Source organism: Staurois parvus, unplaced genomic scaffold (assembly GCF_062004578.1).
Source record: "Staurois parvus isolate SC_StPar_1 unplaced genomic scaffold, SC_StPar_1.0 ptg001642l, whole genome shotgun sequence".
NCBI classification, from domain to species: domain Eukaryota; kingdom Metazoa; phylum Chordata; class Amphibia; order Anura; family Ranidae; genus Staurois; species Staurois parvus.
The window spans coordinates 2,302,526-2,446,704 of NW_028319438.1; the positions used below are offsets into that span (position 1 = coordinate 2,302,526).

The following is a 144,179-nucleotide window of genomic DNA, read 5'->3' on the forward strand; positions in this document are numbered from 1 at the left end:
GGTCTAGAGACAGGTCTGTCTCCTGACCCACACGCAGCCGAGGGGGCTAGTAGTGAGGCGGAGACCCTAATTGATGATGATGAGGCTGATCGCACTTGGCAGCCTCGTCGTCATCAGGCTATTGCTTCCGCATCATCAGGAGAAGAGGGTGCCAGCTTGCCAGCGAGCAAAACAGTCGGTGGTTTGCCCAGGAGGCAGCAGGGTCGCAGCAGTGTCAGTGGAGCCAAACGGCCACGGAGTAGAGCACCAGCTCCACTGCAGCCTACCACCACGGCCAGTAGTGGTGCCAGTGTGCACGGAGGAAGTAGCAGTCAGCCAGTGAGGAGTAGCGGGGGCAAAGTTTCCTACTCGGCGGTGTGGCAATTTTTCGTCAAGCCGCCCGAGGAAGTAAACGTAGCCGTATGTCGACTATGTGGCCAGAAAGTCAAGCGTGGCCAGGGGGCCAATGTTGGGACTACAGCGTTGCGTCAGCATATGCAGCGTCGCCATTCGGTGGCCTGGGAAAACCGTGATAAAGATACGGCGGTTCTGCCTGCCCCAGCCCCCGCTCCATCACCCGCTCCGTTACTTGCTCCGTCACCCGACGTCAATCGCCCTCTATCAGCCAGTCAAGGCTCCAACACCTCTGCTGAGGGGAGTTGTCGCTCGTTGCCATCTTCCGCTCGTTCAGATGCTCCTTCTCCTGCTACTCCTCTTCACGGATTCCGTCAGCAGTCTTTCTTGGAATCCGTTTCCAAGAGACAACAGTTTGCGAGCACGCACCCGACGGTGCAGAAGCTGAACGTCCTCCTGTCCAAGTTGCTGGTGCTGCAGTCCCTCTATTTCCAAGTGGTGGACTCAGCACCTTTCCGAGAAATGATGGCTTGTGCCGAGCCGCGGTGGAGAGTGCCAAGCCGGCATTTCTTCGCCAAAAAGGCAGTGCCAGCCCTGCATTCACATGTAGAAGAGATGGTGGGCCAGTCTTTAAGCATGTCGGTCTCTGCCAAAGTGCATGGCAGCACCGACGTGTGGAGCTGTAACTACGGTCAGGGACAGTACATGTCATTTACGGCCCACTGGGTGAACGTGGAGCCGGCACAGCCGCACCAGCAACTTGGACAGGTCACGCCGCTTTTGCCTCCACGTTTGCACGTCCTTGGTCCAGCAAAGATGTCCGCCTCTACCACCTCTTCTTCCGCCGTGTCCTCAGCCGCCACCCCCGTGCCAAGTCCCATTACCCGACCGGCATATCAGTAAGTACGACGGTATATGATCTTCTTCGCACCCACGGCATCACCTCATAGAATCTCTGCATTGCATCTGCAATCACAACGCTGACTTCCCGGATCGCCACTCAGCCATTGGACTCTTGACACACTGCTGCTGGGGGGACTTTTTAACCTAGGCCTGTGTATGGCCTTCAATTGAAGCTGCTTCCGCTCCGCCACTCTGCCATTGGACTCTTGATAATCGTCTCCCCACGCTGCTGCTGGGGGGACTTTTTAACATAGGCCTCTGTATGGCCTTTAATTGAAGCTGCTTCTGCTCCGCCACTCTGCCATTGGACTCTTGATAGTCGTCTCCCCACGCTGCTGCTGGGGGGACTTTTTAACCTAGGCCTGTGTATGGCCTTCAATTGAAGCTGCTTCCGCTCCGCCACTCTGCCATTGGACTCTTGATAGTCGTCTCCCCACGCTGCTGCTGGGGGGACTTTTTAACATAGGCCTCTGTATGGCCTTTAATTGAAGCTGCTTACGCTCCGCCACTCTGCCATGGGCCTCTTGGGTATCCCAGAAGCTGCTCAGCGGGTCAGGGCAATAAAGCTCCCGGTTCGCAGGTTGTTCCGTCTTATGGATGGAAGTACGACGGTATATGATCTTCTTCGCACCCACGGCATCACCTCATAGAATCTCTGCATTGCATCTGCAATCACAACGCTGACTTCCCGGATCGCCACTCAGCCATTGGACTCTTGATAGTCGTCTCCCCACACTGCTGCTGGGGGGACTTTTTAACCTAGGCCTGTGTATGGCCTTCAATTAAAGCTGCTTCCGCTCCGCCACTCTGCCATTGGACTCTTGATAGTCGTCTCCCCACGCTGCTGCTGGGGGGACTTTTTAACCTAGGCCTGTGTATGGCCTTCAATTGAAGCTGCTTCTGCTCCGCCACTCTGCCATTGGACTCTTGATAGTCGTCTCCCCACACTGCTGCTGGGGGGACTTTTTAACATAGGCCTCTGTATGGCCTTCAATTTAAGCTGCTTATGCTTCGCCACTCTGCCATGGGCCCCTGTACCGCCTCCTCTTGCTGCTGCCAGGTCCAGAGTGTGTCATGGGTCCCTGTACGGCCTCCCATTGCTGCTGACTTCATCGCCAGACTCTGCCATGTGCCACTTTCAGGTCTCCTTACACTGTTGGTGGGTTCCATTTTGTGATAGGGTGCTGTATGGCCTTCCATTGCTGCTGCCTCCACCGCCACCCTGCGCCATGTGCCTCTGTCGTCTGCTCACGCTGCTGACGGCTTCCGCTTTTTAACCGAGGCCTGTGTTTGGCTTCCGAATACTGCTGCATCCACCGCCACCCTGCGCCATGTGTCTCTGTCGTCTGCTCACGCTGCTGACGGCTTCCGCTTTTTAACCTAGGCCTGTGTATGGCTTCAGAATAATGCTGCCTACACCGCCACCCTGCACCATGTGCCTCTGTCGTCTGCTCACGCTGCTGCCAGGTCCATACTGATTCATGGCCCCCTGTACCGGCTCCTCATGAACGTGGTTCAGCGGGTTTGCATCACTTAACGGCAAATCGTTGACAAACGCTGGGACGTTCAGTGTTGTGCGCATTAAGCCAGACACCAAAGGGCAGCACAGACCTGTTATTACTCGCTCAAGCATGGCTGAACAAAACCAGTCTCTACCACAAATTGGACCCAGACCTGCCCAGGGTCTCGTAAGTAGATTGCACGGAGGAGTAGAGTTTGTTATTGGAATTAACTGTGAGGGACTTTTAAACCTAGGCCTGTGTATGGCCTTCAATTGAAGCTGCTTCTGCTCCGCCACTCTGCCATTGGACTCTTGATAGTCGTCTCCCCACGCTGCTGCTGGGGGGACTTTTTAACATAGGCCTCTGTATGGCCTTCAATTTTAGCTGCTTACGCTCCGCCACTCTGCCATGGGCCCCTGTACCGCCTCCTCATGCTGCTGCCAGGCCCGTAATCTGCCATGGGCCCCCGTACCGACTCCTCATGCTGCTGCCAGGCCCGTAATCTGTCATGGGCCCCTGTACCGCCTCCTCATGCTGCTGCCAGGTCCAGAGTGTGTCATGGGTCCCTGTACGGCCTCCCATTGCTGCTGTCTCCATCGCCACACTCTGCCATGTGCCACTTTCAGGTCTCCTCACACTGCTGCTGGTTTCCATTTTGTCATAGGGTGCTGTATGGCCTCCCATTGCTGCTGCCTCCACCGCCACACTGTGGCTCCACACTCTGGTTTTGGCCCCGTGACTGCCCAAATGAGTGAAGTGTGCGGTGATTCTAAGATCGACGGCACTCATCTGCATGTCATACTGACTGACAGTATTATTTCTCTTCCCCAGCAGACTCCAAGGGCATTTAAATTAAAGGTACAGTGTTCTGCACTAATATAAAGGCTCTCTGAAGCCTAGAAACACCCTTTTTATAAGTTAAATTCGCAGCGAATATATTCGGCTCGAAGCAAATTTATTCCGCGAATTCGGCGAATCAGCCGAACCGAATTTTTGAATAATTCGCTCATCTCTAATCCCTGGTATGCGATAAATAGGCCCAACACCGTAGTATGAGAAACATCCCCATATCATGATGCTTGCACCACCATGCTTCACTGTCTTCACAGTGTACTGTGGCTTGAATTCAGTGTTTGGGGGTCGTCTGACAAACTGTCTCCGGCCACTAGACCCAAAAAGAACAATCTTACTTTCATCAGTCCACAAAATGTTGCGCCATTTCTCTTTAGGCCAATCAATGTGCTCTTTGGCAAATTGTAACCTCTTCAGCACGTCTTTTTTCCAACAGTGGGACTTTGCGGGGGCTTCTTGCAGATAGCTTGGCTTCACATAGGTGTCTTCTACTTGTAACAGTCTTCTACTTGTAACAGTACTCACAGGGAACTTTACACCTTCTTTCATCTTCCTGGAGCTGATTGTTGGCTGAGTCCACGCCATTTTGGCTATTCTTCTATCCATTCCAATGGTAGTTTTTCGCTTTCTTCCACGTCTTTCAGGTTTTGGTTGCCATTTTAAAGTATTTGCGATCAGAGCCCGATATCGGTTGTCCAGCTCTATCTCCTGCTGGACCAGCCTGTCCAACTCAGTCACCTATTGCTCCTGGGGTCACTCTCCCAGGAATGGCATCCGTAACTTTTGATGGTCCCTGGCCCGTTCCCCTGGGGTTGGATAGCACTTGCCCTTGTACATACCAGCAATCTGAAGGGCTCCACTCCAAAGTACCACCCGAATCCGCTGCCTGAGCTCCAGGTACTCATCCACAGACACAGTCCTGGGGTATGTTGCAAGAACAATCCGCAGCAGCCCTGGGAACTCTGATGCTAGGTCCATATCTCCACTGGGGTGACCGATGTCTACTTTCCTGATCTTGAATCCTGGTTGTGGTTTGGACGTGTTCACAGCCAGGAAGCACAATCCCACTGCTTTCCACCAATTTAACGGAACCAACCCCAGACTGCGCTTGGGTACTTCCGTTAGACTACCGCTTCCCCATCCGAACACCGACAACAGACACCACAGCAGACCATACAAGACTAGACAACACCAGTATTGAAGTAAACCAGGAGTAGACACTTTATTTGAACACAGATACAAGATATATACACTCAGGGAACAAATCCTCCCTCCCTGCATAATGTCACAGGGCGGGGACAATCTACATTTAGTAACAAGAGACACACAAGTATTCAAACTGCACAACAGCAGACAGTCCCAACAGGAGGGAGGGCTGCTGGAGACACCCCTCCACTAAGCTAATACACATAAACACATACATCCCATAATAGTTTGTTCCCAAGCAAGACACACAATAGAACAATGGGATGCAACCACATAACACCAAACAATCCACAACCCCCACCCCACCTATCTCCTAGACATGTCTACACAATATTAGGACAGATCACCCTGTACCCCTAACAGGCACAGGGAGACTTACACATAAGAGGGATATGGGGAGCTAAGACAAGGCTCTCCCCACCTCTCCAAAGTAAGCTGGGTTCCATGGGCCCCCCCACCCAAAGTGACTCCCGTCACAGAGCTGTACATACACAACTTGCTTGCATTCTAATCCTGCTTTGGTGCAGCACAGTTGGGGCTTACATCATCCCATACTGGCCAATCAAGATGGCCCAAGATGTTGAACCAGGAAGAAGACCGGGAGAGGTTGTTGGTATTGACAAGAGAGCTTGACTGGAGCAGAGCTGAGTTTAGTTCAGATTTAAGGTAACTATTCATTTTAAATGGCCTGGTTGCACAAATTAACGCACAAAAAATTGGTTGCGTGATCATGTGATCAAACATCTCCTTGTACCCTACAATTAACAGTGGGGCTTCTGAAGTTGCATAAGCTTTTTTTCTTTTAAACCATGAGAATTAATGGAAACATTGTAAGCACCCAAGCAGTGTTATAATTTGTCTCAGACCTGGTCACTATCACTTTTGCTGGACAGATTCATCTAAATGTAAATGTGAAAAAAACATAAATAAAAAGTTAAATAAATGTAAATACCCCAAATATTTGGCACATTCTTCCTGTTCAAATCTCCTAATTGAAATATCAGGAAGTCCTTACGTTATTGGCGGTATTACTACCACATCATTGATTGCTAAGACATTAGCTGCTGAAAGGTTTGGGATGGAATTTTGGGGGGACCCCAAACCTTTTTTTGCATGGAGTTCGCGCTTAAAATCAATACCAGACCCAAAGTTATCGAAGCCTATAGCCTGGCTCCCCCGTCAAATGGATTTCTTTTCCCCATTTGGTACATGCCCCCCCTGGCAGTGCTCAGCTCTCCATGTCCTTTGAAAACTCCTTGCCTTTTAGCCTTGGAAATGGACAGAATTTATTACAGTATATATCTCATTGACTCATTACTACTAAATCCTATCATTACAGGTATTAACCCCATGCACTTATCAGATCTCAATTTTTTTTTTCTATCTAGAGCTCCTAATTCTATTTAACTGGATCAGTGTTTCTCAAGCTTTTTCAGTCAAGGCACCCCATCCTAAAATGTAAAAAACTAAACTTACATAATGCAGCAACATCCACCCATGAAGGACACCCAAAATTAGAAGTGATTTATTCTTCCAAAGCAAATACACTTCTGCAGACTGGTACTGACCAGTATTCCAATGTTTCTCTTCTCCCTCAGTTTCTCTCACTCATCTAATGTGACCCCCATGCTGACAGTGAGAGACAGGGGAGGGGCAAACAAGGATGCTGTGCAGACACCCAACATCCTCCTTGATCAACCGGTGACAGCATTGGTTGTTAGGATGCCAGCAGATAGAAGGTTGTAATGATGCACAATGAAAATCTGTGGCTTTGTGTAACTAAAAGGCAGGCTTGATCCTTGATTTTGACTTGTATACAATTTTTGGGGAAATTGTAGGCATTTCTGTAAAGGCACCCTTGAAAACACCTGAAGGCACCCCAAAATGCCTTGGCACCTTGTTTTAAAAAGGCTGAATTGGATAACATATAGCACTGTTTGCTTCAGAAGACAAAAACAATATGGTTAACTAAAGAGATAAGTAGGATAATCAAGAAAAAAAAAAATGAGCATATAGGAGGTGTAGCTGACAGATAAAAGTATAAGAATAGACAAAAGGGGGCCAAACACACTATCAGTGCTGTCAATGCACAGAAAGAGGAGGAAATTGCTAAATCTATTAAGAAAGGAGATAAAACTTTTTTAGGTACATTAGTGATAGAAAGAAAAAATCCTATGTGATCACTAAAATGAGAACTGGGTACAACACTGATGTTAAGGGAGACCTAGATGTAGCAAATCACTTAAACAATTACTACAATAATAAGTTGGGACATCATATTGGTTCTAGTAATGATGGTTCATTTTTAGGATGTCCGGAGACTGGAGGTAGCAGAGGAACTGGCTTGATTAACGATTAAAGTGTTACTAAACCCAAGACCCTGCATTCACTATATCTGGTCTCCCCAGACCCTGCATTCACTATATCTGGTCTCCCAGGACCCTGCATTCACTATATCTGGTCTCCCCGGACCCTGCATTCACTATATCTGGTCTCCCCGGACCCTGCATTCACTATATCTGGTCTCCCAGGACCCTGCATTCACTATATCTGGTCTCCCCGGACCCTGCATTCACTATATCTGGTCTCCCCGGACCCTGCATTCACTATATCCGGTCTCCCCGGACCCTGCATTCACTATATCTGGTACTCCGGACCCTGCATTCACTATATCTGCTCTCCCTGGACCCTGCATTCACTATATCCAGTCTCCCCGGACCCTGCATTCACTATATCCAGTCTCCCCGGACCCTGCATTCACTATATCCAGTCTCCCCGGACCCTGCATTCACTATATCCGGTCTCCCCGGACCCTGCATTCACTATATCTGCTCTCCCCAGACCTTGCATTCACTATATCTGGTCTCCCCGGACCCTGCATTCACTATATCTGGTCTCCCCGGACCCTGCATTCACTATATCCGGTCTCCCCGGACCCTGCATTCACTATATCTGCTCTCCCCGGACCCTGCATTCACTATATCTGCTCTCCCCAGGACCCTGCATTCACTATATCTGCTCTCCCACAGTACACACAACATGGAAATGCAATTATTTTAGTAAATATAAACTGCTAAATACCATTTCTCAGCAGTTAGAGCAGTCTTGTGACTTCAGCAGAGCACTGGTTAAAGCTTGTAGTTGGAGTTTTCTTTCTGCTCAAGAAGAATACAAAACCCCTGACCTCTGTCTGGACAGTGCCAATTGGCCTTGTGCTGATCACATGCACTCTCCCAAGAAAAAAAAACCTCTCTAGCAATATACACTAAGCTGAGCATGTGCATGTGACTATGAGTTCAGTCTGTCTTATCAGGTGGACATTTGAACAAGAGGAGGGGCAGGGAAGACAGGATCAAACAGCCTTTTTACACAATGCAGAGCATTAACCCCTTAGGTTCCACAGTGAGTATAACAAGCATACTTTACTGCATCTACAGACTGATTGTACTGTTGTGGGTTTAGTAACACTTTAATAAAGCAATGGGCCCTGATGGTATTTATCCCAGATTTCTAAGAGAACTTCAAGGTATAGTTGTTGGATCATTAACTGATCTTTTAAATCAATCTCTTCTAACAGGAACAGTTCCCCATGACTGGAGGACAGTTAATATTGTACCTTTCCAAAAGAAAGGCAGCAAGGTAGAAGCTGGCAATTACAGGCCAGTGAGTTTACAATCGGTTGTAGTCAAGTTAATGGAATCACTCCTGAAAAGAAGGACCATTGATCATTTAAAAACACACAACATGCTGGATCCAGAGCAGCATGGCTTTACCGAGGGCAGATCATGTCAGACTAATCTGATTGGATTTTTTTACTATATTACCAATGATTTTGACCAGGGTGGTGCTGTGGACTTAACATATCTTGATTTCAGTAAAGCATTTGATACAGTTCCATGTAATGATCTAATACAAAAGTTGTACAAGCTAGGACTTAGCCGTTGGGTGGTTCAGTGGATATGCAGGTGGCTATAGGATAGATACCAGAGTGTGGTTGTAAATGGGGTTCACTTGGAACAGAGACCAGTCAGTAGTGGTGTACCCCAAGGCTCTGTACTAGGTCCTGTTCTATTTAATCTATATGTAAGTGATATAACTAAAGGTTTGTTGGGTAAGGTATGTACTTTTGCTGATGACACAAACGTGTGTAATAGGGTTGATATCCCTGGAGGTATATGTAACATGGAACATGATTTGGCATTGCTGGGAGATTGGTCAAAAAGTGGAAATTGCAGTTCAATGTTTCTAAATGTAAAATAATGCACCTAGAGAAAAAGAATCCCTTGAGAGAGTACAAAATTGGGGGTACATTGTTGGCCAACACTACAGAGGAAAAGGACTTGGGGGTACTTATTTCAGATTGCAAAATGAGCAGTGTCGCCAGGTAGTAGGAAAAGCGAATAGAATTCTAGGATGCATCACTAGAGGGGTCCCCAGCAGGAGGAAGGAGGTCCTGATTCCCCTATATAGATCTTTATATCACTAGAGGGGTCACCAGCAGGAGGAAGGAGGTCCTGATTCCCCTATATAGATCTTTATATCACTAGAGGGGTCACCAGCAGGATCAGTGTCACTACTGGTAGCATGAGGCAATACCTGGACCCTACAGAGGTTGCACAGACAGTCCAACTTCTGCAGGATGGCACATTAATACGTGCAATTGCCAGAAGGTTTGCTGTGTCTCCCAGCACAGTCTCAAGAACATGGAGGAGATTCCAGGAGACAGAAAGTTGCTCTAGTAGAGCTGGACAGGGCCGTAGAAGGTCCTTAACCCATCAGCAGGATCGGCATCTTCTCCTTTGTGCAAGGAGGAACAGGATGAGCCCTGCCAGAGCCCTACAAAATGACCTCCAGCAGACCACTGGTGTGAATGTCTCTGAACAAACAATCAGAAACAGACTTCATGAGGGTGGCCTGAGGGCCCAACATCCTCTACTGTGCCCTGTGATCACTGCTCGGCACCATAGAGCTTTAATGGCATTTGCGATTGAACAGCAGAATTGGCAGGTCCGCCACTGGCACCCTGTGCTTTTCACAGACACAGATGAGAGCAGGTTCACCCTGAGCACATGTGACAGATGTGAAAGGGTCTGGAGAAGCCGTGGAGAACGTTATGCTACCTGTAACATCGTTCAGCATGACCGTTTTGGTGGTGGGTCATTGATAGTCTGGGGTAGCATATCCAAGGAGGAATGCACAGACCTCTACAGGCTAGACAATGGCACCCTGACTGCCATTAGGTATCGGGATGAAATCCTTGGACCCATTGTCAGACCCTACGCTGGTGCAATGGGTCTTGGGTTCCTCTTGGTGAATGACAATGCCTGGCCTCATGTGGCGAGAGTATGCAGTTCCTGGGGGATAAAGGCATTGATACCATTAAATGGCCCCCATGCTCGTCTGACCTAAATCCAATAGAAAACCTCTGGGATATCATGTTACAGTCCATCTGATGCCTCCAGGTTGCACCTCAGACTGTCCAGGAGATCAGTGATGCCCGGGTCCTGATCTGGGAGGAAATCCCCCAGGACACCATCCGTTGTCTCATTAGGAGCCTCCCCTGATGTTGTCAGGCATGCATACAAGCATGTGGGGGCCATACAAACTACTGAGGAACATTCTGAGTTGCTGCAATGACATTTCAGCAAAATGGACTAGTCTGTTGCATCATTTTTTCACTTTGTTTTTTGGGGTGTCTTTGAATTCAGTCCTCTGTAGGTTGATAATTTTCATTTCCATCAAACAATGGGGCATCCTTACGTCCCTAACACATTACTCAGTCCATATCAGTATAGATATCCAGCAGGATATTTTTCCCCATTGAGATCTGATGTGTTTTCAAAGTGTTCCCTTAATTTTTTTCAGCAGTGTATCTTTTTCCGCTGCAATTGAACTGCTTTTATTTCTCTATACAGGTCTATGGAAATGCAATGCAAAGACTTGGTAAAAGCATCATACAGTAAATGAATATCAAAAGGAATCAATTTTTCTCCGAAGGCGGCTGAAAGCATGTCTTTTCTTGCCTGTTTTTGATTCGATTTGGAGGCTGACATCCAATTTCATTTCACATGCCTTCATTTAAGTTTTATCCACATTTACATGCAGACAGAACTGTCCAGCTAAAGTTAAACCAATATGACCAATACCCAACAAACCTAAAAAAAGCTCCCCTGTTGCTCGGTGAACACTGACAAGTGAATCTCACATCACACTCTATTCAATTTTCAAATTAAACTAGTGCAGCACAACTCCTTTCACTCCCCCTTCTCTACATATATATTTACAACAGATATATAACTAAGTGATGAATGAATTAAAAAAACAATGAATTCAAAGTAACATAAAAGTCCAATCCTCATGAAAGAGTTCAATGAAAGCGCCATGGAATGTAGAGGGGGCAATTGAAATGTGAAATATAACTTCCTTCTCTTCCTCTAGTGGTCAGTGCACCTCGACCACACCAGGTGAAAAACCTGCTCAATATATATATATATATATATATTGCTCAGGAGAAATGAGTACGCACCAACAGATTTGTGAGAACACATTTACTTTCAGAATCAACATTTTCTATGGGACACTATACTACAAAATACTCCCACAAATGCGGGCCATTGATTGCAAACCATGCGGCAAAAATGAATACACCCCAATGAAAGTCTTAGGAGCAAAGCTAAATTTTAGACAACAAAATCCTGATTAGCAATAATTCAACTCCAGGTGAGTCTAATTATTCATTAAACAGGTGTCCAGCAGACAGTTGATTATAAAAGGGCGTTACTTAACAAAGAAAACCCCTCCCATTTCATGCTGTCAGCAATGGCACCACATGGAAGAAAAATGTCATAAGGCCTAAGAAAGAAAATGATTTCTTTACACAAGAAAGGTGAAGGTTACAAGAAGATCAGCAAAGCTTTACTTATCAATCAGAATACTATAGCAAATGTGATACAAAAATTTAACAAAGATGGAACTGCAACCATCTCACAGAGACGTCCAGGCTGTCCATGGAAATTAACACTTCGACAGGAGAGTCTTCTGATGAGGAAGGTTGAAGAAAACTGCCATGTAATTTAACTGCAGTTAGCTAAAGAAGTAGAAAACCAAACTGGGGTAATTGTTTCCCATGACACAATATGGTGTACACTGCAGAGGAATGGCATGCATGGGTGTCATTCACGAAGGAAGCCTCTCCCAAAGCCCATGCACAAAAAGGCCTGCCTAGAGTTTGCCAGGGCCTATGCTGAAAAAGAAGACTACTGTGATTCTGTACGCTGAAGTGATGAGACCTATATATTTGTTTTTGGAACTGATGGCTTCAAAACTGTACGGCATAAAAAAGGTGAGGAGTAGAAAGAAAAATGCATGGTGCCTACAGTGAAACATGGTGGTGGCAGTGTCCTTCTGTGGGGCTGCATGAGTGCTGCTGGTGTCGGGGAGCTTCATTTAATTGATGGTATCATGAATTCACAGATGTACTGCTCTATTTTGAAAGAGAAAATGCTCCCATCACTCCGTGCCTTCGGTCCTTGTGCACTTATCCAACATTACAATAGTTCAAAACACACATCTAAGGCCACTGTTGCATTTCTGAAGAAGAACAGGGGGAAAGTGATTCAGTGGCCAAGTATGTCTCCTGATCTGAACCCAATCGAACATCTATGGGGAATTCTGAAGAAACAAGTTGAGCATCGCTCTCCATCCAGCATCCAGGCTCTAAAAGAGGTCGTTCTTGAAGAATGGAAAAAGATCGTTGTTGCAATATGTCGCCAACTTGTTCATTCCATGCCTAGAAGACTTAGTGCTGTCCTTAGAAATAATCGAGGTGATACAAAATACTAGATGGAGTAGTTTTTGTTGTGTTGTGTATTCATTTTTGCATCAACAAATTTGAGTAAAACAGAAGATTTTGTAATCTAAGTTATATTATTAACTTTACTTTCATGTAACAAGCGACACAAATGTTCTCTAAAATTCAGTTTTGTCACAATTTTGGAAATTGTTCTTGTGTTCATTGAGCTCTTGATTAAAACTTTACTTTTCAGAAAGGATGTACTCATTTATGCTGAGCACTGTATATGCACTCATCTGGATATTGACAACCTCCTCTGAATGGGAACCACAGTCTTCCTCCAGGTTGATTACGCCCTCCTTATACTCAGACAACCATCGATATGGACCCCATGCAACAGAAAGACCACAACATAGTGCTTTCCATTTAAAACTTTATTGCATCGCTCGCAATAAAATAACACTTCCAAATAATAAAACATGTATCGCTTTAAAATCAGTTCACACATTGCTCACCACTCGGCTAGCAAGATAGTGGTGGTGTGATGTCACGAGCTCAGCTCCTCCTCCCTAGATGCGTTGCACCCTCCCTCAGTAGCTACTCAGTAACTACTGAGGAAGCTCTGAGGGCTGAGGCATTACATGGCCGCTATCTATTTACTTGGCACAGACTAATTTTTCATATTTTACCAAAAATTGGGTGACATATTCAGTGGTGTATTTAGGTTTCATGCTGCCCTAGGCAACACAAAAATTGCCCCCCCCACCATGGAGAGACCCTGACACCGACCAACATCCCCTCTCCCCCATGAAGAGAGCCTGACATTGACCAACAACACCTCAGGCCCCCCACCCAAGAGAGCCTTTTACTACCACCGTCCCCCATACACTGGCAAATGGCCCCCTACTCCAGCAAGAGATAAGACACTCACCTTCACAGCTCCGGACATCCCCAGGAACAAGAGTTAGGCTCTGCATACACCATTAACAGCCCGCAGCCTCTCTCAGATCCCCGTGCTGTGTGTGTCCCTTCTTCCTTTCCTTCTTTCAGGGGATGGTACTGCCCCACTGAAAAAAGCTGCTGCCCCCTTGAAAAATGCCGCCCTATGCAAATGCCTTTTTTGCCTTGTGGTCATATTGCCTTCTGGACATATTGAGGGTTATTTACTAAAACTGGAGAGTGCAAGATCTGGTGCAACTCTGCATAGAAACCAATCAGCTTCCTGATTTTTTTTTGTCAAAGCTTAATTGAAGAAGCTGATTGGCTACTATGCATACTGTAGCTGCATCAGATTCTGAGTGCACCAGTTTTAGTAACTCATCCTCATTGTGATTGTATGCACTCAAATTACCATTAGTGTATTTTTTACTGAAAATGTGTGCTTGATAAACTGTTGTGCTGATAAAAATTTCATTGTCCAGGATCTCTGCTTTCAGAAAATATATATTTGGTGGTTTTACCCAGGGGCAGACTGACAACTCATGGGGCCCCCGGGCAATAGGGGATCATGGGGCCCCTGTGTCCTTGCCCAAACTCAAAAAAGCCTATGAAAAAGGTACCAGGGGCATCTCATGGGGCCCCCTACAGACCCCGGGCCCTCGGGCAGTGCCCGAGTTTCCAAATGGTCAATCTGCCCCTGATTTTACCAAATCTTCAGGCCTAAAAAATGCAAGAAATGGCACTGGCAGTGTAAGGGTTCAAAGTACCCCCCACCCACGACAATGTTTTGTGCCAGCACCAGGACTTCGCTGTTCTCTCAGAGGCTTCTGGTGCTGAAACCACTGGCAGTCAGTGACAGACAATATCCAGCATTAAGTCCAGAAACTGAAACGATCAATTTCAGGGTTTTCAACCCTGCAGATCTCTCCATAGGACATTGAGGCATTTCTTATCAACACACAGGCTCAGGCAGAGCTGTTGAAGCGTTTCCAGCCTTTCCCTACAGCAATAGGACACTCCTATAGTGACCTATTGCTGGCTGATTGAATTATTGGAAATGAAGGAAATCTCAGTAGTGGATGAGTGGGGAAAGGTTAGAATTTCTGGTTTTTATTTCTTACTTTTTTAAGGGCAATTCTCCTTAACAGGTAAACAGACTGCAATCAAAACCCAACAGAGGATCTACCCATATACCATTTTATGCAGAATTAGAAGAAAACTATTTTGGATAGAGTCCTAGTCCAAGGCCTATTTCTATTCTTGTTGGCAGTGTGAGTCAAGATGAAAAACAAACACAGAAAACTTTGAGACTACAGTACAGGATTGTTTGCAGATGCTTCTAACAGCATCCTATCAGCACAGACATATATTCTATAATTTATGACTCCATTATGGTTGGAGATGCTATAAAAAGATCTAGAGGTCTTTGCTAGGAAAACAGCTAGAATTATAAATAGACGCTCAAAGGATACCTGTCACTACACATGCTGGCCAGAAGACAAGCATTAAAACCCGTAAAGAAGAGATAAAGTACTTACCTCCTCTGCCACCCATGCTGCTAAACGCAGCTCCATTGCTGAGAAACAAATATTAAAATTAAATCAAACCAACATGGAATTATCAGCTTACAAAAAGATTGACAGAAAATCTTTAACTTGAAATTTTTAATATTGCAGTGCTAGGAGTGAGAAGGTCCGTTAATCAAAATCCAAGTGTAAATATTCCTTCACCTCCAAAGAACAACTCACCAGACCTTGAAAAATATTCAGAGGTCAATTTGTGTTTCAAGTGACACGATTCCAAATAGTGAGACTTCAATGCCAGGAGTGGAAATTAACCACCACAGACATACGGAACATGGAGGACAAGTTTCCAAATTAATTATAGGTCAATATAAGCTTATATAGCATATATCCAGCCCACAGATTGCATCATACCTCAGTAGCTGTCATCCATTGGCCTCTGCATTTTGCAAATACCTCACGTACCTTAGATTACAGTAGGTCTTTGCTCAGCTTCGAAAAATCATAGTTTGATGGGTAAACCTTGAGAGTACTTTTCACAATAACAGATAAGAAGCACATGGAAGGTCTATCAGACTATGAGTTCTTGAGTCTCAGCCAGGTCAGCAGGAGGAACCAGACATCATCCAGGGACAGCATGAGGAGACAAGCATCATCCAGGGTGAGCAGGAGGAATCAGGGATCATCCAGGGTGAGCAGGAGGAACCAGACATCATCCAGGGACAGCATGAGGAGACAAACATCATCCAGGGTGTGCAGGAGGAATCAGGGATCATCCAGGGTGAGCAGTGAAAGGATCTAGATAACCTCCATTTTGTTAATATACACCATTTTAAGTATTAAGTTAGCTTTTTGCAGATATATTAGAAGTTTAATGAAACTGTTTTAGTTATTCAAGGATGTATCAACAGAAGCTAACATGACCCTGACAATGTCTTTGGTTGTTTCTCAGAAAGTTAGCCAAAACAATTTGTACCAAGAAATGTATATGTCATGTTTCATGTAGTTAGCTCATGATGGAAATTTACAAGTTACAGTTTTTGAAACTCGCTCCCCCCTCCCTGATTGTTTCTGTATTCTATATAATCTTAGTAATGTCTAATAAACTTTGAACATCTCTGAACATAAGCTGCCGTTATTTCCGTGTTCAAGGGGTGTTCCCAGAATTCTGCTGATAAACTAGGAATCTCTCCACAGACCGGGGGTCTCTGAGGGGATAAAGAAAATCATCCTTTCAAGCAGGAGGAACCAGGGATCATCCAAAGTCAGCAGGAGGAATTAGTTCTCATCAAGGGGTCAAAAGGAGGAACCAGGCATCATCCAGGGTTGGCAAAAGGAACCAAGCAGTATCCACAATCAACATCTACTTTATGGACAAAAGTACTGGCACAGAGTTCATATGAATCCTGGTGCCTTGTGCAGTTCTTGGCATTGCTCACAGATCAAGATCAGCAAGAGGAACAAGGCATCATCTAGGGTCAGCAGGCATTCTCCAGGGTCAGCAGGAGGAACCAAACATCATAGAGGATCAGGAGGAGGACCGAGGCATCATATAGAGTAAGCAGGAGGAGCCAGACATCATCCCGGGTCAGCAGGAGAATCCAAGTATCATATAGGATCAGCAAGAGGAGCCAGACATCATCCAGGATCTGCAGCAGGAAACAGGCTTCATCTAAAGTCAGCAGGAGGAACCAGACATCATCCAGGGTCGGCAAGAGGAACCAAGCAGTATCCACAATCAACATCTACTTTATGGACAAAAGTACTGGCACAGAGTTCATATGAATCCTGGTGCCTTGTGCAGTTCTTGGCATTGTTCGCAGATCAAGATCAGCAAGAGGAACAAGGCATCATCTAGGGTCAGCAGGAGGAAGCAGGCATTCTCCAGGGTCAGGAGGAGGAATCAAACATCATAGAGGATCAGGAGGAGGACCGAGGCATCATATAGAGTAAGCAGGAGGAGCCAGACATCATCCAGGGTCAGCAGGCGAAACCAAGTATCATATAGGATAAGCAGGAGGAACCAGACATCATCCATGGTCAGCAGCAGGAACCAGGCTTCATCTAGAGTCAGCAAGAGGAACCAGACATCATCCAGGGTCGGTAAGAGGAACCAAACAATATCCACAATTAACATCTACTTTGTGAACAAAAGTACTGGCAGAGTTCTAATGAATCCTTATGCCTTGAGCAGTTCTTGGCATTGTTCACAGTTTAGGGTGAGCAGGAGGAATCATGCATCATTCAGAATCAGCAGAAGGAACCAGTCCTCATCAAGGGTCAACAGGAAGAACTAGGCATCATCCAGGGTCAGCAGGAGGATCCAGGCATCATCGAAGGTCAGCAGGAGGAAACAGGTATCATCCAGGGTCAGCAGGAGGATCCATGCATCATCTATGGTCAACAGGAGGATCCAGGCATCATCCCGGGTCAGCAGAAGGAACTAGGCATCATCCTGGGTCAGCTGGAGGAGCCAAGCATCATTGAGGGTCTATAGGAATAACCAGGAATTATCTGGGGTCAGCAGGACAAACCATCCATCGTCAAATATCAGCATCTACTTTGTGGCCAAATTGCTGGCTCAGAGTTTATGGGATTTCTAGTGCCTGTGCAGTTCTTGGCAGTGTTCACAGACCTGCTGTCTTCTGCAGCTTGTGATTTGCTGCAAAGTTACAATGTACAGTCTGATCACTGAGGGAAAGGAGACTGGGGAAATGCTTCCTCTTGCCTGCAGGAGTGATAAAAGGTGGAGCTTTTCTGTAACAATGACGCTATTTCTGTATATTGGGTCATTAGGAATGTAGGTAGGTGTAAAAGACTTCTAGATTATCCAGTTAGGTGTTCAGTAATACATAAATGCTTTTTAAGTAGTACTTCAATGTGTCTATCAGCCTACTAACAGTATTGGTGCCTGTAGAGCGGGTAGGGGGAGTGTTCAGTTAGCGCTTTGTCTTAGGCGATTGTTTTCCCGGTGCAGGCTCAGCTAAGGGTTATCATGGAGGACTTAAAGCAGACCTTCATTTTTAAAATACATTTTTTGCTACTGGTTCCTCCCCTTCCTCTTCTACAATTGGAAAAAAAATGACTCAGTTTTTGAATAGTTTATTACCAATTTGTGCTGCAGTCCACCACCTCCTCCTTTCTCACCAAGGCAAGAATAATGTAGGGAACCCCTTCTCCCCACTGCCTTCTGGGGTGTCCACATCACACATGCCAGTAGACAGTTTTACGAAGGGGCGTAGGTGCATTGTGAGATTCTGCAGCTGCTCTCTGCCAGGTAATTGCCAACTGGCAGAGAATCTCAGTATGTCTTTACAATGTCTCAAATGCCAGAAACCAGCAGCTTGTGTTTGCATGTGCAAGAATCCCCCACTCATGTGCTGCAGTTCTCTGTCAGGTCCTAGGCACTTCACAATGGTGGCGAGGAAGAGGAGTGGAGGGCCAGGAATATCACAGGAGTTACAAAAGTCCATCCAGTTCAACCGTTAAAAAAAAAAAGTTATAATCCTGTACCCACAGTTGATCCAGAGGAAGGAAAAAAAACAGCAAAGCATGATCCAATTTGCTCCTGCAGGGAAACAAATTCCTTCCTGATCCCCCGAGAGGCAATCGGATATTTCCTGGATCAACGTTACCAATAAATGTTATATCCAGTTATATTCTGTGTATCCAAGAAACAATCCAGGACTTTTTTAAAGCAATCCACTGAGCTGGCCAGAACCAACTCTTGAGGGAGTTTATTCCACATTTCCGTGTTTGGAGATTAAATTTATTTTCCTCCAGATGTAAAGCGTGCCCCCTTGTCCTCTGTGATGACCTCAGGAGGAATAACTACACCGAGTTCACTATATGGACCACTGATGTATTTATACATGGAGATCATATCCCCCCTTATGTATTATACATGGAGATCATATCCCCCCTTATGTATTATACATGGAGATCATATCCCCCTTATGTATTATACATGGTGATCATATCCCCCCTTATGTGTTATACATGGTGATCATATCCCCCTTATGTATTTATACATGTTCATCATATCCCCCTTATATATTATACATGGAGATCATATCCCCCCTTATGTATTATACATGGAGATCATATCCCCCTTATGTATTTATACATGGAGATCATATCCCCCCTTATGTATTTATACATGGAGATCATAACCCCCCCTTATGTATTATACATGGAGATCATATCCCCCCTTATGTATTATACATGGTGATCATATCCCCCCCCTTATGTATTATACATGGAGATCATATCCCCCTTATGTATTATACACGGAGATCATATCCCCCCCTTATGTATTATACACGGAGATCATATCCCCCTTATGTATTATACACGGAGATCATATCCCCCCTTATGAATTATACACGGAGATCATATCCCCCCCTTATGTATTATACACGGAGATCATATCCCCCCTTATGTATTATACACGGAGATCATATCCCCCTTATGTATTATACACGGAGATCATATCCCCCTTATGTATTATACACGGAGATCATATCCCCCTTATGTATTATACACGGAGACCATATCCCCCCTTATGTATTATACACGGAGATCATATCCCCCTTATGTATTATACACGGAGATCATATCCCCCCTTATGTATTATACACGGAGATCATATCCCCCTTATGTATTATACACGGAGATCATATCCCCCCTTATGTATTATACACGGAGATCATATCCCCCCTTATGTATTATACACGGAGATCATATCCCCCCTTATGTATTATACACGGAGATCATATCCCCCCTTATGTATTATACATGGTGATCATATCCCCCCTTATGTATTATACATGGTGATCATATCCCCCCTTATGTATTATACATGGAGATCATATCCCCCCTTATGTATTATACACGGAGATCATATCCCCCCTTATGTATTATACACGGAGATCATATCCCCCCTTATGTATTATACATGGTGATCATATCCCCCCTTATGTATTATACATGGTGATCATATCCCTCCTTAATCTTCTCTTCTCAAGAACTCATCTATGTGGTCTTTTATTAAATTCTCCAGAATCTTCCCAACTATAGAAGTTAAACTAACAGGCCTATAATTACTTGGTAAAGATTTTGACCTCTTTAAAAGGATAAGTTTAGCCAGAGCTCTTTAGGCTGTATTCTCCTATGGATCAGGGGAGTGCAGTTCATTCTGAACTCCCGTGTCCTATTTTCAGCCAACAGCGGGCTGAAGCAGTTGACATCGACAGAACAGGTCCACCCAGAACCGTGGACTAGCACCTGGCTCAGCCTCTCAGCAATCCTCTGAGAGCCTAAGAAAGCCCCTTCCATCCCCTCCACAGCCCAGTGCTCCAGTGAGTGCTGGGGGGGGGGGGCGGCAGAGCAGAGAGCCAGAGACTGACAGTCCCAGCACTCTGCACAGGGTGGAGAAGAGAACTGAGTGATCGCAGTCTTTGATCGTTCAGTTCTCTGTACAGAGCTGAAGGGGTACAGATGCAGCATTGGATCGATGCTGCATCCACCTAGCTGAGTATAAGATTTATACTTCTCTTTTAGGGATGCCAAACCCAGCAAACTTTTCCCTCTTTCAGATGATTCCCCATCCAAGCTAACAGCATAGACTGAGAAATCTCCATTGCCGTCTAATGTACTCAGGCAGCCGTGGCAGCCCTGGCTGCTTAAATATCCCAACAGTAGAGCTGATAGGATGTGGTCACTGTTTGGCTGATAATTTTCCACCTGGCTCAGTAGATTTTTAAATCATGTGGTGCTCACAGGCCACCCATGGCCTAAATTTACTTTCACTTTAAATAAAGGGAGTATTTGCACGGTTGGACAGTTTACAGTCGGAGTACGGGGCAATTGCGGATCTGTAAAGGTCTTAGAAGGATCAAATGTTTGGTGAAACAACTGAAATATGAGCCATCTACTGTATGGAGATCTGCAGCATTCTGCGCTGTGCTCTTGCAGTCATTTTTACAGGACGACCGTGCCTAGGGAGAGTAGCAACAGTGCTAAACTTTCTCCATTTGTAGACAGTCTGTCTTACCGTGGACACATGAACATCAAGGCTTTTGGAGATACTTTTGTAACCCTTTCCAGCTTCATGCAAGTCAACAATTCTTGATCGTAGGTCTTCTGAGAGCTCTTTTCTGCGAGGCATGGTTCACATCAGACAGTGCTTCTTGAAACCAGTAAACCCAAAACAGGTGTGTGTTTTTTAAGGGCAGGACAGCTGTCAGCAACACATCCAATATCATCACACTGATTGGAGTCAAGGTTGGCTCACTCCTGGCTCCAATTAGCTCTGGGAGAAGTCATTAAGCTAGGGCCTCACATACTTTTTCCTCCCTGCACTGTGAATGTTTACATGTTATGTGCAATTAAACCATGGCAACATCTAATGTTTGTGTAGTATTATGTTCAGCAGACTGTGTTCTTCTATTGTTGTGACTTAGATGACGTTCAGAGCACATTTTATGCCCAATTCATGCAAAACTCCACGTAATCCCAAGGGGTTCACATACTTTTTCTTGCAACTGTATGGAGATCTGCACAAACCCAAAATCGTATCCTAATTGGACTGAAAACTGACGGACGACGCAAAGGCTCCCCTTACTTAAAGTGAATCCCCCGTGTACAGTATCTAAGTACTTGTTCCAACAAAGCTGAGATCAGAAAAGTTAAATGGCTGTGTCAGAGAAACAACATATCCAGGAATCGTAGATACAGACGGATTTTCCGTTCCCCCCCAGGCTGCGGCGAGGACGCGGACTTCTCCGCTCCTCTCTGTTTGTTATGACTTAATACCTTTTGCCATCTTCCTCGGCGCTTGAATCACTCATCTTGCCCACAGCAGAGCAGGCTGTGACTCATTCCGTATTAATGATCTGTATCGGAATTCTCACTCATCTGACTAATGTGTGTGATGTTTTTATTAACCGTGACATACAGATCATTTCTTGCCTGCTTGGGTATTAAAGAGGAACGTACGCTCCGCAAACATCAAATGGCCGTTAGATTAAAGCAAAACTCCGCCAGGCACTATTTGCATCTAAACTGGCCACGTCGCTGTCTGCTGGCAGACGAAAACGAGTTCTGCTCGGATGATCTGCTGCCGTTTTACCCTTGTCTGTTCTGTGTATGCTGTGCCATCCATCATCGTGATGAGCTGGAGGGGGGTGGGCACAGACACAAAATTCCTCTGGGTAATCAGGACACTGTTTACTAGCAGAGCATTTGTTTTTTAAAGGTGAACTCTGGCCTTCCCTTCAGTCTTGCACAGTTGTACCGGCTCCTCTCCTGTCCTGAAATTATTAATCCAACGCAACAAACACTTTTCTCCTGCGCTAGGAAAGGGCTCAGTAGACCCAATAGGAATGTTCTGGAATATGCTCTGCTTGCTGCCCTCAACAGACCGGGGTGGTCCAAATCCACTGGATGCAAATGCAGAAACAGAAAAAGGGCGCCCCGAGCTAGTGCATTATCGTTTAAAATATTTATTGAAGAAACAAAGTAAGTATCATACTTACAATAGACATTAAAAAACAGGCATGTCAAACTGAACAAGATGTATGATCCATACAATGGAACCCTGGATGACCAACTGGCCAACGCGTTTCGAGGCCACAACCTCTTCCTCAGAGCCAACCTGTTCAGTTTGACATGCCTGTGTTTTTATGTCTATTGTATGATACTTACTTTGTTTCTTCAATAAATATTTTAAACGATAATTCACTAGATCAGTGCACCCTTTTTCTGTTTCTCCATTTGCATCTACTGAAATTATTAACTCTGATCTCACTGCACACTGTGTGCTTCTCGAATTGTGCACTAGAAGGTGCAGCAAGTCAGCCACCTCATTTCCTGGCCGAGGGATGTCCAGCATCATCTATCTAGTTCCTACCCAGCCTGGCCGTCTATAATCCATACTTTTCTTTTATTGGATTTCAGTTCTTTTAATCATGGAGACCTAGCATCACAGGTGGATGCTACCTAGGGCGGTCTGCACACAAATGGGAAAACCCACTTCTTCAGCCTACATCCGCCCATCAAGAGCCAACCCACTGCTTGCATCATGGCTGAGGACTCATGAGAGGAGTATGGTCCCTCCCACCAGCCATGATCTACCTGCATTGGATAGAAAAACACAGAGAACCACACCCGGAGGTAAGGTCACTGGATCTAAATCAGGGAATGTAATGAAAATGGAAAGTTAAAAAAAATAAATCCTCAATAGCACGTTGATAAAGGGAGGAACCAGGAAAGACAATTAAACTACAACTTTAATTGTAACACTACCCAGTTTCTCTTATGCTGAGTGGATTGGGACAGGGTTTGATCCCTTGACAGACCTACTGTATGTCGTTGTTCGTTCACACTTGCCACAAGCTGCAATCTTCCTATCCCTCAATCTATGGGTCCAAAACTGAGCTCAGGCCACACGGTTTAGTGTGTCATGTTTTGTATCTCATGTCAATGCATGTAGTGTTCACACCGCTGTCGCTGGGACATTCTAGAGGTCCCACAAAGTATTCAAGATATTCTCCAACCCTAGGAAAGGATATCCACTGTGTTCTGCCTACTGACAAAACAGGTAGGCACAGGGCCTTCCAGCTACAATATCTGACTTCGATGCAGGATCTGAGGTGCACCTAGATCCATGAATCCATTTCCCTGTCTAGAAAAGCTTAGATGAACTGGTTGCCAAGGCATTGTCCTCTTTACATTGTCCAGTGTAGGATCCACTCTACCTCCCTGTGGTAGGAAGGACTCCCAATCTCTCAGTGGTGAAGTCACGGCAGAGCCTAAACGGTATCCAAACCAGGCGCCCTGCCCAAGGAGGGATCTTATGATGTGGAACAGTAGCCCCAAGAATAACTGTTCTCCCAAGAGATAAGCCTCTTGGATACAGATGAAAAAACTACCCCCCCCGAAAGGTTGGAGAAAGGTACACAGGCTGTAGACTTTTGTAGCAAGAAGCAAAGTTTACTAACCGGACCCACAGGTGACAGCAACCAGTGCTAAAAACTGATGGAAGCCATATCCAGTTGGATCTTGCAGGTGTTGGGCCCTTTGGGAAGATGCTGGCTACAAGAATCCACAAAGCTGACTCTCTTCACAGGATGTAGTTTGAGCATCCCACAATGGAGATGCCAGAAAATGCTCTAGGCTAAATACAGGATTCAGTGTTTCAAGGTGTAGCAGGTGTGACACCAAGGACCCAGATCCTCATCCAAGTAGGGATTAGTCAGAGCTGGTCCTGATCAAGGGGCCTCTCTGGAGGGGAAGGGTGCTGAGGAGTACCAAGAACCATGAAGAGCATTTATATACCAAGGCCTGGGGGTTTTACGTAGGGAAAATGAGATGGGCCAGATGGGGGCACAGCACCAGACTGCATTTTCACATGGACTGGTGAAAGGAGTGTAGGGATTACAGAACCCAAGGAAAATAGGAAGGTGGATTAATCTGTACAGTAGCACAGGGGAGAGAAGAGGGAGCAGTTAAAGGGGTGCACCAGACGCAGAGAATTAACCTGTGAGCCTAAAGTGGTTTAGTCAGCCTGCCTTTTGTTGACATTAAGGCACACCTTCATGCAGACATCGTTTCAGGGGGCTTAACTGAAGAATTAAGTCCCAGTTTGGCTTCTTTACAGCATTGGTGCCACATCCTCAAATTGATAACAAAAAGTATAAATTTTATTGCATTACAAAACATCAATCTTAAAAAAAAAACAAACAAAAAAAAAAAAACAAAAAGAAAAATGGCTGACAAATTCTTTTACAGATCACTCATCTACACCATCAGCTGTTTTCTCTATCCACATATGGAACATCATGTGTACCAAATTATACCAAATTGTATATGAAAATGTCAAATGTGGAAACTCAACGCATTTCAATCATCAAGATCTTCTTCAGGGGAGTGATCGTCTGTTACCTAGTATATAAAGAAATTCAAACCGTATTAATTCACCAAATATAAATAGACAATATCAATTTATAATGAGATTGTTTGAATAGCATTGGAGGATAACTATTTTTAAGATTGTTTTTATTGATGTTTTGTAATACAATAAAACTGATACTTTTTTTTTTTTATACACATATTGTGTAATTTTGGATGCCTAATGTATGAAGAGTATTTGTTTTCAGAGGATTTAGCCGGTCTCTGACTTCAAGCCTTGAGGGTTGAGAGTCAAGCTCTGAAGGCCTGAGGGCACCTACTACAGGAGTAAAAGGATGGAATTCAGTTGACCTCTTCCTAGATCTCCTAACATACCCTATGGCCACCAGTGAATTCACTGTATCAAGTTTAGAGCCGGCATCCTTCGAAGGTCAAGTGAGCCAGATACGGCATCAGTGTCCTAGTGGAGAGATCCTTTTTGAAGACTCTATCCCTACTGTGCCACAGTTTAACACAGCAGTTCTCAACCTTTTCAACACGGAGGAACTCTTCAAATAACATTCTGGTCTTAGGGGCTAAAAATTACAATGGCTACAACTCATGATACTTCAGTGTGATGGTCAGCAGGAAGAATGCTCCTTATACTTTTGGTAATTGAGAAGAATTCCCAGATAGTTAAAAGGATCAAATGGCGTAAGTGGGAATTTATCTAAGAGGGAGAAATGTCTCATTGCTGAAGGAACCCCTAACAACCTCTGGAGGAGTCCTAGGTTTCTATGGAACCCTGGCTGAGAAACCCTGGTTTAGCAGATTAAGGTCAAAGCTGATATGGCATAGAGGCCAGAACCTGACAAAAAAAATTGGGATTTAGGGTTTTCAACTGCCTGTCAATCCTTAAAAGTTAAGCACACCCTCTGGTAGTATTCCTGTTAAGGCGCGTCACTGGTGGATCAAAAATGGGTATAGACAACCATTTAACAAATTGCCTCTTAAAAGGGATCAGTTATAACACACATTTTGCATAGAGAATAAGTCAAATAGTAGTTGTGGAAAAGTCTTTGCAGTTGTAGGAGCTCTAATAGGCCCAAGGAAAGAGACAGCAGGCTGATCCTCCAAGTGTAGGGTAGTGCGTACTGCATCAATAAGGTCCAGAAAAAAAAAAACCCTTGCTTGCAGCACTGCGCAAAGCAGGCCAATATGACATTTAAAAATGAAAAATTGCCTTTAATATTTTAATATCACTTTAATGCAGCTCTGTAATCATGAAGACATCATTAAATATTTATACGTCTAAATGCAAACAGTGTACGTGGATGGATCTGCTGCATCAGCTTCTTATAATCCCTGTATAGCAGGGCTCAGACTTGAAGAAGGTGAAGCAGCCCAATGAGCAATTTATTTGCGCTGAAGTGCTCATACACCAACAAGAGACATGCTGATAGGAAGAAATAGCAGAATGACAAGGAATTGTCCCTCTCGGTCTACTGCTTCTTCTTCCACAGGCTGGTTCTTTCTTTGAGGATGTGCTTGGCGCGTAACGCGTAAGGAGGAGCCTACGTACACCGTGACGTCACGCCGTCGGAGCACAGTGGAGCTCCGGCGGCCACTACTCTTTTCAGGACGGTTAGTCCTTCTGTACACTTCAATTTTTGTATCGGATGCATCCCTTTGCTACTGTCACTTGCTTCCAATAAATGCTGTTTTATCAAACAATACATCACCATGGGCACCTTTTTTTCTTGACCCCTTGCGGGGAGCATCTATTTTTTAGACACTATAACCCGCTCTACCCAGTGAAGGAGTCTTACCCTTTGATGGAGTTGTGCCTGGTTCTATGTGCCATCCGTGGATCCATTCTGCCTGAGGGAATCTACCTATCTTCACCACCCAGATGACCAATTTCTGAACTGTAGGATATCTACACTGCACATTTAATGTGCACATCTGGTTAGTGCGCATTTCTCACTTAATTTCATTTACATTGGGACTATTATTATACATGTTTTATTTCAACATTTTATTTATTATTTTCATTTTGCTTTTATCTTAGCGCTGCACTTTTTTTCATGTTTTTGTGAGGATTGTTATTGGGTATCCTGTGTGCCTAGCTGCTTCATTTGAAAAGCACTCACTTATTTTATTTTACTTGTAGACCTGTACTTAACTGCATCAAAAGAAAAACCAGGTCTCCTACCTTCCCAGCCAGGGCTGTGCGTCAAACCTGTGTAAATCTCAGGACTTGATTGACAGAAACAGCTCCTGTATATGTATTTTATCTCTGTATTTATCTGTTTGCCTAAACGTCAGCTTTAAATCTCCCTGTTTTGGTTGGATAGTGCTGGATTGAGTCACTCACCAGCTCCAATAGTTAAGATTTCTCTACAGCAGATTAGGTCTCTGCACACAAGAGTGCTAAGCAATTCAGATGTGACAAAGCCGTTCTCAGGGAAGGTGATGAATGTGTATTAGGCTGCCTATACAGCTGTGACATCATGTACGGCTATGGAAACACAAAGATTCTGACATTTGTACAAAATAAAGAAATGGCATTGCAAAACAAAAAAAAAAAAAAAAAAAAAGACTTGTAGAATGTTAATGTGATAGTCTTTTACATAAAGCTGCAGTTTAGGAGTGGCATTTTTTCCATACTTACATTGGTTGAGCTTGGACCAATGTAAGTACGTATGTTCCGTACCTTTGGGATCTCCGTGGAAGCTGGAAATCACTATAGGAGGCACTGCTACTCCAGCCATCTCCACTTGCTTCCGGGTCCGGTAGCAAGCATTTGATCTGCTACACTGTAAACACAGAAGGTCACTCACTCCGCATGGATGCCATTGCATTTTCTTAACCTCCCTGGCGGTATTCCCGAGTGTAGCTCGGGGTAAAGTTTCAGCACCACAAGCGGTAACCCCAAGCTACACTCGGGAATACCCTGCAGCGTTGCTCCGGGATCCCTCCAGCACTTACCTTGTCCTGCGCTCGGGGGTACTGACCATTTGGAAACAAGAGCACTGCCCGAGGGCCCGGGGTCAGAGTAGGGGGCCCCATGAGATGCCCCTGGTACCTTTTTCATAGGCTTTTTTGAGTTTGGGCAAGGACCCCGGGGCCCCATGATCCCCTATTGCCCGGGGGCCCCATGAGTTGTCAGTCCGCCCCTGTTCTCGAGTGTAGCTCGGGGTAAAGTTTCAGCACCACAAGCGGTAACCCCGAGCTACACTCGGGAATACACTGCAGCGTTGCTCCGGGATCTCTTCTTCTCTTACCTTGTCCTGCGCTCCCGCGATGTCCCCCCTGCAGTGTCCCTGGACATCTACTCCGGCATCTGTCTTTTGGGTTCAGTTCCCTGCGAGCGTCGGGACGTACGGGTGACAGAATGGGGGGAAATTGAAAAATGTGAAAAAGTGACATTCACTCAATACACTAAAATCACATAGTATAACATTCCTGTATCAAACCATTTCACATACATTTTGTCCCGAGTGCTTTGTCCGGCGCCCTGCCTGCATTTTTACTGTTCTTTCTGCCTGGAAACTGAGAAACGTCCATGGCGTCCAAAAAGCGTCCCTTTAGGTCAAAAGCGGTTTTAGACCGGCTAGAGAACAGCGATAGTAAATTAGAACCACTTGCAGAATTGAGTGATAATGATTCGTGGGGGAAATTCCTCATCAGACACTGAAACCGATTCTGCGACTTTGCTCAGCGATGTGCGAACTTGGCGCTCTATTTCACATTTCAGTGTTTTTGGTTTGATTACATTATTGAATTAAATGTATTAATATGATATGATTACTATTTATGATTATTTATTATATTATAATTTATTATTTCGTTTTTCAAATTTTATCATACCCGGGATGTTTACTAGACTCTTGTTCGGACAGATTTCAGTGAGTTATTCCTAAGAATTACAGCCTACAATAAAAAAACTACATATTTCCATCGAAAATAATGTACCGCTTTGAGCACAGAAATGCTGACATAATCAGACCGCTAGGGAGGTTAAGAATATCTGTCAGCACTGCACTTCTTTTGGAGGACTTCTACTTTATTGGACTCACTTGAATAATCCTTTGTGGGATGACACATATGTTGTAGCAGTCCCACAAGATATGGTTTATTGATTTATTGACGCCCTGCAGCGTCCCCAGCCATCTCCTCCGGCCAATGCCGGCATCTGTCTTCTGGATTCTGTTCCCTGTGACGTCGGGACATACGGGGGACGGAACCGGCAAGAAATTGAAAAATTTCAAAATGTGACATTCACTCAATACACTAAAATCTGATAGTATTCCATTCCTGTATCAAACCATTTCACATACATTTTGTCCCGAGTGCTTTGTCCGGCGCCCTGCCTGCATTTTTACTGTTCTTTCTGCCTGGAAACTGAGAAACGTCCATGGCGTCCAAAAAGCGTCCCTTTAGGTCAAAAGCGGTTTTAGACCGGCTAGAGAACAGCGATAGTAAATCAGAACCACTTGCAGAATTGAGTGATAATGATTCGTGGGGAAATTCATCATCAGAACAATGAACCAGCAAACACAAATGCTCCTGCGCTTGGGGATGGACTTGATGCAGGCTGCTACCGCATTAAGAATGTCCTGGAACACGCACACCTTGCTGCCCGCAACAGACCGGGGGAATCCAAATATACTGAATGAGGAAAGAACAAAGAAAGGGCGCACAGGCCTAGTGCATTACCATAAAAAATGTTTAATAAGAAATAAAGTATGTGTTGTACTCACAAACGACATTAAAGTCAAGGCACATCATAAAAGAACAGCTGGGTCAACACCGCGCTGAGTAACACTCCACAATGGGGAGAGTAGTCATGCAATAGGCTGATGTGTTTCGAGGTCTTTCCTCTTCTTCAGAGCCACTGCAACCGATTTCGCGACTTTGCTCAGCGATGTGCGAACTTGGTGCTATGTTTCAAATTTCAGTGTTTTTGGCTTGATTATATTATTGAATTAAATGTATTATTATTATATTATTTTTTATGATTATTAAGTGTTCTTGCATAGCAGGAACACTTATTATCTCACAAATATATTCTTATTCTTATTATAGCCAATTTTACCACCCTAACTCCTCCCACAGTTTTTACACTACATAGACAAGTAATATACCGAAACGTGCGGATTGTTCCCGATTGGTGTGCTATTACTTTGTGGAACGTTTTGCCGAATGGTTCACGAAATATCGCCGTTTTTGTGGTGAAATTTGTCCCATAGGAATGAATGGCGCAACTAGAGTGGGAGCTGACAAAGCTACAGTGTGGAAGGAAAAATCAGAACATGATCTCTAAACTACCATCACTCCCTCATTTTCAAGCCCACCTACACATATCTTATTTCAAAACGTTCAGCTATCCCTGCTGTCACTCAAAATGTTCACGACTAAGCCATAGTCCTGATAGTTTTCACAATATGACCATTTGTTTGCAGCTCACCCCTCCCATTGACTTTCATTGAAACTTCACTCACAGCCACCTTAAATTTGAAGGGACATTTTAAACTACGACTGTGCCTTCATTTGTAATATTTCAGAGACATACTATACATCAAAATTTAGATCTGCTTCTTGTGATTCTCACAATATCAAGCTCTTCGCTGTAGCATTTATACTTTTAAAACTACAAGTGTTTGAAGATGGCAATCGCCAGTGAAGTTGGCAAGTTGGAGCAGTGTGTTTTGAAAAGCCTTTCTCAGCTTCCTGTGACTGAGTGAGTTGCTATAGCAACCAACCATGACTGACCAGGCAGCTGAGTCACCGAGGCTGGACTGTGAGCTGCAAAATACAAGTTGAAATGCATTTCTCACTATCAGGCTTGCTATGTGCACTGCTTACATTTCATCAATCACTTGGTTAGGGTTAGGTCACAGCCACTTGAAATTTGAAGGGACATTTTTCAACTGCAACTGTGCCTTCATTTTTAATATTTCAGAGACATACTATACATCAAAATTTAGCTCTGCTTCTTGTGATTATCATAATATTAAGCTCTTCGCTGTAGCATTTACACTTTTAAAACTACAAGTGTTTGAAGATGGCAATCGCCAGTGAAGTTGGCAAGTTGGAGCAGTGTGTTTTGAAAAGCCTTTCTCAGCTTCCTGTGACTGAGTGAGTTGCTATAGCAACCATTTGTTTGCAACTCACCCCTCCTATTGACTTTCATTGAAACTTCACTCACAGCCACTTGAAATTTGAAGGGACATTTTTCAACTGCGACTGTGCCTTCATTTTTAATATTTCAGACACATACTATACATCAAAATTTAGCTCTGCTTCTTGTGATTCTCACAATATCAAGCTCTTCGCTGTAGCTTTTATACTTTTAAAACTACAAGTGTTTGAAGATGGCAATCGCCAGTGAAGTTGGCAAGTTGGAGCAGTGTGTTTAGAACAGCACTTCTCACATTCCTGACTGAGTGAGTTGCTATAGCAACCAAAGATGACTCACCAGGCAGATGAGTCACCAGGCTGGACTGTGAGCTGCAAAATACAAGCTGAGATGCATTTCTCACTCTATCAGGCTTGCCATGTGCACTGCTTACATTTCATCAACCATTTGGTTACGGTTGGTTGCAAGAACACTTCACACAATTTCCCCAGAAATTGTAGATTTTCTAGTTTATAATATTATAATTTATGATTTCGTGTTTCAAATTTTATCCTACCCGGGATGTTTACTAGACTCTTGTTCGGACAGATTTCAGTGAGTTATTCCTAAGAATTACAGGCCTACAATAAAAAATAACATATTTTCATGCAAAAAAAAGTAGTTTTGAGCACAGAAATACTGACATAATCAGACCGCTAGGGAGGTTAGCAAGGCCTTCTCTGATTAAACAATGTGGAGAGGTGGGGTGGGGTGATATCCTGATCTCCACCTCATCCAAATCAGAATCGTCTCTGCATTAATTTAGAAAAGGCAAAGTGTTCTTTAAATGGTGCCATGCCGAGCAGATGAATACCTGTATAGGACAGGGGTGCTCAACTCGTGGCCCGTGACCTCATGCTCTGGGATGGAAGATTGCGGGTTGCAGATCTGCCATCCCAGAGCATCAGAGTGCATGGAATCTGTGGCGGAAGCGAGTGGCCGAGGAGGGAGAAAGAGCTGCACAAGCCAATGCTTCCTCTGGAGCTCAAACTTCTGTCCCAGACAGAGCAATACCAAGTGTGCTTCACTTGGGACCTTTGTAGCAGCCTGGAGACAGAGCAATGGCAGCAGAAGCTGGAAGAGAAAACTTCAGTGTATTACATATCACATAGTTCTGTAATGAGCATACAAGAATTTTTAAAAAAGGTTATTAACCTCTTGACGCCAGCCGAAAGCAAATGTGCGGCCTCCCGGCGTCTAGGCCTAGACGCCGAGCAGCCGTACATTTGCGTTCTATTAAAAAACAGACATATGTGCTGAGAACGTGCGCCCAATGGACTGCAGACATAGTACAGGAGATGACCAGAGACTGCAGACACAGTACAGGAGATGACCAGAGACTGCAGACACAGTACAGGAGATGACCAGAGACTGCAGACACAGTACAGGAGATGACCAGAGACTGCAGACACAGTACAGGAGATGACCAGAGACTGCAGACACAGTACAGATGACCAGAGACTGCAGACACAGTACAGGAGATGACCAGAGACTGCGGACACAGTACAGGAGATGATCAGAGACTGCAGACACAGTACAGGAGGTGACCAGAGACTGCGGACACAGTACAGGAGATGACCAGAGACTGCAGACATAGTACAGGAGATGACCAGAGACTGCGGACACAGTACAGGAGATGACCAGAGACTGCAGACACAGTACAGGGGATGGCCAGGGACTGCAGACACAGTACAGGGGATGGCCAGAGACTGCAGACACAGTACAGGGGATGGCCAGAGACTGCAGACACAGTACAGGGGATGGCCAGAGACTGCAGACACAGTACAGGGGATGACCAGAGACTGCGGACACAGTACAGGGGATGGCCAGAGACTGCAGACAGTACAGGAGATGACCAGAGACTGCGGGATGGCCAGAGACTGCAGACAGTACAGGAGATGACCAGAGACTGCGGACACAGTACAGGAGATTGACCAGAGACTGCAGACATAGTACATTGGATGACCAGAGACTGCGGACACAGTACAGGAGATGACCAGAGACTGCAGACATAGTACAGGAGATGACCAGAGACTGCGGACACAGTACAGGAGATGACCAGAGACTGCAGACACAGTACAGGAGATGACCAGAGACTGCAGACACAGTACAGGAGATGTCCAGAGATGTCAGGTACTCATGGAAAGGTCCCAATCTTCTCTTTCGATCGGGACCTTTCCTGATCATGTGACCGCCGTGACGGCGTGTCACATGACCCTAAACCCCGCCTCCCGGCTTCTGAAACCCTTAAAAGGTCGGGAGGCGCCGCAGCGAAGGGGTTAAGCTGCTTTCACACTGATCAACATGTGCAGCGCAGTGCCCCTGTGGCTTTCTTGCAGGTTAAAATATTTTTTTATAAAAACACCTGGTCTGGATTACATTAATTGATTTTGGGACATTCACAATATTTTTCATATATATTTTTTTACATTTTTTTTAAATTATTTATTTGGTTTATTATTATATATTCTTTTATTTATCTCACAATTTTAATTCTTAATATATCACGCATTTTTATTTAAAGTGAATTCATTTTTATAATTGATCATGCTTTTGGATTAAGCACAATATTAAGGGGATTAATTATATTAGAAAATTAACAATTGTAGGCGATTCATATTTCACATTTGGAGCGCGACACAATTATATTTAATCTTTTTTCCTGCAGGTTAGCTGCAGTGAGCCATAGACTTCTATTCCATTCTGCGGGTTTGGTGTGCTTTCTGAAAGCGGAGCAGAACGCCTGGATGCAGAAGTTTTTGTGCGCTTTCGGGAAGTGCACCACACCTGCCAGTTATAACACTTCACTGCACTCACAGTGCGGGTAAACCGCAGCAAATCAGTGTGAAAGTAGCCTTGTCGGGAACTCAGAACAGTAAGGGCTCGTTTATATTTGCAGTTGGGGGGAGTTAAAACCCCATAGTTGAGACGTGATTTTTACCACACACCCCTAACCACTGGTGTAGCATCACTATGGGTTGCAACGGGGGCCTTCCTGTCATATTCGGTTATACACTTGGACAGGAGGGGCAGTATATACAGGAACCGATCCTCTCCATTTTTCTCCTGCAACTGCTGAAATCCAGCTTCTCTTCCTCTCCCTCCCACCGGCACATAGTGAATGCAGGAGGAAAAAAACGTTCATTATGTTATTCAGAATAAAAATGTTGAAATTCTGAACCACTTCATTTCATTGTGGCCTGCAAATGGTTACCAAATCGCTTAAGTAGCCTCCGGTCTTCAGAAGCTTGAGCATTCCTGGTATAGGAGATCACTCCCCTTTTGTGGTGAATTTCAGCTCAATTACTATCCCGCAGGTTTGGTACATCCACACTTACAATGGTCCAAGCTGGACCACATGAACCGATGTCAAAATCGTCATACCTAAACGTCAGCTTTTGTGAACATGAATTTAAAGCAAATGGAAAAGTAGCAGGTTTTCTTGACAGGCTACCAACCCCCGATACCTTCTCCATGCTCCTATTCCAGTGTGTCTCATCCCCTGTGTAAGCTCTGCATTGGCGCTTACACAGAGTTAATGACTCTGCCTCCAGAGATCTTAGGACAGTTTAGGATTCCAAATCTTGTTGAAGTGTTTACTGACATCTGGGATCTTCAGCACTGCCAGGATCCCACTGTAAGAATCTGGACATCACTCAATCTTGTCCTCAGTTATCAATCACCAGGTTGCGGCTGGTGATTACTTGCCGGTGATCGAGGAGCATTACCGACGGAGGGAGAGAACTGTATGTAAACAATACAGTTTCTTCCCGTCAGCTCCAGCACACTGCTTTGTATGGCTCTGCATAGCACACACACATCACACAGTAAAACAGCACACAGTTAACCCCTTCCTCCCCAGTGTCATTAGTACAGGGTCAGTGCTTTTTATTAGCACTGATCACTGTATGGGTGTCATTGGGGATGTCAGTGACACCAAATCAGTTCCCCTGCCAGTGTCAGAATGCCCACTGAAGTCTCGCTATAAGTCGCTGATCGCCGACATTACTAGTAAAAAAGAAAATCCCAGTCTATACACCGCCATTTGTAAACGCTATCACTTTCACATAAACCAATTAATTTACATGTATTGGGATTTTCTTTTCCAGCAAAGATATGTACCAGAATACATTTTGTCCTAAATTTATGACAAAATTTGATTTTTTTTAACTTTTTTACTTGACATGTTTAACAGCAAAAAGTCAAAAATATAGTTTTTTTCTCAAAATTGTAGGTCTATTTATAGTGCAAAAAATAAAAAAAACGCAGAGGCGATCAAATACAGTGGGGCAAAAAAGTATTTAGTCAGCCACCAATTGTGCAAGTTCTCCCACTTAAAAAGATGAGAGAGGCCTGTAATTGGCATCATAGGTAGACCTCAACTATGAGAGACAAAATGAGAAAACAAATTCAGACAATCACATTGGCTGATTTGGAAAGAATTTATTTGCAAATTATGGTGGAAAATAAGTATTTGGTCACCTACAAACAAGCAAGATTTCTGGCTCTCACAGACCTGTACCTTCTTCTTTAAGAGGCTCCTCTGTCCTGCACTCATTACCTGTATCAATGGCACCTGTTTGAACTTGTTATCAGTATAAAAGACACCTGTCCACAACCTCAAACAGTCACACTCCAAACTCCACTATGGTGAAGACCAAAGAGCTTTCGAAAGGACACCAGAAATAAAATTGTAGACCTGCACCAGGCTGGGAAGACTGAATCTGCAATAGGCAAGCAGCTTGGTGTGAACAAATCAACTGTGGGAGCAATAATTAGAAAATGGAAGACATACAAGACCACTGATAATTTCCCTTGATCTGGGGCTCCACGCAAGATCTCACCCCGTGGGGTCAAAATGATCACAAGAACGGTGAGCAAAAATCCCAGGACCACACGGGGGGACCTAGTGAATGACCTGCAGAGAGCTGGGACCAACGTAACAAAGGCTACCATCAGTAACACACTACGCCGCCAGGGACTCAGATCCTGCAGTGCCAGACGTGTCCCCCTGCTTAAGCCAGTACATGTCCGGGCCCGTCTGAAGTTTGCTAGAGAGCATCTGGATGATCCAGAAGAGGATTGGGAGAATGTCATATGGTCAGATGAAACCAAAATAGAACTGTTTGGTAGAAACTCAACTCGTCGTGTTTGGAGGAGAGAGAATGCTGAGTTGCATCCAAAGAACACCATACCTACTGTGAAGCATGGGGGTGGCAACATCATGCTTTGGGGCTGTTTCTCCACAAAGGGACCAGGACGACTGATCCATCTACAGGACAGAATGAATGGGGCCATGTATCATGAGATTTTGAGTGCAAACCTCCTTCCATCAGCAAGGGCTTTGAAGATGAAACATGGCTGGGTCTTCCAACATGACAATGATCCCAAACATACCGCCCGGGCAACGAAGGAGTGGCTTCGTAAGAAGCATTTCAAGGTCCTGGAGTGGCCTAGCCAGTCTCCAGATCTCAACCCCATAGAAAACCTTTGGAGGGAGTTGAAAGTCCGTGTTACCCAGCAACAGCCCCAAAACATCACTGCTCTAGAGGAGATCTGCATGGAGGATGGGCCAACATACCAGCAACAGTGCGTGCCAACCTTGTGAAGACTTACAGGAAACGTTTGACCTCTGTCATTGCCAACAAAGGATATATAAAAGTATTGACATGAACTTTTCATATTGACCAAATACTTATTTTCCACCATAATTTGCAAATAAATTCTTTCCAAATCAGCCAATGTGATTGTCTGGATTTGTTTTCTCATTTTGTCTCTCATAGTTGAGGTCTACCTATGATGCCAATTACAGGCCTCTCTCATCTTTTTAAGTGGGAGAACTTGCACAATTGGTGGTGACTAAATACTTTTTTGCCCCACTGTACCACCAAAACAAAGCTCTATACGTGGGGGAAAAAAAAAAAAAGACGTACATTTCATCTGGTTACAGTGTTACATGACCGCGCAATTGTCAGTAAAGTAATCCAGCGCCATAACACAAAAAATGGCCTGGTCAGGAAAGGGGGTAAATCCTCTGGAGGGCAAGTGGTTAAGGTGGTTGTAAACGTTTACATATACCCAGCAAACTGACTGGCCTCAGCTGATACACAGAGATAAAACAAATCCACCAACATAAAAGTTACACTTGGTACAAAATCTTTTCTGAATTTCCAGAGGCAGCGGGTGGGGATCTGATTACACAGTGAACAGCTCAAAGAGAGCTGAGTGTAATCTGAGACTTGAGGGGAGGGATTCCTCCTTCCTAAAGCAGGGCCCTCGAACCCCTCGTGTATCACATTGCAGTTTTCGTACTGTCGCATGTTCTTTCTCCCTTAGTAATGTACAGCGCTGAGCGAACTGTTGGCGCTTTATAAATACTGTATAATAATAATAAAAAAATCTTATAAAAAAACAAAGAGCTGAGACTGTCAATCACAGACTGTGTAGTGGAGCTCTTCTCCTGTTCCCCTCAATGCCTTGGAGTTGGCACAACCTGTCAAAAATGACTCACGCAGATAGCAAACAGAAATCACGCTCGGTGCTTTGGACTGAGGCAAGTGCACACTATAGAAGGATATGCTTCGTTCATTTCTATCATGCCAGAGGTTTACAACCACCTTACCATGACCATTGGAACTGGAGGGACTTGATTTATTAAGCGGACCCTGCATTTTAGTGCAATGGCCTCTTTAAAGAACGCTTTTAAACATTTGCAGATTCGGGTGACCCACAGCCTTTCCATTGGCAGCAGAACCCCCGGCTCACACTTCCCAAATTACCCTGAAATGGACACAGAGAAAACATACAAGCGGCAGTTAGTAACTTAGCAGCACTCATGTTTTATTTCAGAAGTTTGAGTGAAGGGAGGGAGGCCCTTGTAGCAGAGGCTGATGGGAGTAGTGATGATCCTTGAACCAGACAGGACTGTGTGGCAGGAGTGTTCAGGAGAGACGAGCAAGTGCAGAAATATACAGACAAATGCCCACCACCATGTGTGAAAATCAGACCTAAAGGGAGTTGGCCGAGGTGAGCTCCGGCAACAGACAACGTACAAAATAGGACTGCGTAAAAAGTGCCTCCGTAGCATTAATTCATTAAAAAAAATTATAAAATAAATTTATAATAAAATAGAAAAAAAAAAAAAAAAAACAAGAAAAAGAATGTGGATGGGTGCTATTGGTCCCTTTTTAGAAAAAGTGAAGCAGTCATTTTACCTATGGGGCATCTAATGCCTTATCCAGCTAGCTAGTATTTAGCAAATTTAAAAAGGTTGCGTCTTTGGCAAGCTCAAAACGTTCAAATAAAACGCTGACCATTTCTTAAAGATTCTCCAGTGACAATTTTAGCTTTGGTATTCGTATGCTGGTGGGAAAGCCAGAGCACGTGACAGCTGTGACCCAGAGTTTGAGGACTGCATTGTGGCCTTCAAGAATCACATATCTCCTAGATTGTAAGCTCCCAGGATCAGGGCCCTCCTAACCCTCTTGTATTGAACTGTATTGTTGCTGTATTGTCTCCCGTTATATTGTAAAGTGCTGAGCAAACTGTTGGCGCTATATAAATCCTGTATAATAATAATATATTCCGGAAGGACACAAAAACAGTTGATTTACTAAAACTGGAGAGTGCAAAATCTGGTGCAGCTTTGCACAGAAACCAATCAGCTTTTAGTTTTTGTCAATGCTTACAGTGGAGCTCCACCCAAAAGGGGAAGTTCCACTTTAAGGACTGCTTCCCCCGCTCCCCATTAAGGATGGGAACCTTTGGGGGGCGGGTGGGGGGGGGGAGTGGGTACCCGAATTTGACAGGCACCCGCTCCCACTTCCGGTCCGATCGCCTAGGCCAGGGGTAGGTAACCTGCGGCTCTCCGGCTGTTGCAGGACTACAAGTTCCATCGTGCCTCTGCAAGTCATAGCTGTAACTGTCAATTTTGCAATGTCTCATGGGAAATGTAGTTCCACAACAGCTAGAGAGCCGCAGGTCGCCTACCTCTGGCCTAGGCGATCGGAAGCGGAAGGTGTCCTCCCTCCCTGTAGTCTTTTGGGACAGGTGACAAGTCCCAGAAGACTACAGGACCATTTATGAAGCGTAGGGCTACTCGCACATGTGCAGTGGGTGAAGCCGAAAGCTGTCACAGCTGGGTGCACACACTGAAGATGCCGGCCTCCTGGAATACAGGATGGCCGGTGAAATGGGCTGCGGGACACCAGGGGACCGAGGGACAGGTAAGTGGCTGTTTTTTTAAAAGTCAGCAGCTACAGTTTTTGTAGCTGCTGACCAGGGGCGGACTGACAACTCATGGGGCCCCCCGGCAATAGGGGATCATGGGGCCCCTGTGTTCTTGCCCAAACTCAAAAAAGCCTATTAAAAAGGTACCAGGGGCATCTCATGGGGCCCCCTACTGACCCCGGGCCCTCGGGCAGTGCCCGAGTTTCCAAATGGTCAGTCCGCCCCTGGTGCTGAATTTTATTTTTTGACAGGTGAGTGGAACTCCACTTTAAGAAATATATAAAGCCAACATTTCATATTCCTGATATGTACCTGCTGTGCCATGTACTTGTATAAAAAAATATCCTGTTCTCTTTGTATTACTTCCTTTGTGTGAAATCCTAGGTTTAGTGGAACTCCGCTTTAATTAAACAAGCTGAAGTTAGAAGATATAAAAATTCTTCCTGCGCCAAGGAAACTACTACAGGATCTACCCTGCTGTTGTGTCATGTGATAAAACACAAACAATAACTGATATAAAGAGCGCAAACATAGACCTCTAAATACAATCAATATATAAAGTGCGTACTAATATATCCTAAATCATATTAATAGTGAAAATCCATCATAATAGTAAACACCAAAAGTTCATGAAATATATAAAAAAGTTCGTGAAATATATCCATGTAAAGATAAAAAATCCAAAATTCTTCAGATGCAAAGAAACTTTGTGAAATATATCCGTGTAAAGATAAAAAATCCAAAGTTTCTTTGCATCGCAAGAATTTTGGATTTTTTATCTTTACACGGATATATTTCACAAACTTTTTTATATATTTCACAAACTTTTGGTGTTTGCGTACTAATAAATCGTAAATCATATTAATAGTGAAAATCCATCATAATAGTAAACACTAAAAGTTTGTGAAATATATAAAAAAGTTTGTGAAATATATCCGTGTAAAGATAAAAAATCCAAAATTCTTGCGATGCAAAGAAACTTTGGATTTTTTATCTTTACACGGATATATTTCAAGAACTTTTGGTGTTTACTATTATGATGAATTTTCACTATTAATATGATTTACGATATATTAGTACGCACTTTATATATTGATTGTATTTAGAGGTCTATGTTTGCGCTGTTTATTTATATCAGTTGAAGTTAGAAGATGATTGGTCACCAAATTTTGAACTCTCCAGTTCCAGCAAACCAACCCCATAATCCTTCAGAAACTCATCTGACTTCCGAAAGCACCCCGAGCTATGGTAAGCGGCTATCTGTTGGGGGTCAAAGCTGCCATTATGGAAGCCTTCCATGCAATAATCCCGAACTGAAATTGTGGGTGGAGAACTTTAGAGAAGTGTGCAAGCTGCCATTTTTGATCTCCTGAAAATGCTCGTCGCCTTAGAACAAGAATACAACCCCTGAAATCAGAACTGCCGGTCTGCTTTGAAACAAAAGCACCTGAAATCAGCATGGCAGCCAGACAACTTGCATTTTCAGAAGGAAAGATCAGCAACGACAGCGTCCACATGTCTATCTTTACAGGTTAACTTTTACCATTCGATTCGCAGAATGGCTGCCCGTCTGAAGGTGGAAGGTCAAGCTGAACAAAAGCAACTACACACTGTGACATACACGGTTACCTAGACAAAATCCTAGCTGGCACTGGTGTGTGTGCTGGTTATGTAGACGAGTCTCTGCAGTGACTGGGAAGAAAGGGAAATGGGGATTGGGGGGGAGGGGGATTTGCTGGATTTGGGTTTTAAAAGTATTCGGGGGTGAAAGAAAATAGGAAGGAGGAAGGGGGTGTTGGTGGTCTTTGTCTATCAAGCCAGTCCCATTTCCTCTAGCACGCTGCGCGGTGACTCATCCTCCTGCAGAGAAAAGAGAGAGAGAGAGAGAGCAGGGGTCAGACGAGAGAGAAAAATACATTGCAGCACATTACAGAACGCAGTGGGCTTTAATAGCCTGACGCAAAGAGCAGCGATGTGCGGTAACCCATAGCAACCAGATGTTCGCTTTTATTAGCCAAACTATACTAAACTGCTGAAATCTGATTTTCCATGGCTTGATGCTGATCGCTCCAAATAGTCTCTCTTTCTTTTGTACAGTAAGTGAAACCCATTTATTTTTTCTTGAACGAGAACACTTTCAAAAACAGCTTAGCTCACATGTGTCAAACACAAGGTCTGAGAGCCGAATCTGCCCCCCCCCCCCTCCCCAGGCCATTTCATGAGGCCCTCGCACCCTTGGCTTTTTTTTTTTTTTTTTTTCAGCCGGAACTCCGTTCTGCCACCTCCAGCTCTAGCCCTCCTCTCCTCGGCCACCACAGTCACTTGTAAACATGGAAGCTTTCAGTGTTCACAGGGACAGCTTTCCTCTCGGCAGCACTCACAGATCCCTGCCTGGCCTCACAGATCCCTGCCTGGCCTCACAGATCCCTGCCTGCCCTCACAGATCCCTGCCTGCCCTCACAGATCCCTGCCTGCCCTCACAGATCCCTGCCTGCCCTCACAGATCCCTGCCTGCCCTCACAGATCCCTGCCTGCCCTCACAGATCCCTGCCTGCCCTGCACTCGCAGCAGGGACAAGGGAGGTGCAGATGCAGTGTAGGATGGGGCATCACACGCTGTGATCCCCATCTGTGCCCAGATGCGCAGTGCCGACCAATAACCTCCCTGAAAGTGAGAGGCGGAGTCACCAACACTGCAAGAGATACTAGAGCCAGGCCGAGGAGGGGAGAGGCAAGGAAGCTTTTTTGGGGGGGGAGATGAGATGAGGGCTGTAGAAAGATATATGTACAGGGGTTGGGGATGGGGAAGAGTGGTGCAGAGGTCAGAGACAAGAAGGGATGGAAGTGAGATGTGGACAGCCTGTGAAAGAGAGCTGAACCCTGCACTCTGCGCACGGCCCATCCCCGAACCCTGCACTCTGCGCACGGCCCATCCCCGAACCCTGCACCCTGCGCACGGCCCATCCCCGAACCCTGCACCCTGCGCACGGCCCATCCCCAAACCCTGCACCCTGCGCACGGCCCATCCCCAAACCCTGCACCCTGCGCACGGCCCATCCCCAAACCCTGCACCCTGCGCACGGCCCATCCCCAAACCCTGCACCCTGCGCACGGCCCATCCCCAAACCCTGCACCCTGCGCACGGCCCATCCCCAAACCCTGCACCCTGCGCACGGCCCATCCCCAAACCCTGCACCCTGCGCACGGCCCATCCCCAAACCCTGCACCCTGCGCACGGCCCATCCCCAAACCCTGCACTCTGCGCACGGCCCATCCCCAAACCCTGCACTCTGCGCACGGCCCATCCCCAAACCCTGCACTCTGCGCACGGCACATCCATAAACCCTGTGCACCCCTGTACGCTGCACTCTGTGCATAGGACACCCCTGAAACTGCACTTTGTACATGGCACATCCCTGGTAAAGTGCCCTTTAAGACCCTCCCACCGTGCAATTTGGCCACAACTACCATGATTCAAAGCAGTTAGGCAGGGAGGCATGGTTGAGTTCCTGCACCTATCCTTTGAAAGAAGCAAAAAAAAGAAAAGAAAAAACCCTGGATAATGGAGTTTCACACCCCTGCCTTAGCTCCTCTCATTTCCAGAGGTTAGTCTAGAAATAATAGGATACTTGTACTCTCTTTACAATCTTTTTCTTGGAGACAACTAAGGGACACAGGAACTGTCAGATTATACTGCAGCCTACTGGACGTTTGGACAATGGCCAACAAAACAACTGTAGGCTAGCCTCGAATAACTCCTCCCCCTGACATAGCAAAGCTACTCCAAAAGCATGGTTATAAGCCTGTGTCCCTCAATGGGCTTCAAGAAAATTTTATGGTGAGTGCAAAAACCCTATTTTCTTTTTGGTCCATAACGGTTGAGATATCCAAAAGCAGTCCAACTGAGGGGTGGCCAACAGCAAACAAAACCGTAACAGGCCCGCTAAAGATAGAAATCTGGGGACCGCCTTCAGCTTAAAATTGCTGCCTTAAAGAAGAAGTTCACCTTTCATAACATGTCCCACCCATATTCATGTTATGATTGGACTGCTCCACGCACCCCTCAATCCCTACTGTGACAGTTAGTGAAGGATCTTCTCCCTCCTGCTGTCACAATTTTAAAAAATGCGGCCGTGTGGGGCTCCCCCCTGCCCAGCCCCGTCACTCATTCATAGTATTCTGTGAATGGGAAAACTACCTGTCCTGGCAGCCTTTGCGGTTGTTGGCTTGTAGTTTTCAATAAACTACCACAGCGTTCCACATTGCCATGGTAGTTCATTGAGCCTTCCTGTCAGTATCTGCTTGCCCGTACGGAATGTACAAGCAAGCAGATATACTGACAGGTAAAGGGAAGCCCTGCATGAAACCAGCAATCTGCTGATAGCTGGTGCAATGCTTTAGAGGCTCCGCAAACAAAATATAATAAATGCACATTTTTTTACCTGCAAAAAAATGTGCATTTATTATTTTTTGTTAAAAGGTGAACTTAACCTTTAAAAAGGACCTCATGCCTGAAGATGGCATCAGATGAGACCTGAACCTGATAGAACTTGGAAAATGCTTGAAGAAAGGACCACGAGGCAGCCTTGCAAATCCGGGAAGCAGTAGCCTGATGCTGAAGAGCCCAATTAGCACTAACAGATCTACTAGAATGTGTCTTAACAGAAACCCTCCCTGTAAGCCTTGATAATGTTCTGTTTGAGCTACTGAGAAATAATTGGATGATATGCTGGTTTACCTTTATGAAGAACATCTGGAATGACAAAGTCAAGTCTTTCTGAAGGAAGAAGTGGTGCAGAGATAAACTCTCAGAGACCAAACTACATCCAACAGAGGGAAATCTCCTTCTGGTGGACTGGAGATGGCAAGAGGGATAGAAGCACGATAACCTGATTAAAGCAAAACGGTTGAAACTACCTTAGGTAGGAAGTTCAACAGCACCTTGTCCTTTTACATCACCAGAAATGATACTTTGCAGGATAAGGCTGTCAGGTCAAACATTTACCTTGCAGTGATGATGACTACAAGAACCTCCAACTTATGGGTATATCTCTGATGGGTTCAAAAGGAGATTTTTGAAGTACAAAGAGAACCAAAGTTCAGATTCTATGGAGTCACAAGAAAATGAACAGGTGGAGCCACCCTGAACAAAAATGTTATCAAAGGAAAGAAAGGTCAATGATCTTTGTGACAAGATAGCAAAAGCATATTAATAGCGTTGAGGGCCAAATTGTAAGAAGGCGAGGATACTTCCACCTCAAAATGTCCCGGGGTAAGATCCTCAAAGCCAAATAAGTGTGGTTTTGATGGTTATAGACCTTGCGAAAAATAGACTTCCTAGCTTTTTAGCATCGAAGGAGAATTGATTCAGAGAAGCTCCTTTCTCTCATAACCCGGACTTCAACAGCCAGGTCGTTAAAGCCATGAACCATGAAACAGCATTGAAAAAGAAAAAAATGGTCCTTGAGAAAGAAGATACTCTTGATCTGAAGAGCCAGGAGTCTTATCAGGCTGCAGTACCACATCTGCCAGGGTCAATCCAGAGCTATAAGAATAACCGCAATGCTCTCCATATTGATCCTTCAAAGCAGACAAGAAAGGAACTTCAGGGAAGGAAAATGCATTGAATAGGGTGTACTGGTCAACCTGGAGACAAATCTGGCCAGCTTGTAGTTGAACCTGGAGTACCGAAGGTTCACATCCAGTGCCTCCATCTACAACACAGTTACTGAACACCTTAGGTTGTTGGGGCCACTCCCTTGGGCCCAGACCCTGCTAGCTAAGGAAGACTGCCTGCCGATTGTCCATGCCTGGCTGGAAAACAACATTCTACAGAGAAAGGATCTGCTTCTGGTGTTTCAGTGATGGTTAATGTAGACAACTGCTTTGGCATTGTTTGACTGAATCTTGACCAGATGACCCTCTGGTCAGACAGTTCACTGCTGAAGGGACAGTAAAAGTGCCTGAAGGTCCAGGATTGGAAGAGGAGACAACTGCAACATCCAAATTCCCTACACTGCCTGCCCTGGCCTCCTTTCCAACCCAACAACTAGCATATATCATTAGGATCTTCCAAAACACAGGAAGGGAGCACCACATTAATGAGCGCTGAAACAGTCTATCAGTTTGGGAGTGATTGCAAAAGACTGACAGGTTCATCCAGCTAGGACTGGAGAGACTCTGCATCAGATTCTCAGCAACTGATGGCTTGGTGTCTGGTAAAGCTATGGACGGATTAAATCTAGAGTTGACAGATGAAGCTGTGAGGTCACTTTTCTTGCCGATTGGCCAAAAATCTCCTTAGACAGAACAGAACAGAAGAGGTGGCCACACCCAACAAAGCTAAGGAAAACTTTGAAGATGGCATCGACTCTTGAAGCAGAGGGCACAAAGATTCAAAGCTGCAAAAGTTGGTCAGACCAGCAAGCAAGCACACTGCCATCAGCTATAGAGCTTCATTAGCTATTTGAGATGTGTAAACTAGGGGTACCTGAACAGTACAACAACTTGCGGCATTGGGGGGTTAAGTGATCCATTTTCACTTACACCTGAAAGCCTATCGCCTGCTGAAAAAAACCTAACACACTGTATTTAAAATCCCACTCTACCAACTGCAGTTTATAAACGGAGCTGGTAGACAAGGGCTTAAAGCGGAGCTCCACTCAAAAGGGGAAGTTCCTCTTTAAGCCTTCGTCCCCCACTCTCCATTAGGGATTGGCACTTTTGGGGAGCGGGTACCCGAATTTGACAGGTACCCACTCCCACTTTCGCTACAATCGCCTAGGCCAGGGGTGGGCAACTGTGGCCCTCCAGCTTTTGTAGAACTACAAGTCCCATGAGGCATTGCAAAACTGACAGTTACAAGCATGACTTCCAAAGGCAGAGGCATGATGGGACTTGTAGTTCACCCACAGCTGGAGGGCCACAGTTGCCCACCCCTGGCCTAGGCGATCGGAAGCGGAAGTTGTCCTCCCCCCTCCCTCCCTGTAGTCTTCTGGGACATGTAACAGGTCCCAGAAGACTACGGGCCCATTAACAAAGCGCAGCGCTTCTCGCACATGCGCAGTAGGCACCCGGCTGTGAAGCCGCAAGCTGTCACAGCCGGGTGCCCACACTAAAAATGCCAGCGCCAGCGAGAGACGATGGCTGGTGAAACCAATGGGGGCGAGGACACTGCTGGACAGAGGGACAGGTAAGTGGCTGTAATTTAAAAGTCAGCAGCTACAGTTTTTGTAGCTGTTGACTTTTATTTTTCTTTTCAGGTGGAACTCCGCTTTAAGATTGCACAAATTATATAACACTACTTAAACCAAATAAACAAATGAAATAACCATTCCACAATATAGTGCCTAAATAATGCAATAAAGTGTCCATATGCAAATGAAAAGTCACTTAAAAGATCCTTAGTGGGATGCACTACATGAAAAAGTGCTATCTGAACTGTGTTTTACAACAAAGTGCTGTTTAAGCCGTGCTCTTCAACAAAGTGCTAGAGAGCTCCACAAAATATGACCACCCACCACAGGTAAGTCATATAGCGCTTGATGTCAAAACAGAGGGATTGCCATCCATAACAAACCCGGAACATTCGCCTTTTAGCACATCAATGATGGAATACATTCAAGGGTAAATAAAGCATATGGAAGACAAAGGGAATCCGCCATAGTGTAAAACTGCTCTATTTTGGTAAAAGACAAAAACTCACAATGGTCCCCACTCACATTAAACAGTGCTATTCCTTGCACTAAGGGTGAGAAATGAATCCATTATTGTCATTCCATCTCCTTCATAAAAAAAAAAAAAGTCTTCACACAAGGATAGCTAGTTACCATTATATGTTACTCCCTGGCTTCACATGCGGGTGCACTCTGGGTGATGAGGCCACCTCTGGCTGTGCACCAACGCGTTTCATCACTTTATCAAGAGGCGTTGAATGAATATAACGGATTTATTTCTCATGATGTGCAATATATCCTTAGTGCAAGGAATAGCACTGTTTAACCATATGCCGCCCAGGCACTGTATAAATACGGCGGCAGGGCGGCACGGCTGGGCAAATCCACGTTTTAAAACGTGTGTTATGTAAACAAGTAGGGGGCGCGCGAGGCGCGCCGCCGCCCTATCTGTCCCGCCAATCACAGCCGCGGATGTCAGTCGCCGGGTCACAGCCGGTCGTTACCGGCTATGTCCCGGCGATCGGCGGCAATCGCTGACAGAGAGCACAGCTGCAGTAGCTGTGCTTTCTGTCAGTTCCCTGACAGCTCCAGGACACGCTGATCGGGACAGAAGAGTTTCTCTCTCCCAATCAGCGGTGTTTCCGGCAGTACACACCCCCGCCCCCTAGTAAAACACTCCCCTCACACAGTTAACCCTTTCACTGAATAATAAACTTAACCCCTTCCTCCCCAGTGCCATTAGTACAGCGTCAGTGTTTTTTTTTTTTTTTTGCACTGTCTCACTGTATTGGTGTCACTGGGGATGTCAGTGACCCCAAGTCAGTACCCCCCCCAATGTCAGAATGTCCGCCGCAGTCCCGCCATAAGTCGTAATCGCTGCCATTATTAGTATAAAAAAAACCTAAAAATCCCAGTATCTTTCCCGCCATTTGTAAACGCTATAACTTTCACGTAAACCAATTAATTTACACGTATTGGTTTTTTTTTTTTTAGCAAAGACATGTCGCAGAATGTATTTTGGCAGAAATTTATGACTAAATTTGATTTATTTTTTTTTTACTGGACATGTTTTATAGCAAAAAGTCCAAAATATTGTTTTTTTTCCTCAAAATCGTCAGCCTTTTTTTTTATAGCGCAAAAAATCAAAAAACCGCACAGGCGATCAAATACCACCGAAAGAAAGCTCTATTTGTGTGAAAAAAAAGGACGTAAATTTCATTTGGGTGCAGCATTGCATGACCGCGCAATTATCAGTTGAATTAGTGCAGCGCCGAGTAGCAAAAAGAGGCCTGGTCATTAAGGGGGGGTAAATCCTCTGGAGGTCAAGTGGTTAATGTAAGTAGGGATCATTGTGAGTTTTTTGGCTTTTAATAAAATATAATCGTTTTACACTTTGACGGATTCCCTTTGTCTTCTGTATGCTTTACATGTGAATGTATTCCAACATTGAAGAGCTAAAAGGCAAATGTTCCAGGCTTATTATGGATGGTAAATCTTCTGTTTTGACATTTGCACTATATGACTTACCTGTGGTGGGTGGACATGTTTAGTCGGTGAGTTTTCTGGTGTAGTGGTGGTGGAGCTCTCTAGCACATTGTTGAAGAGCGTGGCTTAAGCAGAACTTTGTTGTAAAACACAGCTCAAATAGCACTTTTTCATGTAGTGCATCCCACTAAGGATCACTTAGGTGACTTTTTATTTGTACATGGATACTTTATTGGATTATCTGAGCCCCTTATTGTGGAATGGTTATTTCATTTGTTTATTTGGTTTAGATTAGCGATGTATAGTATAATTTATTAATGTACATACATCCAACAGGGTGCTGACATCTAGCTGCTGTATCAGTATTACCCTAGCACTGGTGATATTATTTAGAAAGTGCATAGCCTCCCTAGCGGTCTGATTATGTCAGTATTTCTGTGCTCAAAGCGGTACATTTTTTTGCATGGAAATATGTTGTTTTTTTATTGTAGGCCTGTAATTCTTAGGAATAACTCACTGAAATCTGTCCGAACAAGAGTCTAGTAAACATCCCGGGTATGATAAAATTTGAAACACAAAATCATAAATTATAATTTAATAAATAACCATAAAAAATAATAATATAATAAGTTTAATTCAATAATATAATCAAACCAAAAACACTGAAATGTGAAATATAGCGCCAAGTTCGCACATCGCTGAGCTCAGTCGCAGAATCGTTTTTCAGTGTCTGATGAGGAATTTCCCCCACGAATCATTATCACTCAATTCTGCAAGTGGTTCTGATTTACTATCGCTGTTCTCTAGCCGGTCTAAAACCGCTTTTGACCTAAAGGGACGCTTTTTGGACGCCATGGACGTTTCTCAGTTTCCAGGCAGAAAGAACAGTAAAAATGCAGGCAGGGCGCAGGACAAAGCACTCGGGACAAAATGTATGTGAAATGGTTTGATACAGGAATGTTATACTATGTGATTTTAGTGGATTTAGTGAATGTCGCTTTTTGACATTTTTAAATTTCCGGCCGGTTCCTTCCCCCGTACGTCCCGACGTCGCAGGGAACGGAACCCGGAAGCCGGATGCCGGCATCAGCCAGAGGAGATGGCCGGGGACACTGCAGGGGGGACATCGCGGGAGCGCAGGACAAGGTAAGTGCAGAAGAGATCCCGGAGCAACGCTGCAGAGTATTCCTGAGTGTAGCTCGGGGTTACCACTTGTGGTGCTGAAACTTTACCCCTACACTCGGGAATACCTCCAGGGGGGGTTAATGTCCTGGCTCCAGTAACTCAGTCCCTGCTAACAGTGTGACCCATGGGCAGTGCCCTCTCACCATTCCCTGGGGTATTGCTGTGAATTATAACTGTAGAAAGGGGCCCCCCTCAGTCTCTCCACAAAATGCCTCCAGAGATTCGGGAATACCGCCAGGGAGGTTAATCTTCACACTACTCCTTTGTAATATTTTTAGGACTTTCAGTTCTGTAAAGTTGGGGTTACCTACTAATTTAAAGTGAAGCAGTGTGTAAACCTGAGGAATTGCTTGCATGCGTAATGCCAAAAAATCATAAAGGGCACACAGCAAACCTAAAATTCCCCTTCAGCTCAGACATTTGGTTATGACCTGTCACCCCCCTGTTGTGAGGGATGCTGAGCCTCACTGACCAATACGAGCTGTTCTCTGCGATGAGGCAGTGATCAACTGCTGGATGTGGATGTCTACATTTGTCACCCCTAAGTGACAAGGTCCAAATTGGGCCCAAAGTGTCAATATTTTGTGTGGCCGCCATTATTTTCCAGCACTGCCTTAACCCTCTTGGGCATGGAATTCACCAGAGCTTCACAGGTTGCCACCGGAGTCGTCTTCCACTCCTCCAGGACGACATCACGGAGCTGATGGATGTTAGAGAACTTGCGCTCCTCCACCTTCCATTTGAGGATGCCCAACAGATGCTCAATAGGGTTTAGGTCTGGAGACAGTCTGGGCACAGCACCACCCTGATGTTATTCACCTACCCTGGGCTGTTCTCTCCAGTACCATCTTTAAGAGGGATTCCGGGCAGATCTTCATTGATTTATATACTGTGCATTACCCATGCGTATCTGGTGAGTGCGCATTTTAACTATTTGTTCGCCGCTCACATGGACTGCTGAATAACATATTACCAGGAATAACGTTGTCACCTTGCGTCGCAACTTCAATATTTATATTTTCTATATATTTATTATTCTTTTATTGACTTTTGGTATTATATTGAATATTATTCATATTATTTGATTTATAGTGCTGCACAATTTTACGCATATTAGGTCTGGAGACCTGCTTGGCCAGTCCATCACCTTTAACCTCAGCTTCTTTAGCAAGGCAGTGGTGGTCTTGATGGTGTGTTTGGGGTCGTTATGTTGGAATACTGCCCTGCGGCCCAGTCTCCGAAGGCAGGGGATCATGCTCTGCTTCAGTATGTTACAGTACATGTTGACATTCATTATTTTGTAAATAAAATATTTACAAAAATGTGAGGGGTATAATCACTTCTGTGAAATACTGTACTTACGAAAATGTTAAATAAAACCGTTCCCTTTTCATTACATAACTTATTTTAGACCCAGTCACATCATCACTGGGTCTCTGTGCAATGCAGGCAGAACATGGCTGGTGGGAGGGACTGACAGGGTGCTATACATAGCTTCCTGAAAAAGTTGACAGCAGCCTGCCTCAGTACTCCTCTTAAGAGCCCACTGCACTAATGCAAACAGCGGGTAAGCACTTGTAAGGAGTTGTGCAATATCAAATGCCTTGATGGGTGCATATCATTCTGGAGGAGTTGGTGTTCAGGTGCATTTGCATGCAGTCTACTCTAATGCCCACATGTGATGCTGAGTCTCCATGACGTTCAGGACAGCGATAGATGATACTAGAAACCCTGCAGTCAGGAAATGAGGTGGGCTCTATCTGGCTGCAGCTTCTAATGAACACTGAGAATCTCAGTGTGCAGTGAAATCAGAGCAAGCAATTTCAAAAGGAAAAGAATTGTACAACACGTCAGGCTCTTGCACACTCTTCCCTGCAGCTTTCTGCTTGTTCCCCTGTACAAGCTTTCATTTAGCAAGCTGGAGGAAGAGTGTACGGACTAGGAGTGCGCTGATCAGCCCACGTGGTCAATTGAGAACTAAAAGCCATCTGCTGTGTTGGAAGATGACACTTGTAGTTTATTCATTTACAGATTGCTGTGAATGAGGCAGCACAATGGGGCAGCACAGTGGCTAAATGGTTAGCACTTCCGCCTGGCAGTACTAGGGTTGTTGGTTCGAATCCCAACCACGGCACCACCTGCATGGAGTTTGCATGTTCTCCTGGTGCCTGCGTGGGTTTCCTTCGGGTACTCCGGTTTCCTCCCACCTCCAAAGACATGTTGGTATATTAATTGGCTCCTGTCTAAATTGTCCCTAGTATGTGTATGTATGAATATGAGTTAGGGACCTTAGATTGTACACCCCTTGAGGGTTAGGGACTGATGTGAATGTATAATATGTATGTAAAGCGCTGCGTAAATTGACGGCGCTATACAAGTACCTGAAATAAATAAATGAATGACACAGATACGTGGCCCAATTTTAAATGTAACAGTGGTTGTGGGGGAGAGGTTACCCCGCTCGCTGTCAAAAGGGAAGGGGTGAGAAGGGTGAGTGGGACAGGTATTGGGACATGTAAGATATTAACCAATTCAATACCCCTTCCTGCCCAGGCCAGTTTTCAGCTCTCGCACTTTGAATGACAATTGCGTGGTCGTACCACGCTGTGCCCAAACTACACTTTTATAACTTTGGTCACCAAAGTAGAGCTTTCTTTTGGTGGCATTTAACACCTTGACGCCGAGCACACGCAAATATGCGGCCTCTCTGTGTCTGGAACTTGACGCCGAGCGGCCGCATATTTGCGTGGAATTAGAAAATACAAATGTGCTGAGAGCACACGACCTGCGTGCTCCCAGCACATATGTTCGTGATTCATGGAAAGGTCCCGATCTCCCCTTTCGATCGGGACCTTTTCCGATCATGTGACCGCCGACAGCGAATCACGGCGGTCACATGACCCTAAAGCCCCGCCCGCCTCCCCTCTTAAAGGGCCGGGCGGCGCTGGCGCTAAGAAGTTACTCACCACTGGGTTTTATTATAGTTTGCTAAATTAACGAAAAGAGACCGAACATTTTGAAAAAAAAAACAAAACAATAAAATTTTGCAAAAAAATAATTGTTCTTCATAAATTTAGGCCGAGATGTATTCTGCTACATGTCTTTGGGGAAAATAACCAAAATTAGGATGTATTATTTAGTCTGTAGGAAAGTTATAGAGTTCACAAACTATGGTATAGATCTGAATATTGATCAATCCTGAAGTACTGACAGCCAATCTAATTTCTTGAGGTCCAAGAATGTCAGAATAGTACAGATATCCCCCAAATGTCAGAACAGTACAGATATCCCCCAAATGTCAGAACAGTATAGATATCCCCAAATGTCAGGACAGTACAGATATCCCCCAAATGTCAGAACAGTACAGATATCCCCCAAATGTCAGAACAGTACAGATATCCCCCAAATATCAAAACAGTACAGATATCCCCCAAATGTCAGGACAGTACAGATATCCCCCAAATGTCAGGACAGTACAGATATCCCCCAAATGTCAGGACAGTACAGATATCCCCCAAATGTCAGAACAGTACAGATATCCCCCAAATGTCAGGACGGTACAGATATCTCCCAAATGTCAGAACAGTACAGATATCCCCCAAATGACCCCTTTCTGCAAAGTAGACAGCCTGAGGTATTTAGTAAGAGGCATGGCGAGTTTTTTGAAGTTGTAATTTTGTCATTTTTTTGAAAAATGAAAAAATAAAAAAAACACAAGTACATTGTATAACTAGTGTGGTGGTGATCAGGGACACTGACTGGTGACAGTAAAGAAAAATAACAAATTTTGTTCAATTTTATATTTATTACATTTTTTGTAATTTTTTTCAATGATTTTTTTTTCAGAAACACTGACTAGAGTACTACACTGCTCAAAAAAATTAAAGGAACCCTTTGAAAACACATTAGATTTCAATGGGGAAAAATATTGTGCCAGATATCTATACTGATATGGACGGGGTGATATGTGAGGAACGTAAGGATGCCCCATTGTTTGATTGAAATGATCAACCTACAGAGGACTGAATTCAAAGACACCCCGAAAAACAAAGTGAAAAAATGATGCAGCAGGCGAGTCCATTTTGGTGAAATTTAATTGCAGCAACTCAGAATGGTCCTCAGTAGTTTGTATGGCCCCCACGTGCTTGTATGTATGGCTGACAACGTCTGGGCATGCTCCTAATGAGACGATGGATGGTGTCCTGGGGTATTTCCTCCCAGATCTGGACCAGGGCATCACTGAGCTCCTGGACAGTCGGAGGTGCAATCTGGCGGCGTCTGATGGACTGAATCATGATATCCCAGAGCTGTTCTATTGGATTTAGGTCAGGAAAGCTTGGGGGCCATTCAATGGTATCAATTCCTTCATCCTCCAGGAACTGCCTGCATACTCTTGCCACATGAGGCCGGGCATAGTTGTGCATCAGGAGGAACCCAGGACCCACTGCACCAGCGTAGGGTCTGACAATGGGTCCAAGGATTTCATCCCGATGGCTAATGGCAGTCAGGGTGCCATTGTCTAGCCTGTAGAGGTCTGTATGTCCCTCCATGGATATGCCTCCCCAGACCATCAGTGACCCACCACCAAAACAGTCATGCTGAACGATGTTACAGGCAGCATAACGTTCTCCATGGCTTCTCCAGACCCTTTCACGTCTGTCACATGTGCTCAGGGTGAACCTGCTCTCATCTGTGAAAAGCACAGGGTGCCAGTGGTGGACCTGCTAATTCTGCTGTTCAATGGCAAATGCCAATCGAGCTCTATGGTGCCGGGCAGTGAACACAGGGCCCACTAGATGTCGGGCCCTCAGGCCACCCTCATGAAGTCTGTTTCTGATTGTTTAGTCAAGGACATTCACACCAGTGGCCTACTGGAGGTCATTTTGTAGGGCTCTGGCAGTGCTCATCCTGTTCCTCCTTGCACAAAGTAGCAGATATTGGCCCTCCTGATGGGTTAAGAACCTTCTATGGCCCTGTCCAGCTCTCCTAGAGTAAATACCTGTCCCCTGGAATCCCCTCCATGCTCTTGAGATTGTGCTGGGAGACACAGCAAACCTTCTGGCAATGGTACATATTGATGTGCCATCCTGAAGGAGATTGACTGCCTGTGCAACCTCTGTAGGGTCCAGGATTCGCCTCATGCTACCAGTAGTGACACTGACCCTAGCCAAATGCAAAACTAGAGAAAAACAGTCAGAAAAGATGAATGGGGGAAAAAAATGTCAGTGGCCTCCACCTGTAAAACCATTCCTGTTTTGGGGGTTGTCTCATTGTTGCCCACCTACTGCACCAGTTGTTAATGTCATTAACACCAAAGCAGCTAAAACTGATTACCAGCCCCCCTCTGCTACTTACCTGACCAGATCAATATCCCAGGAGTTTCACTGACTTGACACTATACTCTGATTAAAAATTGTTCCTTTCATTTTTTTTTGCACAGTGCATAATGTTACCATAGTAATATTGTACTACTCTGGGGAAGTGATCAGTAGTTTTTTTCTTTTTACACGATGATTGCTTTCAGCAAAGAATTTTCTGATTGGTCACAGCGGTCACATGGTACTGGCAACAAGCCGGTACATTGATCTGTCATCAACTGTGTCCGAGGTACACAACAGGTGACCGATCTCACCACAGCGTGGAACCGTGGGCACGTGTGATCCGGGACGTCATAGGATGTCCACCCGGATGGACGAGAGTCCCGCTCAGCCTTCATTTTGCTATTGCCCAGGCGGGAACAGGTTAAACCCTAAACATAATTATACAGGACGTGGTTATTACACTTAAACATTTTGTTTACCTTAATGCATGATTAGCATTGATAATCGCCCCCCCCCCCCTTATACTTACCTGAGCCCTTATTAAATCCAGCAGTGTGTATGTCTGCAGCTCTTCTCGCTGTCTCTTCCAGGTCTCATGGGCAGCAGGAGCCATTGACTCTCCTTGCTGTGAATCAAAGCCAGTGACGAGTGAAGGGGTGGGGCCAAGACCAGATGTCTGTGTCTATAAGTGCAGATATCTGGGATCAGAACCGAGTATGGAGGTGGACCCCCCCCCCCCATAGGAAGTGTTTTCCTATAGGGTACCACTGAGGAGGAGCCAAGAGCTCCAGCAGAGTATCCAAGAAGAGGATTTTCGGGGGCCGTTCTGTGCGATTTAATTGCACAGAGCAGGTAAGTATAAACCTTTTTACTATTTTAAAGAAGTTCTAATGACTTTTTACCTTAATGCACTGCATGCATTAAGGTAAAAAAAAAACAAAAAACTAAAAAAAAAAAAAAACACACTTCTGCATGCCCCCTACCCCAGGACCCCTTAAATATGCCCTAGCCCGATCTCAATCCAACGCTGTGCACAAGAGCAGCGGCTCTCTCGGCCTCCTCATTAGCGAAGAGACAGCAGTGGGAACCAAAGGCTGTCAATCACAGCCAGTGAGGAGGGAGGGGCCAAGCCGCACTCTGTGCATCTACGGACACATGCAGCGCAGCTTGAGAATAAGCACGCACGAGTGCCCCCATAGCAATCAGCTTGCAATGGGGGCACTCAGCGGGGGGGGGGAAGCCAGGAGCGCAGGCAGAGGACCTGAGAAGAGGAGAATTGGGGCCGCTCTGAGCAAAACCATTACACAGAGCAGGTAAGTAGAACGTATTTTCTATAAAAACATAAATATTGCTCCTTTACAATCACTTTAGGTTTAGTGCAGGGGTGGGCAACTGTGACCCTCCAGCTGTTGAAGAACTACAAGTCCCACGAGGCATTGCAAAACTGACAGTTACAAGCATGACTCCCAAAGGCAGAGACATGATGGGACTTGTAGTTCACCAACAGCTGGAGGGCCACCCCTGGTTTAGAGCATCGGTCAACTTTAAAAGGAGTCGGTGAGGATAAAAAGGGGAAGGCGCCATGGCTACTTGGCAGTTCCTGCATTGTCTGCACTCTTCTGCTTTTACTTTGCCAGCTAGTGATGGCAGATCATGACCACGGCCCCGGAGCCTGCACCTTTACCAGAGAGTGGTCACTGCACTCCGATGGTTTTCTTTAACAACATCACAGCAATAAATACATCAACTTAATACAAAGATTTTCTTTTTCCCTTTTTGTTGAGTGCAGGTAGGTAAACTCGAATGTATAAAATTTCATCACTATCGCCAGGTGCTTCTATTACCCAAAATCCTCAGAACAGCTATAATCTCTGCACCCCCCCCCCCCCCCCCATATAATTCAGCCCCCTCCTTCCCTCCATTCTGCCTTCTCATTACTCTCCCTTGTTACTTCGGCGCCTACCACCCATTCATCATTTCATTCAACCACTTTCTCCGTATCATTGAACTCCACAGCGTGCACCTGATCCCCCCTCCTCCACCTTCCCCAAATCTGTGCCCCCCTCCGCTCAGACAGCCATAATCTCCCCGCCACACATGCTCGAGCTCTCCCTCCCCCCCCCCCCCCACCGCCCCCCTGCTCCAGTGTGGAAATTTCTTGTGATGAAAGTGAGTGGGTGGGAGTCACTGAGCTGTGACAGGACAAGAGATGTGTGATTCATCCACTGCAGAGAAAAGGAGGAGGGAGCAGGGAGACACAAAGAGAATGGAAAGGAAAAAAAAGAGCCAACTGAACAGCTGAGCAGAGAGACTAATGGAGGCCGGGGACGTGAGAGGAGAGAGAACTCAGAAAACTTGTCACCTCTTGTAACATGTCTGATTGCTCGATCGCTTTCAGCACGCTCTTTTTCGACGTGTCTTGGATTTCGCCCCCCATCAGGAACTCGTCCAGGATGAAGTAGGCCTTCTCAAAGTTAAAGATGATATCCAGCTCACACACCTGTAGGAAAGAGAAAAAGAAAGGAAACAGGTTAGGGTGATAAAGGAGTACATAAAATGCAGCAGTGTACCATTCAAAGAGACCCTGTTACCTTGCTCATACAAAGTCTTGGTAAAGGCAATGCCCTCCCACCACCACCCATGTCACAGTTGCCATCGAGATATCCTGTGATGTCACCACTTCAGTCATGTGACAGGTGCTTGGGAGCTTCGAGATTGGCCGCTAGGTCTGAGCAAATGCTTGACGGGAGGTGGTCACATGCTTCCACATAACCCAAACTACTGGGTATTCTGCAGTGGCAGTCATGGAAGATGCCATGGAACACTGGAAAGGCAAGAATAAAATAGACGGAGGGGGGCATCTTTATGCAGACCATCACTTTGCCTATTACGGCAACATATATTCACCTCTCCAACCCTACACTGCCATTCCTTCCTCTATCACAGTGGTTCTCAACCTGTGGGTCGTGGCCCCTTTGGGGGTTGAACGACCCTTTCACAGGGGTTGCCTAAGACCATCGAAAAACACATATTTCCGATGTGTAAATACAACCGTTCCTAACCCCGGAAACCACTAAGCAACTTATTCACTCCCTTGTCATATCACGCGTCAACTACCGTAACTCCCTCCTCATTGGCCGACCTCATCGCAGGCTATCCCCCCTCCAGTCTATCATGAACGCTGCTGCCAGACTCATCCACCTTACTAACCATTCTGTATCCGCTCTCTGCCAATCCCTCCACTGGCCTCCACTCAGTGTCCTCCATCCCTCTCTGCCAATCCCTCCACTGGCCTCCACTCAGTGTCCTCCATCCCTCTCTGCCAATCCCTCCACTGGCCTCCACTCAGTGTCCTCCATCCCTCTCTGCCAATCCCTCCACTTGCCTCCACTCAGTGTCCTCCATCCCTCTCTGCCAATCCCTCCACTGGCCTCCACTCGAGTGTCCTCCACCCCTCTCCTCCAATCCCTCCACCCCTCTCTGCCAATCCCTCCACTGGCCTCCACCCCTCTTTGCCAATTTCTCCACTGGCCTCCATTCAGTGTCCTCCACCCCTCTCTGCCAATCCCTCCACTGGCCTCCACCCCTCTTTGCCAATCCCTCCACTGGCCTCCATTCAGTGTCCTCCACCCCTCTCTGCCAATCCCTCCACTGGCTCCCAGTTGCCCAACGGATAAAATTCAAAACACTAACAATGACATTTAAAGCCATCCACAACACTGCCCAATTTACATAACCAATCTTATCTCTAAATATCACCCAAACCGTACACTCCGCTCCTCACAAGACCTCTTACTCTCTAGCTCCCTTATCCCCTCCTCCCATGCTCGTCTCCAAGACTTCTCCAGGGCGTCACCCATCCTCTGGAACTCCCTACCCTAATCTATCAGACTATCACCTACTCTACTTGCCTTTGGGCGATCACTGAAAACCTTTCTCTTCAGGGAAGCCTATCCCGCCCTCTGCTAATTCTGATATCCTCTACTCTTCCAACCACTCCATCCCCCACAGTGACTACCTACTGTACCATTCACCACTCCCTCTTAGATTGTAAGCTCCAAGGAGCAGGGCCTTCTAATCCCTCTTGTATTGAACTGTATCGTTGCTGTATTGTCTCCCATTATATTGTAAAGCGCTGAGCAAACTGTTGGCGCCATAAATCCTGTATAATAATAATAATAATAATATATAAATCCTGTATAATAATAATAATACTAATACTTTGCAATGAACTTATGATGAAAAGTCAGCATCTTGATAATATCCACAAGCAAACCTTCTTTATTTCCAAGAAACTACCAGCTGAAAACACATTTATATTTTCAGTAGATTTTATGAACTGTTCCTTAAAAATCTTTCCTTCCTCTATGACAACTATGACCAAAATACCCAGTGTCAGGGTATGAACATCTCCCAGTCACATGGCAATGACCTGCGTGCTCCCAGCACATATGTTCGTGATTCATGGAAAGGTCCCGATCTCCCCTTTCGATCGGGACCTTTTCCGATCATGTGACCGCCGACGGTGAATCACGGCGGTCACATGACCCTTAAACCCCGCCCGCCTCCCCTCTTAAAGGGCCGGGAGGCGCTGGCACTAAGAAGTTACTCACCACTGGATTTTATTATAGTTTGCTAAATTAACGAAAAGAGACCGAACATTTTGGAAAACAAAAACAAAACAAATATGTAAAGCGCTGAGTAAATTGATGGCGCTATATAAGTACCTGGAATAAATAAATAAATGTATCCAAACTCAGGACCAGGGTCAGGAACAAGAGAAATTAAAACAAAAAGGATAATAGACACTAATACAGAACCATGAAATACATCATATTTGGACTGTTCTGCAATGTATAAATCTGCTTGAAAATATCCTAACATATCACAAATCTACAGCAACAAAGTTCCACCTTTCATAAATATAAATCTGTCCTTGAGCTCCACTCAGTGACTTTGCCTAGGCTGAGATGACGTCATGAGTCTGCACCAGGCAGGCAGAAATATTCTCTCATTCCCCCTCCCCGGTCTTTACATAGACAGTACAGTGTAACTTTGTAGAAAGTCACAAGGTGGTAAGCTGAAGCAGAGGCTGAACAGTGTGAGACGTTTGTAAACACAGCCACCATAATTCACATGACTGAGCCAGTATCTCAAGTCAGGAGGTAGATGCTGATCCAGAATGATGCCCAAACAAAGATGGCTCGGTCCTTCTGAACAGGAAAGCGGATAACGGCATTGTTGCAAGGTGTATGGTGATCTCTGTGAGAGGTAATAAATACAGGTTACGTTCAAGTATGTATCCTTAAAGCGGAGTTCCACTCAAAAGTGCAAGCTCCACTTGTTTGGCTCCCCCCCCCCCTCCACTGCCATATTTGGCACCTTTTGGGGGGAGCAGGTACCTGGGTTTGCCAGATACTCTCTCTCACTTCCGGCTCAGTTCGCCGTGGCAAAGTGAGCCAGAAGTTCCGCCCCCTCCTCCATCCCACAGTCTCCTGGGAAATTTCACATGTCCCAGGAGACTGCCGGACCAATTAGGAGGTGCAGCGCGACTCGCGCATGCGCAGTGGGCACCAGGCTGTGAAGCCGCAAGCGGTCACAGCCTGGTGCCCACAGTTGAGATGCCGGCACCGTGGAGGAAAGAAGGGGAGAAGGGACCTCGTGGGTGAGCACATTGCTGGACCCTAGGACAAGTAAGTGTGCGTTTATTCAAAGTCAGCAGATACAGTTTTTGTAGCTGCTGACTTTTAATGAACATAAAAATGGCTGGAACTCCATTTTAACTCAAAGAATACCTTCTAATGTTCTCAGCCTCCATTTCTTTTTTGCTTCTGTGATCCAACTTCCTGTTAGAGGGTGACTACATTCATTCTCCCCTATATGTAGAATGTAGCCACCCTCTCTTGCTCACTCCCAGGATGGACTATGGGATCTGAAATGTCTATAGAGCAGTGCACATGACTGCAACATTATTATTATTATACAGGATTTATATATTATTATTATTATACAGGATTTATATATTATTATTATTATTATTATACAGGATTTATATATTATTATACAGGATTTATATATTATTATTATTATACAGGATTTATATATATATTATTATACAGGATTTATATATATTATTATACAGGATTTATATATTATTATTATTATACAGGATTTATATATTATTATTATTATACAGGATTTATATATTATATTATTATTATACAGGATTTATATATTATATTATTATTATACAGGATTTATATATTATTATTATACAGGATTTATATATTATTATTATTATACAGGATTTATATATTATTATTATTATTATACAGGATTTATATAGCGCCAACAGTTTGCTCAGCGCTTTACAATATAACGGGAGACAATACAGCAACAACACAGTTCAATACAAGAGGGATAGGAGGGCCCTGATCCTTGGAGCTTACAATCTAGGAGGGAGGGGCTAGTGGTACAAAAGGTAATTACTGTGGGGGATGGACTGGTAGAAGGAATAGAAGATTCCATTATTAGCTGAGGGCAGGATACGCTTCCCTGAAGAGATAGGTTTTCAGAGATCACCTAAAAGTGGGCAGAGTAGGCGATAGTCTGATAAATTGGGGTAGAGAGTTCCAGAGGATGGGGGAAGTCCTGGGGACGAACATGGGAGGAGGAGACAAGGGAGCTAGAGAGCAGGAGGTCGTGCGAGGAGCGGAGAGTACGGTTTGGGTGATATTTGGAGACAAGATTGGTGATGTAATTTGGGGCAGAGTTATAAATGGCTTTATATGTTATTGTTAATGTTTTGAATTTTATCCATTGAGCAATGGGAAGCCGGTGGAGGGATTGGCAGAGAGGGGTGGAGGACACTGAGTGGAGGCCAGTGGAGGGATTGGCAGAGAGGGATGGAGGACACTGAGCGGAGGCCAGTGGAGGGATTGGCAGAGAGGGATGGAGGACACTGAGTGGAGGCCGGTGGAGGGATTGGCAGAGAGGGGTGGAGGACACTGAGTGGAGGCCGGTGGAGGGATTGGCAGAGAGGGGTGGAGGACACTGAGCGGAGGCCAGTGGAGGGATTGGCAGAGAGGGATGGAGGACACTGAGCGGAGGCCGGTGGAGGGATTGGCAGAGAGGGATGGAGGACACTGAGTGGAGGCCGGTGGAGGGATTGGCAGAGAGGGGTGGAGGACACTGAGTGGAGGCCGGTGGAGGGATTGGCAGAGAGGGGTGGAGGACACTGAGTGGAGGTCAGTGGAAGGATTGGCAGAGAGGGGTGGAGAACACTGAGTGGAGGCCAGTGGAGGGATTGGCAGAGAGGGATGGAGGACACTGAGCGGAGGCCAGTGGAGGGATTGGCAGAGAGGGATGGAGGACACTGAGCGGAGGCCAGTGGAGGGATTGGCAGAGAGGGATGGAGGACACTGAGCGGAGGCCAGTGGAGGGATTGGCAGAGAGGGATGGAGGACACTGAGCGGAGGCCAGTGGAGGGATTGGCAGAGAGGGATGGAGGACACTGAGCGGAGGCCAGTGGAGGGATTGGCAGAGAGGGATGGAGGACACTGAGCGGAGGCCAGTGGAGGGATTGGCAGAGAGGGATGGAGGACACTGAGCGGAGGGATTGGCAGAGAGAGATGGCAGATATGGAACGGTTAGTAAGGTGGATGAGTCTGGCAGCAGCGTTCATGATAGACTGAAGAGGGGATAGCCTGTGATGACACTTATTCTGAAATATGAACTGTCTGTACTGCTCTGTTCCCTCCACACTGTCTGCTTTAACCTTTAAAAACTCCCACAATTGCACTGCAGCCGGTCGTGGCACAGCCCCATTCACTTGAATAAGTTGCGATCGGTGGTGGTACTGCATAACAGAGAGCAATTTTTGCCGCAGAATGTGCACAACACCCTCCGGTGGCTGTGTTGGGTTTAGAGGGGGGCAGTAAAACCGCAGCTCAGTTGCCTATTTTGTTACTGACCCTCGGCCACAAGTGTGAATGAGCCCCCCCCAGGCAGTCGTATGTGTCCACAGCTACCTGTATGCACTAACCAGCAGAGGAGATTCGTCCAGCAACACCGTTTAGCCTGGATGGAGAAATCTATGGATTATCTCTCAGCTCCCACAAAATGTATATGGCTAGCAAGAAAGTGCGAACAACAACCAAAGGAAGCATTATGAGGAGCCAGGACAAAAGGTAGACGGGAATAGGACCGCATAATGAGAGGGATACAACGGCACGGGGACGACGGAGAGTGTGTTGTCAAGCATGATGGAGGGATTCAAGGACAAGCTGCAGAAAATCTGCTGGTGGATGTATAAAATACGAGGCGTTTAACCCACATCTTCTCAACAAAGACGTCTTCTCAACCACGTGTACATTCAAGGATGAATGCACTGATCCCTTTTGACAACTCCCCCCCGTCCTGACCTAAACGCCATGCTGCCATTGCTTCATTGGTGTGCATGTAGAAAGGAAGTGGCAGTAAGAGGTTGCAGGAGATCACCAGCGCTAAAGATGAAAATTAGGACTTTATCAAAACGTATTTGTCTTCTTCAGTAAAACCTTGGATCTTTCCAAGCAGCTCATCGGGCCATTCCTTTTGAGTACACATATAGCTGTGATTTGCTGCAATGCAATCTATGAGTCGGCCGACTGATCAAAAATAAATGCACCCCCCGCGTGGTCAATATCTTTCAACGGGTTTTAACCTCCCTAGCGGTCTGATTATGTCCATATTTCTGTGCTCAAAGCAGTACATTTTTTTGCATGGAAATATGTATTTTTTTTATTGTAGGCTGTAATTTTTAGGAATAACTCCCTGAAATCTGTCCGAACAAGAGTCTAGTAAACATCCCGGGTATGATAAAACTTGAAACACGAAATCATAAATTATAATATAATAAATAATCATAAAAAATAATAATATAATATTAAATTTAATTCAATAATATAATCAAACCAAAAACACTGAAATTTGAAATAGAGCGCCAAGTTCGCACATCGCTGAGCAAAGTCGCAGAATCGTTTTCAGTGTCTGATGAGGAATTTCCCCCACGAATCATTATCACTCAATTCTGCAAGTGGTTCTGATTTACTATCGCTGTTCTCTAGCCGGTCTAAAACCGCTTTTGACCTAAAGGGACGCTTTTTGGACGCCATGGACGTTTCTCAGTTTCCAGGCAGAAAGAACAGTAAAAATGCAGGCAGGGCGCCGGACAAAGCACTCGGGACAAAATGTATGTGAAATGGTTTGATACAGGAATGTTATACTATGAGATTTTAGTGTATTTAGTGAATGTCACTTTTTAACATTTTTAAATTTCCCGCCGGTTCTGTCCCCCGTACGTCCTGACGTCGCAGGGAATGGAACCCAGAAGACGGATGCCGGCATCGGCCAGAGGACATTGCAAGGGACACTGCAGGGGAGACATCACGGGAGCGCAGGACAAGGTAAGTGCTGGAGGGATCCCGGAGCAACGCTGCAGTGTATTCCTGAGTGTAGCTCGGGGGTTACCGCTTCTGGTGCTGAAACTTTACCCCGAGCTACATTCGGGAATACCACCAGGGGGGTTAAAGTGTATCAAAACTCAAACACAACAGTATATTACAGCAGATCCATCCTGATATGTGGTGGCTGCATTTGATTTCTATTGTCAGGCTTATTTTTTTTCACCTGGTGATACTGCCGGTGACACACACTGGGGTTGATTTACTAATGCAGGCCATACATGGGTCGAATTCCGAACGATTTTTCGTCCGAAAATCAAAAACGTTGTTGGCTCGGTAATCCGATGGTGCCGAGTTTGAAAATCGGCTGACCAAGTCATAAAGTTCACCCTATGTAACAGGCGAAAACTTCTGTTCCTTTCAGGTCACGGCTCATGCGCACATTCTTTTTGGAAAAACGATCGTATGATTTGACCATCATGGAGTCAAAAATTGGTCGTTTTTCACAAATTTTCCAGCATGCCCGATCACTGAAAAGGGGAGGAACCACGAAAATCGGCTGGTGCCATTGACCCACTAACAGAGCGAAAAACGGCTGATTATTCTTAGGTCCGATTTTCGGATGAAAAAAAATCGGTCGGATTTCGACCCGTGTATGGCCGGCATAAGACTGGAGAATGCAAAATCTGATGCAGCTGTGCATGGGAGCCAATCAGCTTCTAACTTCAGCTTTTTAAATTAAGCTTTGACAGATACCGTATATACTCGAGTATAAGCCGAGTTTTTCAGCACATTTTTTGTGCTTAAAAACGGCCCCCTCGGCTTATACTCGAGTCAACGTCTCCAGGTGTGGGCGGGATGACATGCCGTCCCTGTCATCTGGACACACCCCCGGGATCAATCCTCGCCGGTGATTGGCCGCCGGAACTGTAGCTCAGGAGAGGCACACAGGCGCCCAATCACCGGCGAGGAGGTGGAGCTTGGAGAGGAGGAGCCGAGCGGCACCGCGAAGATCGAGCGAGTGAAGAGGAGGAGAGCGGCCGGAGAAGGAAGACATCTGACCGGTAAGTGTGTACCATGGGAGAGGGAGGGAGCGAGCGAGCCCAGGCTGGAGCAGGGGTCACTATTCCTCTCCCCACTGACACCAACGATGGGGCACTATTCCTCCCCCCACTGACACCAACGATGGGGCACTATTCCTCCCCCCACTGACACCAACGATGGGGCACTATTCCTCCCCCCACTGACACCAACGATGGGGCACTATTCCTCCCCCCACTGACACCACCGGTTTATACTCGAGTCAATCGTTTTTCCCAGTTTTTTGTGGTAAAATTAGGTACCTCGGCTTATATTCGGGTCGGCTTATACTCGAGTATATACGGTATGTGCGGTGTCCTTGCTGCTGCAAATATGCATTATGTGGGCAACAGGTCAAAAAGGTTGTTAGATTTGGAAATTAAAAGTTTTCTCGCCCAAGTAGCTAATCTACAAATTGCTGTATACATACAATAAACATGTTACGGCAAAGCAAGCAAGTAAAAAGCATGCAAAGCAAGCAAGTAAAAAAGTGTGAATGCAACAAAAAAAGCAAAAAAAAAAAAAAAAGCCTTCTGGGTGCAGCCCCTCCCTTTTTACTTATCTGAGCATGATCCTGATCCAGCGCTGCACTGGCGGTCCCTGCTCTCTCCACTCAATGGATAGAGGCTGACAGCCCGAGAGGAGAGAAATGCCGATAACCAGCATTTCCCTGTTTACATGTGATTGGACACAGCTGATCACATGATCGAGCCGGCATCTTCGGCTCTTTCCGTGGATCGGCAATCCGCTGTGTCCTAGGGACACAGAGCACCGCGCTATGCACTCCGGGAGCCACGCATGCACGGTTAGAATGGAAGGACGTCATATGATGTTCTCTCAGAACGAGAGAACCACCTTGCGTCCCTCATATTACTATATGGCGGGCGGGCGGGAGGCGGTTAAAGTGAAAGGAGGACTTCGGCTTTACGTTTTTTCTTTACCTTCCCTCGTTATTCAATTAGAATGATTCACTTAGTCCTTCATTTGAATTGACAGGTTGACTTTACTAAGCAACATCCACCAGATCCTCCACCTGATGAGATCACCGATGGCAGTGTTTATATAAAGCCGCGTATGCTCTCTCCGCACAACAAGCAGGATCGCTGCAGGCGCTGATCAAAAGGTTGACTGAGAAGCACGGCGAGGGGAAGACATCAAGAAAGGATGCCAAGGGTACAGCAGGTTTGCTGAAAGGTACATTAAAAAACAAGAGGCATCGCAATATGTCACTGCATCTAAACAAACGCTTCTGTGTTTCATGTCACAGACAAACAGTAGGAGCATTACTCACAAAGAATTCCTATGAAGTAGGGACTTGGCGTTCCCTCTACGATGGCTACATTACACAAGTTTAGAAAACCTTGATCCCCCAGCTAGTCTAGTCCCTGATTGATGCGGTCACCTTATCCATTAGTGCCAAAATAACAGTGGGGTGGGGGGGAGGGATAGCTTCTTGACACAGGCACTGATATCTCCTACAATGATCTATCGCTCCTTCCCCTGGTACAGCCAGTACAAAATATTCCACCTGTCCAGTTATGGGGCGAGAAAGTGACCCTTTCCCATGTGGTGGGCTTCACAGTGGCTAAATGGTTAGCACTTCCGCCTGGCAGTACTAGGGTCGTTGGTTCCAATCCCAATTTGCATGTTCTCCCTGTGCGGGTTTCCTCCGGGTACTCCAGTTTCCTCCCATACTCCAAAGACATGCTGGTAGGTGAATTGATTCCTGTCTAAATTGTCCCTAGTATGTGTATGTATGAATGTGAGCTAGGGACCTTAGATTGTACACCCCTTGGGGGTTAGGGACCTTAGATTGTACACCCCTTGAGGGTTAGGGACCTTAGATTGTACACCCCTTGAGGGTTAGGGACCTTAGATTGTACACCCCTTGAGGGTTAGGGACCTTAGATTGTACACCCCTTGAGGGTTAGGGACCTTAGATTGTACACCCCTTGAGGGTTAGGGCCCTTAGATTGTACACCCCTTGAGGGTTAGGGACTGATGTGAATGTACAATATATATGTAAAGTGCTGCGTAAATTGATGGCGCTATATAAGTACCTGAAATAAATAAATAATGTGGTGGTGCTAAAGTCTAGTAGACATTTGCTATGCACAGACACGGTCCCTTGATACTTCGCTACACCCCCACTGTCCCCATGATGTCACTGCTTCTTCTAGGCCAGGGGTAGGCAACCTGCGGCTCTCTAGCTGTTTTGGAACTACATTTCCCATGAGGCATTGCAAAACTGACAGTTACACCTATGGCTTGCAGAGGCATGATGGAACTTGTAGTCCTGCAACAGGTGGCGAGCCGCAGGTTGCCTACCCGTTCTAGGCTCTAACACCATAGGACACCAGGTATTTTGTTTTGGTGGGGGAGTACGATGGAAGAAGGAGCAGTGGGGGAGCACCGATGAGGAGGGTACCAGTGGGTGGACAGGGTTTTACTGAATGGAACAAAGTGAGTGCTTCTCAAAAAGTGTTCACCTTTACAGAAAATCTGTTAAGGTGACCTATCATCAGACCCCTCCCCCCTCCTTACCCCTCAGTCCTGCTGTACTTACCTCCCATGATCCTCAGCTGTCAGGGCTCCCAAAAGACAGACTCTCTGTGAGCTGAAATCCCTGCTATTTTCTCTCCTCTCCATACTGCATTGTTAGACACGCTGTGCCTGCGTGGCTTGCCTCCATGTACTCCGGTTTCCTCTCACACACCAAAGATGCTGGTAGGTTAACTGGATCTGGTCTAAATTGGCCCTAGTATTTATTTTTTTTCATGTACTTATATAGCACCGTCAATTTACACAGCACTTTACATATATATTGTACATTCACATCAGTCCCTAACCCTCAAGGGGTGTACAATCTAAGGTCCCTAACTCACATTCATACATACACATACTAGGGACAATATAGACAGGATCCAATTCACCTACCAGCATGTCTTTGGAGTGTGGGAGGAAACCAGAGTACCTCGAGGAAACCCATGCAGGCACAGGGAGAACATGCAAACTCCAGGCAGGTGGTGCCATGGTTGGGATTCGAACCAACAACCCTAGTACTGCCAGGTGGAAGTGCTAACCATTTAGCCACTGTGCTGCCCAATGTGTATGTATGAATGTAAGTTAGGGACCTTAGATTAACATAATAAACCTTTTTAGTGTTCAAAAACAGTGTAAAGCATGAACCCCCCCAAAAAAAGTCCATAAATACTTCTCCAATTTCTTGAAAAAAATCACTGTATCAATATAATAAACCTTTTTTGTGTCCATAAACAATGTGAAAAACCACCCAAAAGAAATCCATAAATCCTTCTCCAATTTCTGTAAAAATCTCTGTATGACTTCAATAATTGCCGTGCACCTCCAAAGAAAACTAAAAGTGCATTATCCTCAAAAATGATTAAATACATAAGTAATTACCCAAAATAATTCCTTATTGATTTCGTGCACCAATCACACAAATCGTGACCACACTAGTGATAGTGAAACACTGTGCACTATTATTATATACACTTCTCCATGACAATCAGTGTACACTTCTAAGTGGCTTCATCACCCTTACCATAATGCAAAAATGAGTAAAAAGCTCATTATATTCAGTGATTTTTTAAAAGAAATTGGAGAAGTATTCATGGACTATTTATGGACAATATACAGTTGCAAGAAAAAGTATGTGAACCCCTTGGGATTACGTGGAGTTTTGCATGAATTGGGCATAAAATGTGCTCTGAACGTCATCTAAGTCACAACAATAGAAGAACACGGTCTGCTGAACATAATACTACACAAACATTAGATGTTGCCATGGTTTAATTGCACATAACATGTAAACATTCACAGTGCAGGGAGGAAAAAGTATGTGAGGCCCTAGCTTAATGACTTCTCCCAGAGCTAATTGGAGCCAGGAGTGAGCCAACCTTGACTCCAATCAGTGTGATGATATTGGATGTGTTGCTGACAGCTGTCCTGCCCTTCAAAAACACACACCTGTTTTGGGTTTACTGGTTTCAAGAAGCACTGTCTGATGTGAACCATGCCTCGCAGAAAAGAGCTCTCAGAAGACCTACGATCAAGAATTGTTGACTTGCATGAAGCTGGAAAGGGTTACAAAAGTATCTCCAAAAGCCTTGATGTTCATGTGTCCACGGTAAGACAGACTGTCTACAAATGGAGAAAGTTTAGCACTGTTGCTACTCTCCCTAGGCGTGGTCGTCCTGTAAAAATGACTGCAAGAGCACAGCGCAGAATGCTGCATGAGGTAAAGAAGAATCCCAGAGTGTCAGCTAAAGACCTACAGAAATCTCTGGCACATGCTAACATTTTTGTTGACACATCTACAATAAGGAAAACATTAAACAAGAATGGAGTACATGGGAGGACACCACGGAGGAAGCCATTGCTGTCCAAAAAGAATATTGCAGCACGTTTGAAGTTTGCAAAAGAGCACCTGGATGTTCCACAGCACTACTGGCAAAATATACTGTGGACAGATGAAACCAAGATTGAGTTGTTTGGGAAGAACACACAACACTATGTGTGGAGAAAAAAGGCCCAGCACACCAACATCAAAACCTCATCCCCACTGTGAAACATGGCGGAGGGAGCATCATGGTTTGGGGCTGCTTTGCTGCCTCAGGGCCTGGACGGATTGTTGTCATTGATGGGAAAATGAATTCCAGAGTTTATCAAGACATTTTGCAGGAAAACGTAGGAAAAAATAATAAGTAGGATTGCCTTTTTAGCATAGGAGAAATGATTGGCACAGTTTTAAATTGCAAAGTGAAGTGTGGTTGAGAGTTCAAGATTTGTCTAGCCAAGCCCCCCCCGCTGCAGTGTCCTAACTGTGCCTACAGTGACCCACCAAGACACCGGTGTCCATAGAATTTTTTACACTTGCTGACCAGCCCTGTGGCATTTTTAACTCTCACGGACCACCGCCCCAGGGCAATCTCTTTTTACCACTACTGACCACCAACCCTGGGGCATTTTTTACTCTCACAGACCACCAGCCCCGGGGCAATCTCTTTTTACCTCTCAAGGACCTCCAGCCTCGGGGCATTTTTTCACTTCCCACTGGCCTTGTATACATCCTGTACTGTATTAAAATAACAACATTAATAAGTAACACAGGACTGCTTTATGAATGTATGGCATGGGCCACTTTAATCCCCCTCCCCCTTTATAATGGCCATACACACCAATATTTTGTCCATTTTACGGCTTGTTGCTACAGTCTACTGTGCCAAAAAGTGATATTTCACTTCTTGGTAGATAATAGAAAATGAACTCCCAGACAGTTTTTTTTTTTTTTTTTTTTTAATAAGATCTCCACCGAGATAGGATTCTGCACAACTGCTGTGCCCACCAGGGGCGGACTGACAACTCATGGGGCCCCCGGGCAAAAGGGGATCATAGGGCCCCTGTGTCCTTGCCCAAACTCAAAAAGCCTATGAAAAAGGTACCAGGGGCATCTCATGGGGCCCCCTACTGACCCCGGGCCCTCGGGCAGTGCCTGAGTTTCCAAATGGTCAGTCCGGCCCTGGTGCCCACTAAGGCCCCTTCACACTAGCAGATCGATCCGCTATGAGGCGGCGGGAGTAAATCATATGTTTTCATTTACACCCGTCTACTTCTGATCCGGTAGAAACATACAAATAGGGATTGGTTCCCCATCCGTCTGCAGAAGAGATTAGATGGCAGTCGGATATAAAACAGAAAGGGGGTCCATTTACATCCAACCGCCCATAGAGGAGAGTGCGCTGTGTCTGCTCTGCTTATGTATGGACCAGCCATCCGCATGTTCAGTAGGGACCAGCGGACAGATCCCCCACTGAGCATGCGGACTCCAATGGAGCCTAAGAGCCCTTCCCACCATCACTGCTGGATCGAGATGTCTTTTAAAATTACAGATAATTTAATAGAAGGAGCTGGAACACACAAAGGTGTCCAGGAACACCCAGAACTCCTAGGTGGAAAGGAGCCATTATGATGGGGAGATCTCACTGTTGAGGTGTCCAAGATTTTTCTGAAGCCAGAGCTTCCACCTAAACTTAAGTATCACTTCTGGGTGGACTACCCTTTCTATCATGTCAATGAGGACTGCTTGATACAAAACTAGTGCATTGAAAGACAAAATGCTGGCATTAAAGTGTTATTAAACCCACAACAGTAAAATCAGTCTGTAGATGCAGTAAAACATGCTGGTTATACTCACTGTGGAACCTAAGGGATTAATCCTCTGCCCTGTGTAAAAATGCGGTTTGATCCCAACATCTCTGATCCTCCCCTTCTTCCAGTGTCCCAAACATATCTCCTGAATCATATGGAGACACTCTGCATATGCTCAGTTTGGTGTGCATTGAAAGAGAGGGTTTTTTTTTTATTTTCTTGGGAGAGTACATGTGATCAGCACAGGGCCAATCAGCACTGTCCAGACAGGCGTCATGGGGTTCTGCATCCTCCTAGAGCAGAAAGAAAACTCCTCCTACAAGCTTTAACATGTGCTCTGCTGGACACTGATAGAAGTCACAAGACTGCTCTAACTGCTAAGAAAAGGTATTTAGCAGTTTATATTTACTAAAATAAATTAAATTTCCATGTTGTGTGTACTGTGGGAGACCAGATATAGCGAATGCAGGGTCTGGGGGAGACCAGATATAGCGAATGCAGGGTCTGGGGAGACCGGATATAGTGAATGCAGGGTCCTGGGGAGACCGGATATAGTGAATGCAGGGTCCTGGGGAGACCGGATATAGTGAATGCAGGGTCCTGGGGAGACCGGATATAGTGAATGCAGGGTCCTGGGGAGACCGGATATAGTGAATGCAGGGTCCTGGGGAGACCGGATATAGTGAATGCAGGGTCCTGGGGAGACCGGATATAGTGAATGCAGGGTCCTGGGGAGACCGGATATAGTGAATGCAGGGTCCGGGGAGACCGGATATAGTGAATGCAGGGTCCAGGGAGACCGGATATAGTGAATGCAGGGTCCTGGGGAGACCGGATATAGTGAATGCAGGGTCCTGGGGAGACCGGATATAGTGAATGCAAGATCCGGGGAGACCAGATATAGTGAATGCAGGGTCCGGGGTGACCAGATATAGTGAATGCAGGGTCCGGGGAGACCAGATATAGTGAATGCAAGGTCCGAGGAGACCGGAAATAGTGAATGCAGGGTCCTGGGTTTAGTAACACTAACTTTATTGCTGGTCCAGCTTGACACAATACATGTAGTGGTAGCTGTGATATTTGGGGACCTGTTCAAACAGCTTCCACTGTGCACACTGACCACAAGAGATCGACAGGGGGTTACTTTCTGACTGGATGAGGATAGATTGTGATGTCATCCACCCTTCCTCTCCGCCTCATCCAATCAGAGATTGCTTTGTGTGCATTTAAACAAATCCAAGGTGTTTTCTGAAGTGGTAGTGCCAAGTCAGTAACCCCTGTGTACAGTGTGCAGAGGGGAAGCAGGACCCCAAAGATCGTGGCTATCACTGTGTGCAATGAGCAGCCCTTTGGATATGACATATGGATGATTACATTGTGCCAAGCTGGACCAATGCAAGTTGGAAATAAATATAATTCCTGAAGTTCTACTTTAATCAAATTTAATGCCAAAGGTCAATTGGAAGCAGTCAATTGCTGCTGTGAGAGATGGAATTGTGCTTTCAGCCCCGATTAGTTTGACTGAAAAATGACAGAAATAGCACCTTCTTATTGCTAATAAATTATGGACGGACGACAAATTATGCCTGAGTAGCCTTGGCCAAAATAATCAAAATTTTCCAGACCACTCAACAAGTTTCAATTTTGATTGAAAGATGTGAGAAATCGGTGAAGGGGGATCAACAGTAAAAAAGAGGATCTACATTTGCTTGATTCAACAGATTTAGAAACAATTCTGCAAACAATGGGACTGATACGCATTTAGAGACGGTCAGTCCAATTTTCATACACCAACCTTGCGCAGCACTCGCCGTTTACAATGCTCGTTCTTTCACCACCCCAACAAACCATATCACATTGGTCAGAGAGGAGGCGTCATCCAAAAAAAAAAAAACACTTTACAAGATTGGACAGGATGTTTGTGTCCTCTAAGATTAAATATGTGCGTAATGCTCAGATCTGACTCATATTTTAATTATATGTTGCAGAGACATGAAACTGTCCATTACTGAGCAAGAATAACTCTGCGATACAATGAAAGCTGCGTGGAAGCGCAATTACAAAAACTATTGGCTAGACTCCGTAAGAGACTTGCAAAAGAAGAATGAAGACGACATAATGTGACGCCGTTCTATTGGGTTATAGAAAAATAGCGGTACAGGTAATGCTTGTTGCCTGAAACGTCGCCTTGCATTGGGTTGAAGTCCCAAGTTCTAGCCGGCATACCCTGTGGGTGTTGGTAGTCAGGTGCCAATGGTTTGGTTTGCCGGGTGGGCACCGCTACAGTCTGCTCACAGTTTAGCAGAAGACAAAACACGTTTTCTTTGCTGCCAATTTATTTATTTTTTTAGTTACATAGTTAGTCTGGCTGAAAAAAGGCAAAAGTCCATCCAGGTAAACCATTTAAAAAAAAAAAAAAAATGTATCGTATACTCAGTTGATCAAGAGGAAGGAAAAAAAAAAACCCCAGCAAAGCATAATCCAATTTGCTCCTGCTGGGGAAAAAAATTCCTTCCTGATCCCCCAAGAGGCAATCGGATATTTCCTGGATCAACTTTACCTATAAATGTTTTATCCAGTTATATTCTGTGTATCTAGGAAAGCATCCAGGACTTTTTTTTAAAGAAATCCACTGAGCTGGCCAGAACCAACTCTTGAGAGAGTCTATTCCACATTTTCACAGCTCTCACTGTGAAGAAACCTTTCCGTGGAGATTAAATGTATTTTCCTCCAGATGTAAAGAGTGCCCCCTTGTCCTCTGTGATGACCTCAGGGTGAATAACTACACCGAGTTCATTATATGGACCACTGATGTATTGGTGATCATATCCCCCCTTATGTATTATATATGGTGATCATATCCCCCCTTATGTATTATACATGGTGATCATATCCCCCTTTATGTATTATACATGGAGATCATATCCCCCTTATGTATTATACATGGTGATCATATCCCCCCTTATGTATTATACATGGAGATCATATCCCCCCTTATGTATAATACATGGTGATCATATCCCCCCCTTATGTATTATACATGGAGATCATATCCCCCCCTTATGTATTATACATGGAGATCATATCCCCCCTTATGTATTATATATGGTGATCATATCCCCCCTTATGTATTATACATGGAGATCATATCCCCCCCCTTATGTATTATACATGGTGATCATATCCCCCCTTATGTATTATACATGGAGATCATATCCCCCCCTTATGTATTATACATGGAGATCATATCCCCCCTTATGTATTATACATGGAGATCATATCCCCCTTATGTATTATACATGGAGATCATATCCCCCCTTATGTATTATACATGGAGATCATATCCCCCTTATGTATTATACATGGAGATCATATCCCCCCTTATGTATTATACATGGTGATCATATCCCCCCCTTATGTATTATACATGGTGATCATATCCCCCTTATGTATTATACATGGTGATCATATCCCCCCCCCTTATGTATTATACACGGTGATCATATCCCCCCCCCTTATGTATTATACACGGTGATCATATCCCCCCTTATGTATTATACATGGAGATCATATCCCCCTTATGTATTATACATGGAGATCATATCCCCCTTATGTATTATACATGGAGATCATATCCCCCCTTATGTATTATACATGGAGATCATATCCCCCTTATGTATTATACATGGAGATCATATCCCCCCTTATGTATTATACATGGAGATCATATCCCCCCTTATGTATTATACATGGTGATCATATCCCCCCTTATGTATTATACATGGTGATCATATCCCCCCTTATGTATTATACATGGAGATCATATCCCCCTTATGTATTATACATGGAGATCATATCCCCCCTTATGTATTATACATGGAGATCATATCCCCCCTTATGTATTATACATGGAGATCACATCCCCCCTTATGTATTATACATGGAGATCATATCCCCCCTTATGTATTATACATGGTGATCATATCCCCCCTTATGTATTATACATGGAGATCATATCCCCCCTTATGTATTATACATGGAGATCATATCCCCCTTATGTATTACACTTGGAGATCAAATCCTAGGTGATTGCAGTGGAAGTGGGTACCTGTCAAATTTATGTACCTGCTCCCCAAAGGTGCCAATCCTTAATGGGGAGCGGGGAGGCAAAGCATTAAAACGGAACTTTCCCTTTTGGGTGGAGCTCCGCTTTAATCAGAGATATGCTGCTCTCTTCTTGGTGTCCTTTCGATGAATGGTCTGCGATTACCAAGATTTAATTGGGCCTGCTTCTTTCATAGTGGGCTGTGAAATGATCTTTGATGATCTTTCATTTTCTCCTCTGCCAAAACGGGCAAACTAATTCCAGTGTAATAACCTGCACATAGAAATGAGGTTTAAACACACGCTGCTAAAATATTTACTTTCACTGAATTGATTTAGCAAATATCTAACAATGTTTAATAAAATGCAATGCAAAATATATAAAATAGTGCATCTCACAGATAACACGCTGTTAACACGGATTTATCCAGCAGTTCCACGTATCGGTGGATTAGCTCGGGGTCAGCAGCTCATTTTCCTGATTCTATGCAAGAATGTAAAAAACCTTTATGCTCCGTTCACACCTATGCAGTTTGCTTTTTGTCTGTTTTGCAGTGCTTTTCGCAGTTTGTTTGGCGTTTTTACCTCGTTTTGTTCAGTCCCTGGCGCTTTCCAAAAAACGCAGCAGCTGAAAAAAGCATAGATGTGAATATGTTCCATAGGAAACCATGTTAAATGGACTGTAGTGCATTTCTGCAAAAAAACACTTCAAAACGCATCGGTGTGAACGGAGCCTCCCCCAATATTTACCTGAGCCCCATCTCAATCAAGTGATGTGCACGATAGTCACAGCCAGAGGGGAGGGAGCATACCCCAATATTTACCTGAGCCCCATCTCAATCAAGTGATGTGCACGATAGTCATAGCCAGAGGGGAGGGAGCCTCCCCCAATATTTACCTGAACCCCATCTCAATCAAGTGATGTGCACGATAGTCATAGCCAGAGGGGAGGGAGCATCCCCCAATATTTACCTGAACCGCATCTCAATCATGTGATGTGCACGATAGTCATAGCTAGAGGGGAGGGAGCATCCCCCAATATTTACCTGAACCCCATCTCAATCAAGTGATGTGCACGATAGTCATAGCCAGAGGGGAGGGAGCATCCCCCAATATTTACCTGAACCGCATCTCAATCAAGTGATGTGCATGATAGTCATAGCCAGAGGGGAGGGAGCCTCCCCCAATATTTACCTGAACCCCATCTCAATCAAGTGATGTGCACGATAGTCATAGCTAGAGGGGAGGGAGCATCCCCCAATATTTACCTGAACCGCATCTCAATCAAGTGATGTGCACGATAGTCATAGCTAGAGGGGAGGGAGCATCCCCCAATATTTACCTGAACCCCATCTCAATCAAGTGATGTGCACGATAGTCATAGCCAGAGGGGAGGGAGCCTCCCCCAATATTTACCTGAACCCCATCTCAATCAAGTGATGTGCACGATAGTTACAGCCAGAGGGGAGGGAGCATCCCCCAATATTTACCTGAACCCCATCTCAATCAAGGGATGTGCACGATAGTTACAGCCAGAGGGGAGGGAGCATCCCCCAATATTTACCTGAACCCCATCTCAATCAAGTGATGTGCACGATAGTCATAGCCACAGGGCAGAGAGCAGGGGGCGGGGCCAAGCAGTGCTCTGTGTGTCAACAGACACAGAGCGGGGCTCAGCGGTGAGCAAGTGGGGGCACTTTGTAGGGGGGAGGAGCCAGGAGTGCTGGCAGGGAAACCAAGAGGAGGATCAGGACTGCTCTGTGCAAAACCATTGAACATAGCAGGTAAACATAACATGTTCGGTTTTTTTTTAATTTTTACCCTTCGAATCACTTTAACTGTGTGTACACTCTGGGTTTTAATTTTTTTTTTCCCCCTTTAAAATGACAGTCCCTATAAAAGTAAAATGGACATGTTGAATCTTGTAGGCCCGGAACATTAGGACTGCAGCTTCTATACACAAACCCTTCATCCTTTTCTTTCTACTCCCACGTCTGGTTACTGCTCTTACTTCCCAGCCCCCCCCCCCCCCCCCCCCCAATCCCCAGGCATAGTGCGTCTCACAGATAACACTTACGCTGCCAAAATATTTGTCCAGCAGTTCCACGTATCGGTGGATTAGCTCCAGGGTCAGCAGCTCATTATCCTGATCTTCAACCGCACAACAGAAATACAGGCTGGCATATCTAGGAGAGAAAGCTTGGATTTAAAGAAGGAGATAAACAGGAGGTGGGTGGGGGTTGGGGGGGGGGGGGGGGGGGGAGAAGTGTGCCGGAGGTCAGTACATCTAGACTGAATCTTAATAATGGTCATATAGAACATTCAAATAATGGTTTAAAAATGCAGTGAGAAGAAAATCAGTTATTTTATTAAAAGGGGAAATAAAATATTTACAGTAGTTATAATAGACACAGTAACAGTAGGCAAAGCAGCAGGTGCAAAACTTGGCCAAAGAAAAAAAAAAAAAGCAACCCTAAAACCCCCCCCCCAAAAAAAAAACAAAAAAAAAAAAACGCATGTAGTAAAGAACCACCTCTTAAAGTGATTGTAAACCTTGTATATGAAAAGTAAACAAGAGCATATCCTTCTATACTGTGTGCTTGCCACAATCTAAAGCACTGAGTGCGATTTCTGTCTTCTCAGCCAATCCTCTGCTATTGGCTATTGAAACCACAGAATGGCAGAATATGACCCCCGTCACCCACTCTAGCACATAGAAGGTGAATGAAAGCCTCTGCTGTGCATGTTTCCCTATGAGACTGTGTAGAGTGGGATGTATTTCTACCCTCCACTTAGGTGTCATATTACACTCAGCTCTCTGCTGTGCAGTGTGTGACATCAAATCCCTGTCCTCTGCCTGCTGGAGTTGAGAAATAGCCTTTGATCTGTGTGCTTTAAAACAGGGGTCTCCAAACTTTCTAAACAAAGGCCAATTTACTGTCCTTCAGACTTTAGAGGGGCCAGACGCTAATCTAGAGTATTATGGTAAGGAACTGAGCCCCCTCGTCGGCGCCAGTGGGACGAACAGCGAGAGCCCCCTCGTCGGCGCCAGTGGGACGAACAGCGAGAGCCCCCTCGTCGGCGCCAGTGGGACGAACAGCGAGAGCCCCCTCGTCGGCGCCAGTGGGACGAACAGCGAGAGCCCCCTCGTCGGCGCCAGTGGGACGAACAGCGAGAGCCCCCTCGTCGGCGCCAGTGGGACGAACAGCGAGAGCCCCCTCGTCGGCGCCAGTGCAAAGAACAGCCAGTGTCCCATCGTCGGCGCCAGTGCAAAGAACAGCCAGTGCCCCATCGTCGGCGCCAGTGCAAAGAACAGCCAGTGCCCCATCGTCGGCGCCAGTGCAAAGAACAGCCAGTGCCCCATCGTCGGCTCCAGTGCAAAGAACAGCCAGCGCCCCATCGTCGGCGCCAGTGCCCCATCGTCGGCGCCAGTGCAAAGAACAGCCAGTGCCCCATCGTCGGCGCCAGTGCAAAGAACAGCCAGTGCCCCATCGTCGGCGCCAGTGCAAAGAACAGCCAGTGCCCCATCGTCGGCGCCAGTGCGAAGAGCAGCCAGTGCCCCATCGTCGGCGCCAGTGCGAAGAGCAGCCAGTGCCCCATCGTCGGCTCTAGTGCAAAGAACAGCCAGTGCCCCATCGTCGGCGCCAGTGCAAAGAACAGCCAGTGCCCCATCGTCGGCTCCAGTGCAAAGAACAGCCAGCGCCCCATCGTCGGCGCCAGTGCCCCATCGTCGGCTCCAGTGCAAAGAACAGCCAGCGCCCCATCGTCGGCGCCAGCGCCCCATCGTCGGCGCCAGTGCAAAGAACAGCCAGTGCCCCATCGTCGGCGCCAGTGCGAAGAACAGCCAGTGCCCCATCGTCGGCTCCAGTGCAAAGAACAGCCAGTGCCCCATCGTCGGCGCCAGTGCAAAGAACAGCCAGTGCCCCATCGTCGGCGCCAGTGCAAAGAACAGCCAGTGCCCCATCGTCGGCGCCAGTGCAAAGAACAGCCAGTGCCCCATCGTCGGCGCCAGTGCAAAGAACAGCCAGTGCCCCATCGTCGGCGCCAGTGCAAAGAACAGCCAGTGCCCCATCGTCGGCGCCAGTGCAAAGAACAGCCAGTGCCCCATCGTCGGCGCCAGTGCAAAGAACAGCCAGCGCCCCATCGTCGGCTCCAGTGCAAAGAACAGCCAGCGCCCCATCGTCGGCGCCAGTGCCCCATCGTCGGCGCCAGTGCAAAGAACAGCCAGTGCCCCATCGTCGGCGCCAGTGCAAAGAACAGCCAGTGCCCCATCGTCGGCTCCAGTGCAAAGAACAGCCAGTGCCCCATCGTCGGCGCCAGTGCAAAGAACAGCCAGTGCCCCATCGTCGGCGCCAGTGCAAAGAACAGCCAGTGCCCCATCGTCGGCGCCAGTGCAAAGAACAGCCAGTGCCCCATCGTCGGCGCCAGTGCAAAGAACAGCCAGTGCCCCATCGTCGGCGCCAGTGCAAAGAACAGCCAGTGCCCCATCGTCGGCGCCAGTGCAAAGAACAGCCAGTGCCCCATCGTCGGCTCCAGTGCAAAGAACAGCCAGTGCCCCATCGTCGGCTCCAGTGCAAAGAACAGCCAGTGCCCCATCGTCGGCGCCAGTGCAAAGAACAGCCAGTGCCCCATCGTCGGTGCCAGTGCAAAGAACAGCCAGTGCCCCATCGTCGGCGCCAGTGCGAAGAACAGCCAGTGCCCCATCGTCGGCGCCAGTGCGAAGAGCAGCCAGTGCCCCATCGTCGGCGCCAGTGCGAAGAGCAGCCAGTGCCCCATCGTCGGCTCTAGTGCAAAGAACAGCCAGTGCCCCATCGTCGGCGCCAGTGCAAAGAACAGCCAGTGCCCCATCGTCGGCTCCAGTGCAAAGAACAGCCAGCGCCCCATCGTCGGCGCCAGTGCCCCATCGTCGGCTCCAGTGCAAAGAACAGCCAGCGCCCCATCGTCGGCGCCAGTGCCCCATCGTCGGCGCCAGTGCAAAGAACAGCCAGTGCGAAGAACAGCCAGTGCCCCATCGTCGGCGCCAGTGCAAAGAACAGCCAGTGCCCCATCGTCGGCGCCAGTGCAAAGAACAGCCAGTGCCCCATCGTCGGCGCCAGTGCAAAGAACAGCCAGTGCCCCATCGTCGGCGCCAGTGCAAAGAACAGCCAGTGCCCCATCGTCGGCGCCAGTGCAAAGAACAGCCAGTGCCCCATCGTCGGCGCCAGTGCAAAGAACAGCCAGTGCCCCATCGTCGGCGCCAGTGCAAAGAACAGCCAGTGCCCCATCGTCGGCGCCAGTGCAAAGAACAGCCAGTGCCCCATCGTCGGCGCCAGTGCAAAGAACAGCCAGTGCCCCATCGTCGGCGCCAGTGCAAAGAACAGCCAGTGCCCCATCGTCGGCGCCAGTGCAAAGAACAGCCAGTGCCCCATTGTCGGCGCCAGTGCAAAGAACAGCCAGTGCCCCATCGTCGGCGCCAGTGCAAAGAACAGCCAGTGCCCCACTGCGGCGCCAGTGCAAAGAACAGCCAGTGCCCCATCGTCAGCGCCAGTGGCAGAAATGATGCCCCACTAACGGTGTCAGTAGGGGGAATAGTGCTTTGTATCAGAAGGCAGAATAGTGCCCCAAAGGTCGGATAAACATATGCAAAGGGCCACATCTGGCCCTCAGGCTGCAGTTTGGAGACCACTGCTTTAGAAGGGTGTAGAGAAAAGAAATAATACAAAAGGGATAACAGGTGCATGGTGTGGCAGTCCATGTATATTTGATGGGTTCCAAATGGGCAGGGGTAAAGGTAGTCCAGTAGGCACTAAGGGCAAGCTGCGTAGGAGCGAAGCAACACTCTGCAGAAGGGAAACAAAGAAACACAAACGCCTCTAAGTGTGTACTGTGAAGGTATTTAATAAAAAGATAAGTAGTAACTCACATCTTAGAATTTAAAAACAGGCTTATGGGTAAGAGGGTGAGACGGCTGTAGCCAGATGTTGTTGTATGTCTGATCCAGAGAGGAGATCAATGGAGTCCGTCAGCAGGTGGTGCTGTGCATGTGCAACATGGATGGTAAGCCTGGTGGAATCTCCAAGGTATCTGCCAGCAGATGGTGCTGTGCATATGCAGCACGGATGGTGGGGCTTGGCAGAGTCTCCAAGATGTCCAGGATCAGCACATGTGGCGTCTGACGTCATCAAAATGCTAGGCATCCTCTCTGGATCAGACACACAACAACCTCTGGCTACAGACGTCTCACCCTCTCACCCATGAGCCTGTTTTTAAATTCTAAGATGTGAGTTACTACTTATCTTTTTATTAAATACCTTCACAGGACACACTTAGAGGCGTTGTGTTTCTTTGTTCTCCTTTGTGTAAAGAAAAGAAAGCTACAGATAGACAGGTAAATAGCCAGGAAGGTGCCTCTAAGTGCAGTAAGCAGCCGTTTATTGAGTAGTAAAGGTTAAAGCACTTACAAGATAGCAGTCAGATAAAAGCTCATCAGGTATAATGCCAGGGAGACACACTGAGCCGACCAGCTGTAGTGAGTGTGGTGGAACGCACGGGCAAGATGGCTGCTGTACTTCCAGGAAAAGCATGGAACACACATGCCGGACGTGACATCAAGGGGGCGTTAACACGTTTCAGAGGATGTGCAGACACTCCTTCCTCAGACGTTGCGGGCAAGATGGCTTCCGTACTTCCAGGAGAGGCCTGGAACACACATCAAGGGGGCGTTAACGCATTTCGGAGAATGTGCAGACACTCCTTCCTGATACTGCGAGCAAGACAGACGCCGTACTTCCAGGAGAGGCGTGGAACACAAACGCCGGACGTGATATCAAGGGGGCAGTAACGCGGTTCGGAGCACGTGCAGACACTCCTCCTTGGCATTATACCTGATGAGCTTTTATCTGACTGCCATCTTGTAAGTGCTTTTAACCTTCACTAACTGCTGCATACTGCACTTAGGAGGTGCCTTCCCTGCTATTTACTTTACTAGAGTCTGCTTCCACTCTTGAAGGGCTGCTCCAGTGCACAGTGTGCTCCCATGTCATCTGGTCTCCTTTCCCTCCACTGGATGCCCAAGATCCTTTTCTCCTGGAGGTCACACCAGTGCAGAGAGCCCTACAAACACTGTTACAGATAAACAGGTACAACTTATATAGGACGACTTGTTTCATCTCTATGTGTCACCTGAGGACAGTTACTTCAGTTACTTTAATAAAGGGTTTGTAAGGTTGCATATTCAGTAGGAATGAGCTCAGGAGTGTTTCAATCCTAATCCCAACAAACCTGAGCAATCCCACTAGGAAGCGGTCACCTGTAATGTACCAATCACAAGTGACCAAGGCTTTCTCCGCCCCACATCGACATGTAAAATGCAGCTGGGCAGGGCAGGGAATGGCTCGGCCAAGTACAGGTGACAGCTTCCTGGTGGGATCACTCAGGTGGGTTGGGACTAGGACCTGAGCACACCTGAGCCCATTACTAATCTTCAGTATGGGGTTGTTTTGGGCACATACTGGGGGGGGGGAAATACAAAAAGAAACATAAGCAGTATATTCCTGCAGTTCCCTCCGTTTTCTCATCTATAGACCCTGCAAGTAGAGAAAAATACCTTTTGATCTGCCAGGAACACATAAGGAGGTTAACCACTTCCCGTGTGGCCCATTTACATAAACGGCTGGAAGGGAGCAGTGCAGGGGTGAGTGGCTGTTTTTTGAGACAGATAAAACTTTATTTTGGTGGTATTTATTCACCACTGGGATTTTTTTTTTTTGCTATATAAATAAAAAATCCAAAAATTTTGAAAAAAAAAAAAAGTGTTTTTCTTATAAAATTTTGCAAATAAATAACCTTTCTTCATAAATCTTGGCCAAAATGTATTCAGTTATCTTTTTATAAAAAAAAAAAACCCAAATTGGTTTATAACCAAAAATTATGTTTCTAAATTTTTTTTTACATTTTTATTTTTTTATATTATTATTTTTTTTTTTTTTTACGTACTGTCACCCTAGCAGTACAGTGTCACCATGGTGACACTGTACTACTTGTGGGGTGTGATGAAGATTTAATTTTTTTTTACACTGATTGCTTTTAAACCCATAAAGGCTGTAAAAGCAATAATTTCTCCTTCTCTCCGGCTGCATTCTTGCAGCCATTGAGAAATACTGTGAGAGCTGTGATTGGTCACAGCTTGTCACATGGTACAAGGCTGTTGTGAATAGCCTTGTACCATGTGACCTCTGATCATTCACAGATTTCACACATAGTAAGCAATGTCAGAAGTGACATCTTGCTTACTACTCTTCATGTGATCACTGATTGGCCAATCAGTGATCACATGATCGGGACCTCGCACAGAGGTCCCGTACAACTGTTGGTGTACCACTGTGTCCGGAGGACACAGTGGGCACCGGATCGTGGTGCTGTGCGCTCCCAGGGAGCGAACACAAGCAGGGATCGGGGAGGCCGTTTATTTACAGCCATCTGCCCCTGCACTGCTCCCATCCAGCCGTTTATATACATGGGCCGCACGGGAAAAGATTAAAGTGGTTCTAAAGGTCAAAGGTTTTTCACCTTAAAGCATTTTCTGCATTAAGGTAAAAAAACCTTTCGAGTGCAGCTTCCCTCTGGCCAGCCCCTCATACTTACCAGAGCCTGATCTCAACCCAGAGCTGTGCCTGAGAGCAGTGACTCTCTCTCTCCTCACTGGCTCAGAGACAGCAACAGGAGCCATCGGTTCCTTCTAATGTCAATCACAGCAAGTGAGGAGGGAGCGCGGGGTATAGACACAATGAGTGCATACTACGAGGGAGTGGTGTAATGCGCCGGCCTGCCTTGTCCGTGTCAATAGATGCAGACAGGTAGGCTTGGGAGCGAGCCCGCAAGATTGCCCCATAACAAGTAGCTTGCTATGGGGGAACCTGGCAGGGAGGGGGAGGAGCTGAGACCCCAGAAGAGGACGATCGAATCTGCTGTGCGGAAAACCACTGCACAGAGCAGGCAAGTAAGATATGTTTGTAAACCTAGAAATATTTTTGTAAGTAACAATCACCTTAAACCGAACAAAAAGTGTGATCATGACAGTAAAATGCTCACGTACAAGTATTCCATCCTAGTTATCAGCATCATATCCCACAATTCTATAGGAAAAGATGTTATCCTGCAACAGTTAGGCAATTAAGTGCAACATTTAATCAACATTGTCTATGTCTACTTCTGTTCAATATGTGCGACACAGATGGACTTCCTACGTGAGTCAGCAGCAAATGGAGGGATGTCACAGCCAGGCCCCTTCTGTTACCATGTGAGGAGAAAGAACACAGCAAGTTATGATGTGAAAGGATTGACAGTAATGCGATTTATGCACAGTATTCCACAATGATTCATGCCTGGACCCCTCATGGATTGTAGACAGCACAACTAATGATGACCCTTGCCTTAACGTATATGTGATCCCTCACCTTGTAAAACAAACCCATTCAGTTTAACATCTAAATTATATTATATAATATTATCTATATTTAATTATATTAAAAACAGGATGGATAAAAATCAATGATTTTTTTAACCACTTCCCGACCGGCCGTTGCATATAAACGGCCAGACGGTGGCACTGCAGTGTCGGGTGACCGTTTATAAAAGGCCTCCCCGCACCCTGCTTGTGCGCGCTCCCACCGCGATCCGGTGCCCGCTGTGTCCTCCGAACACAGTAAAACACCGATCGTCGGACGGGACCTCTGTACGAGGTCCCGATCATGTGATCACTGATTGGCTAATCAGTGATCACATGCAAAGTAGTAAGCAAGATGTCACTTCTAACATCATTGCTTACTACGTGTGAAATCTGTGAATGATCACAGAGGTCACATGGTACAGGGCTATTCACAACAGCCTTGTACCATGTGACAAGCTGTGACCAATCACAGCTCACTCAGTACTTCTCAATGAGTGCAAGAATGCAGACAGAGAGAAAGAGAAATGATTGCTTTTACATCCTATATGGGTGTAAAAGCAATCAGTGTAAAAAAAAAAAAAATCTTCATCACCCCCCACAAGTAGCACAGCGTCACCATGGCTTACTAAGTCATTGCTTACTACGTGTGAAATCTGTGAATGATCACAGAGGTCACATGGTACAAGGCTATTCACAACAGCCTTGCACCATGTGACAAGCTGTGACCAATCACAGCTCACTCAGTACTTCTAAATGAGTGCAAGAATGCAGACAGAGAGAAAGAGAAATGATTGCTTTTACATCCTATATGGGTGTAAAAGCAATCAGTGTAAAAAAAAAAAAAAAAAATCTTCATCACCCCCCACAAGTAGTAGTGTCACCATGGTGACACTGTACTACTTGTGGGGGGTGATGAAGATTTTTTTTTTTTTTTTTTTTTTTTACACTGATTGCTTTTACACCCATATAGGATATAAAAGCAATCATTTCTCTTTCTAGCTGCATTCTTGCACTCATTGAGAAGTACTGAGTGAGCTGTGATTGGTCACAGCTTGTCACATGGTACAAGGCTGTTGTGTGAATAGCCTTGTACCATGTGACCTCTGTGATCATTCACAGATTTCACACGTAGTAAGCAATGACGTAGTAAGCCATGGTGACACTGTACTGCTAGGGTGACAGTATGTAAAAAAAAATAAAAATAAAAAATATAAAAAAATAAAATAAAAATGTAAAAAAAAAAAAAAAGGTTTAAAAATTATAATTTTTGGTTATAAACTAATTTGGATTTTTTTTTTTTTTACTAAAAAGATAACGGAATCAATTTTGGCCAAGATTTATGATGAAATATTATTTATTTGCAAAATTTTATTTAAAAAAACACTTTTTTTCAAAATTTTTGGACTTTCATTTACATAGCAAAAAAAAATAAATAAATAAATGAATAATTGCCACCAAAATAAAGCTTTATCTGTCTCAAAAAACTGGTAAAAAATTCATTTGGGTACAGTGTTGCATGACTGCGTAATTGTCATTCAAAGTGTGATAGCGCTGAAAGCTGAAAATTGCCCTGGTCAGGAAGGGGGTAAAAGTGTCCGGTCTGGAAGTGGTTAAAGCAAGGGAGGAAAAAAAAAAAAAATCAGATTTTTTTTTTTATTTAAATTGGATTTTTTTATTTTTATCAAATTTATTTTAATAAAATGCCTTTGGAGTAAAAGTCAATCTAAAGATAGTTTTCTATTTAGGATACATTAATAATTTAGTTTATTCAGCATGAAATGGAGCTTGGTTATGTAGCATGAGGCTGTATATTCTGCAATATTTACATTTTTGGTAAACTCAATGAATCCAAACTTATGATGTGTATTAAGAGTTCGTGGACACGAGTGGGGGGTTGGGGGTGGATGATGGGTTGGGGTTTGGTCTGAAGCAGGCACAATCCTTATCTATGTAAAAAAGAAACCTGCTATCTGGAAAGAGGCAGGGGTGGGGAAGAGGAGGACTGCTACTTTCACTTTTGAGTTAAGGTCAGCTTTAAAGTGGAGCTCCACCCAAAATAGGAAGTTACGCTTTAAGGACTGCTCCCCCGCTCCCCATTAAGGATTGGCACCTTTGGGGGGCTGGGGGGAGCGGGTACCCGAATTGACAGGTACCCGCTCCCACTTCCGGTCTGATCGCTAGGCGATCGGAAGCGGAAGTTGTCCTCCCTCCTTCCTCCCTGTAGTCTTTTGGGACACGTGACAGGTCCCAGAAGATTACAGGACCATTCCAGGGGAAGGGGAAGTTCCGCTTTAAGGACTGCTCCCCCGCTCCCCATTAAGAATTGGCACCTTTGGAAGGGAAGGGGGGAGCGGGTACCCGAATTGACAGGTACCCGCTCCCACTTCCGGTCTGATTGCCTAGTCGATCGGAAGCGGAAGGTGTCCTCCCCCCCTGCAGTCTTTTGGGACACGTGACAGGTCCCAGAAGATTACAGGACCATTCCAGGGGAAGGGGAAGTTCCGCTTTAAGGACTGCTCCCCATTAAGGATTGGCACCTTTGGGGGGCAGGGGGGAGCGGGTACCCAAATTGACAAGTTCCCCGCTCCCACTTTCGGTCTGACCGCCTAGGCGATCAGAAGTGGAAGGTGTCCTCTCCCCTCCCTCCCTGTAGTCTTTTGGGACACGTGACAGGTCCCAGAAAACTAGAGGACCATTACACCCAAAAGGGGAAGTTCCGCTTTAAGGACTGCTCCCCCACTCCCCATTAAGGATTAGCACCTTTGGGGGACGGGTACCCGAATTTGACAGGAACCCGCTCCCATTTCCAATCCTATCGCCTAGGCGATCGGAAATGGAAGGTGTCCTCCCTCCCTGTAGTCTTTTGGGACACAAGACAGGTCCCAGAAGATAAAAGTCAGCAGCTACAAAAACGTTTAAAAATCAGCCACTTACTTGTCCCTCGGTCCCGTGGTGTGTCCCCCGCAGCCCGTTTCAACGGCCGTCCTAGATTCCAGGAGGCCGCCATCCTCAATGTGGGCACCCGCTCTGACAGCTTGCGGCTTCACAGCCGGGTACCCATTGCGCATGTGCGAGTAGCTCTGCGCTTTGTGAATGGCCCTGTAATCTTCTGGGACCTGTCACGTGTCCCAAAAGACTACAGGGAGGGAGGACACCTTCCGTTTCCGATCCCCTAGGCGATAGGACTGGAAATGGGAGCGGGTACCTGTCAAATTCAGGTACCCGCCTCCCAAAGGTGCCAATCTTTAATGGGGAGCAGGGCAGCAGTCCTTAAAGCGGAACTTCCCCTTTTGGGTGGAGCTCCGCTTTAAGGTCAGCTTTAAGAAATATGTAAAGCCAACATTTCATATTCCTGATATTTTTTTAAAATGTTTCATTTATTTCAGGTACAATTTACGCAGCGCTATATATATATATATATATATATATATATATATATATATATATACACACACACACACACACATATATATATATATATATATACACACACACACACACACACATATATATATATACACACACACACACACACACACACATATATATATATACACACACACACACACACACACACACACACACACACACATATATATATATATATATATATATATATATATATATATATATACACATATATATACATACACATATATATATATATATATATATATATATATACACACACACACATAGTACATTCACATTAGTCCCTAACCCCCAAGGGGTGTACAATCTAAGATATGTACCTGCTGTGCCATGTACTTGTATAAAAAAAAAGTATCTTTTTCTCTTTGTATTGCTTCCTTTGTGTGAAATCCTTGGGTGTTACTGCCAGTCTCTCTGCTTTCCTAAGAAGAAACTGACCACACCAGGCATGAGAGCACAGCAGGGTTAGTTTACTAGCTATGCTGCTGCCTGCTCTCCTCCAATGACCCGACTTGTGCTGACAAGCCCCCCCCCCCTGCATAGCCATTGACTAGGAAGACCAGTGTACTGCTAGTTCTCTAGCTGTGCTGGGACTGAGCCTGCTCTCCTCCAATGATCAGAAATGTCCTGACTAGGAAGATGAGTGTGCTGCTGTTTCTCCACTCCCAGCTCAATGAGCTGCTTACGCAGCTGAGAACAGAGGGTATGTGGTCAACAGGGGATAAAAAAAAAAAAAAGGGTATCCAAAATGTTATTTATATCTATACACAACTGTTTTGCTTTTCATTTCTATTTTAAACTGAATGGGGTGTTTTATAAAGTAAGGGTTTACGTATGCTTTACCAATTCAATACCGGGCAATTTTACACCTTCCTGCCCAGGCCATTTTTCAGGTTTCGGCGCTCTCACATTTTGAATGACAATTGCGCGGTCATACAACATTGTACCCAAACTAAAATTTTATCATTTTCTTCACACAACTAGAGCTTTCTTTTGGTGGTATTTAATCACCGCTGGGGTTTTTATTTTTTGCTAAATTATCAAAAAAAGACTGAAAATTTTGAAAAAAAAACAAAACACGTTTTTCTTTGTTTCTGTTATAAAAGTTTGCAAATAAATAATTGTTCTTCATAAATTTAGGCCGAGATGTATTCTGCTACATGTCTTTGGTGAAAATAACCCAAATTAGGATGTATTATTTAGTTTGTAGGAAAGTTATAGAGTTCACAAACTATGGTATAGATCTGAATATTGATCAGTCCTGAAGTACTGACAGCCAATCCAATTTCTTGAGGTCCAAGAATGTCAGAATAGTACAGATATCCCCCAAATGTCAGAACAGTACAGATATCCCCCAAATGTCAGGACAGTACAGATATCCCCCAAATGTCAGGACAGTACAGATATCCCCCAAATGTCAGGACAGTACAGATATCCCCCAAATGTCAGAACAGTACAGATATCCCCCAAATGTCAGGACAGTACAGATATCCCCCCAAATGTCAGAACAGTACAGATATCCCCAAATGACCCCTTTTTGCAAAGTAGACAGTCCGACGTACTTCATAAGAGGCATGGCGAGTTTTTTGAAGTTGTATTTTTTATGTCATAATTTTTCGGAAAATGAAAAAATGCAAAAAATTATTTTCACAATTTTTTTTTTTACATACTGTCACCAGTGCAGTACAGCGTCATCATATAACTGGCATGGCGGTGATCAGGGACACTGACTGGTGACAGTATGAAAAAAATATATATTTTTAAAAAAAAAATTTATTATTTTAAATTTTTTATTACTTTTTTTTTAAGATTTTTTTTTCATATTTCACTATGACCAAAGTAGTACAACGGTACCATAGTAACACTGTACTACTTTGGGGAAGTGATCAGTATTTTTTTTTTTTTTTTACACAATTTTCTTATAGCAAAGAATTACTTTGCTATAAGCAAGCATTTACCTGAATGACATCGATTCATTCTGGGTTTTTTTTTTTTTGTGCTTAGCTGTGATTTGGCCACAGCTAATCACATGACATGTGCATGTGATTAGCTGTGACCATTCACAGCTAGACACTAGTATACAATGGATGGCATGAATGAAGCCAACCATTGTATACAACTGTCATGTCACCCGCTGTGATTGGTCACAGCAGGTCACATGGTACCGGCAACGGAGCCAATACTCAGATCGGTCATCGGCCGTGTCCGAGGTACACGGCCGGTGACAGATCGCGCCGCTGCGCAGCTCTGCAAGCGCGAAAAGTGCGCATGTGCGGGAGGACGCCATTTGGCGTCCAACCCGGAAATCCAATACATTTTTCCGTCCGCCTTTTGGCTATTGGCCGGGCATGTATTGGTTAATGTTTATGTCCCATTATGGAGATTTTGCATCACGTATTGTTCTGGAGACACAACGAGATGTGAGAGGAAATCCATTCTTAGACAGTTTGAAAAATCCCCCTCACTTCCTGTTCCGGTGACAACTGTAACATTTGGGACTTTGTCACCTTTTCTTCCAGTGACAATGATCGAGAACAGATAGATCAGATGAATCAGCTTGTGGGGAGTCTGACCTTTCTATAATCGATCCAAAACTATACCAAAATGTTTTGGCTACAGACAGAAATTTATATGATAAGATTTTTGAAATATATTAATTTACCATTATACCTTGCAGTGACACAAAGGATTGTTTTCTGTGAAGGACACGCATATAGAGTGCCGATTGTAGAGGGTCCTCACCTTTTATAGACCACCTTCAAGTCCTTCCACTCCAGGAAACTGCACATTTTCGGTTTGCGGCTGAGCACCGTCTGCATTAAATCTCTCACCAGCTTCTTCTTGTCCCGCTCTGAAGTGGCGACGTACCATTTCTGCAGGCGCAGCTTCCCCTGCCGGCTGAACAGCAGCATAAATCGCATCTACAAGACAACCACCAGAAATGTCACATTACAACCAGGATGGATGTTGGATGAGCGATGAGCGCCCTCTACTGCCCAACCTGAGTATTGGCAGCAGAAGGCGGGATTGGATTTTGCCATCTATGACCGCACAGAACTGCCTCTCGTTCCATCGTGAAGGATTATTCCTCATTTCAGGACAGTGGTTGGAGCCATACAAATCAGTGCTGTACATCCCAACAGCCAAATGTACATCTAGAAACGCTGGTGTATAGTGCCCAGACCCTACTGCACAGAAGCACTGCACTGATGATGCCCAAAAAGCCAGGAACAGCTCTAAGCAGTTTAAAATAAATGGCCCTATGATACCAGGCTATTCTGCCCAATATCAGAGTGATCACCGACACTTCATACTCATGAGAACGCATCCTGTCCATTCACTAGGCCGTGATCTTCTTGCACTGCATAGAGAAGCAGAGGGATCCAGTGATAACATCATTGGGTCTAAAATAATTGAAATAATGACATCTGATGTAAGGGGGGGGGGGGGGTGTAGGGTGCTCTTAAGCATCTATTACTGATACAACCGTCCCTTTAAAGGGCAACCAAAATGCTGATGTGGACATCGATTAAATTGAACCCCCCCCCCATCTATAGGGTGTACTCGTCTCAATTCAGAGCACTAAGCGTCATTTCTGCCTGCTGCCTCGTTCCTCTGCTATCAGCATGAGTCACTTCTGACAAGTTTTCCTGACACCAAGAGAAAAATGGTGGCAGGGGAGGAATCTGTAGCACACAGCCTGTGATTAACGGCCTCAGCTCTGTTCCTGTGTGCTGTGTGAAGGGTGGTGTGTGTCTTCCCTCCAATCAAATCTCACTGAGCTCTGCACAGTTTAAATTCAGCTCTCCACCCCCTGCTTTCTGAAAGCTCACACAAGCTGTAGAAATTCTGCACGGATGTAGAGAACGGATGACTGCAGTTAAACAGGTACAACTTATATAGGAGGATTTGTTTCATCTCTGTATCTGAGGCCAGTCACTTGACTGGGTTTATTTAAAGGTTCACAACCACTTTAATGAATACAGAAAGGTTTTATCTAAGCCATTCGCTGACACCGTATATCATATATCAGCAGCAGTATGGGGGCTTTACACAGACCCTCAGCTGCGACAGCAGCCAAGAGTGTATGTAAATCTGACAAGCCGTCAGGTTGGCGGTGACCAGGCTCCACTAGCACATCTGCAGGCCCAGGAACCCCACAGCAGGTACCTCTCAGGAGGGGAAGAATGTGCATTACAATACTTCTGGGTTTGACTGTCACTTTCTCCGGCTGCTATGGCTGGGAAGAAGTGAATGGAGCAAAAAATCTGCTTAACTAGCTTCAATGGAGGGCAGGGGAGACATCAGGGGTCTAGATGACCCCTGATGTTTCAATAAAAAGAACCTTTCACAACAAAATTTTATCACATTGGGGACTTACAGTTGTGCTCAAAAGTTTGCATACCCTGGTAGAAATTGTGGCATTTTGCCATTGATATTGAAAATATGACTGATCATTCCAAAAAAATGCTCTTTTATTGAAGGGTGATGATCATATGAAGCCATTTATTATCAAAGAGTTGTTTGGCTTCTTTTTAAATTGTAATGATAACAGAAATCACCCAAATGGCCCGGATCAGAAGTCTCCGCCCCCCCCAGCATCAGAAGTCTCCGCCCCCAGCATCAGAAGTCTCCGCCCCCAGCATCAGAAGTCTCCGCCCCCATCAGAAGTCTCCGCCCCCATCAGAAGTCTCCGCCCCCACGGAATGTTTGGCCTTGGTACAGACACACAAGGTGACACACACGGGTAAAATGCCAATTAGAGGTTAATGTCCCACATCTGTGGCTTCTTAAATTACAATTAGTGTCAGTGTATAAATAGTCAATGAGTTTGTTAGCTCTTACGTGGAAGCACTGACTAGGCTAGATACTGATCAGAAAAAAACTGTCAAAAGTCCTGCGTAACAAGGTAATGGAACTTTATAAAGATGTAAAAGGACATATAAAGATGTCCAAAGCCTTGAATATGCCAATCAGTACTGATAAATCACCTATTAAGAAGTGGAAAGTTCGGGGATCTCTTGATACCAAGCCAAGGTCAGGTAGACCAAGAAAGATTGCAGCCACAACTGATAGAAGAATTGTCCGGGATACAAAGGGAAACCCATAGGTAACCACAAGAAAAATACAGGCTGCTCTGGAAAAATACAGTGTGGTTGTTCTGAAGGAGCACAATATGACACTTGAACAAAAATGAGCTGCATGGTGGAGGTGCCAGAAAGAAGCCTTTACTGCATCAATGACACAAGAAGGCCTGGTTAGGCATGTCAAGGTGTTGTCAGGCATATTGTAGCCGGGCTTTTTTCTGGCATTGGTGCAGTAAAAGCTTCTTTCTGGCACCTCGACCAAACAGCTCATTTTTGTTGCCCTGATGATCAGTGTAAATGTCCCCTCTGCGGAAAGCTGATTACCGGCTCTCCTCTCCTCTGTCAGCATGACAGCTCGAGAGGAGAGAAATGCCGATAACCGGCATTTCCCTGTTTACATGTGATCAGCTGTGTCACATGACCGAGCCAACATCTGCGGCTCTTTCCGTGATCGGTGATCCACTGTGTCCGAGGGACACAGCGCACCGCCGATTGCCACGCTGCATGCTCCCTGAGCTACGCATGCACGGTGAGAATGGTAGGACGTCACATGACGTCCTCCCAGAATAAGAGAACCACCTTGTGCTCGTCATTGGACTATATGGCGGGCGGGAGGTGGTTAAAGGATAAGTTTTACATGTTCCTGCAGCTCTGCCTCGATCCCTCCTCCCTGTGACAGCGGGCCGGGGATCTTATCCCCACACCCACTGTCACAATCTGAAAACAGTGCAGTTGTGCGGGGCTCTGCCCACTTGGCCGTGTCATTCATTTACAGTTTCCTGTCAATTAATGAACTACAAACGTACCATCGGCCATTACAGCTGACTTGTAGTTCTCAATACACCGCGAGGGCGCCGGTGAGCACTCTCATAGTCTATTGAGCTTCTTCCTCTCAGGTAACTGCCTGCCTGTATGAGGTACAGACACACAGCTATGCAGAGAGTCTGCAGTACTCTCAGACTGCACCCGTGATCAGCTGATCGTGGGTGCAATGCTCTGCTGGCGCCTTAAATTAAAACAAAAAGAATTTATATATATATATATATATATATATATATATATATATAGACATATACACACACATATATACATACACACAGTGAGGAACAGAAGTATTTGAACCCCCTACGATTTTGCAAGTTCTCCCACTTAGAAATCATGGAGGGGTCTGACATTCACATTGTAGGTGCATTCCCACTCTGAGAGACAGAATTTAAAAAAAAATTCAGGAAATCCCATTGTATGATTTGTCTTGCACTGCTGAACATAAATATTTGAACACCTGAGAAAATCCATATTCAATTTTGGTACAGAAGCCTTTGTTTGCAATTACAGAGGTCAGACGTTTCCTGTAGTTCTTGACCAGGTTTGCACTGCAACAGGGATTTTGGCCCACTCCTCCACACAGATCTCCTCTAGATCTGTCAGGTTTCGGGGCTGTTGCAACACAGAGTTTCAGCGCCCTCCAAAGATGTTCTATTGGATTTAGGTCTGGAGACTGGCTAGGCCACTCCAGAACCTTGATATGCTTCTTACGGAGCCACTCCTTGGTTATCCTGGCTGTGTGCTTCGGTTCGTTGTCATGTTGGAAGACCCAGCCACGACCCATCTTCAATGCTCTGACTGAGGGAAGGAGGTTGTTGCTCAAAATCTCACAATAAATGGCCCCATTCATCCTCTCCTTAATACAGTGCAGTCGTCCTATCCCCTTTGCAGGAAAGCACCCCCAAAGCATGATGTTACCACCCCCATGCTTCACAGTAGGGATGGTGTTCTTGGGATGCAACTCATCTTTCTTTTTCCTCCAAACATGACAAGTGAAGTTTAGACCAAAAAGTTCTACTTTGGTCTCATCTGACCACATGACTTTCTCCCATGCCTCCTCTGGATCATCCAGATGGTCATTGGCAAACTTCAGACGGGCCTGGACATGTGATGACTTGAGCAGGGGAACCTTCCGTGCAATGCATGATTTGAAACCACGACGGCGTAGTGTTCTACCGACAGTGACCTTTGAAACTGTGTGTCAGAGCCTGGAATCAAACCTGGGCCTTCTGCAGTGAGAGACAGTGTTTCTTCTCACTGAGCCACCTGGAATGCTGGACAGCTCCCTTGACAATTCTTTGGATGATCCTGCCTTTGCCCCGTTTTGTCTTGAACCTTGAACTCCTTGCTCCTCCCATGAACTTCCTATAAAAGCCATGTCTCTGCACTTCCTGGTTGCCAGATTATTGTGCCTTACCAGCCAATATCCCGCTTACTGTTCCTGCTGCCGTCTTAATCTACGTTACCGACCTTTGGCTTGCTACTGACTACGATTCTGCCTCATCCTATCTACTACCATTGGTGACCGACCCTTGGCTTGTGACTGACTCCGCTTCTGTTTGATCCCTGAACTGTTTGATCCGCTTTTGGTTTCCAGCCTACTCCTTCCCTGGTGGGGTGATCCTGAGATCTGCGACCTGGCATTCACACGCAGCCAAATCCATCTCCACCATTAGGAGCTCTGGGGAAGACCGGTGGATGCTTAGACCCCGCACCTCAGGTGAGCCTGCGTCATTCCCAGGGTGGGCCGCTGGTGTACCAATCCTGCTGGTTTCAGGTAAGCCTTACAACTGCTGTAGCAACTGGTCTCTGAACCTGACCCAGATCATGACAGAATAATCTGGCCCAAAACATGGAGGCCGCTATAGCAAATGCCATGGCTCCTGTCAGGCAGCAAATTTCAGAGCTGCAAGAGTTTGGTGTTACCTACCAAGAAAAATTTTCTGAACTGCAAGGTATAGTAGAAAGGCAACAGGGAGAGATTCAGGCTCTGCAGAGACAACTGCTGAATCGAGATGATCCTAGCTCACATATGCCCCAGCCCCAACCAGCTAAGTTTAATGGAGACCGCCGCCAATACAGGGGTTTCCTTAATCAATGTCGTGTATATTTCCAAATGTACCCTGCTGCGTTTCCTTCAGAGAAAAAGAAGGTAATGTTTATTATTGGGCTTCTGACTGGGGAAGCCCTAGCTTGGGCCTCCCCTTATATAGAGCAGAACCATAGCATTCTGAATAATTTTGATACCTTTTGGACCGCAATGAATCAGGTTTTTGATGATCCCAACCGTTGTGCTACTGCCGAAGCAAAATTGCATAGTCTGCGGCAGGGTAGACGCTCGGTCGCTGAATACACAGCCGAATTCAGAAGTTGGATGGCAGATACCACTTGGAACCCTGCAGCACAAAAGAGCCATTTCCGCCAAGGGCTTTCTGAACAGGTAAAAGGATGAGCTTGCCAGAGGTGATACTCCTAATGATCTTGAGGAATTTATCCAATTGTGTATCCGAATCGATCAAAGGCTTACAGAAAGGAGGAAGGAGAGGCTGGGAATGTTTGGAAGTAATAGGGGCATGCATTTCTCTGCTAGTCCATTTGTTCAGCAGGATTCAAGAGTCTCTCTGGGTTCTAACACTCCTGAGCCTATGCAGGTTGATGCGATCAAGAGATCCATTTCCATCCAGGAGAAAGAGAGAAGACGTTCAGAGAACTTATGTCTTTATTGTGGGGATTCTGGTCATCATGCAATTAATTGTCCTAACAAGGTTAAAAGAACTATTGCTGTGACTGATGCGATTGAGCCTGAACACATAAACTCCATAAGCCAGTCTGTCTCCCCACTGATTTCTGAAGAGAATAAAGTGAACTCACTACTTTCTCACTTTGTTATCCCTATTAAAATTGGTATCTGAGGGCCGTGAAATCTCCTGCTCAGCTATGCTGGACTCCGGGGCGGGGGGGAACTTTATGGATATAGAGTTTGCCAACAGCAATAATATTGAAGCAAGAGACACATTTACCCCTATTGATATGGAGACAGTTGATGGGTCACCCTTATCTTCAGGATCTTCATAAAACAGTCCCCCTGAAACTGTTTGAGGCTGACTATTGTGAGACCATCAGCTTTCAGCTGATTACATCACCCAAGTTTCCCATCATCCTGGGCATTCCTTGGTTCTCCACTCACAATCCTTCCATCAACTGGGGAGCACGGACTATAGATTTTACATCCTCCCACTGTGAAAAACATTGCAAAAAACCTTGCCGACCAAGTTCATCACCGACCAAGGAAGCGCAAGGTGATATAGTGGCTACCCAGTCATATGACAACTTGCCCACACAGTACCATGAGTTCAAGGACATCTGTGACAAGAAGAATGCAGATCTATTACCCCCTCATCGCCTATATGATTGCCCCATTGAGCTGCTTCCAGGGGCAGAAATACCTTTTGGCCACCTCTTCAATCTGTCGGAACCTGAATTAAAAGTACTCAGGGTGTGGATCGATGAGAATTTGGAGAAGGGCTTTATTAGACACTCAACTTCTCCTGCGGGGGCAGCCCTGTTCTTCGTTGAAAAGAGAGACTCCACCTTGCGTCCATGCATTGACTACAGAGACATGAATAAAATTACTATTAAAAACCGCTATCCATTACCTTTGATCTCTGAAATGTTGGAAAGACTTCGCTCTGCCAAGATCTTTACCAAGCTTGATCTACGAGGGGCATATAACCTTGTCCACATTCGTCAAGGAGACGAATGGAAGACTGCCTTCAGAACTAGGTATGGGCATTTCGAGTCCTTGGTGATGCCGTTTGGACTTTGCAATGCCCCTGCAACATTTCAACATTTTGTCAACAATGTTTTTCGTGATCTGTTGGACCAATTTGTGATTGCCTATCTAGATGATATCCTTATCTTTTCCAATAATTGGGAGGAGCACAGCAAACATGTTTGCACAGTCTTTGAAAGATTAAGGAAGAATAGACTCTACATTAAATTGGAAAAATGTGAGTTTGAACAAACCCAGATCCAGTTCTTAGGCTATATCACTTCTCCAGAGGGCGTGAGCATGGATCCCGAGAAAATTAAAGCAGTGGTAGATTGGTCAGCACCTGGAAATGTTAAGGAAATTCAACGTTTCGTCGGGTTTGCCAACTTTTACAGGAAATTTATAAGAAACTTTTCTGAAGTGATAGCTCCAATCACACAGCTTACAAAGAAAGGGGTACCCTTTGTGTGGACCTCTGAGGCACAAGCTGCGTTTGAAAAACTAAAAACTCTTTTCACTTCTGCACCAATTTTGGTACATCCGGATCCTGAACTACCCTTTACAGTGGAAGTGGATGCCTCCAATTCTGCCGTGGGAGCGATCCTGTCTCAGCGAAGTGGTGAAAAGATGCAGTTTCATCCTTGTGCCTTCTTCTCCCGTTTGATGTCCTCAGTCGAAAGAAATTACGACATTGGGAATAAAGAGCTACTGGCAATTAAGGAAGCCTTTTCTGAATGGAGGCATCTGCTAGAAGGGGCTAATCATCCTGTAATTGTTCTCACGGACCATAAAAATCTGGAATTCATTCACTCGGCCAAGAGATTGTCTTCCAGACAAGCTCGCTGGTCTCTACTCTTTTCCAGATTTAATTTTGTTATATCATATCGACCGGGATCGAGGAATGGTAAGGCCGATGCCTTATCAAGGATGCTGTCCGAGCCTCCCCTGGAGGGCAACTCCGAATGTTCCATCCTAACACAAAAGAACTTCCTAGGGGCCACAAGTGCAAAGACATTCTTGAGTCTTCTCAAAGAGGGGTATGAGAATGACCCACTTCTCAATGATCCTCCTAGGGACATGAACCTGGTGTACAAAAATGGCTTTTGGATTCAAGGACATCATCTTTATGTACCTGAATCTGTTCGGGTGGAAGCTCTCAAGTTGGTTCATGATTCCAAACTTGCTGGGCATTTTGGAGTTACTAAGACTGAAGAACTGTTGTCACGTTCCTTTTGGTGGCCGGGGTACAAGAAGGATGTCAAACGCTATGTGGCCTCATGCTTGACCTGTGCACGCAATAAAACTCCCCGAGCCTCTCCTTTGGGGTTGCTTCAGCCACTCCCTGTTCCATTGAGACCATGGGGGTCTATTTCTATGGATTTTGTGGTAGATTTACCTCCCTCAAAAGAAATGACCACCATTTTGGTGGTGGTTGACCGTCTCACAAAGATGGCCCATTTTGTTCCAGTGAAGGGGGTGCCCACTGCTGAACAGACTGCAGAACTAATGGTTCGAGAAGTATTTAAACTGCATGGAATCCCTGATGATGTGGTGTCTGACAGAGGTGTGCAGTTTACTTCGAAATTTTGGAAAAGCTTTTGTTCAGCCTTGGGTGTTACAATCAATCTGTCCTCTGCTTTTCATCCCCAGTCTAATGGTCAGACTGAGAGAACTAATCAAACAATGGAGCAGTATCTTCGATGCTTTGTCACTTATCTTCAGGATGACTGGGTGGACTGTCTTCCCACTGCAGAGTTTGCATACAACAATTCTAAACATAGTTCCACCTCTCAAAGTCCCTTTTACTTAAACAACGGTTATCATCCAGTTTTTATTCCTGATCTCCCTATCACAACTCCAATTCCTGCTGTTACCAACAGACTAACTACATTGCAGGAGATTCAGGAGAAAATGATTGAGACTTTGAGGGAGGCTCAGGAATATTACAAAAAGGCTGCTGACACCGGAGAGCACTTCCTACATTTCATGTGGGTGACAAAGTTTGGTTATCAACAAAGAATCTGAAGGTGCATGTGCCATCTGCCAAGTTGGGTCAAAAGTTTGTTGGTCCTTTTCAGATTTCTGCTCAGATCAACCCAGTTACCTTTCGCTTAAAACTTCCTGACAGTATGAAGATTCACCCGGTGTTTCATGTATCGCTTTTCAAGCCATTTCATGAAAATCCTTTCTCTGGAAGAATTCTTCCACCTCCTCCACCTGTTGAGGTACAGGGCGAAGAAGAATATGTGGTGGAGAAGATTCTTGATTCTAGGATGTTTAGAGGAAAGTTGCAATATCTGGTCCAATGGGAAGGATATGGGCTAGAGGAAAATTCTTGGGAGCCTGAGGAAAATGTTCATGCTCCTAGACTAATAAGAGAATTCCACCAGAGGTTTCCCCACAAGCCTGGTCCTAAGACGTCCAGGGGACGTCCTGTGAGGAGGGGAGTACTGTCAGAGCCTGGAATCGAACCTGGGCCTTCTGCGGTGAGAGACAGTGTTTCTTCTCACTGAGCCACCTGGAATGCTGGACAGCTCCCTTGACAATTCTTTGGATGATCCTGCCTTTGCCCTGTTTTGTCTTGAACCTTGAACTCCTTGCTCCTCCCATGAACTTCCTATAAAAGCCATGTCTCTGCACTTCCTGGTTGCCAGATTATTGTGCCTTACCAGCCAATATCCCGCTTACTGTTCCTGCTGCCGTCTTCATCTACGTTACCGACCTTTGGCTTGCTACTGACTACGATTCTGCCTCATCCTATCTACTACCATTGGTGACCGACCCTTGACTTGTGACTGACTCCGCTTCTGTTTGATCCCTGAACTGTTTGATCCGCTTTTGGTTTCCAGCCTACTCATTCTCTGGTGGGGTGATCCTGAGATCTGCGACCTGGCATTCACACGCAGACAAATCCATCTCCACCATTAGGAGCTCTGGGGAAGACCGGTGGATGCTTAGACCCCGCACCTCAGGTGAGCCTGCGTCATTTCCAGGGTGGGCCGCTGGTGTACCAATCCTGCTGGTTTCAGGTAAGCCTTACAACTGCTGTAGCAACTGGTCTCTGAACCTGACCCAGATCGTGACACTGTGGTCCCAGCTCTCTTCATGTCATTGACCAGCTCCTCCCTTGTAGTTCTGGGCTGATTCCTCACCTTTCTTATCAGTGATACCCCACGAGGTGAGATCTTGCATGGAGCCCCAGTCCGAGGGAGACTGACAGTCGGCTTTAGCCTCTTCCATTTTCTAACAATTGCTCCAACAGTTGATCTATTTTCACAAGGCTGCTTGGTAATTACCCCGTAGCCCTTTCCAGCCTTGTGGAGGGCCACAATTATGTCTCTGGTGTCTTTTGACAGCTCTTCGGTCTTGCCCATGGTAGTGGTTGGTGTCTGACTGACTGTGGGGTAGACAGGTGTCTTTAAAGAGCTCAGACAGGTGCTACTAAGTTAGATTAATGAGTGGAGTAAAGGCGCAGTAACAGAGCCAGAATTCTTGCTGTTTCTTAGGTGTTCAAATACTTCTGTTCAGCAGTGCAAGACAAATACATTCTTTAAAAATCATACAATATGATTACCTGAATTTTTTTTTTTGTAAATTCTGTCTCTCAGAGTGGGAATGCACCTACAATGTGAACTTTAGACCCCTCCATGATTTCTAAGTGGGAGAACTTGCAAAATCGCAGGGTGTTCAAATACTTCTGTTCCTCACTATATACATACATACACACACACACACCCACACACATATATTTATTATACAGGATTTATATATTATTATAATACAGGATTTATATATTATTATTATACAGGATTTATATATTATTATAATACAGGATTTATATAGAGCCAACAGTTTGCTCAGCACTTTACAATATAACGGGAGACAATACAGCAACAATCCAGTGCAATACAAGAGGGATAGGAGGGCCCTGATCCTTCAATTAGAATATATATATATATATATATATATATATATATATACACATATACATACACACACACACATCATATATATACACACACACACACACATCATATATATACACACACACATCATATATATACACACACACACACACACACATCATATATATATACACACACACACACACATCATATATATACACACACACACACATCATATATATACACACACACATCATATATATATATATATATACATACATACATACACACATATATATATATACACACATACACACACATATCATATATATACACACACACACACACACACACACTCACATACATATATATATATATATATATATATATATATATACACACACACACATATAAATAACACATACATACACACACACATTTTGTACCCACAAGGAAACAAGCATTTATTTATTTTTTCCGCAGAAGGTGAACTTATCCTTTACGGTTTGATATGTTTGGTATTGAATTACTCAGCACAAGCTCATCTTTCATTTTTTTTTTCTTCCAAAATTGGGACATTTATTGTGTCTGTGTTCCCAAAAATTAAGTTTAGCGTTTTTTTTTTACTGGAAATTTGCACATTATACACAGCTATGCAAATGTTTTACATTAAAAAATATTGGAACTACCACCCTTTAATTCTCTAGGGTCTCTGCTTTTGGGAAATATATACTGTTTGGGAGTTTCGACTAATATTCAGGCTTAAATGTGTCCAAAGAATGCTTTTAAAATTAAAAAAAAAAAAAAAAAGTGAACATTTTAGAAGCATGCTGATGAAGCGGAGAAGCAGGAACCAAGGAAGACAAAACACCAGCAGATTAAACTTCAGTTTTGGTCCTCATGTGCCCGGATACTGAATACGGACATCTTCATGACTGGTCCATGACAGAGGTGTCACCAGTGCTCAGAGACCTGTTTGGTGACAATACAGCGACCAGTGAGGAAGGTATTCCTTGCCTTGATCCAGGCTGCCTTCTCCACCGTCTGGCTTGCTGACAATACTCAGAGGAGGCATTTCTGGTCCTGCTGGTAACACAGGTTGGACTTGTTCTTTATCTCCCTCATGGCAGGCTGCCTTCCACAAAGGTCTACGTAATTTCCTCCTACTGGTCCCTCAACCCTCCTCCGCTCTTCCCTTTTTTGTGCCTGCTCCTGCTTCTTCTTCCATATAAATCCCTATTAGACCCTGGCCTGTGGTTCCTTCCACCTTCTATCACTAGACTCACGCTTCCCCCCCCCCTTTCCGAGAGTACTACATAAACTGCCATGAAACTGATTGTAAACTTTTTTTTTTTTTTTTTTTAAATAAACATGTTATGTTGTATTTACCTGCTTTGTGCATTGGTTTTGCACAGAGCATCCCCAATCCTCTTCTGAGGTCCTCCACTGGCGCTCCTGGCTTTTCCTCCTTGCTGAATGCCCCCATAGCAAGTCATTTCCTATGGGGACTAACATGAGGGCTTGAAGCTGAGCCACTCTCTGTATGTCCACTGACACACACAGAGCAGCTCAGCCCCAGCCCTTCCTCTCGGCTGTAACTGGGGAGAGAGAGGGGGGAGGGGAGAGAGAGGGGGGGTAGAGAGAGAGGGGGGGGTAGAGAGAGAGGGGGGGGTAGAGAGAGAGGGGGGGTAGAGAGAGAGGGGGGTAGAGAGAGAAGAGAGAGGAGAGAGAGGGGGGAGAGAGGAGGGGGAGAGGAGAGGAGGGGGAGAGGAGAGGAGGGGGAGAGGAGAGGAGGGGGAGAGGAGAGGAGGGGGGGGGGGAGAGGAGGGGGGGGGGAGAGGAGGGGGGGAGGGAGAGGAGGGGGGGAGAGAGAGGAGGGACGGAGAGAGGAGGGACGGAGAGAGGAGGGACGGAGAGAGGAGGGACGGAGAGAGGAGGGACGGAGAGAGGAGGGACGGAGAGAGGAGGGACGGAGAGAGGAGGGACGGAGAGAGGAGGGACGGAGAGAGGAGGGACGGAGAGAGGAGGGACAGAGAGAGGAGGGACAGAGAGAGGAGGGACAGAGAGAGGAGGGACAGAGAGAGGAGGGACAGAGAGAGGAGGGACAGAGAGAGGAGGGACAGAGAGAGGAGGGACAGAGAGAGGAGGGGGAGAGAGAGGAGGGGGAGAGAGAGGAGGGGGAGAGAGAGGAGGGGGAGAGAGAGGAGGGGGAGAGAGAGGAGGGGGAGAGAGAGGAGGGGGAGAGAGAGGAGGGGGAGAGAGAGGAGGGGGAGAGAGGGGGGAGGGAGGGGGGGAGGGGGAGAGGGTGAGGGAGAGCGAGGGCTACTCTCAGGCACAGTGCTGATGTATTATGGGGGGGTGCAGGGAGGTGGACACAAAGTTTATTTATCTTAAATACAGAGACTGCATTAAAGTAGAACTATAGACAAAACTTTTTTCCCTTAATTTTAGAGCAAGGGAGGGTTATAACCCCTCTCAGATTTTTTTTTTTCTTTTTTTGCCATCTGTGTCCAACTGGGGAGATTTCCCTTCACTTCTGTCCCATAGCCAAACAATAAGTGAGAGGAAATACCTGCAAATTAAGGGAACTGCTTGGCCCCTCCCCCGCCTCACAGAACTAGTGACCTCATTGGAAGATTATCCCTCTATTACTTTTCTGGGGACAACCCAAAATTTGGGATTTTCTTTTATACTGGTAAACAGGAAAAATAGAGAGGGTGACTCTTCCTTACTGGGACACAGACTGCAATAAAATCTGACAGGTGATCTAATCCTTCTTCAGTCTATCAAATGAAAAAAAAAAAAGTTTGCCTGAAGGTAAAAATCTACATTTACAACCACTTTAATACATCTGCAAACCAAACAAAAAAGGTAGTTGTTGCTAAATAAGCTTCCAAAGAGCTGATGGTTCTCCTCTTACCCTCATGTAAAAAAGCATTGTGCCTGAGCGATCAACCACCCATGCGCCCCCCCCATACCCAGAAGTAGCAAGTGTTTTTGTCCTGGTGTTCAAATGGAGTGGAAGGGTAGAGAAGAGGCAAGTGAGTATGTCCAACTGACAGGGCTGCAATCAAAGAAAGTGTTGCCTTGTCATGCATTAGCAAAACCCAGGTTTCATTCATACTGGCGTCCTACAGAGCACACCCCATGCAAGGGCTGGTTGCATGAATCCCCATGCAGGCAGTCCCATTCACATCAATTGGGATCAAGTTCAGCTGATGCTCCCAATCTGACAGCTGTGCTAGTGCACGGGCCAGAAGGCTCACTGTAGTATGTATGTATATACACAGGTGAAACTCGAAAAATTAGAATATGGTGCAAAAGTTCATTTATTTCAGTGCAGCAACTTAAAAGGTGAAACTAATATATGAGACTCATTACATGCAAAGCAAGATAGTTCAAGCCGTGATTTGTCATCATGGTGATGATTATGGCTTACAGCTCATGAAAACCCCAAATCCACAATCTCAGAAAATGAGAATATTGTGAAAAGGTGCAATATTCTCGGCTCAAAGTGTCCCAATCTAATCAGCTAATTAAGCCATAACACCTGCAAAGGGTTCCTGAGCCTTTAAATGGTCTCTCAGTCTGGTTCAGTAGGAATCACAATCATGGAAAAGACTGCTGACCTGACAGTTGTGCAGAAAACCATCATTGACACCCTCCATAAGGAGGGAAAGCCTCAAAAGGGAATTGCAGAAGAAGTTGGATGTTCCCAAAGTGCTGTATCAAAGAACATTAATAGAAAGTTATGTGGAAGGGAAAAGTGTGGAAGAAAAAGGTGCACAAGCAGCAGGGATGACCGCAGCCTGGAGAGGATTGTCAGGAAAAGGCCATTCAAAAGCGTTGGGGACTTTCACAAGGAGTGGACTGAGGCTGGAGTCAGTGCATCAAGAGCCACCACACACAGACGGATCCTGGACATGGGCTTCAAATGTCGTATTCCTCTTGTCAAGCCGCTCCTGAACAACAAACAACGTCAGAAGCGTCTTACCTGGGCTAAAGAAAAACAGACCTGGTCTGTTGCTCAGTGGTCCAAAGTCCTCTTTTCTGATGAGAGCAACTTTTGCATCTCATTTGGAAACCAAGGACCCCGAGTATGAAGGAAGAATGGAGAGACCCAAGGACCCAGAGTATGGAGGAAGAATGGAGAGGCCCAAGGACCCCGAGTATGGAGGAAGAATGGAGAGGCCCAAGGACCCAGAGTATGGAGGAAGAATGGAGAGGCCCAAGGACCCAGAGTATGGAGGAAGAATGGAGAGGCACACACTGCAAGATGCTTGAAGTCCAGTGTGATTTGGGGAGCCATGTCATCTGCTGGTGTTGGTCCACTGTGCTTCATTAAGTCCAGGGTCACTGCAGCCGTCTACCAGGAGATTTTGGAGCACTTCATGCTTCCTTCCACAGACGAGCTTTATGGGGATGCGGACTTCATTTTCCAGCAGGACTTGGCACCACCCACACTGCCAAAAGCAAAACCTGTTTCAATGACCGTGGGATTACTGTGCTTGATTGGCCAGCAAACCCGCCTGACGAGTCTATGGGGCATTGCCAAAAGAAAGATGAGAGACATGAGACCCAACAATGCAGAAGAGCTGTAGGCCGCTATTGAAGCATCCTGGTCTTCCATAACACCTCAGCAGTGCCACAGGCTGATAGCTTCCAGGCCACGCCGCATTGAGGCAGTAATTGCTACAAAAGGGGCCCAAACCAAGTACTGAGTACATATGCATGCTTCTACTTTTCAGAGGTCCGATATTGTTCTATGTACAATCCTTGTTTTATTGATTGCATGGAATATTCTCATTTTCTGAGATTGTGGATTTGGGGTTTTCATGAGCTGTAAGCCATAATCATCACAATGATGACAAATCACGGCTTGAACTATCTTGCTTTGCATGTAATGAGTCTATCTCATATATTAGTTTCACCTTTTAAGTTGCTGCACTGAAATAAATGAACTTTTGCACGATATTCTATATTTTCAACTTTCACCTGTACATACATACCTCCCTCACACAGGTGTACGCTGGTAGTATGATGCTAAACAAACACCCACGCAGAAAGTGTGAAATAATGAAGCAAAAAACAAAATATTATAACATGAATAAGTAAAGAGCTTCCTGTCATCGACAAACCTAGGACAGGGCAGTTGGCAAGTGGTTAAAGTGTTACTAAACCCAGGACCCTGCATTCACTATATCCGGTCTCCCCGGACCCTGCATTCACTATATCCGGTCTCCCCGGACCCTGCATTCACTATATCTGGTCTCCCCGGACCCTGCATTCACTATATCCGGTCTCCCCGGACCCTGCATTCACTATATCCGGTCTCCCCGGACCCTGCATTCACTATATCCGGTCTCCCCGGACCCTGCATTCACTATATCCGGTCTCCCCGGACCCTGCATTCACTATATCCGGTCTCCCCGGACCCTGCATTCACTATATCCGGTCTCCCCGGCCCCTGCATTCACTATATCCGGTCTCCCCGGCCCCTGCATTCACTATATCCGGTCTCCCCGGCCCCTGCATTCACTATATCCGCTCTCCCCGGACCCTGCATTCACTATATCCGGTCTCCCCGGCCCCTGCATTCACTATATCCGGTCTCCCACAGTACACACAACATGAAAATGCAATTATTTTAGTAAATATAAACTGCTAAATAATTTTTATCAGCAGTTAGAGCAGTCTTGTGACTTCTATCAGTGTCCAGCAGAGCACTGGTTAAAGCTTGTAGGAGGAGTTTTCATTCTGCTCTAGGAGGATGCAGGACCCCTGACCCTCTGTCTGGATAGTGCTGATTGGTCCTGTGCTGATCACATGCACTCTCCCAAGAAAAAAAAAACAAAAACTCCTCTCTAGCAATACACACCAAACTGAGCATGTGCAGAGTGACTTCACATATGTCTTCTCAGGAGATAAGAGGGAGACACTGGAAGAAGGGGAGGATCAGAGAAGACAGGATCAAACAGCCTTTTTACACAATGCAGAGGATTAACCCCTTAGGTTCCGTAGTGAGTATAACAAGCATGCTTTACTGCAAATACAGACTGATTGTACTGTTGTGGGTTTAGTAACACTTTAACCTCTTCACACTGGCCACACACAAATGTGCGGCCTCCCGGCGTCTGGGCCTAGACGCCCGCACATTTGCGTGCAATTAACAAAAAACCTATGGGCTGAGAGTGCGCACCCTGCGCGCTCCCAGCACACGTCCACTACTCACGGAAAGGTCCCGGTCTGCTCTTTCGATCAGGACCTTTCCCGATCATGTCAACGCGTCACGGCAGTCACATGATCCCTAAACCCTGTCCCACCTTCTGAAACTCTTAAAGGGCCGGGAGGCGCCGGGGGGGGGAAGGGGTTAATAAATGTCCAAAGATAGATATAGATAGATATATATCAAAATGTCCCAAAAGGATTTTTCTTGGGATACCTGACTGCGCTCGCATATATTCTCCACTTATGGACCACCCAAATGCAATGTATTGCAGATGGGCAGCCAATGCAGGCAAAGCGATGTACCGGTACGTTGCTGCCTGGTTCAGGGGGCACATACCTGTCCCCCGCCGACACCCACTGTGATTGTACAAAGTGGGAGTCTGTCAGCAGTTCCCAGGCGGGACCTGCTGATCGGCTGTGTCCAATCATAGCCCAGAGCTCTGTGTTGACACCTCTGTACAGAGGGAATGATCTCTCTGTTTCTTATCTCTGTAAAGCGGGGATAAGAAACAAAGATCTGTTAGCCCTTTCCAGCCTTGTGGAGGTCCACAATTTTGTCTCTGGTGCTAAATAAAAAAACAATTTTTTTTTACGATTTTGGGCCAGTTTTTCTTTGATAATAAAAAAAAATAAAAAATTAGGAGATATTCATTACCATTTACCACCAAATGAAAGCCCAATTTGTCCTGAAAAAAATGCGGTATAATCCACATGGATGTACAAAGTAGTTGTGATGATATGGACGGTTTTACTAACACATGTCAACGTTGCAAAATTGTGCTTAGGCATTTAGATGTGTTTTACCCTCAGGTGTGAAGGGGTTAAGCACCAGAAAGCCCCTTTCCAAAGGCATCCCAAAAATCACCCAAGGAGTTTACAGCAACTACAGAATATCAGACATACAATCCCTTCCATATCTCACCCATCAAATCAAAGAAACCCCAAAATATATCTGTTGTGTCCATGACCTGTAAAGTATATCTAACCCCCCCCCCCCCCAAAAAAAAAAAAAAGTTAATATTGCAGCTGACCAGCCCTTATGCAGGCCATAGATGGGGAGAAAAACTGCAGATTTTTCTTTTAAAAAACGAAAAATCGGTTGTTCAAGTGGCCGACGTTACCATCAATGGTAAAAAAAAAAAAAAAAAAAAAAAAAAAAAAAAAAAAAAATCGGCCGATTTTCTACCCGTCTAGAGCCAGCAAAAAGTGTCTCTGCAGAGAGCTCCGCTATTTCTGACAGTTCCTTGACATTTATAGAAGTTGCAACAATGTATCTATTTGTTTCCATTTAGGATACAGATGTTTTTATTCAGAAACAAATAGATACAATGTTGCAACTTCTATAAATGTCAAGGAACTGTCAGAAATAGCGGAGCTCTCTGCAGAGACACTTTTTGCTGGACTGGAATTCTTCTTATTTTCATCCTACTTCTTCTTCTTCTTCTTTATCCTCATCCTCTTCTTCATCCTCATCCTCTTCTTCTTCATCCTCCTCTTCTTCTTCATCATCCTCCTCTTCTTCTTCATCATCCTCCTCTTCTTCTTCATCATCCTCCTCTTCTTCTTCATCATCCTCCTCTTCTTCTTCATCATCCTCCTCTTCTTCTTCATCATCCTCCTCTTCTTCTTCATCATCCTCCTCTTCTTCATCATCCTCTTCTTCTTCATCATCCTCTTCTTCTTCATCTTCTTCTTCATGCTCATCCTCTTCTTCTTCTTCTTCCTCCTCATCCTCTTCTTCTTCTTCATCCTCATCTTCTTCATCATCCTCTTCTTCTTCTTCATCCTCATCCTCTTCTTCTTCTTCATCCTCTTCTTCATCCTCATCTTCTTCTTCATCCTCATCCTCTTCTTCTTCTTCATCCTCATCCTCTTCTTCTTCTTCATCCTCATCCTCTTCTTCATCCTCATCCTCTTCTTCTTCTTCATCCTCATCCTCATCTTCTTCTTCATCTTCTTCTTCATCCTCTTCTTCATCGTCTTCCTCTTCTTTTTGTCTTCCTCTTGCAGGTCACTGCTCATGCGCAGATTTTTTATCGGTAAAAAATCGGCCGATTTGCCCACTAATTGCCGCGAAAATCGGCCGATCGGCAAAATCAGCCGATTTTTTTCCAACTTTACCGAAAAAAAAAAAAGGCCAAAATACCGAAAAACGGCCGACCAAATCGCCCACTAACGATCCGAAAATCGGCCGATTTTATTTTCGGCCGAAAAATCGGCCGATTTTCGACCCATCTATGGCCTGCATTAGACGTGGTGGCTGCATTCATTTTTTTTTTAACCTTTTAAGGCCATTTTTTTATTCTTTATTGTTACCTGGTGATCCTGCCAGCAACACACTGCTTGTCCAAGTGTGACATCACTCACTCTTACTGTACTGACATAACAGTGATGTCACACTAGAACAGGACTACAGAACACCGCCCACTTTTCTCATCTCCATAATAAAGGGATGTGGTTTGTAGTCTGAAGAGAACTGATAACTTCCTGCACACTCTACCTCTGTGACTGTTAGCAGCTCATTGGTTTTCTGGCAGGATCAACAGGTATTTTCTTCCACTTACTGAACAGATAACAAAAAACACTTTCAATGGTGTATATATAACAGAGCAATGGGGATCAGATTAGGGACATTCATTGTTAGTGTTTACATGCACTTTAAAGTGTTACTAAACCCACATCAGTACAATCAGTCTGTATATGCAGTAAGACATGCTTGTTAGGGGGTTAATGCTCCACATTATGTAAAAAGGCTGTTTGATCCTGTCTTCTCTGATCCTCCCCTTCTACTGTCCCCAATCCATCTGCTGATAGTACAGAGCCCTAGAAGGCACTCGGCACACACTCAGTTTAGTGTGTATGGCTAGAGAGGTTTTTTTTGTTTTTGTTATTTTGGGAGGGTGCATATGATCAGCACAGGGCCAATCAGCACTGTCCAGACAGAGGGTCAGGGGTCCTGCAGCTTCATAGGACAGCCAGAGCAAAATTAAAACTCCTACAAGCTTTAACCAGTGATTGGCCAAACACTGATAGAAGTCACAAAACTGCTATATACTGCTGATGAGAAAAGGGATTAAGCAGCTTATGTTTACTAAAATAATTGCATTTCCATGTTCTGTGTACTGTGGGAGACCATATATAGGGAATGCGGGGTCCGGGGAGAGCGGATACAGGGAATGCGGGGTCCGGGGAGAGCGGATACAGGGAATGCGGGGTCCGGGGAGAGCGGATACAGGGAATGCGGGGTCCGGGGAGAGCAGATACAGGGAATGCGGGGTCCGGGGAGAGCAGATACAGGGAATGCGGGGTCCGGGGGAGAGCGGATACAGGGAATGCGGGGTCCGGGGGAGAGCGGATACAGGGAATGCGGGGTCCGGGGAGAGCGGATACAGGGAATGCGGGGTCCGGGGGAGAGCGGATACAGGGAATGCGGGGTCCGGGGGAGAGCGGATACAGGGAATGCGGGGTCCGGGGGAGAGCGGATACAGGGAATGCGGGGTCCGGGGGAGAGCGGATACAGGGAATGCGGGGTCCGGGGGAGAGCGGATACAGGGAATGCGGGGTCCGGGGGAGAGCGGATACAGGGAATGCGGGGTCCGGGGGAGAGCGGATACAGGGAATGCGGGGTCCGGGGGAGAGCGGATACAGGGAATGCGGGGTCCGGGGGAGAGCGGATACAGGGAATGCGGGGTCCGGGGGAGAGCGGATACAGGGAATGCGGGGTCCGGGGGAGAGCGGATACAGGGAATGCGGGGTCCGGGGGAGAGCGGATACAGGGAATGCGGGGTCCGGGGGAGAGCGGATACAGGGAATGCGGGGTCCGGGGGAGAGCGGATACAGGGAATGCGGGGTCCGGGGGAGAGCGGATACAGGGAATGCGGGGTCCGGGGGAGAGCGGATACAGGGAATGCGGGGTCCGGGGGAGAGCGGATACAGGGAATGCGGGGTCCGGGGGAGAGCGGATACAGGGAATGCGGGGTCCGGGGGAGAGCGGATACAGGGAATGCGGGGTCCGGGGGAGAGCGGATACAGGGAATGCGGGGTCCGGGGGAGAGGGGATACAGGGAATGCGGGGTCCGGGGGAGAGGGGATACAGGGAATGCGGGGTCCGGGGGAGAGGGGATACAGGGAATGCGGGGTCCGGGGAGAGGGGATACAGGGAATGCGGGGTCCGGGGAGAGGGGATACAGGGAATGCGGGGTCCGGGGAGAGCGGATACAGGGAATGCGGGGTCCGGGGAGAGCGGATACAGGGAATGCGGGGTCCGGGGAGAGCGGATACAGGGAATGCGGGGTCCGGGGAGAGCGGATACAGGGAATGCGGGGTCCGGGGAGAGCGGATACAGGGAATGCGGGGTCCGGGGAGAGCGGATACAGGGAATGCGGGGTCCGGGGAGAGCGGATACAGGGAATGCGGGGTCCGGGGGAGAGCGGATACAGGGAATGCGGGGTCCGGGGGAGAGCGGATACAGGGAATGCGGGGTCCGGGGGAGAGCGGATACAGGGAATGCGGGGTCCGGGGGAGAGCGGATACAGGGAATGCGGGGTCCGGGGGAGAGCGGATACAGGGAATGCGGGGTCCGGGGGAGAGCGGATACAGGGAATGCGGGGTCCGGGGGAGAGGGGATACAGGGAATGCGGGGTCCGGGGGAGAGGGGATACAGGGAATGCGGGGTCCGGGGAGAGGGGATACAGGGAATGCGGGGTCCGGGGAGAGGGGATACAGGGAATGCGGGGTCCGGGGAGAGGGGATACAGGGAATGCGGGGTCCGGGGAGAGGGGATACAGGGAATGCGGGGTCCGGGGAGAGCGGATACAGGGAATGCGGGGTCCGGGGAGAGCGGATACAGGGAATGCGGGGTCCGGGGAGAGCGGATACAGGGAATGCGGGGTCCGGGGAGAGCGGATACAGGGAATGCGGGGTCCGGGGAGAGCGGATACAGGGAATGCGGGGTCCGGGGAGAGCGGATACAGGGAATGCGGGGTCCGGGGAGAGCGGATACAGGGAATGCGGGGTCCGGGGAGAGCGGATACAGGGAATGCGGGGTCCGGGGAGAGCGGATACAGGGAATGCGGGGTCCGGGGAGAGCGGATACAGGGAATGCGGGGTCCGGGGAGAGCGGATACAGGGAATGCGGGGTCCGGGGAGAGCGGATACAGGGAATGCGGGGTCCGGGGAGAGCGGATACAGGGAATGCGGGGTCCGGGGAGAGCGGATACAGGGAATGCGGGGTCCGGGGAGAGCGGATACAGGGAATGCGGGGTCCGGGGAGAGCGGATACAGTGAATGCGGGGTCCGGGGAGAGCGGATACAGTGAATGCGGGGTCCGGGGAGAGCGGATACAGTGAATGCGGGGTCCGGGGAGACCGGATATAGTGAATGCGGGGTCCGGGGAGACCAGATATAGTGAATGCAGGGTCCGGGGTTAAGTAACTTCAACCACTAGCAGGCTGCCCTGTAGCAGTTTTACTGCTGTGCAATATCACAAAATATATATATATATACACACACACATACACACACATACACACATATATATGAATACACACATGTGCGTGATTTCACATTTCCGAGTAGGGGGAGCATGCACCATCCTACCCGCACTGTTATTGGTTCCAATCACCAGGTCCTGGGCAGCAATTCATGACCGGGACTCTGATTTGTGGAGCAGCTGACAGAGGAGAGATCTGTGAGTGTAAACACAGATCTCTTTCCAGTCAGCGGGGATGTGCTGGTTTCTATCTCTTTGCAAAGCAGGAAAATAAAAGCCAACACATTCCCTAGTAAAACACACACAGCACACAGTTAACCCTTTGATCGCCCCAGATGTTAACCCCTCCCTGCCCAGTGCCATTAGTACAGTGTCAATGCTTTTTTTTTTTTTTTTTATCACTGATCACTGTATTGGTGTCACTGGGGATGTCAGTTTCACCAAGTCAGTTCCCCCCCCCAGTGTTAGAATGTATGCCGCAGTCACGCTATAAGTCGCTGATCGCCGTCATTACTAGTTGAATCGCCCCAGATGTTAACCCCTTTCTACCCAGTGTCATTAATACAGTGTCTGTTTGTTTGTTTTTTTTTAGCACTGATCACTGCATTAGTGTCACTGCAGTGGTCACTGCAGTTAGTCAGCCCCCCCCCCATTGTCAGAATGCCCGCTGTACTATCGCAGTCCCACTATAAGTCACTGATCACCGCCATTACTAGTATTAAAAAAAAATAAATGTATACTATATATGCCATCATTTGCAGTTGCAATAACTTTCATGAAAACCAATTAATATACACTTTTTTTTTTTTCTATCAAAGACATGTAGCAGAATACATTTTAGCCTACATTTAGGAAGAAATTTTTTTTTTTTTTCATGTTTTATTGGATATGTTTTATAGCAAAAAGTAAACTTTTTTTTTTTTTAAATTTCGGTCTTTTTTCATTTGTAGCGCAAAAAATGAAAAAATCCAGTGATGATCAAAATACCACCAAAAGAAAGATCTATTTGTGTGAAAAGTGATATGTCAATCTGAGTTTGAAAATGCATCCAAAATCTCACATGCATGAAGTTGGGTGGCTCTATTCACACCTGGGAGTTTTGGGATCTTGGCAGAATCGCTGTGATCACAAAACGCAAGTTCAGGTGCAATTCTTTTCAATGGCACCTAAAGCATGGTATAGTTTTGCTGTGATTGTAGCGTGGCAAATCGCATTGCGTGAGGCTTATCGCCTAAAAGTTGCCTTGCCCCGGGCGCCGACAGCCCACGCTACGCAAAAAATAGAAAAACACAAAAAAAAAAAACCAAAACTGGCTCCTAGATTCAAAGAAATTTATCAAGCCTTGGACTATAATGCTTCTTGTAAGCATTCCATGTAGTCTCTTACAGCAAGGTGGACTATACAACTGAAAAACTAAAAGGGAAATAAATATATATATATATATATACATACATACACAGTGGGGATCGAAAGTTTGGGCACCTCAGCTAAAAATTTGTATTAATGTGCATAAAGAAGCCAAGGAAAGATGGAAAAATCTCCAAAAGGCATCAAATTACAGATTAGACATTCTTATAATATGTCAACAAAAGTTAGATTTTATTTCCATCATTTACACTTTCAAAATAACAGAAAACAAAAGAATGGCGTCTGCAAAAGTTTGGGCACCCTGCAGAATTTATAGCATGCACTGCCCCCTATTCAAAGCTGAGACCTGCCAGTGTCATGGATTGTTCTCAATCATCGTCTGGGAAGACCAGGTTATGTCAATCTCAAAGGTTTTAAATGCCCAGACTCATCTGACCTTGCCCCAACAATCAGCACCATGGGTTCTTCTAAGCAGTTGTCTAGAAAACTGAAACTGAAAATAGTTGACGCTCACAAAGCTGGAGAAGGCTATAAGAAGATAGCAAAGCGTTTTCAGATGTCAATATCCTCTGTTCGGAATGTAATTAAGAAATGGCAGTTATCAGGAACAGTGGAAGTTAAAGCAAGATCTGGAAGACCAAGAAAAATATCAGACAGAACAGCTCGCAGGATTGTGAGAAAAACAATTGAAAACCCACGTTTGACTGCACGATCCCTCCAGAAAGATCTGGCAGACACTGGAGTTGTGGTACACTATTCCACTATAAAGAGATACTTGTACAAATATGGTCTTCATGGAAGAGTCCTCAGAAGAAAACCTCTTCTACGTCTTCACCACAAAAATCATCGTTTGAACTTTGCAAATGAACATATAGACAAGCCTGATGCATTTTGGAAACAAGTTCTGTGGACCGATGAGATTAAAATTGAACTTTTTGGCCGGAATGAGCAAAGGTACGTTTGGAGAAGAAGGGGCACAGAATTTAATGAAAAGAACCTCTGTCCAACTGTTAAGCATGGGGTTGGATCAATCATGCTTTGGGGTTGTGTTGCAGCCAGTGGCACAGGGAACATCTCACGAGTAGAAGGAAAAATGGATTCAATAAAATTTCAGCAAATTTTGGATGGTGACTTGATGCCATCTGTGAAAAAGCTGAAGTTAAAGAGAGGATGGCTTCTACAAATGGATACTGATCCTAAACACACCTCGAAATCCACGGGGGATTACATCAAGAGGCGTAAACTGAAGGTTTTGCCATGGCCTTCACAATCTCCTGACCTCAACATAATTGAAAATCTATGGATAGACCTTAAAAGAGCAGTGCGTGACAGACAGCCCAGAAATCTCAAAGAACTGGAAGACTTTTGTAAGGAAGAATGGGCAAAGATACCTCAAACAAGAATTGAAAGACTCTTGGCTGGCTACAAAAAGCGTTTACAAGCTGTGATACTTGCCAAAGGGGGCAGTACAAGATATTAACTCTGCAGGGTGCCCAAACTTTTGCAGACGCCATTTTTTTGTTTTCTGTTATTTTGAAAGTGTAAATGATGGAAATAAAATCTAACGTTTGTTGACATATTATAAGAATGTCTAATCTGTAATTTGATGCCTTTTGGAGATTTTTCCATCTTTCCTTGGATTCTTTATGCACATTAATACAAATTTTTAGCTGAGGTGCCCAAACTTTCGATCCCCACTGTATATATATATACACATATATATACACACATACATACACACACACATATACACACACATACACACGAGTTAGACAAAAATATGGAAACACTCCATGATTTGCAGGTGTGAAAGGCCCGACCGATTTTGTGTTGAAAGCGGAAGTGATGTAACATTCTTTTGCTTCCACTGTGTGATGAGACACCTAGCCAACAGGGGGAGGCCTCGCTTACGTCATTCACTGCGTGCGCTGCTAATAATACGGAGTCATGTCAGAGCTTACTGAGCTTCAAAGAGGGCAAATAGTTGGTGCCGCTTAGCTGGTGCCTCTGTGACTGAAGAGGTCCAGGATCAAAGGTTACGACTCCATATACAGTTTCCAGGAAAATGTTGTCTATTAATCATAACCGCGGTCGACATGGTCAACTGACCGAAAGAGAAAAGGACATTGGGCAGAATCGTGACCCGGAATAAGAGGACAACTGCTGCAAATATGACTGCAGAGCTCAATCTCAGTCCCGTGAAGACGGAGATTGAGCTCTTCAGTGACTTCTGTAGCATTTTTTCCCCTTGTTTGGGGGGGGGGGGGGGGGGGTCACAATCCTGCACAACGTCCTTTTGTCTCTTTCGGTCAGTTGTCTATTAATCATAAGCGCAGTCGACATGGTCAATTGACCGAAAGAGAAAAGGACATAGGGCAGAATCGTGGCCCAGAATAAGAGGACAACTGCTGCAAATGTGACTGCAGAGCTCAATCTCAGTCCCGTGAAGACTGAGATTGAGCTCTTCAGTGACTTCTGCATTTTTTTTTTCTTATTTGGGGTCACAATCCTGCGCAAATGTGACTGCAGAGCTCAATCTCAGTCTTGTGACCCGGAATAAAAAAAAAAAAGCTGCAAATGTGACTGACGAGCTCAATCTCAGTCTTCACAGGACTCACCTGTGAAGACTGAGATTGAGCTCGTCAGTCACATTTGCATTTTTTTTTTTTTATTCTGGGTCACAATCCTGCGTCTCTTTCGGTCAGTTGTCTGTTAATCATAAGCGCGGTCGATATGGTCAACTGACTGAAAGAGACAAAAGGACGTTGCGCAGGATTGTGACCCCGAATAAGAAGAAAAAATGCTGCAGAAGTCACTGAAGAGCTCAATCTCAGTCTCAGTCTTCACAAGACTGAGATTGAGTTCTGCAGTCACAATTGCAGCATTTCTTTTTCGTATTCCGGGTCACAATCCTGCACAGTGTCCTGTTTGTCTGTTTCGGTCAGTTGACCATATCGACCGCGCTTATGATTAACAGACAACATCTTCTCAGAAATTGTACATGCCGTCATAACCTTTGATCCTGGACCTCACGACACGGCAAATACATTGGCAACTTCAGTCACAGAGGCAGCAGCACCAACAATTAGACCTCTTTGAAGCTCAGTAATCTCTGACAGCATGGAAGACTATAGAACAGAAATATACCATTTACATGTAAAAAAATAATTATATAATATATACACACATATACACACGAGGTGGTATCAAAAAGTTTTGAGACTGGTTTTGTAACACACCAACAGATGACAGGACAAGGGCAAGGTTGCACACAGTCACAGGGAGCACCGACTTTCATAAGTCAGTGTGCCAAAAGACATCGTCCTGAGTACATCGGGAGCTGTGCAACTGGTGCTATTCTGACCGCTTGTGTTACCACGTCTGTTATTTCATCATGGTAATAATATTAATAGTAATAATAATCAACTTGGTGTCATCACTCTCATCTCATACAGCAGTGCAGAGTACGTCCGGGATCCCCCCCCTGGTGCAGAGTACGGCCGGGATCCCCCCCCCTGGTGCAGAGTACGTCCGGGATCCCCCCCCCTGGTGCAGAGTACGGCCGGGATCCCCCCCCCTGGTGCAGAGTACGGCCGGGATCCCCCCCCCTGGTGCAGAGTACGGCCGGGATCCCCCCCCCCGCCTAGTGCAGAGTACGGCCGGGATCCCCCCCCCGCCTAGTGCAGAGTACGGCCGGGATCCCCCCCCCCGCCTAGTGCAGAGTACGGCCGGGATCCCCCCCCCCCGCCTAGTGCAGAGTACGGCCGGGATCCCCCCCCCCCCGCCTAGTGCAGAGTACGGCCGGGATCCCCCCCCGCCTAGTGCAGAGTACGGCCGGGACCCCCCCCCGGCCTAGTGCAGAGTACGGCCGGGACCCCCCCCCGGCCTAGTGCAGAGTACGGCCGGGACCCCCCCCGGCCTAGTGCAGAGTACGGCCGGGACCCCCCCCGGCCTAGTGCAGAGTACGGCCGGGACCCCCCCCGGCCTAGTGCAGAGTACGGCCGGGACCCCCCCCGGCCTAGTGCAGAGTACGGCCGGGACCCCCCCCCCCGCCTAGTGCAGAGTACGGCCGGGACCCCCCCCCCCGCCTAGTGCAGAGTACGGCCGGGACCCCCCCCCCGCCTAGTGCAGAGTACGGCCGGGACCCCCCCCCCGCCTAGTGCAGAGTACGGCCGGGACCCCCCCCCGCCTAGTGCAGAGTACGGCCGGGACCCCCCCCCCGCCTAGTGCAGAGTACGGCCGGGACCCCCCTAGTGCAGAGTACAGCCGGGACCCCCCTAGTGCAGAGTACAGCCGGGACCCCCCTAGTGCAGAGTACAGCCGGGACCCCCCTAGTGCAGAGTACAGCCGGGACCCCCCTAGTGCAGAGTACAGCCGGGACCCCCCTAGTGCAGAGTACAGCCGGGACCCCCCTAGTGCAGAGTACAGCCGGGACCCCCCTAGTGCAGAGTACAGCCGGGACCCCCCTAGTGCAGAGTACAGCCGGGACCCCCCTAGTGCAGAGTACAGCCGGGACCCCCCTAGTGCAGAGTACAGCCGGGACCCCCCTAGTGCAGAGTACAGCCGGGACCCCCCTAGTGCAGAGTACAGCCGGGAACCCCCTAGTGCAGAGTACAGCCGGGAACCCCCTAGTGCAGAGTACAGCCGGGACCCTTCTAGTGCAGAGTACAGCCAGGACACCCCCCAGTGCAGAGTACAGCTGGGACCCCATTGCTGCCTCCCCTCCCCCATAGAGGTTCCATTCATCTCAGTCCTGTATGATCAGACCCCCTCCCCCCACACAGCCCCTGCCATGTGACAGGCAGAAATGACGTCACCCCTCCAGGTATACAGGTAACCCCCTCCCTCCCACACACAGGGCTCCTCTCCCTCTCCCCCACTCTCACCATCTTGCTGCCCGTTCCCTGAGCCGCCTCTCTCCCCGTCTGTCGGCCTGCTTCTCAGGCCTCGGTCCCCGGGCTCTCGTGGTTGCAGTATCCAGACCCGGCACCTCCTCCCCCAGCCTCACCCCGCAAGGAGGAGAGAGGAGGGCTAGAAGGCAGAGCTGCGCATGCGCCGGTTCTCTTCTCTGCTTACCACGCACGCGCGCAGTCCCTCATCCCAGCCCAACGCAGGGTACGGCCAGTCAGCCTAGGCTCACCAAAGCACGCATGTGCGAAGTTTTCTATAGGAGCCTGTAAGGTCCAAACGTGCTACAATACAAATTATCCGCAGTCAAGAGGTGGAATTTGGGGGGCACGCCCCTTTATGTGATGAAAGGGAGTGGAGGGCGCCATATTTTTGGTGGGTTAAAATGTGGAGGCAGCTGTGGTTGGCTGTTTCTTTTGAGAAAGCAAATGACATGACTGTCTTCCTGGGCTTCAAGTAGAACTGCAATGGAAAATTAATATGTAAAAAAAAATATATATTAAAAACCAGCTTTTGCTGCAATATTCACCTTTAGTTCATCTCTCTGTCACTCTGGTCTCTCCTCCTATCAGCATGCTCCTTGTCAGCACAGGAAAATGTGGAGGCAGCTGTGGTTGGCTGTTTCTTTTGAGAAAGCAAATGGCATAACTGACTTCATGGTGCAACGACTTCAAGAAGAACTGCAAAGAAAGATGAATATGTCAATAAAAGATATATTAAAAACCAGCTTTTGTTGCAATATTTACCTTCAGTTCGCAAATTTCCCCCAGCAGTACTTTTTTATGTCACTAGATGTCCCCAATCTGCTGGCCAAGATCATTCAACCCTCTTTCTCTGATCCCAGGTCATCCCAGACACACCCCCAACTGGTGACTGGACAGAGAAAAAAGCAGCACAGCGATGAGTTCATCTCTCTGTCACTCTGGTCTCTCCTCCTATCAGCATGCTGCTTGTCAGCACAGGAACTGGTTGGCCACTTGTGCTGTATCTTCCTTTCACGCTCCAGCCCTGCTGTACAGAGGACTAGTACCAGGTTTGAATTCAGGTACTTACACCACTCTCATTTAACAAAAAACGCCCACATTTAGGCCGGGTTCACACTGGCTCATGTGTTCTGGATGGAGAAGAGAGCAGTTTAAAATGTAATGCAATCTGGTTCCCCTAGGGGGCGATGTACAAGGTGTTACTCCTCACCTACTTACATGCCATTTAGAAAGAACAGCCCCACATTGTACCATCACAAGTAGCATGCGGTGCCTGGCGCCGCAGCAACGAGCATGGGAACACATAGAAGCATGTTACATACGTGTGAACGGGTCCAAAGATTATAATGTCCCCTGTCATTCATTATTGTGCGACAGCCAGAGGTGTGGGCGGAGACTGGTAATGATCACAAAGCGACCTTATGACTAGGTTTGGAGTGCAGCAACATTGTCATGCCTCTGAAAAGCGATCCCCTAGTTTAAGTCACACTGGAGCAGGGTACAGGCTGGAGTGCGGGGGGGTTATACTGAGTGCGGGGGGGTTATACTGAGTGTGAGGGGTTATACTGAGTGCAGGGGGGTTATACTGAGTGCGTGGGGGTTATACTGAGTGCGGGGGGTTATACTTATTGTGGGGGGGTTATACTGAGTGCGAGGGGTTATAATGAGTGCGGGGGGGTTATAATGAGTGCGAGGGGTTATACTGAGTACGGGGGATTATACTGAGTGCGGGGGCTTATACTGAGTGCGGGGGATTATACTGAGTGCGGGGGGTTATACTGAGTGCGGGGGGTTATACTGAGTGCGGGGGGGTTATAATGAGTGCGGGGGGTTATACTGAGTGCGAGGGGTTATACTGAGGGGGGGTTATACTGAGTGCGAGGGGTTATACTGAGGGGGGGTTATACTGAGTGCGGGGGGTTATACTGAGGGGGGGTTATACTGAGTGCGAGGGGTTATACTGAGGGGGGGTTATACTGAGTGCGGGGGGTTATACTGAGTGCAGGGGATTATACTGAGTGCGGGGGGTTATACTGAGTGCGGGGGGGTTATAATGAGTGAGAGGGGTTATACTGAGTGCGTGGGGGTTATACTGAGTGCGAGGGGTTATACTGAGTGCGGGGGGGTTATACTGAGTGCGGACTGAGTGCGGGGGGTTATACTGAGTGCGGGGGGGTTATACTGAGTGCGGGGGGTTATATTGAGTGCAGGGGGGGGGTTATAATGAGTGAGAGGGGTTATACTGAGTGCGTGGGGGTTATACTGAGTGCGGGGGGTTATACTGAGTGCGGGGGGTTATAATGAGTGCGGGGGGGTTGTACTGAGTGCGGGGGGGTTGTACTGAGTGCCGTGGGGTTATACTGAGTGCGGGGGGTTATACTGAGTGCGGGGGGTTATACTGAGTGCGGGGGGGTTGTACTGAGTGCGGGGGGTTGTACTGAGTGCGGGGGGTTATACTGAGTGCGGGGGGTTATACTGAGTGCGAGGGGTTATACTGAGTGCGGGGGGTTATACTGAGTGCGGGGGGTTATACTGAGTGCGGGGGGGTTATACTGAGTGCGGGGGAGTTATACTGAGTGTGGGGGGTTATACTGAGTGCGGGGGGTTATACTGAGTGCGGGGGGTTATACTGAGTGCGGGGGAGTTATACTGAGTGCGGGGGGTTATACTGAGTGCGGGGGGGTTATACTGAGTGCGGGGGAGTTATACTGAGTGTGGGGAGTTATACTGAGTGCGGGGGAGTTATACTGAGTGCGGGGGGTTATACTGAGTGCGGGGGGTTATACTGAGTGCGGGGGAGTTATACTGAGTGCGGGGGGTTATACTGAGTGCGGGGGAGTTATACTGAGTGCGGGGGAGTTATACTGAGTGCGGGGGGTTATACTGAGTGCGGGGGAGTTATACTGAGTGCGGGTGGTTATACTGAGTGCGGGGGAGTTATACTGAGTGCGGGGGAGTTATACTGAGTGCGGGGGGTTATACTGAGTGCGGGGGAGTTATACTGAGTGCGGGGGGTTATACTGAGTGCGGGGGAGTTATACTGAGTGCGGGGGGTTATACTGAGTGCGGGGGAGTTATACTGAGTGCGGGGGGTTATACTGAGTGCGGGGGAGTTATACTGAGTGCGGGGGGTTATACTGAGTGCGGGGGGTTATACTGAGTGCGGGGGGTTATACTGAGTGCGGGGAGTTATACTGAGTGCGGGGGAGTTATACTGAGTGCGGGGGAGTTATACTGAGTGCGGGGGGTTATACTGAGTGCGGGGGAGTTATACTGAGTGCGGGGGTTATACTGAGTGCGGGGGAGTTATACTGAGTGCGGGGGGTTATACTGAGTGCGGGGGGTTATACTGAGTGCGGGGGAGTTATACTGAGTGCGGGGGTTATACTGAGTGCGGGGGGGTTATACTGAGGGTACAGCTGGAAATTCAGGGAATGTTACCTATGGCAACATGCAAATGCTGTCTGCCTAGGAATGTCCACCACTTGCATCCGGACTGAGGGCTCATGAGAGCAGCACTGAGGCAGGGTGCTGAGATGTTTTCAGGAAGCTAAGTACAGCACCCTGCTGGCCCCCTCCCACCAGACACGATCTGCCTGCATTGCAGAGAGAAGTACAGAGACCCAGCGATTATGTCCACATCCTCTCCAAAGTAAGGATTTGTTTTTCTTCTCAGGCAGTTGTCACCGCTACAAGTGTCCCCATTGTAAGGCTTCCCCCTTTATTCCTGCTACAGTGACAGCTCACAATTTTGGATTTTCCTTTATTTCCAATTCTGGTGACAGTGGCTGATAGGACCTACGGGGGAATAAATCTTTCAAGTGGGGGCCACAGCCTGAGTAGAGAAGCCTGTCCCCTACCAATGGCTGCAGAGAAGGACTCTAGCTCTCTATGTAGAAGCAGTGGTCTCTCTGCAGAGGTCTGACACCCCTCCCCCCTGCTGAATTATAGCTGGAGCTCCCTGAAAAGCAGAAAGCATGAGCTTTGCTGATTGCAGATCCATACTTTGGGCTCAGTAGGGGACATCAGTGGCTGAACTACTATGGTAGCAAGGGTTGTGACCGAGTCCTGGTGTTCAGCTGCTGTGGGGGGGGGGGTGCCAAGAGTCCGGACTGAGGCTCCACTGCAGAGATACTGACTGCAGTTGTAAGCTGAGAGTGTCTATTACGTTCTCTCTCACTGTGCTTAGTCCCATCATTGACAGCCCACCCCCTGAGTTCTCAGTGTTCCTTCTTAAATCAGAGTCCCCAGAGTTCTTCCTTACAGCAGAATCCCCAGAGTTCTTCCTTGCATCAGAATCCCCCGAGTTCTCCCTTACATCAGAATCCCCCGAGTTCTCCCTTACATCAGAATCCCCAGAGTTCTCCCTTACATCAGAATCCCCAGAGTTCTCCCTTACATCAGAATCCCCAGAGTTCTCCCTTACATCAGAATCCCCAGAGTTCTTCCTTGCATCAGAATCCCCCCATTTCTCCCTTACATCAGAGTCCCCAGAGTTCTCCCTTACATCAAAGTCCCCAGAGTTCTCCCTTACAGCAGAATTCTCAGAGTTCTCCCTTACATCAGAGTCCCCAGAGTTCTTCCTTGCATCAGAATCACCCCAGTTCTTCCTTACATCAGAATCCCCCGAGTTCTCCCTTACATCAGAGTCCACAGAGTTCTTCCTTACATCAGAATCCCCAGAGTTCTCCCTTACAACAGAGTCCCCAGAATTCTTTCTTACATCACAATACCCAAAGTTCTCCCTTACATCAAAGTCCCCAGAGTTCTCCCTTACATCAAAGTCCCCAGAGTTCTCCCTTACATCAGAATCCCCAGAGTTCTCCCTTACATCAGAATCCCCAGAGTTCTTCCTTGCATCAGAATCCCCCGAGTTCTCCCTTACATCAGAATCCCCAGAGTTCTTCCTTGCATCAGAATTCCCCCATTTCTCCCTTACATCAGAGTCCCCAGAGTTCTCCCTTACATCAAAGTCCCCAGAGTTCTCCCTTACAGCAGAATTCTCAGAGTTCTCCTTTACATCAGAGTCCCCAGAGTTCTTCCTTGCATCAGAATCGCCCCAGTTCTTCCTTACATCAGAATCCCCCGAGTTCTCCCTTACATCAGAGTCCACAGAGTTCTTCCTTACATCAGAATCCCCAGAGTTCTCCCTTACAACAGAGTCCCCAGAATTCTTTCTTACATCACAATACCCAAAGTTCTCCCTTACATCAAAGTCCCCAGAGTTCTCCCTTACATCAGAGTCCCCAGAGTTCTCCCTTACATCAGAGTCCCCAGAGTTCTCCCTTACATCAGAATCCCCAGAGTTCTCCCTTACATCAGAGTCCCCAAAGTTCTTCCTTACACCAAAGTCCCCAGAGTTCTCCCTTACATCAGAGCCTGCAGAGTCCCCCTTTACAGTGTAAGGGAACTCTGTAAGTTCAGATGTAAAGGAGAACTCTGTTAGTTCAGATGTAAGGGGTACTCTGCGAATTCAGATGTAAAGGAGAACTCTAGGAGTTCAGATGTAAGGGGAACTCTGCCAGTTCAGATGTAAGGGGAACTCTGCGGATTCAGATGTAAGGGGAATTCTGCAGAATCAGAAGTAAGGGGAAACTCTGTGGATGCAGATGTAAAGGGGCACTCTGCGAGTTCAGATGTAAAGGGAACTCTGCGGATTCAGATGTAAGGGGGATTCAAACGTAACGGGAACTCTGCCAGTTCAGATGTAAGGGGGATCTCTGCTAGTTCAGATGTAAAGGGAAACTCTGCTAGTTCAGATGTAAAAGGGAACTCTGCGAGTTCAGATGTAAAGGGAACTCTGCGGATTCAGATGTAAGGGGGATTCAGACGTAACGGGAACTCTGCTAGTTCAGATGTAAGGGGGATCTCTGCTAGTTCAGATGTAAAGGGAAACTCTGCTAGTTCAGATGTAAAAGGGAACTCTGCGAGTTCAGATGTAAAGGGAACTCTGCGGATTTAGATGTAAGGGGCATTCAGAGATAACGGGAACTCTGCCAGTTCAGATGTAAGGGGGATCTCTGCTAGTTCAGATATAAAGGGAAACTCTGCTAGTTCAGATGTAAAAGGGAACTCTGTGGATTCAGCTGTAAAAGGGAACTCTGCGAGTTCAGATGTAAAAGGGAACTCTGTGGATTCAGATGTAAGGGGGGGCTCTTGTGATTAAATCCACATGATTACAAATGTTATTTAAACACAAAATATATGTATAGTGGATACTACAACAACAACAAATTGCTTTGCGCCACTAAAGTGTTCAGGTTTGGCTTGAAGAAAAGATGGTAACCCGACCCAAGACGTCAGGAAGAGGGCCTGCTGCAGGACATGTGAAAGGGTCCCGCTGTGGGACCATAATAAAGGGCTCCATAACAGGAGTAAAGGAATCCAGGATTGGTGGGAAGGGCCCAGGGACCAGAAGTCAGGGGGACCCTTCATGGTTTCTTGCACCGGGGCCCTGAAGGTTCTAGTTACGCCTCTATGGGACATGTTAAACCTCTGCAATGAAACCAAACCTGTTCCTTTGCTGCTGGCTGGGGACAAGCTTTTCTACTCAGGCTTTAGGCATGGAGTGCCTTTGGTTTTGATGCATCTCAAATCTATTCAGCTGATTTAACCTCAGGGATCAGTTGGGCTTTAACCACTTGAGCTCCAGAGGATTTTCCCCCCTTAATGACCACGCCTCTTTTTGCTACTCAGCGCTGCACTAATTCAACTGATAATTGCGCGGTCATGCAATGCTGCACACAAACGAAATTTATGTCCTTTTTTTCACACAAATAGAGCTTTCTTTTAGTGGTATTTGATCACCTGTGTGCTTTTTATTTTTTACGCTATAAACATAAAAAGGCCAAAAATTTTGAAGAAGAACTATATTTTTTACTTTCAGCTATAAAAAATATATAATAAACTCAAAGTTGGTTATAAATTTAGGCCAAAATGTATTCTGCTCCATGTTTTTGGTAAAAAAAATCCCGATAAGTGTATATTGATTGCTTTGTGTGGAAGTTATAGTGTCTACAAACTATGGTATAAATACTGCAACTTACGCCATTTTTCTGCTATACAGCGCTGCGCTAGTTTAACGGACAATTGCGCGGTCATGCAATATGGTACATAAATGAAATTTACATTCTTTTTTTCCTCATAAATTGAGCTTTATTTCGGTGGTATTTGATCGCCTGTGCGGTTTTTATTTTTTGCGCTTTAAAAAAAAAGGCTGACAATTTTGAGGAAAAAAAAAACAATATGTTGGACTTTTTGCTATAAAACATGTCCAGTAAAAAAAAAATGCAAAAATCAAATTTAGTCATAAATTTCTGCCAAAATGCATTCTGCGACATGTCTTTGCTACAAAAAAAACCCAATACGTGTAAATTAATTGGTTTACGTGAAAGTTATAGCGTTTACAAATGGCGGGAAAGATACTGGGATTTTTAGTTTTTTTTTCATACTAATAATGACGGCGATCAGCGAATTATGGCGGCGATCAGGGACTTATGGCAGGGACCAGCGACTTATGGTGGGACTGCGGGACTGCGGCGGACATTCTGACATTGGGGGGTACTGACTTGGGATCACTGACATCCCCAAAAACACTAATACAGTGATCAGTGCAAAAAAAAAAAAAAAAAACTGACACTTAACTAATGGCAATGGGGAGGAAGGGGTTAACTTTATTTTGCAGGGAAGGGTTATAGGAGTGAGGGGAGTGTTTTACTAGGAGGCGGGGGTGTGTACTGGGCGGGACAAGGCTGATCGAGAAAGAGAAACTCTTCTTTCTTGATCAGCTCATCCTCGAGCTGACAAGGAAGTGACAGACAGCACAGCTACTGCAGCTGTGCTCTCTGTCACTGTTTGCCGCCGATTGCCGGGACATAGCCGCTAACGAGTGGCTGTGACCCGGCGACTGACATCTGTGGCGGTGATCCACGGGACAAATAGGGTGGCGGTGCACCTCGCGCGCGCCCCCTATTTGTTTACAAAACACACGTCTTAAAACGTGGTTTTGCGTGTGAGTGCTGCCCTGCCGCCGTATATGTACAGTGGCTGGGCGCCATGCGGTTAAAGGGCATTTCCTCTTTTGCAGTCCAGTTTGAGAAATCTTCACTATATGTTTGTCATGTGTTCCCATTCACACAGCAGATATATAAAAAAAAAGAAACATTTTCTTCACTTTTAGGTGTTTCTAAAGAAAAAGTGTCATGACTGATTCTAAGAATTTCTGGACAGTGTCATGGTCCCCACCCAGAGTGAGCTATGCCTCATTAGCATACAATGCATGAGGGTGTTTCTAAATTTTTAATCCTTTGTTAGGACAGTGTTTAAATCTAGTTTATAGTTGACAATGGAGAATTGTACAAACAGTACAGACAGGGTTAATTATGTTAAATATTACTCCTTGGCCCCTTCCTAATCATTACAAAGCAGGGAGAGCATGTAAGGATTTTTATGCAAGTAAAACGCACCTAAAAAGGTAACCAGTAATAAACCTTAGCAAAATATTCACCATGTTATACATTAATCATACCATATACAGTATGTGCTGCAAAAAGTCCACAAAATATAAAGATGTACCTAAATGTAGATCTGAAATATTTCTGAACATGATGAATATTTTGCTAATGTTTATTCTTTCTTTTTTTCTTTTGTTCTACTATTTTCTGTGCAATTTGTTAGGCGCTACAATACGCTTGTTGGCCCTGAAAAAGCTGGACAACCGCGAAACGCGTTGACCTATTTCAGGGATATGTAAAAGGAGCACGTTTTGTGTTTTTTTAAAAAAATTTTTATATATGCTCATTAACCTCCCTGGTGGTATTCCCGAGTGTAGCTCGGGGTAAAGTTTCAGTACCAGAAGCGGTAACTCCGAGCTACACTCGGGAATACACTGCAGCGCTGCTCCGGGATCTCTTCTTCACTTACCTTGTCCTTCGCTCCCGCGATGTCCCTCCTGCAGTGTCCCTGGCAATGTCCTCCGGCCGATGCCGGCATCTGTCTTCCGGGTTCCATTCCCTGCAACGTTGGGACGTATGGGGACAGAACTGGCGGAAAATTTGAAAGTTGTAAAAGTGACATTCATTAAATTCACTAAAATCACATAGTATAACACAGAGGCATCAAAAACACATAAAAAAGCATATCAAAGCAGTAGGTGCTTTGTTGCGTGTTAAAGTCGAAGCAAGTGTGAACAAGCCCTGAGTGTTCTAAGTTAGCATTGGATCTTTCAGCCACAGATCTGAACTGGCAGTCATAGTACACTACAAGAGAAAAATGAAGCGATTTAATGTATTAATTATAAAATGATTGTAGTGATGTAGTGGACGTAATATATACCTTTGTATCAGGGGTGGACTGACCATTGGGGAACTCGGCACTGCCCGAGGGCCCGGGGTCAGTAGGAGGCCCCATGAGATGTCCCTGGTACCTTTCATAGGCTTTTTGGGTGAGTTTGGGCGAGGACACAGGGGCCCCATGATCCCCTATTGCCCGGGGGCCCCATGAGTTGTCAGTCCGACCCTGGTCCCGAGTGCTTTGTCTTGTGCCCTGCCTGTATTTTTACTGTTCTTTCTGCCTGGAAACTGAGAAACGTCCATGGCGTCCAAAAAGCGTCCCTTTAGGTCAAAATCGGTTTTAGACCGGATAGAGAACAGCGATAGTAAATCAGAACCACTTGCAAAATTGAGTGATAATGATTCGTGGGGGAAATTCATCATCAGACACTGAAAACGATTCTGCGACTTTACTCAGTGATGTGCGAACTTGGCGCTCTATTTCAAATTTCAGTGTTTTTGGTTTAATTACATTATTGAATTACATTTATTATTATTATATTATTATTTTTTATGATTATTTATTAAATTATAATTTATGATTTCGTGTTTCAAATTTTATCATCCCCGGGATGTTTACTAGACTCTTGTTCGGACAGATTTCAGTGAGTTATTCCTAAGAATTACAGGCCTACAATACAAAAAAGACATATTTCCATGCAGAAAAATTTACCACTTTGAGCACAGAAATACTGACATAATCAGACCACTAGGGAGGTTACTGGACCATTTAAAGGAAAATTTGTTATACAGTGATATCATTTTATGTACATTATTGGACGCAAGAACATTTTCCAAAATTTTGAAAAAACTGAGTTTTATAGAACATTTGTGTTGCTCGTTACATGAAAGTAATGTTAATAATATCACTTAGATGACAAAATCTTCAGGTTTACTCAAATTATGCAAACAAAAATGCCTTCAAGCGCTATATGTGGAACAATGTGCTTCGTCCAAATATGACTTAAAAAGTGAATAAATAAGTAAAGTTCCAATGAAATCAAGTGACGGGTGGTAAATAAAAGTCCAATAAAAAAAATTTTCTTATTGGTGAATTCCGTGACTGGGTGACTGGAAATTGGTAATGTGATTGCACTAACCAGAAGCGCAATATAAAAGCGCATATGTGTGAATAGTTATCCCGTCATGGTCATCTGGATGGGGATAGGAATGTGGACAATCATCTGGCACACATCAGCATACAATGTGATTAGCAGACCTCTCGCACAATCTCCAGGGACATCTCATCAGATATTGTTGACCAATGGATGGGAACACAGTGGGTATTTGAAAAATGCCATCTTTGGGGGCTCGTTAACCACTTCCTGTCCGGACAATTTTACCCCCTTCCTGTCCAGGGCAATTTTCAGCTTTCAGCGCTATCACACTTTGAATGACAATTGCACGGTCATGCAATACTGTACCCATATGAATTTTTTACCATTTTTTTGAGACAGATAAAGCTTTATTTTGGTGGTATTTATTTACCGCTGGGATTTTAATTTTTTTTACTATGTAAATGAAAAAGTCCAAAAATTTTGAAAAAAGTGCTTTTTTTAATAAAATTTTGCAAATAAATAATATTTCATCATAAATCTTGGCCAAAATTTATTCCGTTATTTTTTTAGTAAAAAAAAAAAATCCAAATTAGTTTATAATCAAAAATTATAATTTTTAAACATTTTTTTTTACATTTTTATTTAATTTTTTTTATATTATTATTTTTTATTTTTATTATTTTTTTTAAATACTGTCACCCTAGCAGTACAGTGTCACCATGGTGGGGGGAAGATTATTTTTTTTTTTTTTTACACTGATTGCTTTTACACCCATATAGGATGTAAAAGCAATCATTTCTCTTTCTCTCTGTCTGCATTCTTGCAGTCATTGAGAAATACTGAGTGAGCTGTGATTGGTCACAGCTTGTCACATGGTACAAGGCTGTTGTGAATAGCAGTACATATGTGAATTCATGATACCCTCAATGAAATGCAGTTTCCCAACACCAGCAGCACTCATGCAGCCCCACAGAAGGGCACTGTCACTACCAGGGGCGGACTGACAACTCATGGGGCCCCCGGGCAATAGGGGATCATGGGGCCCCTGTGTCCTTGCCCAAACTCAAAAAAGCCTATGAAAAAGGTACCAGGGGCATCTCATGGGGCCCCCTACTGAACCAGGGCCCTCGGGCAGTGCCCTAGTTTTCAAATGGTCAGTCCGCCCCTGGTCACTACCATGTTTCACGGTAGGCACCATGCATTTTTCTTTCTACTCCTCACCTTTGGAATGCCATACAGTTTTGAAGCCATCAGTTCCAGAAACATTTATCTTGGTCTCATAACTCCAGAGTACAGAGTCCCAGTAGTCTTCTTCCTCTTCAGCATGGGCCCTGGCAAGTTCTAGGTGGGCTTTTTTGTGCATGGGCTTTAGGAGAGGCTTCTTTCGTGGACAACACCCGTGCATGCCATTCCTCTGCAGTGTACACCATATTGGGTCATGGGAAAAAATCACCCAGTTTGGCTTTCTACTTCTTTAGCTAACTACAATGAATTTGCATGGTGATTTTCTTCAATCCTTCTCATCAGAAGATGCTTCTGTTGAGGTGTTAACTTCTGTAGTTGGTCTGGACGTCTCAGTGAGATGGTTACAGTTCCATCTTTGTTACATTTTTGTAGCACTTTTGCTACAGTATTCTGACTGATAAGTAAAGCTTTGCTGATCTTCTTGTAGCCTTCACCATTCTTGTGTAAAGAAATCATTTTCTTTCTCAGGCTTTGTGACATCTCTCTTCCATGTTGTGCCATTGATGACAGCATGAAATGGGGAGGGGTTTCCTTTGTTAGGTAACTCCCTTTTATAGTCAACTCTCTGCTGGACACCTGTTTAACTGCTTCTCGAAATACTGCTACAGGGCAGCACGGGTGCGCAAAATCACGTGTGTGTATATATATATATATGCGCTCCCATGGTTTTCGCGCCCCTCCCAGACAGCGTCAGATTGCCCGTCAGTACACCAGTAATCACCTTTAATTGCCAGGCACATGCTCACATACACAATAAACCTCCATTGCTAGTATAGTGTCTGAACGGATCAATATCTTTGATCAGATCAAAACTATATCAGCGTTATCATTATTATAGTGTCCCAAAAAACACAGCGGGATCAGCCCCTGCACCTGCCAGCACCTGTGTTTAGCCCCTACGCTTACCCCCCCCCCTTCTCCATCAGCAAGTGCAGTGTCAGTAGGTCACAGTCACTTTATATATTGCACACAAAACCGCAGTGTTCGCAGAATCAGGCCTGATCTCTGCTAGCGCTTGCCAGTAAATTTTGTTTGTAGCAGTTCAAGCAGTCCCTGACAGCCAAGTGCTCTTTTTCCCGTGATTTGTACTAGGTACCTATAAATTTAGTGGCCAAAATGTCAATGGAAAGGTACTCTAGTGAATAGGCCTACAGGATTCTGAGCATGTCAGGTGAGAGCAAAGGGGAAGCCTCACTGACAGTATCTGCCTCAAAATACGAGCCTGTAGACAGCAGCGGCACCCTGACAGATATCTCAGACGATGGAGAAGAGGTCCCTGCTAAGGTCAGGCTTACCCGACCCCATTCCCAGGTTGCTGAGATGTTACAATTGCATGATGACTCTCATATGCAGCAGAGTGCCAGTACTAGTGCCGCGCTACCTTTTGGTGAACTGACGAGCACCAGAAGCCTTGTACATCCTGGTTGTTTGCATACCAGCACTGCAGTATCACTTGGTGACGTGGCGAGTCCCATAAGTGCAGTACAAGCTGGTGCAGTGTCGAGCACAAGCATTGTCCCGCAGCCACCAAGGATTCGCACACAGGCCCATAGAGCCCCTAGTATCCTTCCGGACATGCTTGCAAATCCCAATTGGCAGCCCCCAAATTCTGCAGCACCCGTACTTCCCCCATTCACTGCACAAACCGAAATTCAGGTGGAAACAGCAAATTCATATACTCCCCTTGATTTTTTGCAGCTGTTTTTTATGGAAGATCTGTATGCGTTGATTGTGGATCAAAGCAATTTATATGCACAACAATTTATCCCCACCAACCCAAATTCAAACCTTGCTAGACTATTCGCATGGAAACCCATTCCGGTTTCCGAATTTAAATTTTTTTTGGGCCTAACCCTGAACATGGGCGGTACTAATAAAAATAAATTGCGGTTGTATTGGTCACAGACCCGATTCATCATATGCCCATGTTCTCTGCTGCCATGGCCAGGCATAGATATGAGAGTATAATGTGTTTTATGCATTTCAATGAGAACACACTCTGTCGTCCTCGGGGTGACCCTGAATTTGACCGGCTCCACAAAATTCGGCCCCTCGTAAATCACCTTAACCAAAAATTTGCAGATGTCTATACTCCCCAGCAAAACATCTGCGTTGATGAGTCCCTAATTAATTTTTCTGGCCGCTTTGCATTCAAACAAGCGTGCCAGATATGGGGTCAAGATGTATAAGACTCGTGAGAGGGCAACAGGCTATACATATAAGTTTCGGATTTACGAGGGAAAAGATAGTCACGCGGAGCCCCCCTGATGCCCAGACAACATGGGGAGTAGTGGCAAGATAGTTTGGGACTTGGTGTCATCCTTTTTTCTTATGGGGTACCACTTATACGTGGACAATTTTTATTCAAGCGTGCCACTATTTAGACATTTGTATAATCCTGGAATTGGCACATGTGGCACTGTGCGACCTAATTGCCAGGGCTTCCCCCAAAAGCTTGTAAATACCCGTCCTGAAAAGGGGGAAAAGCCTGCTTGAGAAATGACGATGTCATTCAGCTGCAGCACCGACTTGTTAATTCTGAGAGTAACAGGGTCTTTCTCTCAGAATATACATAAGTAGGTGTGTGCAGTGCTGTTGGATGAGATTTTTCATACGCAGTTAAAAAAAAGAGCATACACTATATGCCGAAGCATGGGGGCCTGGGGTGGCCAGTGGGTGGATGGCCCCTATGCTTCAGCATATATATATTTTATAATATTTTTTTAGAAGTGGGTGGATGCAGAGCGGTATATTCTAATGGTGGGCATATCACACTTTTTCTGGCAGAGATTTCTTCTCTTTTTTTCATTCAGCCCACAGACTGCATAAAAAAAAGAACATAGCATATATACCCAACAAGGACCAGCAACGTACCGGTACATCACTGGACTTTGAGTGGTTATAAAAAGATGATGCCTGCAGCTGCAAGCATCATCCTGGTATCATTTGTTGCAGCTGGCAAACAGTTTTCATGTAAAAGCAATCCTAGTGGCTAATTAGCTGCAGGATTGCTTTTAAAAGCAGTGGGAGAAGATGCCCCCCCTCCCCTGCTGCCTTCCACGGCCTTCTCGGGGAGTCCCGTGCCATCGGGGGAACCTGAGAACCTGAGAATGCAGCCGGTGTTTCTGCCAGCTGACCATAGAGCTGATTGGAGACCAGAATGGTGCCAATCATCTCTATAGTCTAAGAATTCTGAAGCTACGAGCATTTCATCACTTCAGTTTCAGAGGATATAAACAGTGCCATTTGTAAATTGGGAAAGCATCTGATCACAGTGATCTTGGTGAGATTAGATAATGTAAGGGCAGAGGAGATATCTAGAGTCTGATAGACCCCAGATTTCTCAAAAAAGAATATATGACAATGCCCATTGAAGTATAAATCAAAATAAAGTAAAAAAAAAAAGCACTCTCGCCCCCCCCCCCCCCCCGCATGTGTGCACACTGGGTATGTGAGCGTTGCCCCTGTGCCAGTATATACACAGCAGTTGCACCATGCATGTGAGGTAAAGCAAACGTCATATCAAGGGCAGTAATTCTAGCATTAGACCTCCTCTGTATATCTAAAATGGTAGCTTGTAAAGGCTTTTAAAGTGTTGCCCATGGATATTAAAAACATATGACGTTTGTCGCCATTGCACGGGGCATGCGCAGTTTTAAAGCATTTCATGTTTGGTATCTACATACTTGGCATACCATCATCTTTTATATTTTACCAAATAATTGGCTGATTGTGGTATAAATGTCTAATGCTGGGCATAAAATGCCCCCACCCCCAAAATGACCCCTTTTTGGAAAGTAGACACCTAAACTATTTGCTGAGAGGCATGTTGATTCAATAGAAGAATTTATTTTTTACCACAAGTTTTCAGAAAATGACAAAAAAAAATTTTTACACAAAATTGTAACTTATCTGATTTATGGATATATGTGGAATTACTCCCTAAAATACATTCTGCTACTTCTCCCGAATATGGGGGTAACACATGTCAGAGACTTTTGGCAGTCTAGCCAAGTACAGGACCCTAAAATCCAATAAGCACCTTCAAGCTTTTAAAGGGCTTTATTTCCTCATTACACTTCCTGACTACCTATCACATTTTCGGAGGCCCTGAATGCCAGGATAGCACCAACCCCCCCCCCCCAAATGACTCCTTTTTGGAAAGAAGACACCCCAAGGAATTTGATTAGAAGCATGGTGCATATTTTGCAGATCTGGTTTGTTGCCACAAGTTTTTGGAAAATGAAGAAAGAAAACAAAAACATATTTTTTCTTTTCTTTTCTTATATTTCAAATACTTGAGAGAAAAAATGAGATCTGCAAAATACTCACCATGCCTCTTTTCAAATTCCTTGGGGTGTCTACTTTACAAAAAAGGGTCATTTGGGGGGGGGGGGGTTGGTGCTATCCTGGCATTTCAGGGCCTCCGAAACTGTGTTAGGTAGTGAGGAAGTGAAATGAGGAAGTTACGTACCTTCAGGCTTTCAAAGTGGTCATTGGATTTCAGGCTCCTGTATGTGGCTAGGCTCCCAAAAAGACTCACACATGTGGTATCCCCATATTCGGTAGAAGTAGCAGAATGTATTTGGGGGTGTAATTCCACATATACCCATGGCTTGTGTGAGCAATATATCATTTAAGTGACAACTTTGTGAAAAAAAAATAAAAATGTTTTTGTCATTTTCCAAAAACTTGTGGAAAAAATAAATCTTCCATGGACTCCATATGCCTCTCAGAAGATAGCTTAGGGTGTCAACTTTCCGAAAAGGGATTATTTGGGGGTGTTTGTACTATCCTGGTATTTTATCACCTCATGAAATGTGATGAGCAGTCAAAGTAAAAGCTTTGTAAATTGCAGTATCTATACCATAGTTTGTAGATGCTATAACTTTCACACAACATACACTTATTGGGATTTTTTTTACCAAAAACATGTAGCAGAATACATTTTGGCCTAAATTTATGACTAACTTTGGGTTTACTATATATCTTTTATAGCCGAAAGTAACAGATATCGTTTTTTTTTTTCATAATTTTCAGTCTTTTTTTTTTATAGCGCAAAAAATAAAAAGTGAACAGGTGATCAAATACCACCAAAACAAAGCTCTATTTGTGTGAAAAAAAATCACGTAAATTTTGTTTGGGTGCAGCATTGCATAACTGCATAATTACCAGTTGAAATAGTACAGCGCCGAATAGCAAAAAAAGGTCTGGTCAGGAAGGGGGGTAAATCCTCAGGAGGGCAAGTGGTTAATGAATAATTAGAATCACTTGTAGTTGAATTCTTGTTCCTTAGGATTCTGTTGTCTAAAATTTAGCTTTGCTCCTACAGTAGGCCATAAATGGGTCGAATTCCAAATGATTTTTCGTTCTAAAATCGGACCTAAGAATAATCAGACGATTTTCGATCTGTTAGTGAGCCAATGGCACCAAACGATTTTCGTGGTTTCTCCCCATTTCATTCATCGGACATGCTGGAAAATTCGTGAAAAACTAACGATTTTCAAAAATCATTGGTGGCACCATTGGATTAGAGAACGAACGATGTTTTTGAAAAATCGTTTGGAATTCGACACATGTATGGCCTGCTTTAGACTTTCATTGGCGTGTACTCGTTTTTGCAACATGGTCTTGAATTAATTTGTTAGGAAAAATCCTTTTTTGTGTGTGCAAATTAACAAATCTTGTTTGCAATCAATGGCCCGCATTGGTGGGAGTATTTTGTAGTATAGTGTCCCATAGAAAATGTTGATTCTGAAAGTCTGAAAGGAAAAGTTTTCTAAGAAGTCTGCTTGGGTGTATTCATTTATGCTGAGAGCACTGTGTATATATATATATATATATATATAAACACATATACATACACACACATATATATATATATATATATATATATATATATATATATATATATATATAGAAAATCTAGTGGAACCAATTGCCTTCAGAAGTGACCTAATTAGTAAACAGAGTCCACCTGTGTGTAATTTAATCTCAGTATAAATACAACTGTTCTGTGAAGCCCTCAGAGGTTTGTTAGAGAACATTAGTGAACAAACAGCATCCTGAAGGCCAAGGAACACACCTGACAGGTCAGGGATAAAGTTGTGGAGCAGTTGAATGACTAGTTCACATTAGATGCAGTCCAATGCATTTTTTTTCTGCATCAAAAATGCATGAACAGTGTTTTCCATGTATTCCAATGGCCCAGTGCAGTCAGTTGCAGTCAGTTTCTGGTGCAGAAAAAAAGTAGAACATGCTGCGTTTTTTCTGCACAGAACTGTACTGGAACGTAGCAAACTGCATCAAAACTGCACCTGAATGGAGTGTGGTGTGAACTGTAAGCAAAAATGTATCCGGAATGCATCTGGAGTGCGTTTTTGTGGTGTGAACTGGCCCTTAAGCAGTGTTAGTTTATAAAAAATATCCCAAGCTTTGAACATCTCACGGAGCACTGTTCAATCCATCATCTGAAAATGGAAAAAGTATGGCACAACTGCAAACCTACCAAGACATGGCCATCCACCTAACTGAAAGGCCGTGCAAGGAGAACATTCATCAGAGAAGCAGCCAAGAGGCCCATGGGAACTCTGGAGGAGCTGCAGAGATCCATAGCTCAGGTGGGAGAATCTGTCCACAGGACAACTATTAGTCGTGCCCTTCACAAATCTGGCCTTTATGGAAGAGTGGCAAGCAGAAAGCCATTGTAGAAAGAAAGCCATAAGAAGTCCTGTTTGCAGAAGCCATGTGGGGGACACAACAAACATGTGGAAGAAGGTGCTCTGTTTAGATAAGGCCAAAATTGAAGTTTTTGGCCTGAAAGCAAAACGCTATGTGTAGCGGAAAACTAACACTGCACATCACCCTGAACACACCATCCCCACCGTGAAACATGGTGGTGGCAGCATCATGTTGTGGGGATGCTTTTCCTTAGCAGGGACAGGGAAGCAGTGAGGTGATGGGAAGATGGATGGAGCCAAAAACAGGGAAATCTTAGAAGAAAACCTGTTAGAGTCTGCAAAAGACTTGAGACTGGGGTGGAGGTTCATCTTCCAGCAGGACAACGACCCAAAACATCCAGCCAGAGCTACAATGGAATGGTTTAGATCAAAGCATCTTCATGTGTTAGAATGGCCCAGTCACAGTCCAGACCTAAATCCAATTTAGAATCTGTGGCAAGACTTGAAAATTGCTGTTCACAGATGCTCTCCATCCATTTTGACAGAGGTTGAGCGATTCTGCAAAGAAGAATGGGCAGAAATGTCCCTCTCTAGATGTGCAAAGCTGGTAGAATCATCCCCAAAAAGACTTGCAGCTGGAATTGCAGCGAAAGGGGGTCCTACAAAGTATTGACTCCGGGGGGCTGAATACAAATGCTGCCACACTTTTCACAGATTTATTTGGATCAAATGTTTAAAACCATTTCTCATTTTCCTTCCAATTCACAATTATGTGCCACTTTGTGTTGGTCTATCACATCAAATCCCAATAAAATACATTTCCGTTTTTGGTTGTAACATGACAACATGTGGAAAATTTCAAGGGGTATGAAGACTTTTTCAAGGCACTGCATAAAAGAGGTGTTATCCCAGTTTGGCTGCAGTGGAAATACACTTTAAAGGTCTATTCATTTATATTACAGTACCACCCCAGACCAGGGGCAAACTGACAACTCATGGGGCCCCCGGGCAATAGGAGATCATGGGGCCCCTGTGTCCTTGCCCAAACTCAAAAAAGCCTATGAAAAAGGTACCAGGGGTATCTCATGGGGCCCCCTACAGACCCAGGGCCCTCGGGCAGTGCCCGAGTTTCCAAATGGTCAGTCCGCCCCTGCCCCAGACCCCTCTGGTCACAATGTGGAGTTTATAACTTTCATGGTAGTTGTGCAAACGTTTATCAAAAATGTATTCTTTCCATTGGTTATCATATAAATTACATACAGGCCAGAGTAAAATATAAATAAATAGATTTATTAAATATACAAACAGTATAAAAATTTCATACTCCGAAATATAAATCTCATTAGCAATATAATCTTTTTTTTTGTGCGAATAGCTCACGACCTGCTCACACACTCCATACAGCGCTCTCATACTGCATATCACGCATTCACACTACCCGTGGCCCCCCATTCCCCCCCCCTTAGTAGTCCTTCAAGCTTCTCCGGAATCAAAGCTTCTCAGCCGTAGTGACTTTTCACAATTGCTGATCAAAAGGTGAAGGAGGTGAGGTACTGAATATTATCACTAGATGGCGATAGACTCATGGCTCCATGACTTGTCCTATGAACAGCAGCGTACCTAGGAGAAAGAACAAGAGACGTTGTGTGTCAGTATACGGTCCTAGGCCGGGGCATAAAGTACAAAGCAGGGGCGGACTGACAACTCATGGGGCCCCCGGGCAATAGGGGATCATGGGGCCCCTGTGTCCTTGCCCAAACTCAAAAAAGCCTATGAAAAAGGTACCAGGGGCATCTCATGGGGCCCCCTACTGACCCCGGGCCCTCGGGCAGTACCCGAATTTCCAAATGGTCAGTCCGCCCCTGATACAAAGGTATATATTACGTCCACTACATCACTACAATCATTTTATAATTAATACATTAAATCGCTACATTTTTCTCTTGTAGTGTACTATGACTGCCAGTTCAGATCTGTGGCTGGAAGATCCAATGCTAACTTAGAACACTCAGGGCTTGTTCACACTTGCTTCGACTTTAACACGCAACAAAGCACCTACTGCTTTGATATGCTTTTTTTAATGTGTTTTTGATGCCTCTGTGATGCTTTTTTAAGCTTTAATGAAGCTCAGCAAATGCCCTGTGAGTGGTGATTTTCTCATATGTGTTTTAAAGGGGCTCAGTAGAACCCCGGCGTGATGGTTCCCTTACTCAGCAGATCCCCAGCTTATTAGTACCCTCGTTCAGCTCAGTAGTAACCCCCAGCTTTTCTGATCCCTCGCTCAGCAGTAACCCCAACTCTGCTGATCCCCTGCTCAGTAATAACCCCCAGCTCTGCTGATCCCCTGCTCAATAGTAATTCCAGCTTTGCTGATCCTCCACTCAGTAGTAACTCCAAGTTCTGTTGATCCCCTACTCAGTAGTAACCCCCAGCTTTGCTGATCCCTGGCTCAGTAGTATCCCCCATCTCTGCTGATCCCCTGCTCAGTAGTAACCCTCATCTCTGATGCTCCCCCACTCAGTAGTAACCCCCATCTCTGATGATCCCCCACTCAGTAGTATCCCCCATCTCTGCTGATCCCCCACTCAGTAGTAACCCCCAGTTCTGCTGAACCCCCTCTCAGTAGTAACCCCCAGCTTTTCTGATCTCCCACTCAGTAGTAATCCCCAGCTCTGCTGATCCCCTGCTCAGTAGTAACCCCCAGCCCTGCTGATCCCCTGCTCAGTAGTAACCCCCGGTTCTGCTGATCCCCCTCTGAGTAGTAATCCCCAGCTTTTATGATCTCCCACTCAGTAGTAACCCCCAGCTCTGCTTATCCCCTGCTCAGTAGTAACCCCCAGATCTGCTGATCCCCTGTTCAGTAGTACCCCCAGGTCAGATGATCCCTGGCTTAGTAATAACCCCCAGCCCTTCTGGTCCCCCCACTCAGTAGTAATCCCAGCTCTGCTGGTCCTCCACTCAGTAGTAACCCCGAGTTCTGTTGATCCCCTGCTCAGAAGTAACCCCCAGCTTTGCTGATCCCCCGCTCAGTAGTAACCCCCATCTCTGCTGATCCCCTGCTTAGTAGTAACCACCATCTCTGATGATCCCTCACTCAGTAGTAACCCCCAGCTCTGCTGATTCCCTGCTCAGTAGTAACCCCCAGCTCTGCTGATCCCTTCTCAGTAGTAACCCCAAACTTTACTGATCCCCCACTCAGTAGTAACCCCCAGATCTGCTGGTACCCTGCTCAGTAGTACCCCCAGGTCTGCTGATCTCCTGCTCAGTAATAGCCCCCAGCTCTGCTGATCCTCCACTCAATAGTAACCCCCACCTCTGCTGATCCTCCTCTTTCTCCAATAGCCGCTCCCATGCTGTGCACCACGTGTGACATTGCCAATTTCTCCTGCTATAAGTCCCCCAGCTCTGCTGATCCTCTGCCGCTTAGTCCTTTTTCTCTGGTTCCCACTCACCTTACTCCAATACCTCCAAAACAAAGCAAAGCTAACTCTGAATAAAAGCTCCTCAAATGCTGCAGGTCCTGTTAGTGAGCATTGTGATAGATGTCTGTTGAGGCATTGGAGACGCTTTGAAGCACCAATAAAGCAAAATAAGGTATGATTTGTGCAGGGCTGTTGTTAGAAACCATGGGGCCCCATACAATCAACCTGACAGCCCCCTCAAAAAACACAGTTTTCTATGCTTCAGTTATGAAGGAACACGGTGAGTGATCGGTATCAATCAGTCATTGTGTTCATTCAGGAAAGGAAGGGGCTGGTAAATGTGACATATTTACCAGACCATTCCTTCCCCTACTCTGCGGGCACACAGGGGGGAAGGAGGAAACCTATGATGCACAGGGATGGTGATATGTGCAGAGGGGGCAATTACTGGAACCGGTCCCCTGTATGGCTCTCTCTGCTGCAGCAGAAAACCAGTGGGAGGGAGAGGATAAGAAGCCAGCTTTCAGCTGCTGCAGAGAGAACCACACAGGGGATTGGTTACAGTAATTGCCCCCCTACGCCATATCGATCACCCTCCTTGCGCACAACCGATTCACCCAGCTGCTTGGGCCCCGTAGAGGAGGGGCCCTGAATTTTTGAAGCAAAGCATACACAACAGTGTAAACAGGACTGTAAGGTAACCATTTTATTTAGTGACTAAGCTTTGACTGGCATTCAGGTAACTTTAAAAAACATGCACAATTCCACATTTTGAAGCCCAACATGTGAGATCTCACTACCAAAGTTGCCAAGAGATTTGAAAACCTATAACCAACGCTACCTACATCTGAAATGTCACCTCGGGAGTATGGACCCTTTAAAGCTGAACACCAAGCAGATGTAAAAGACAGAAATTAACGCAGCTCTGTATTCATTAATAAATCATAAAATGTTTTTTTTTAAAGCAAGCAGTGTAGGTACCTGCATTTGGCTTAGTACAAGCCTCTTGTAATCCTTTGTACAGCAGAGCTCAGACTGGGGAAGGGAGAAGAAACACAAGGAGCCCATGCTGCGCTCCATGTGTTAACAAGAAAAAGGTTAATAGGAGAGAGTAGAGAGATAATCTGATCAGTCTACTGCTTCTCCCTTCACCGTCCAGCCATAGACCGAGGGAGGAACAAGACCTGTAAGCTTTACTTAATGACAGCAGATAAAAATCAGGTCCCGTGTCCTGCCAGACATGGTAGAGCTATGTAAATCTTAGAACTGGCTGGACAGAAATACAAATAACTTGGCAGGTAAAGCAGCCCCGGCATATGTATTTTATACAAGTATTTAGCTATTTTCCTGGAGTTCAGCTTTAAATGAGAGGACTGCTGTAGTTGTAACACATACAGCTTACACTATTATGGGCATTCGAACATGCCTTACCTGTTGGGTTATGTCGAATGAGGAACAAGAAAGGATGGTCCATGATGACTTCAAGAGGAGCCATACGAGCCATTAGAATGGCAGCTGTGGAAAAATTGGCATATTGTTAAATGTATCTGCACAGCCCTACTAAGGCAAATATAATGACATTTTGTGCTGTATCTGCTGGTTTGTGAAGGTCTTCCTGCAGATTTATATTGCACTGTTTTAATCCTGCTGCTTTTCACTCGCTTTTGCACTGAGGATCTATATTTACTTAGTCACATTGATCTGTTGACTTTGCAACTATAGTCCAGTATGGTCGTAAATTTGCAGCCAGCATTCAAGCCCTGATGAAGGGTGTTTTGGGACCACGAAACATGTCGGCTTTTTGACCTCTTGTGGTGAAATATAATATTCTACAAGACTCATTTAAGTTTTTGTGGTGCTCTCATTCTTTGAATGTACTCTGGACTATTCCAGGGACCCTCTAGGACAGTATTCTCAGCCATCGGGCCATTGCCAGGCTGCTCCCCCCCCCCCCCAGATAGCTGCAGATCCCCTAACTTCCCACAGTGCTTTCCAGCTCCCATAGTGCCACCCAACCTCTTATAGTAGCCCTCAACCCCTCACAGTGTTCTCAGGGCCCTAAGAGTCACCCCATTTCATGTCAACTTACCATAGTGCCTCCCAGTCCCCTGCCCGAAGAACCTTCAGCTGTTTATAGTGCCCTCAACCAGGGGCGGACTGACAACTCATGGGGCCCCCGGGCAATAGAGTATCATGGTGC

General features: G+C 45.8%; 2 protein-coding genes across 3 annotated transcripts in view; both read right to left on the minus strand.

Moving 5' to 3' along the window:
* Window positions 1-24,732: 24,732 nt before the first annotated feature.
* Window positions 24,733-120,402, minus strand: AP1S1 (adaptor related protein complex 1 subunit sigma 1). 2 transcript variants are annotated; one of them, XM_089663254.1, is made up of 5 exons: window positions 120,240-120,402; window positions 91,420-91,598; window positions 77,896-78,004; window positions 57,383-57,520; window positions 24,733-24,995 (listed from the first exon to the last, which is right to left on the minus strand). In XM_089663254.1, the coding sequence occupies exons 1-5, from the start codon at window positions 120,240-120,242 to the stop codon at window positions 24,954-24,956; spliced, it is 471 nt and encodes a 156-aa protein (XP_089519380.1). In that variant the 5' UTR covers window positions 120,243-120,402; the 3' UTR covers window positions 24,733-24,953. The 2 variants fall into 2 exon arrangements, with proteins under 2 accessions (XP_089519380.1, XP_089519379.1); XM_089663253.1 differs by lacking the exon at window positions 24,733-24,995 and adding an exon at window positions 40,418-41,214 and having other exon boundaries at window positions 120,240-120,399.
* Window positions 120,403-139,826: 19,424 nt separating this feature from the next.
* SERPINE1 (serpin family E member 1) overlaps window positions 139,827-144,179 on the minus strand; it is an 18,303-nt gene continuing 13,950 nt past the window's right edge. The window contains exons 8-9 of the mRNA XM_089663255.1: window positions 143,411-143,494; window positions 139,827-140,177 (exon numbers count right to left, since the gene is read on the minus strand). Of these exons, the coding sequence (XP_089519381.1) occupies window positions 140,140-140,177; window positions 143,411-143,494 (122 nt within the window). The 3' untranslated portion in view covers window positions 139,827-140,139. The remainder of the gene's footprint in view (window positions 140,178-143,410; window positions 143,495-144,179) is intronic.

Bases quoted from the DNA above. Each gene is read 5' to 3' on its own strand.
- AP1S1 (XM_089663253.1), bottom strand. The intron at 57,521-77,895 runs GTAAGTGTTATC...TCTTTCCTACAG, and splicing joins TGGACAAATATTTTGGCAGC to GTGTGTGAGCTGGATATCAT. The intron at 41,215-57,382 runs GTGACAAGTTTT...TTTTCTCTGCAG, and splicing joins AATCAGACATGTTACAAGAG to GAGGATGAGTCACCGCGCAG.